This window comes from Dromiciops gliroides, chromosome 1, assembly GCF_019393635.1.
Source record: "Dromiciops gliroides isolate mDroGli1 chromosome 1, mDroGli1.pri, whole genome shotgun sequence".
Lineage (NCBI taxonomy): Eukaryota > Metazoa > Chordata > Mammalia > Microbiotheria > Microbiotheriidae > Dromiciops > Dromiciops gliroides.
In genome coordinates, this window is record NC_057861.1 from 152,513,735 (window position 1) to 152,657,913 (window position 144,179).

General features: G+C 36.7%; 2 protein-coding genes and 1 non-coding gene across 8 annotated transcripts in view; 2 read left to right on the forward strand and 1 right to left on the reverse strand.

Annotated features, from left to right (window-relative positions):
- The first annotated feature begins 8,714 nt into the window (after nt 1-8,714).
- On the forward strand, nt 8,715-97,210 carry PIP4P2 (phosphatidylinositol-4,5-bisphosphate 4-phosphatase 2). 4 transcript variants are annotated; one of them, XM_043971194.1, is made up of 9 exons: nt 8,715-8,971; nt 45,291-45,439; nt 51,515-51,621; nt 52,825-52,948; nt 63,626-63,670; nt 74,352-74,404; nt 92,735-92,825; nt 93,654-93,825; nt 96,043-97,210. In XM_043971194.1, the coding sequence occupies exons 1-8, from the start codon at nt 8,866-8,868 to the stop codon at nt 93,795-93,797; spliced, it is 819 nt and encodes a 272-aa protein (XP_043827129.1). In that variant the 5' UTR covers nt 8,715-8,865; the 3' UTR covers nt 93,798-93,825; nt 96,043-97,210. The 4 variants fall into 4 exon arrangements, with proteins under 4 accessions (XP_043827129.1, XP_043827119.1, XP_043827137.1 ...); XM_043971184.1 differs by lacking the exon at nt 96,043-97,210 and having other exon boundaries at nt 93,654-96,036; XM_043971202.1 differs by lacking the exons at nt 63,626-63,670; nt 96,043-97,210 and having other exon boundaries at nt 93,654-96,036.
- On the reverse strand, nt 21,742-21,866 carry LOC122737831. Its single transcript, XR_006354596.1, has one exon. It is a non-coding gene; the product is annotated as a U6atac minor spliceosomal RNA (small nuclear RNA).
- A 31,691-nt stretch (nt 97,211-128,901) lies between the features above and the next one.
- C1H8orf88 (chromosome 1 C8orf88 homolog) overlaps nt 128,902-144,179 on the forward strand; it is a 22,494-nt gene continuing 7,216 nt past the window's right edge. Inside the window, exons 1-5 of one of the 3 annotated variants that reach the window (XR_006354075.1) lie at nt 128,902-129,094; nt 137,056-137,154; nt 137,412-137,688; nt 139,447-139,520; nt 144,002-144,108. Coding sequence is in view for 2 of the 3 variants with exons in the window: in XM_043975892.1 (XP_043831827.1) it covers nt 137,082-137,154; nt 139,447-139,520; nt 142,017-142,095; nt 144,002-144,108 (333 nt within the window). In the remaining variant the exon portion in view is untranslated. Of the gene's footprint in view, nt 129,095-137,055; nt 137,155-137,411; nt 137,689-139,446; nt 139,521-142,016; nt 142,096-144,001; nt 144,109-144,179 lie in introns of all 3 variants that reach the window. The other 2 variants (XM_043975892.1, XM_043975893.1) reach the window with 2 other exon arrangements.

Consider the following 144,179-nt stretch of genomic DNA (forward strand, 5'->3'; position numbering starts at 1 on the left):
TATAATTGTCCTTCCATATAAGCCAGGAAAACTAGGATGATGAGGGCAGGTAAATCTGAGATGTTATCATAAATATGAAAGAAAATTTTGGAGATGTGTAGCAAATCTTCTACTTGTGTAGAAAACTGATTGTCAGGCAAAACAGACCTCTTGATGAATGAAATCAGTGCATATGCCTCTGCTGCAAATTCAAATGTAAACCAGAACCTGAAGTACTTTGTGAGTAAGTTTGCCAAACTTCAGAATTACAAAAAAGTATAAATATAGCCAGAGCTTCATAGTAATTTTTTTTTTGGCAGGGCAATAGGGGTTAAGTGACTTTCCCAGGGTCACACAGCTAGTAACTGTCAAGTGTCTGAGGCCAGATTTGAACTCAGATACTCCTGAATCCAGGGCCGGTGCTCTATCCACTGCGCCACCTAGGTGCCCCCATAGTAATTTTTTAAAAAATGAAAAAAACAACAACAACATTTATTAAGGTGTGTGTGTGTGTGTGTGTGTGTGTGTGTGTGTGTGTGTTGGGGGGGGTGAGGTGGAGGGATGGACTCCATGACCTCTAAGGTCCATTACAGCATTAAACCTACCATCCTATAAATTCTTTTTTTTTTTTTTTTTTAGTGAGGCAATTGGGGTTAAGTGACTTGCCCAGGGTCACACAGCTAGTGAGTGTTGAGGCCGGATTTGAATTCAGGTACTCCTGACTCCAGGGCTGGTGCTTTATCCACTGCACCATCTAGCTGCCCCATCATCCTATAAATTCTTACTGTGTGCCCTGAATGGCATACATGTTAAGTGTTGGAAATAAAAATCAAAAGCCCTGCTCTCAAGTTTACATTCTAAAAGGCAGAGACAATGAATATATTAAGTGCTGGCCAGGTAGAGGTATTTTGATTTGGAAAGTTGCAGGGATGACAGGTAGAACCATAGGAGAGTAGGCTGACACTCCCTTTCCAGGAATGATAACAGAATTGATTTCATTATGATTCCAAAATCTTGACTACCAACATTTTTCTTTAGAAGACAAAGAACTGCCTCAAAGTATTACCCCTCTCTCCAACAAAGGACTTCACTACTACAAATGAGAGTGGAGAGGAGGAGGTAGGCACAAAGTAGCATTGGAACTGAAGGGCAAATGGCTGGTAAGTGGACAGCTGGAACCAATTCTAGATGTAGTAGACAACTGAGGCAACTATCAATCAGAACAATAGAGACTAAGGTAAGAATTACATTGCAACTGGGAATATTTCAGATGCATAGTACTCAGTTGCTCTCTTATATATCCAATATTGTTCAATAAGTGCTGTTCATGTGTTAAGAAAAAAATAGTTATAATTTAGAATGTTATCATTGTAATCAAAATCACCAACATTTGAAATGTTTCTGATTCCCTAACATTAAATACATGCACTCATTTCTATTATAACATAATTCTTATTTTTTAAGTCTTATGGATTGGGGTGAGAAGATTTGAGCAGTACAATCTTATGAAAACAATAAGATGCAATGGAGGGAAAGATTTTTTTCTAGAGAGCTCAGTGGAGACCCAATTAATCCATATTGTTCTGAGGGCCACTAGGTGGCACAGTGGATAGAGTGCTGGGCCTACAGTTAAGAAGATTCCTTCTCCTTAGTTCAAATCTGGCCTCAAACACATACTAACTGAGCATATCACTTGACCACTTTTGCCTTAGTTTCCTCATCTGTAAAATGAACTAGAGAAGGATATGGCAAACCACTCTAGTATCTTTGCTAAGAAAACCCCAAAAGGGTCACAAAGACTTGGGCATGACTGAACAACAACAAGGGAAAAACAGAAGTAGGTTGACAAATAGAGGCAAAATAGAAAAAGATCTGTGAAGATTCCCATAACAAACTCTTTTCTTCATCAAAGGTAGAAGCAGTGCACCATTTCTGGGAATAACAGTACAGTTTCCAATACATTACCTGAATAAATAAAAATAGCATCAAAACAAATAAAGGTGGGAAGAGCAAAGAGCTGGAGTGAACCAAAAATGCACAGAGAAAGCCTATAATGGAGATAAGACGATGTTGAGATTGATTTGAGAAAAGGCAATGGTGGAAATCTTTTAAAAATACTCAACAATATGTCTACTTTCCTATTTCCAAAAAAAGTCTTTACTAGAGCAACATATACATGTATCAAAGAAATCATCCAGGAGAATAGAAAGCCTTTACATAAATGATGCTCTGTAACAGTCACCATTATGGTGTCTGGGCTGTTGAGACTTGGTGAGTGTCCCCATAATAAGTGCCTCATTATAATGACTTGCTGATCAGAGTGGGATTGTATTACTCAAGTGAAGTAATCCATGAGCATCCTTATTTATAATATCTTTTCTTTGCTATGGCTAAGTAAACCTCTTTTTGTTAACTGTGGAATCACTCTAGGAGTACACTGAAAATAAATTAACAGAGCACCAGCCAGACTCAGGATTCTCTCACCCACCTGGGCAAATCATTTAACCTCTCAGTGTTTGTTACCTATCTTGTCAAATATAGATGACAATACTAACACTATAAAGAAACAAGATTCCAACCCAGGTCTTGTTGAATCCTGGTCCAGTATGCTACCCACTCAACCTTTGGATGGACACCACTCCCCTCCAAACTCCCCCTTCTCCACCCAAGATGTATGGAAGGAAATGAACAAGAACTGCACAGAACACAGTCTGTAAAAAAGGGTCCCTGTTCACCTAGAGATTGGTCTACATGGTTTCTGAAACTTGATAGTTACATGACTCTGTAATTCTCTAATATGAAGTAATTGAGGGGAGCTAGGTACTCTCAGCATCTCCTCCCCATCTTTGGTTTCATCTCTCTCAACTATTTTTTCCTCTGTTAGCCTTCACAGCCCATACACTGGTCTTCTAGGTGAGTTAAAGAGAAGGCAAATCAAAGGTAAGTAATTCTACCTTCTCTTCAAGGTCTTTCCTCATTGTCCAATCTCTGCTTAGTTTCTTTTTATGGTAATTATCTTCCTAGAGCAAGGTTCCTTTGTAACAGCTCCCTCTTCCAGTCTCTCTCTTTCTCTTCCAGCTACTAGAAGCAAGTTTCCTTTTCCCTCTCCCCCTCCTTTCTCTTTTATAATAGAGGCATAGGCTGGCACTGTTTCAGCTGTTTCTAATTAACTCACCTCCCCCAGGCTCAATAGATGACTCAGCATGATTCAGCAATTTTGCTTTCTTGGAGTGGCTGGGATTTTTTTATTTTTTATTTTTGAGCCACAAACAGTACAGTTAATTATTGAAATGATAGGGATTGTAGGCTGGTCAGACTTGACCCTTCCCTCCAGGGGTAACAGATTTTCAGAAATGGCCAGAGTGACTTGGGAATTCATAAGTGACCACTGAACACCAAGGGAATTGTACTAAATGGGGGTATGCATTTTTATTTGGCTTCTTTCTATTTAGAACCATTCGTTGGTGCCTTTGTTAAATGTATCTGAGTAGCTTATTTACTCTTAAGTATAAAGAAATTGGTTGGGGGAGAGGAGGAAGAGAAGGAGCATCCACTTAAGACCTGCAGTCCTAGAAGAAGTAAACTTCTGATTGGAACTTGTGAAATGGGACTTAGGATCACTATACATAATTGTAGTTAGGTTAAGTTATCCTGAGTGTGAGCCCTCTCTCACCTTCCCTTTAATTTAGAAATGAGTTTTTAATAATTATCAATATAACTAAGAGGCAGCATGTTAAGAGCCAGTTATGCTGAAAAAGTCTGCAATGGTATCCTACCTAGTATAATGAGAAATGATAAAAAGCATCATCCTGTGCATTTGACCCACCGAATGATTGTAAGCATCAAAAAACTGTTGGTAATGGAGTGATTTGAATGGCTGCCACATAAAAGAGGAATGAGAATACAGTGGAAAGTGCAGAGGACCTGGTTTCAAATCCCACTTTTTTTGTTTGTTTTTTTTTTGTTTTTTGTTTTGTGCGGAGCAATGGGGGTTAAGTGACTTGCCCAGAGTCACACAGCTAGTAAGTGTCAAGTGTCTGAGGCCGGATTTGAATTCAGGTACTCCTGAATCCAGGGCCAGTGCTTTATCCACTGCACCACCTAGCTGCCCCAGCAAATCCCACTTTTGAAGCTAAATGTGTAGCCTGGGTCAATTTATTTAACTTTCCCTGAACGTTATGAGAGGTAGGACCAGATGGCCTCTTCTAGTCCTAGATCTATGATCTTTTGAAAGGATTTATTCTTGGTACCAGAGGGTATACCCAGGAGTTATAGAGAGTTATGAATACAGATTTCAGTTTGGGTTCCTAATGGTAAGAGTTACCCAGAAGTGGAATAATCTTCCTTGAGAGCCAGTAACTTCCTCTCCTTTGGTGGTCTTCAACCATAGACCATTTGCATACCTGTTGATGACATTGGAGATGGGATTCATTTTCATGTGTGGGCTGGACTAGATGAGATCTGTGGTCCCTTCCAACCAGGGGTATACTGATAAATGTTTAACAATCAGCTCTTCAAAAAAAAAAGTATGCAGGATACACTTTAAAATTTAATCTGTATTATTTTTTTCTTCATCACTTTAAGTTCAACAGAGCAATGAATCAAGTCCCAATTTGTAGTATTTGCTGCTTTCTGAGGTGTAAATATTCACTTTGAAAATTGTATAATTGGCTCTCCTGAGCCTATAAGAGATGGCTTCAGCACTCCTCCACTTCCAACTCTAAAATTCTGTGAAATTACAGGGAAGCTGGTTTTGACTCAATAGGGGGAAGAACTTATTAACAATTTGATGATGTCCCCAGATAGAACAGGGAAGTGAATAAGCATTTATAGAGCACCTAAGCCATTTTACAAATATCTCATTTGATACAACTCTTTGAAGTAGGTGTTATTATCCTCACTTTACAGTGGAGGGAAACTGAGGCCAACATAGGTTAAGTGACTTGACCAGAGTCACATAAGCGAGTAAGTGTCTGAGGGTGGATTTGGAGTCTTTCTTACTCCACCTCCACCACTATCCATTGTTTGACCTGTCTCAGAATAAATTTCCTTATGAATTTCCCCTTATTTTAAGCAGATGAGGACTACTTTTCAGGGATGTTACCTACATTTTGTGGGAAGTTGGATCAGCTGTCTGCTATGGTTCTTTCCATGGCTCAAATTCTATGAATATAATTCTATGTAAAATATAAACAGATTTCTTCATGCATACAACAAAATCATAAACGTGCTAAGATTACTGTGCTTCTTCCCTCTACATCCCAACCCCAAACTCAGTACTGCCTGTCCTCTAGTTCTGCCTTCCAATGAATGGGGGAGGGGCAAGGGGAAGAAGAAAGTAAAGCTATATGTAGGGGACAGTGTTTATTGAATGCTTGGGTAATGCCTCCCTGTGGGGCATTCACATTTTGTAAATGTGTTTCAAATTTCAGGATTATTCTAGAAAACTTTATTTTTCAGAAGAGTGCAGATAATTTCATATTCAAGTTAGTGTGTCAATTGCATGAAGACATTTAGAGAGCTCTTCCATATCTCCGTCTTTGATTCACACAAAAACATCACTTATGTTTCCTAAGTATTGTTGTTGTAAGTTGTAAGTAAGTGTTGTTGTAGTTCAGTTGTGTCTGATTCTTCATGATCCCATGGCCCATAGCATGCTGCTCTTCTCTTAATCACTAACATCAATCATCAGTCTACAAAACAGCTTTCTTTAGAAGAAACAGGAGTTCAGGGATAAAGACAGCAAAATATTAGAACAACAAAAATGTTATTAGTTATTGTTATTTAAAATTGAATAAGAACCTAAAGGAGAATGACATAAGATTCTAAACACAAAATATTTTTTCTCCACGAAACTACAGAAGGATATTCCAAATGGGATTCCAATTCTCATTGCCTCTTTTGAAGTAAAGCTGGATGGAACACATCATACAGAGACTGTGATAACCATCAGTAGTGTCATCATCAAATATGGATGATACACAGTGCAGGAGATCAGAAATGGGAAGGGATATATCACAAAAGAGGAAATCTTCCTTCCTGGTAGGACATTAAATGTAGCCCCATGCAATGAAGAAACCAAGTACTTGAGATGTAGGCTAAACCAGAACATAGGCCAATCAGAAGAAAATTCAAGACCTTTCACAAACATTGGTGAGTACCCATTGAATACTAGGTCAATTAGGCCATTTGGCAAGACTTTGTAGTAGTGTACTGGACAATCTGTGATAGATTGTGTGCCTTTCTGCTGAGGCTTAGCCTAGAGAGAGACTCATTAATGACTTGGCCAAAGGCTGATGAATTTTTCATCTACACCTGGTCTCAATAGCCAGCTGACCCAAGTCAAAGAAGGTCTCTGGTTGAGGCTGGAGGGTCTACTCCCACCAATTAAATCACAAAGTTTGTGATGTTGAGATTAAAAACAAGGTACTGGAGTCATATGATATTTATGGCCTCTCCAGAAAAGGGACTCAGCTGATAAGTTTCTATAAGCAGTGGCAAGAACAATTATTTCACAAAGGGTAAACATTAGATCAAAGAAATAACTACAGCTGAACTCCCTTACATGTTAGTATAGCTTCCATTTTTTCCCCCTGATCTTGTGTGTCTGAGAACTGCTGCCATATATATATATATATATATATATATATATATATATATATATATATATATATATATATATATATATATATATACACACACATATATGAGAATGATATGTGGCAATTTCTGAAAAATGAATACAAAAATTGTCATTCCTATTAAAAAGTATGGTAAAGGGGATGAAATCTCCAGTGGTGAAGATTTGATGAAATTATGGACCCTAGAAGGAATTATTGATTGAAGTGAACATAAAGAATAAGTTAATTAAGCATAGTTAATCAATGCAGCAGTGAGTAGAGTACTGAGCACTGGACTTTTCACTTCTAGCCCATGGCCTCCTTATCCAATTGGTTTTCCATACTCCTTTGTAATGTGAGAACTTAGATGGGGATTCTTGTATATTGGGTATAATGTATACCAATTTCACTGGGCTACAAACAGCTGTTTCATTAGCACACACTAGCAATATTATTTTTTTGATTTTCCCTTAGGAATTACAGCTGCTGTTTAGGTAGATTTTCAGGCAGAAAGGGTAATAATTGATGCCATATGTCCTTAGACAGACATATGAAGAATTTTCTTGAAGTAATGTGTGAAGTAGTTTCAAACAAAAAAGGCTTTCTTTCCCTATACCCTTTCAAATTTACAGCTGGGATGATTTGCTGCCTTTTTTCTCTTGTCTTTTCCATGTGACTTTGTATCTTTATTCCCAGGGAGGAAATACTCAGGACCAAGTCTAATTCTATATCACATTTTAATAGGACTTGTCCAATAGTCTTTGATACTTGTCTTTTGGCAAATCTCTCATTCCATTTCAATTCTACAGTTGCTTATTAAGCACCTGCTAGATGTCTGGCACTGTGCAAGTTCCTGAGGCTACAAAGACAAATATAAAATTAAATAGCCTTTGCCCTCAAGAGCCTTACATTCATTCTATTTTTGTACTTAATCAAATCATCCAAAAAACATTCAACCTAGAAACCAAGATATTTATTAGCTTTTAGCCACTTTCATTTTCAAGTGTTTATTTTAAAACATTTAGTCAGTTAAAAAACACTTATTAAGTGCCTACTATGTGCCAGGGAGATACACAAAGTATCCAGATGGAAACTCTATATCCTCAGTGCCATGTGAAAGTGCTTTCTCTCAAGGAGCTCAAGTCTAATGGGGGAGATAACATACAAACAACTATGCATAACCAAGCAATACAGTATATAGGATAAATTGGAAAATATCAACAGAGGGAAGGCACTAGAATTAAGAGGGATCCATAAAGGTGTGTTAGGTGGGATTTTATGTGGGCCTTGAAGGAAGCCAAGGAAGTCAGGAGGCAGATGGAAATGAGCACTCATGCATCAGTCCCACAAAAATTATGTGAATTTGAGAATTTTGTGAGATTCCAAAATCTCATTAGAGTGCATGTACCGGTGACAACATCACACAGATTTATAATAAAGGAAATAACCTGCATTTATAGAAAGGAAACTTTCAGTTGTCATTTACCACGCTGAATCTTGACGAAATTCTACCGTAAAGGTGCTAATATATGTGGATACAGAACCCAGAAACACCATTTCTATATATGTTAGAGAACAAATACGTTTAAAACACACACACACACACACACACACACACACACACACACACACACCAACCTCAATCCTCTCGTTGATGAATGAAAGTTTCACTTCTTTTTTTTTTTTAAGAACCAATTCAGAAATTAAAGAGCAAAAATTCAGGATTTAACTTTTCCCATACAGTTGCCCTTGGTGTGATAGCCAAGATTACCTTGCTCTCTCTCCAAGAGGAGCTTGATAATATTAACTCTGTTTGCTTACCGTAGTTCTCCAGTTATCTAGAGTCACGGGGATAGACTACTTTTTCCCCCTCCTTTCTACCTCTTCTCCGGTTGATCTTCCATTTCTCTTCCTCCATTCAGTAAACTTAAGATGCATGGAGGGCAGTCTGAGCCATCCTGCTCTCCCCGCCCATTTCCCGCTCCATCCCTAATTGTTCTTTGCCCAGGCGCCCCTCCTGCTTCCCCAGCTTCCCTCAAGCTCCCCCTCCCCCTCGGATTCTAAAAGCCTTTCCCCACCCCCTTCCTTGGTCCCTCACTTTTCCTGCCCCCTCCCCCCCTCCTCGCCTTGTGACACATTCTGGGCTCTCCCCCTCTCAGCAGCAGTAGCCGGTACAGCAGCAGCTTCAGCAGCAGCAGCTTCAGCAGCAGAGGCGGCAGCCGCTGGCCCTTCAGCCTCTCTTCCCAGCTGAGCTCCTGCTGCAGTCATGGCTGCTGATGGAGTGGATGAACGCTCTCCTTTGCTGTCAGCATCCCATTCTGGAAATGTCACTCCGACTGCCCCGCCGTATTTGCAGGAAAACAGCCCCCGAGGTAAGGCAAGCGAGGCTGCTTTCTGCTTGGCAAGGAAAAGGCTGGAATACTGGAAACCGGGGAGCTTGGGCTCTGAGAGCTGAGCCTTTCACTTGGGCTTGGTGGGGGAGGTTAGGAAGGGGGAGGAGGAGGGGAGAGGAGGAGGAGGAGGAAGAGGGAGAGGAGAAGGAGCCAGAGGAGGAGAGGTGGGAGGAACGACGATGTTTATTGTGTCTTTCAAAACCGGAGAGTCCTGCAATTACATTGCATTGCAGGGCTTTTCTTTCGTGCATGTTATACAAGTACTTTACTCTGGGAGGGGAAAAAAAGGACCTGAAATGTATATCCTGAGTGGGACTTTGCTTTTTTTGCATGAGCTCTAAGTGTACTAAAGCTGGTGTGCAATCATTCACAATCATTCACAAATCCCTTAGTGATGCTGTGAAACAGGGACTGCTGCTCACCTTGATATCTGCCCTTGAAAGGGCTAAGCTTGGAAAAATATGCAGCATGTCTTGATTTTCATTCGAATCACCACCTCCCCACTGCCTCCCACCACCCACCCGAGCCTTCCTGCCACTGCTCTGGTGAATCAGGGATTTCCTTTAGCAAAAGGGATTAGTTCATACAACCGAAGTAAGAAGATGTTTGGGTTAGTGTGTATCTGCAATTTCAGTTTTCCCAGAGCTAAAGAATACATATTCTTCTGTTGTCCTTATAAGTGGTAGCTTTGGGTGTGTGGGAAGGGAGAGCCTCCACCGTGTGATAGCGGGGACAAGATCGTGTGTTTGATGCCCACCTGGATGTTAAGAGATTCACTTCTCAAAAAGTGACCTCTTGTCATACATCAGAAGCTCCAGTTTGCACTGTCAACATTCCCATCCTATTTCCTAATCCAGTAATCATATATGTATTATTAACATATTATTGCATGAAAAATCATAAATAATTTTATGTACTTTTTTGGTGGGGAGATCATAGTGGTCACATCTAAAGTCTCTAGTTGTCACCTCTACAACAGGAAAGAGGAGCGTGGGGGGTGGGGGGAGAGCTTATTTTCACGTCAGTGTAGTGAGAGGAGAGGACTGTATTTTACCTTAAGAAACAACACTGAAGTGAGAAAGACTTGGTCAGCTGGCAACTGCTGATATAGCTTAAGTGACTGTATCCCATTTGGCTTGGATGCAATTTGGGGAAAGTATGGAAAGCCTTAGGAGACAACAGGGCAATGCTTTTGAAAAGAAGGGCAGGTCGTGTTTCTGGTAACACTTAACTTTTCTTTTTAGTTCTGGTGTGAAATAGGAGCAGCTGCAGAGCAGGTTGGACTCGTCTGGTTAAAAGGCTCATTTAACACATTATAACGTGAAAGGTGACCATCTAGACCACAAATCCTACAAGAAACAGGATAGAGGAAAAAAAACTCTTCAGCTATGAATAACTCAGGGAGATAGTCTCACATGCTATGAGAGGTGGGACAAATGATAGATACAAGATGGGGTAGACATAAAAAAACCCACCAAATTATTTTTGTTGATCAGGACAAAAAAAGTTTGTATCCATGGCACCACATGGTGAGATTTCCCTTCTTGGGCAAGTTCAATATTAAGATTTCTATTCTTATTACAAATTGGGTTGACTGAGATAGGTTGACAACTGTCAGAAGGTTCAGCTTAATAAAGTTCTCTCTTCGAGGAAGTATATTGGAGTCTTAATTTGTTTGTCATTGTTCTATAACTTCTATTTTATCTTTATTCATCTTTACTTTGAGGGAGGTATTTTTGGATTTTGAAAATAATAAAGTGATGTTCAAGATCCTGAAGCCCCATGATACCTGTCAAAACTTTTACCTTGATTTCTAAAAATCTTAGCATGGGAAGATTTCTGGGACATGTTGGAAAGTTTGTAAATGCCTTGCAAACTTGATCTGCGTCACAAACCTATAGATACTATAGGTCTTACTATCACCCCCCCCCTTTTTTACAGATGAAGAAAATTAGGTTTAGACACCCTGAAGTTGTAACACTGCTCCCATGATAGTGTCTGAAATGAGACTGAAATTCATATCTCCTGACCTCAAGTTCAATGCTTATTCCCAACACCCTACAGGAGAAGCTTCAGTTCAGTGACTTACTTTCAGAAAACTTGGAATCCTTTAATGCAGGAGAGAGACTTGAGGAATAGGAGGTTTTCCCCCCTTAAAATTAAGTAACTGAGACAGGATAAACAGTTAAATATCTTAATTTTGTATGGTTAAATGGCTTGGTATCAGAAATAATAAATGACAAGTAAAGATGTAGTTTATTAGCCAGTTTTAAAAAATAATTTATTGACTTAAAAATAATTAGTGACTAATATTTTTAGTTTGGCCAACATTAAACAATTCTGATAGTATATTTCTAATCCAAAACAAAAGCTTCAAAACCACTGCAAATCTTATTCGTGGTTTGACAACTCTGCAAGGCTAAATCTAATCCTCGTTATTTTGAATCATTATAGCAATCAAAATAATTCCGCCTATATTAGTAGTGGAACTAAACACATTTGAAGCTAGCATTACTAATGCTAACCTTTGGTTTTGATGCTGCTTTTCATTTACTTTTCAGTCGGCCTCCTTTTAATAAAAATAGCAATGGATGCAGAGAGAGGACTAAAACTAGATGCTGTTTATGCCTACTGTAGGAAGATACTGAATCTGAAATCCCACCTGAGACTCAGCATTTTAGGTTGAAAGTCATTGGAGTGTTTATTTCAAGATATGTTATTAATAATGTAGAGTCTATGAATCAATGTGAGTAGGTTTAAACGCAGAGAGAATCATCTTCAGCCTGAGTGACAATCAGACTTTAAGTGGAATGACTGGAGAACTCTACCAAGTTGGTACTGGGTATCTATCTGTCCAGATCCTATGATGGTCCCTTAAAGGAGTCCAGTGGTTCCTTTGGGTATTGGTGAGCCTGTGTGGAGTGACAATAATGAAATGGGAAGTCAGTTTCAACCTCATTTGGAATGCCAGTTAAGCTCCATGACTTGGATATTTTAGTAAATTTATTAATAAATGTGATAGCCTTATAGGTAGGGTATAACATCAATAATGTGATCTCCCCTTTTATTTATTTATTTATCTATCTATCTATTCATTTATTCATTTATTTGCTTTTCCCCCACCTTACATGTAAAAACAAATTGTAACATTGATTTTAAAACTTTGTTTTCCAAATTCTATTCCTCTCTCCCTACTCCCTTAAGAACTCAAGCAATTTAATGTTATACATGTGCAGTCATGCAAAACATAGCAGACAAAAAAACTTTAGAAAAGGGAACTAACAACAACACAAAAAATATACTTCCACCTGTATTCATATACCATCAGTTACTTCTCTGTAGATGAATTGCATTTTTCATAAGTCCTTCAGAATTGTCTTTGATCATTGTATTGCTGAAAAGAACTATTGTTCTCAGCAGCTCATCTTAGAATATTGTTGTTATTTTGTGTATAGTTCATTTCACTTTGCATCAGCTCATGTAAGTCTTTCCAGGTTTTTCTGATAGCATCCTGCTCATGTTTTTTATAGTAAACTATATTTATATAGTACTTTAAAGGGAGATTTCCTTACAAAATACCCATGAGGTTGATTATTGCAAAAACAATAATAGCTATCGTTTATATAGTACCTTATACCTGACAAAGAATTTTCTTCACAATAGCCCAGCAAAGAAAGTACCTTCCTCTTACTCCTCCTTCTCATCTTACATTGCTCTTTCCTCTGCTTCAAATTTTCCACCAGTTACTATTGCTGTGTTTCCCTCCATCCTTTTCCCTTCGCATGATACTCTATTTTCTATCTTGTTCCACCCTATCCCTCCTCAAAAATGTTTTGCTTCTGACTGCCCCACCCCCAATCTGCCCTCCCTTCCTTCACCCCTCCCCCCTTATCCCCATCTCCTCCCACTTTCCTACAGGGCAAGATACATTACTGTTCTCATTTCAGTGTGTATGTTATTCCCTCTTTGAGCCAATTCTGATGAGTGTAAAGCTCATTCACTCCCCCACTTCTCCCCCATCTTTCTCTCCATTCCATAAGCTTTTTCTTGCTTGTTTTATGTGAGGTATTTTACCCCGTTTCACCTCTCCCTTTCCCTTTCTCCCAGTGCAATTCTCTCACCCTTTAATTTTATTTTAAAGATGTCATCATGGGGTGCCTAGGTGACACAGTGGACAAAGCACTTGCCCTGGACCCAGGAGGACCAGAGTCAAAATCTGGCCTCAGACATAAGACACTCACCAGCTGCTTCACCCTGGGCATGCCACCCAACCCTGACCACCCCACAAAAAAACCAACAACAAACAAAAAAACAAAACAAAAAAACCCAGTGATCTCTCTTTTTAAGAGATTTCATTCTTAGGCTTATAACATCAGAACCGGGAAGGACAAGACCCTGAAGTCATCTAGTCTGATATCTTTATTTTAATTAATTTTTTTTTCTGATGAGGCAATTGGGGTTGTGACTTGCTCAGGGTCACACAGCTAGTGTCAAGTGTCTGAGGCCAAATTTGAATTCAGGTCCTCCTGACTCCAGGGCCAGTGCTCTATCCACTGCATCACCTAGCTGCCCCTGCCCTGATGTTCTTCTTTTAGAGATGAAGAAAATGAGACCCAGAGAAAGGAGTCAAGTATTACATAGTGAAGTTCTATATAGGTAGTATGTGCCTGGGTCAGGATTTGAAACCAGAGCTTTTCATTCCAGATACATTGTTATTCCTATAGCATTTTCTATCTGCTACACAAAGCTTATGTCTAAAGTTTATCTAACTATAAGCATGTTAACTGTGGGAATAAATTTTAGACAATATCCATTCATATTGCAGTGGGTAAAGTACATAGATTTCCTAGAGTCAGGAAGAGCTGAATTAAAATTTTACTTCAGATACTTTTTAGCTGTGTTACCATGGACAAGTCCCTGACCCTCTGCCTGCCTCAGTTCCCTCAAATGTAAAATGAGGATAATAACAGCACCTGCCTCCCAGGGTGGTTGTGAGGATGGATTAAATAATATTTGTAAAGTGTTTAGTGCAGCGCTTGAAACATAGAAGACAATCCAGCCATGCTTTTCCCTTCCTTCCTTCTCTGCTATTCCTAAGAAGAGGCTAGATATTTTATCATAGCCAGGTTTTTTTTGGGTTGCATTTTTAGAAACAATTTGAGTTTTATACAGTGGTTCCCATTAGTGTTTTCTAATAATTTTTCATTTGAATTCAAAAAATGACAGATAAACTTTTATTTTAATTATAAAACATAGGTTGAAGTAATTTTTTTCAATTACACAATCAAAGACATGGTGGTATTGATGATGATCTATATTAAGATCTCTGATGGGGGCAGCGAGGTGGTGCAATGGATAGAGCACCGGCCCTGGATTCAGGAGTACCTGGGTTCAAATCCGGCCTCAGACACTTGACACTTACTAGCTGTGTGACCCTGGGCAAGTCACTTAACCCTCATTGCCCTGAAAACAAAAACAAAAAAAAAAAACAAAACCCCAAAACAAACAATCAAACAAAAAACCATATGGAGATCTCTGTTGAAAGTGTTCGTTGAAAAAATTCCCTTTGCACTGTTTTACATCTTAAATGATGTAAAACTCAAGTTATTTAAAGAAGTGTTTTCCCCATTGACTAATAAACTTTCATGACTATTTTAGAGAAAGCAAAATAATATTTCACACATAGCCTTGTCTTTGAAATCTACCACATGTATTTAATGATTCCATTATGTTGTGACAATAGAAAAATTGAGGCACAGAGAAATTGTTTGGTATGCAAGACCATAGAGTAAGAGTAGGGAAAGTTTAGAACTAGAACAGTGTTCTACTGTAGGAACAGTGAGGTGGTATCATGAATACAGTGCTAGAATTAGAATTAGAAAAGCCCTGAGTTAAAATTCTGCTTCAGATACTTCTATTTGTCTGAGTTTTCTCATCTATAAAATAACTGCACCTATCTTTCAGGGTTGTTGAGAGGATCAAATGAGAAGTGATTTTAAAGGGCTTAGCATAGCGCCTCACATAGAGTAGGCACTTAAATGTTTATTGATTGATTATTCTTGTTCAATTCTACTCCAGCTGAATGATCTTGTCACTTAACCTTTCTCAGTTTCATTAACTATAAAATGATGATAATAATAGCATCTGCAATCAGTTGGTAAACATTTAATAGATGCCTAGAATGTGCTAAGCTTTAAAGGAATCAAAGAAAAACAAAATACAGCCTCAAGGATCTCATAGTCTAATGGGGAAAACATTAGATTGTGAGCTCCTTGAGAGCAGGGACTATCTTTTGCCTCTTTTTGTATCCTAAGTGCCTGTCATCACTCAATAGGCTTTCATGAATGTTTATTGACTTGCCATGTGAACAGTTATGTATAATTTGGTATATGAATGGGAGATAATCAACAGAGGGCTATGGTGAGGATCTACTGGGATAGTAAGTGTAAAGTGCATTTTGAACTTTAAGGCCCTATAAAAATTCTAGTAACTACCATGGTGGTGGTGGTGGTGGTGGTTAGACTGACAGGTGGTATCATTGAGGAAGGTACTGCCTCAGTTCAAATTCTGACTCTTCTCATCAGATCTATGTAATTCTAGGGCTCAATTTCTTCATGTGTAGAAGAGTGTATTGGACTAGGTGATTTCCAAAGTTCTTTCCATCTCTAAAAACTATGATGCTATGATCACTTCCTTTGAGTTATACTATTTGTATTAATCTTGGCATTGTGCAGTACACTTTTATTAGCTTTCCATGTATATCAGAATAAAGCAGATCTTTTACCTTTACAAATCTTAATTTAGCCATGTTTCTGCAGGCCTATTTTGGGATGCTCACACTTTTTTTTTTAGTTCATGCCAACATGTTTCTCAACATTTGACTGAAAATATTGAGTGTGTTGGGAGGGGAAGTGATCAACTCCCAATGTCTGCAGACTATTTTTTTAGGTAGCTTGCTTCTTAGATTTAAGACTATTTGGCCAAGTTTTATGGTTCACATTATGAGAAATCTTAAAATCAAAGATAAATCTAGAAATTAGAAAGGAAAAGTAATGGTGTGAGTTGTCAAAATTATTTCCCAAAGTGCTAAAGCTATTATATTGATATTATCAAATAAAATCCCAATATCTCTTGATTTGCAGAAAAGCAGATAGCCTTGGATTTGGGTTCTCCATAGCTTTTTTTCCCCTAAAGTTATGCACTGACTAATAGATGTCTGAATTATTGGAACCTGACTTCCTCTGACGTAGCAGGGAGGCATATCTCATGCTAATCTTTTCCTTCTGGGGAGGAAGGTGCTGCTGCCTTGGGGGCTGTGTTTTTTAGGATACCTTTCTTCTCCCATTGAGGCTATCAGCCTCTCCAATCCCACTAATATTGTTAAAGAAACCTTTTTCCTGTAGGAAACATATAACAGTGGATAAGAAGCAAGAAACATGAGTTTGGTTCCTGATTTTTAAGAGGCAGCATGATATTGTGGCTAGAGTGCTGGACTTGCACTTGGGAATACTTAAGAGTTTTAATCTTCCCTTAGATGCTTATTAGCTATTTGACCCTGGGAAAGTCACTTAAGCTTTTTTGCCTCAGTTTCCTCAGATGTAAAATGGGGATAATAATAGCACTTGCTTTCCAAAGTTGTGAGGATCAAGTGAAATGATATTTATAAAGCACTTAGCATAGTGCCCGGCACATAGTAGGCACTTAATAAGTACTCATTTCCTTCCTTCCTTCCTTATTTCCTTCCTTCTTCCCTCCCTGTGGAGCTCATGTGATGGATGGCTAAGATCTATTAAAGACTATGTAATAATGTCATTATTAATGTTATTAGAGGTAACATGAAATAATGGAAAGAGAAGTTACCTCAGTCAAGAAGATCTGGGTTCAAGTTCTGCCTTCAACATCTACTCTCTGTGGCCCAGGACAAGTCATTTAATCTCTCTGTTTTGCAGGCAACTTCCAAAGTTTATTTAAGATGCAGAACATTTGGTGATTTATAATGGTAGAGAGAGTTTTCTACACCAGTCAAAAAATATCCTCCAATTAATAATAGAAATTATTATATTATATTAAATAATACAAATATAAATTCCTTCTCCCCAATTAATAATAAATACTTGCCACCAAATGATATTGAGGATTTGGAGGTGCTTTTATAGAAACAGTTACATTTATAAAAATGATTTTTGAACTTCTATCTCACTCTATGCTTATTGTCCAAACTATGCCTGATATGCTGTTGGATAGGTGAGTCAGACCATTGAGTTATTCTCATCAATATATTTATCTGGCATCACAGGTGGATAATGAGATAGTTGGAGGAGTGATAAGGAGGAAGAAAGAGAGCTGTGTTCCTTGGAAAATTCCAGATCTTTCAATCATTCCATGCTTTTTAATGCAAACTCTTCTTTTTAATACCCATATCATCTGGTGGTATTCTGTGACTAGGAATCATAGAAGACTACACTGGCCAAAGAACAATAAAGTTGTAGGTGACCCAAAGGGCAATAGAGAGACAAATTCCAGATGCAAATGGGCTCTAGCCTCTTATTAACAATGATTTATATCAGGAAGTACCATAAAAATTATTATCCAGAAAAAGAAAATGAACTGGTCATGTTGCTGAAGTGGGGGCGTTATGGGAAGGTTGAGTATAGCATTGCTTTCTATGAAATGTTCCTAAGGCCAAAAAGAAAGCCTTCAGCATAGTGTATTGCGTAGCTTCTTGGAGGTTTTATGGCAGAATGTGGGCAACAATAACATAGGATGAGAAGATATATGTGAAATGTGATCTGTGCCATTGGAGGAAGAACTTTTATTAGTGAGGTTGTTGATTCATTGAAATAATGAAGTATTTTACTCTCTTACTTTGCTTGATTTAAATTTCTCTTTCAATTGTTATCCTCCAGTAGACTAGAAATTGACTAAGTTTAACCTGATTGGTCTTCCTGCCTCATGTTTCTCCGAACTTCATTCATCTATCTGATTGATCTTTCTAAAGTACAGGTCTGACTATATCCACTCTTGTTTAATGAATTCCATTAGTTCCCTATTATTTCCAGGATCAAATATAAAACCTCTGGTTTTTAAAGACCTTCATAACCTAAGCCCTTCCAATCTTTTCAATTTTCTTACACTTCATTCCCCTCCAGGTTCTCTGTAATTCACTGACAATGACTTTTTTTTTTTTTTTTTTTTTTTGCTGTTCCTCAAACAACATTCCATCTCTTGACTGCATATTTTCACTGGCTACCCCCTATATCTGGAATGTTCTACCCCTTATCCAAGTCCCCTGGTGTCCCTGATAAACCCCAGATAAAATCTGGCTTTTTGCAGGAAACCTTTGCCAATCCCCTTTAATCTAGTTCTTCCCTCTAAGATTATCTCCAATTCATCCTCTCTGTGTCTTATTTGTACATAGTTGTTTGCCTATGGTCTCTTTTATTAGACTGTGAGCTTCTTGAGAGCTTGGACTGCTTTTTACCTTTCTTTGTATTCAGGGTGCTTAGCATGTGCCAGGCATATCATAAGTGCTTAATGAACGTTTGTTTACTTTTTGACCTAACTTGCCATATTTTTCTCTTCCCTTTATAAACTATAAAGGTCTGTGTGACATTCCTGTGAAAAAACATGTTCACATGGGTGCCTCAAACTATTTCATTACTAGTATATACATCCTAGAGAAATAACAAAAATAATTTTCCTCTATTTTTCTTAAAGGCCAAGATTTGAAGCTACTGGGGGGCATACAGTTTAGGGCTTGTCCCACTGACTGAAAAACTAAGAAATCCCCTGTCCAAATCTTAGAAGTGTGATTCCTAGAAAGGGAGAATTATGGGGACATATTACATGGTGAATATTTCAAAGTCCTGGCAGTCCAAGTATAGATTTAGAGTCAAGTCACCATCTTATGCTCAGAGCCTTTCCTGTTAGTGCCCTCCATCCCAAACCACCTCCTATTATCTTTGTTTACATTGTATTTATTCACTTTATATTTATGCTATATATCACACTTGTCTCCTCCATTAGAAGGAAAGCACTTTGCAGTACAGATTGTTTCAATCTTTCTTTCTGTATCCCCAGCACTTCTCACAGTGCCTGGGACATAGTAGATACTTAAATGCTTGTGGACAGATTGAACATACATTTATTGAGTGCCACCTATTTCTGTAATCTTCTTGTAATGGGTGGGAAAAAAAGAATACACAGGTTTTGATTTCATGGTTTACAGTCTAGGAGTGAAGATGTCAAGCACAGAAACAATTATAATGCAAGGTATAATGTGAAAGTACAATTATTGAAGTACAAAGGATGGTGGGGAAAGACATGTATTAAGGGCTCAGTACTAGGCTAAAGGAAACCAACTGTCAAAGACTTAAGAACTATGATGAATGCAACTAAATCCTGATAACACGTTTCCTACCTCTCAGCAAAGAGGTGATTGACGAGGGGTTCAGAGTGAGACATACATTTTCAGATATGGCTAATAATTACTTTATTTTGCTTGGCTATACTTAATTGTTATAGGTAATTAAAGGAGGGAGTATGTGGTAGTAAGAGAAAAGAAGACAAGAGGAAAGGATTCAGAGAAGGAAAAGATTATTTCCAGCTGCTCTCAGGGTATGAAAGAAAAAGTGATGATTTGGGGGGGCTTTAGAGTCAGAGAACATGACTTCTAATTCTGGATATGCTACTTCTTGTGTTACCTTGAACCAGTTATTTAACTTTCTGGACCTTAGTTTTTCACCAATAAAACAAAGGTATTGAACTAGAAGATTTATGAGGTCTCTTTTGGCTCTAAAGCTGTAATCTTTTGACTAGGTAAAGACTTCATGCCAGAGGTGGCTTTTGAGTAGTTCCTTGAAAAATGAATAGAGATTGGACAGGCAGAAAAGCAACAGAAGGAAAAGCATAAGCAATGCAACAGAAGAAGGAAACCAAGGGGTACTTTCAGGGAAATGCAAGTAGCCTAGATCATTTAGAGTATAAGATATATGAAATGATATAGTGCTAGATGAGACTGGAAATGTATGGTGAAGACAAAACTTGGAAGGCTGCGAATGCCTGGTGAAAGAGTTTTAATTTCATTCTGGGCATAGCATGGACCAAAGGAGAACTGCTTTAGGAAGATTAATATGACAGTATATGTAGAACACATTGGAAGATGGAGAAATGAGAGACAGAAAGACCCCTTAGTAGCTCTAGTCCAAGTGAGATCAATTAACTTAAGCAATTATTTGAAACAACTATCATCAGGAGAAGGAGTAACCATAAGGATGAGAGTATGTAGATTTAGAGTGAAAAACTTTTACGGAGAATTTCCTAAAAAACCATTAGACCAATACCAGTATCTGTAGTGTCTCATTTTTGGAAAGGATTCAGAGAAAGAGAGTGAATGTATTTGTTTTTATGTTAAGGATGTGAAATGTAAAAGGTAAAAATATATCAGGGATGACTCAAGTAAACACATATTGGTTACTGCTGGGTTAGAGTTTTCAAACTGAGTAAAGGCAATTCTTTAAAAATGCCCTCTGAGGGGGCAGCTAGGTGATGCAGTGGAAAAAGCACTGGCCCTGGATTCAGGAGGACCTAAATTCAAATCCAGCCTCAGACACTTGACACTTACTAGCTATGTGACCCTGGGCAAGTCACTTAACCCTCATTACCCTGCAAAAACAAAACCAAAAAATACCCTCTGAATTTAGGAGTCCTATAATGCTACTAGGTGGATATTAAAACTTTTTCCAGATCCAACAATTCAGTAGAACCCTCCCAGCATTTAGTAACCCCTATCCCTGTAATAGGTGCTAGAGACACAAAGACAAAATAACCAATCCCCACTCTGAAGGAGCTGACAGTTTACAAATACCATTTTGAAAGGGATACACAGAAAAAAAAATATTCTCTTACCTTCTTCAATATCCATTTGATGTGCTAACATTTTCTAATAAGAGAATCTAGTAGATTAGGAACAAGATGAGTAGGTTTCGTAGAATCTACTCATTTTGTTGATTTTTACTTAACTTTGCAACAACAAAAGTAATAAGAAGCATTGGTTAAATGTCTAACACATATGTGCCTGGCACTGTGCTAAGCCCTGGGGACATAAAGAGAGGTAAAATTAGCCCCTGCTCTCAAGGATCTCACAATCTAATGAAGAAGATGACATGTAAACAACCATGTGCAAACAAGACATATGTAGGATAAATTAAAGGTAGCATCAAAATGAGATGATAATTGGAAAGTATTTAGCACTCTGCCTGGCACATAGTAAGGACGATATAAATGTTAGTTATCTTCATCATCACCATCACCACCACCACCATCATTAGAGGAAAGGCAATAACTTTAAGGAGGAACTGGAAAGGCTTATTGCAGAAGGTGGGATTTTAGCTGAGAATTAAAGGAAACTAGAAAAGTTGGGAAATGGAGATGAGGAGGGCAGGAAGCCTCGGCATGTGGAAGAGACAACGAAAATTCTTGGAGTCAAGAGAGAATGTCTTAAATGATGAAGATCAAGGAGGCCAGTGTCACTGAATCATAGACTACATGGAAGAGAATAAGGTATAGGAAGACTGAAAAAGTAGGAAGGGGTCAAATTATAAAGGGCTTTAAAAGCCAAATAGAGGATTTTTTTTGTGGGGCAATGAGGGGGTTAAGTGACTTGTCCAGGGTCACACAGCTAGTAAATATCAAGTGTCTGAGGTCGGATTTGAATTTAGGTCCTCCTGAATCGGAGTCATCTAGCTGTCCTAACATGGTTAGATGCCACGGAGTAGGTGGCAATGCCTTAACCATATATTTGTTGTAAAGGCCACTAGGATCTCTTCCATCTTTAACAAGGGCAGTTTTAACCTTCTCTCCTTTCATACAACATCAAATAGAGGATTTTTATCTGATCCTAGAGGCAGTAGTGGGCCACTAGAGTTTAATGAAATGACATGATCAGACCTGAACTTTAAGAAGTTCTTTTTGATAGCTGAATGGAAAATGGATTAGAGTGGGGAGAGAATTGAGGTAGAGAGGCCAAAAGACTATTGCGATATTCCAGGCCTGAGATGATGAAAGCATGTACCATGGTGGTGGAAGTATCAGAGGAGAGAAGGAAGTATATACAAGCTATGTTATGAAGATGAAATTGACAAGACTTGGCAACAAATTGGATATAGAGGAATAAGAGAATGAGGAATTGAGGGTGCCAACTAGTCTGTGAGCCTTTGTGATGAAAAGAATGGTTGTATCCTTAACAGTAATAGTTAGGCATTACTAATTGTTATGAATTACTATTACTACCAATAATAAGTTAGGAAAGAGAAGAGAGCTTGGGGATAGGGGAATATAATGAGTTGAGTTTTTGGTATATTGGGTTTTAAGATATTTGTAGACATGCATTTCGAGATGTCCAGTAGGTAGTTGGAGATGTGAGTCTGGAAGGCAGGAGAGGTGTTAGGGCTGAATAACTAGAAATGAGACCAATTAGCAAATGGGTGATAAATCAGTTGATCAGAAATGATGAAATTTTTCAGTGAAATAGAATAGAAGAAGAAAAAGGGCACCTAAGACAGAGCTTTGTGGGATGCCAACAGTTATCAGACATGGTTTTGATGAAGATCCAGCAAAGGACACTGAGAAGGAGTGGTCAGACAGGAAGAGAACCAGGAAGGAGTAGGGTAATAAAAGCCTAGAGAGAAGAGAATATCAAGAAGAGGGTGATCAATATTGTCAAAAGCTACAGCAAAGTTAAAAAGGATGAAGATTGAGAAACAGTCATTAGATTTGGCAATTTAAAAATCATTAGTAATTTCTGATGGAGCAGTTATCATATTAGATTATGACATAGGAAGATATCATAGATAGGATTTATACTAGTGCCTTAAAATTTTAGTCCAACTCCATCATTTTATGGATGAGGGAACTGAGTCCCCTGTCTCTGGTTTCTCAAAATAACATGCCCAAGGTCACACAGCCAGAATATAACAGAGCCTGCTTCTAGCCCAGTTCCATTTCTCCCTCCAAATCTATTTCTCTTTCCATTAACCATATGGCTTTTTCTACAGTATATTCCAACAGACATTGGACAAGCCTCCCATGCATAACAAAGACTAAATATTTCAGTTCTCAACTCCCATCTAAAAATACAAACTACAAATGTTACTGGGTAAATATGTATCAGGAAAGGATAGTAAGCTTGAGGATTATGAATTTCATTAAAGATGTAGACATCCTGAAAGTTTCAGCAATCTGCATAATCTGGTCCCTTTTCCCATATCTCCCCTACGTACCAGGCACGAACTGCTTTAACACTGTTAGCTTTGTATTCCAGTAATTTCTAATCCTTTTAAAGACAGTTTCTTAACAATGGGAGAAACCTGGGCATGTTTGTAGGTTTGAAAGAAGTTAGTAGAAAAAGAGAAATTACAGATCAGAGAATGATCAAGTGGGTAAGCTCTTAGAGGAGGGTTAAAAAGAAACACCAATGCTTATTGTTTTTACTTTACAATCATTGCTAAATATACCTCTGCCCTACTTACCCAGTGAGGCATCTTTTATAGTAAAGATTTTTTTAGAAGCTCAAAAAAAAAAACAAAAAACAAAACCAACCACACATCAATCCCATCTGACAGTGAAGGCAACATTCAACATCCATTATCTCTCACCTCTCCATTAAAAAGAGGGAGGGGCATTCTCTTAACTCTTATTTGGGGTCAAGGTTGGTCATTATAATTACATAGCATTCTCTTCTGTTTTCTGTTCCTTCAGGTTCCTTTGTGCATTCATTGTGTATATTGTTTTCATAGTTCTGCTTATTTCACCCTCTATCAATTTATACATGTCTTTCATGTTTATTGAATGCCTCTTATTCATCATCTCTTATGAGCAATATTTCACTGCTTTTATGTACCAAGATTCCTTTTGTCATTCACCAGTCAGTGAACTCCCATTTTTATTTATTTATTTTTTGTTTTGTTTTTGTGGGGCAATGGGGGTTAAGTGACTGAACTCCCATTTTTAACAGCTCTTTGCTGCTACAAAAAAAAAATCCCCCCCAAATCCAAAACCAAACAAAACCAAAAAAACAACACTGCTATAAATAGTTCACCATTTATGGGATTTTTTTCAGGGGGTAGATAACCTCCATGGGATCTATGTCTAGCAGAGGGATTTCTTTTCTTTTCTTTTCTTTCTTTCTTTTTTTGATGAGGCAATTGGGGTTAAGTGACTTGCGCAGGGTCAGCCAGTAATTGTTAAGTGTCTGAGGCTGAATTTGAACTCAGGTCCTCCTGAATCCAGGGCTGGTGCTCTATCCATTTAGCAGAGGGATTTCTTTTTTTTTTTTTCCTTTCTTTCTTTCTTTTTTTTTTTTTTTAATGAAGCAATTGGGGTTTTAAGTGACTTGCCTAGGGTCACACAGCTAGTAATTGTTAAGTGTCTGAGGTCGGATTTGAACTCAGGTCCTCCTGACTCTAGGGCCAGTGCTCTATCCACTGCGCCACCTAGCTGCCTCAGAGGGATTTCTTAATAATAGGGTATGGGCATTTTAGTTACTTTGCTCACATAACTCCAAATTGTTTTTCAGAAGAATTGGACACATTCTGAGAATTTCAGAATTGTCAGATTCACTCAATCTATTAATGTATAATACCTTCCCAACATTTGTGATTTCCAATTTTTGTTATCTTTGGGAATTTGTTGGGAGTGAGGTGAAACCTCAAAGTTGTTTGAAATTATGTTTATGTCAATTTGGAGAAATCTTTCATATGATTGGTAGTAGCTGGCAATTCATCTTTTGAAAGGAAGGAAAGGGATTAGGGAATAAGCATTTTTATAACACCTACTATGTGTCAGGCAAAATTTGATGCATTGATTTTTAAGACCCAATAAAAATTTGTCTTATCTGAGTTATAGTTTTTGTTTGTGCAAAAACTTATGAATTTCACAAAATTGAAATTATTTATTTTACTTATTGTGATCTTCATTCAACCAACCATTCATCAAGCATTTATTAAATATTTACTATTTTACAGGAACTGTACAAAGTACTGGGGCTATAAAGAAAAGTTAAAAAAACCCAAACCTTCCTTGTTCTCAAAAGGCTTATATTCTAATAGGAAAGGAACCTTTATCCTTTCTTTTGTAAAGAATACTTTACCAGTGATACTTGTGAAAGATGCCTCCAACTAATCTCTCCAATTTTTGTTATTAGCTGACCTGTTACATGTAGGTGGTTTATACATTTATAATTTATTATAATATGTGGTATTGTTCATTTAGCTGTGACCTACTCTTTGTGACCCCATTTAGGATTTTCTTTTCCTTCTTTCCTTCCTTTCTTCCTTCCTTCTTTCCTTCCTTTCTCTTTTTCTTTCATTTTTTAGTGTGAGTTGTCATATCATCTTTTAAAAAAATAATTTAGTATTATATTTTCCCCCAATTACATGCAAAACCAATTTTGAATATTTATATTAACAACTTTTGAGTTACAAATTATTTCCTTTCCTTCCTCCCTCCCCCCACATTGAGAAGGCAAGCAATGCAATATATGTGTAGTCATATAAAACATTTCCATATTAATCATGTTGTAAAAGAAAACAAAAAATAAAAAAACTCAAGAAAAATAATAAACATTTAAAAAAGTATGCTTCAATCTGTATTCAGATACTATCAGTTCTTTCTCTAGGGATGGGTTGCATTTTTCATCATAAGTCCTTCAGAGTTGTCTTGGATCATTGTATTGCTTAGTGTAGTTAAGTCATTCACAGCTGATCATCTTGTGATATTACTGTTACTTTGTACACAGTACATTTCACTTTGCTTCAGCTTATTTAAGTCTTTCCAGGTTTTTCTGAGAGTTTCCTGCTCATCATTTCTCATAGCACAATAGTATTCCATCATAATTAGATGCCACAATTTGTTCAACCATACCCCTATTGATAGACATCCCCTCAGTTTTCAATTCTTTACCACCAGAAAAGAGCTTATATAAATATTTTTGTCTTATATACTCCTTCCAACTGTCCTAATAATGAGAAAGTTCATATGAGTTACAAGTATCATTTTTGTATATAGCAATATAAATGATTTAGCCCTATTAAGTCCCTTATGATTTCTTTTTCTCTGTTTACCTTTTTTTTTACCCCTATGGGGCAGTGAGGGTTAAGTGACTTGCCCAGAGTCACACAGCTAGTAAGTGTCAAGTGTCTGAGGTCGCATTTGAACTTAGGTCCTCCTGAATCTAGAGCCAGTGCTACTACACTCTGCCACCTAGCTGCCCTCTGTTTACCTTCATTCTTCTCTTGAGTTTTGTATTTATTTGAAAGTAAAATTTTCTATTCAGTTCTAGTCTTTTCATCAAGAATAACTGAAAGTCTTTTCTTTTTTGAATGTCCATTTTCCCCTGGAAGGATTATACTAAAATTTTCTGGGTAGGTGATTCTTGGTTGTAGTTCCAGTTCCTTTAATCTCTGGAATACCATATTCCAAACCTTCTGATCCTTTAATATAGAAGCTACTAGATCTTGTGTTATCCTGATTGTGGCACCACAATACTTGAATTGTTTCTTTCTGACCACTTGCAATATTTTCTCCTTGACCTGGGAGCTCTGGAATTGGGCTGTAATATTACTGGGAGTTTTCATTTTGGGATCTTTTTTCAGGAAGTGATAAGTGGGTACTTTCAACCTCTGTTTCACCTTCTGGTTCTACAATATCAGGGCAATTTTCCTTGATTATTTCTTAAAAGATAATGTCTGGGCTTTTTTTTCTTTATCATGTCTTTCAGGTAGTCCAACAATTTTAAAATGATCTCTCCTGGATCTATTTTCCAGGTTCATTGTTTTTCCAATGCGATATTTCACACTCTCCTCTATTATTTTCATTGCTTTGATTTTGTTTGATTTTTTTCTTGATTCTCATAAAGTCATTAAATTTCATTCGCTCAATTCTAAGTTTTAAGGAATTATTTTCCTCAGGGAGCTTTTGTGCCTCCTTTTCCATTTGGCCAGTTCTACTTTTTAAGGAGTTTTTTTATTTTTGTGTCTCCTTTACCAAGTCGTTGATTTTTTTTCATGATTTTCTTGCATCACTCTCATTTCTCTCCCCAATTTTTCTTCTACCTCTCTTACTTGATTTTCAAAATCCTTTTTGAGCTCTTCTATGGCCTGAGACCTATTTATTTATTTATTTTTTTAATCTTTGGTTGTAGGAACTTTGACTTTGTTATCTTCTTCTTAGGGTGTGTTTTGGACTTCCTTGTCACCATAATAACTTTCTGTGGTCAGAATTTTTTTCTGTTGTTTGCTCATTATCCCAGCCCATTTTTCTGACTTTTAACTCTTTGTTAAAGTAAGGCTCTGATTCCATGGTTGTGGGTGCACTCTCCCAAGCCTCAGGGGTTTGGGGCATTTATTTTCAGAGATACATCTTTAAGTTTTCAGTTCTTCCAAGGTGGTATGATCTAAGGAAAGGTTTGTTTACTCATCTCCTGATTGGTGAGGGATCTCAAGCACTCTTTTCTGCTGTGATAAAAATTATTTGTGATAAAGATATATATCGGGGGGCAGCTAGGTGGTACAGTGGATAGAGCACCGGCCCTGGAGTCAGGAGGACCTGAGTTCAAATCCGGCCTCAGATACTTGACACTCACTAGCTGTGTGACCCTGGGCAAGTCACTTAACCCCAATTGCCTCACCCCTCCCCCCAAAAAAAGATATATATCAGAAGTTTTAGCTGAATCATTTGAGAGATTGCATATGCTACTGAAGCAGCTTTTGAAGGACCTCCCTTTTGGGGAGGAGAACGCGAGGAACTTCTGGGACACCGACTTAAAAGTGAGGGCAGGAATGGAAGTTCTCTCTCTCTCTGGTGGTGAACTTAGCAGTGACAGAGCGGGATTGAAAGGAGCGCATGTAGTTTGGTGTTCAGTCTTTTCAGGGATTCGTGGTCTGGCAGGCAGTTTGGGATTCAGTGAGTTTTATAAAGGAATAGACTAAGGTTAGATCTAAGATTATTCATTTGTATTTCTCCTTCCTTATTTCCCTAATTGGTTTCAACTCTTGTTGTCTAATTAATTCCCAAGCAATTAAAAAAAAACTGATCCATCATAGATTAAAGCTCAGTGGCTCCTTTTTTCTTATTGGTCTTTGAGAACTGCAAGCTTTGATGTGCTAGCACTCTTCTGTGCCCTGGGACTCCCCACCCAGGACTGCAACCTGGAACTGAGTATGAGCAAAGATACAGAGTCCTGCCTTGGTGCTAGCAAAGAGACCCCTGTACTCGCCTTTTGATCAGTTGTTCAACCCCGTTACTGTCTGTGGACTGAGAGCCCCCAAAGCAGCCACTGCTGCTGCTAATTCAGTGGCTCTCAAGACCTGATCCTGATTTGTTGGATCAGCCTGCACTGGACTGTGCTCCACGTCACTCAGATGTGATAGATCTTTCCTGCCAACCTGCTAAGTTGTTTTTGGCTAGAAAATTATTTCACCCTGTCCCTTTGTGGGTTCTGCTTCTCCAGGAATTGTCTTATGGCATTATTTAAATGTACTTGGAGGGATTTTGGGGAGAGCTTATGTGAGTCACTGCCTTTCCTTCACCATCTTGGCTCTGCCCTTTTGGAATTTTTTTTAACAAGGATAACTGGAGTGGTTTGCCATTTCCTTCTCCAGGTCATTTTATATAAGAGGAAACTGGGGCAAATAGAATTAAGTGACTTGTCCAAGGTCACACAGCTAATAAGTGTCTGAGGCCAGATTTGAACTCAGGAAGATGAATCTTCTTGACTCCAAGTCCAGCACTCTATCCACTCCTTCCTTCCTTGTCATTTCCCCAAACATATGTTCTGTGGTTCCCACAATTTTTATCCTCAATTCTTCACTTTTTTGTACTTTACACATCCTGTCAGTTGTTAAGTTTTATCTTTTATAACGCCATAATATTTCTCATTCATCCCCTTCTTTCCATTCACATGGCCTTTATTTGGGCAGTCATCACTTCTCACTTGGACTATTTCAGTAGCTTCCTAATTGGTCTTACCTCTACCTCTCTTCTTTCCAATTCTTCACCTACACACTTTGGCCTGAGATGGCTGGGACCTTAGTTTCATAATTATCATATCTCTTATAATAACATCCTAGATAAGATGAAGAAAAGTAGACTAAATGATAGTACAGTAGGGTGAGTTTAGAAATCATTGAATGATAAGATCAAGGCATTGATCAAGCAGCAGGGACATAATGTTTAAATTGGCCATTACTGGGTGGGAAGGAGATTTGGGGGAGGGAGGCATTTTAACGTTTGAAACGAAAAATACCTGGCATCATCTTCTGACATTCTCCCCACTGTTTATGGCCTTCTCCCCAATAGAAATGCATTATATTTGGGGATGTTCAGCTATTGTTCACCCTAGACAATGTGGGGAATTCTGCTCCAAATGCTATACTTAGGAGCATATTTATATTTACGAAGAAAAATAACTCACACTTGTATAGTACATTAAAGTTAATATGTGTTTTCCTTATAATGGCCCTGCAAGGAAACTGGTAAAACTATTCTTATTCTCATTATGTAGATAAATAAATTAGTTTTTACCATGACACTGATAATTGGTGGGCACTGTCCTTGTGATTTTGTGCCTCACTTGAGGTTGATATTCAAAACGTTGGTGAAAATAACATTATTTCTGTTATTATATCTGTCATAAACTACTGAATGATCTTAACATATGCATGGGAGACACCTAACAAGGTGACCAAGTCACATGTTTGTTTGTTTTTTTATTTTCTTTTGTAATCAACAAACTGTGGGCTCTTCCATCTACTACTTCTGTTGGTCAACTGTGTATTTATAATGGCGAGCTCTGCTATAGAAAATAGTTTGCATTTTTCAAAGGTAACAGTTTGTTTAAGCAAGTCATTTTGGAACTATTGCTATTTCATGGAATATCTTCTCATCTTTCCCATTTCTTTGAATTGAGTATTGATTTTTGCCTTTCATCAAACTAGTTAATGATCTGATTGTATACAAAAAGTCATTTCCTTTCTGTAAGGATAGATTTATTTTTTGTTGTGTTGTTTAGTGTCCACAAATCATATCACTTTGCAAGTCTTCTCTTGATGAAAATACTTATAATATATATGGATGAGGCTCCTGAATTATCTATTTGCTTTTTTCTTTTTAAATTCTAAACTGTATTTTCCAATATATTTTTTATGAGTCTGTTCTGTGGCCACCCTTGCACTGAAGTAATCAGGAATTGAATTATATGTTGACTTAATTTGATGGATCTCATTAAATTATCTTAGAATGTCTGTTTATCATATTTTATAAAAGGTGCTACACATATGCTGCAGCTATCTTCATAATGATAACTTGTCTTTGTACCAAAAGAAATGATGTTTCTTATCTTTAGGCAGTTAAGTGGCACAGTGGATAGAGTACTGGGCTTGAAGTCAGGAAAACTCATTTTCCTGAGTTCAAATCTGGCCTCAGATATTTACTGTCTGTGTGACCCTGGGTAAGTCACTTAACCTTGCCTGCCTCAGTTTCCTGAACTATAAAATGGGGATAATACCAGTAGCTACCTCTCAGGGTTGTTGTAGATCAAATAAGATATTTTTCAAAAGCTTAGCCTAATGCCTGTTACATGGTAGATGCATAATCAGTGCTTATTCCCTTTCCTTATCTTTCCCTTCAATATTACTACAGAAATAGAAAGGGACTTCATAAAGATGAGGGCAATTTTTAAAAATCTGCTTTGTGGGCCTTCAAGGTCAATTAATTCAGTACCTTTTGGATAGCCTCTCACATTGGTCCTTGGACAGCAGACACAGGTGCTCACTGGGAGCCTACTAAACAATCAAACAAACACCTGTCCAGCTTTGTACAGCCTTCTAGAACTTGTACTCCCCTGATCTACCCTTCAAGAACCCAAAGGTCAGTCAGTCAACAAAGATTTATTAAGCACCTACTATGTGCTAGCACTGTAGCAAGGTTACAAAGAAGCTCAAAGACAGGCCCTGAACTCTAGAGTTTATAGTCTAGTGAGGAAGATAATACACAAATAACTACGTACAAACAAGCTATATAAAGGATAAATTGGATATTATCAACATAGAGAAGACATCATTTCTACCCCAGGATAAGACACCAGAGTAGGACTTTTGTGAGGGCTATGATATCATAACAAATAAATCTGCATTTCTTTACCATGGACATAAAAAAGAGCTATCAGATTAATTCTTATAAATTTGGCCATTACATATTAAGAGCTTCATTCAGTAAACAGTGAATATGGATTCTAATCTTAGCACCATACAGTTTTCTTATGAGTCTTATAAAGCCACTTAAGAATCAGCACTTGATTGGACTTTGAGGAGTCCTGGATTTGAATTACACCTCTGACAATTAGTAACTTGACCTTAGATAAGTCATTTAACTTTTCTGAACCTCAGTTTCTCTATAGAAAGAGAAGATGGCAATACCTGTAATAACTACTTCATAGGATTGTTGGGAGACTTAAATGTGATGAACATAGTATGTAAAATGTGTTATAAACCTTAAAAGACAGTTAGGTGGCTGGGCTAGTGTGCTGGGCCTAAAGTCAGGAAGACTCATTTTTTCCTGAATTCAAATCTGGCCTCAGACACTTACTAGCTGTGTTACCTTGAGCACGTAACTTACCCCTGTTTTCCTCACTTTCTTCATCTGTAAAATGAACTGAAGAATAAAATGGCAAACCACTTTAGTATCTTTGTCAAGAAAACCCTAAATGGGGTTACAAAGCATTGGAAACAACTGAACACAACAACAAAAACCTTAATGCACTGTATAAATGGTAACTGCTATTATAGTATTTGATCTGATTTACAGACCATTTGGAGGGGGGTAAAACTATACCTAGATTTATAATGTATATAGTCCTATATCCCCAAACCATGTAATTATTGAATTTTCTATTCTGAGCATCCAAATCCTGAGATTACTCTGTAACTTCATAGGTGATATAGACATAGATGGATATAGATAGATAGATAGATAGATAGATAGATGATATGGATATATAGATAGAGATAGAGGGACTTTAGAAGTCATTTGGTTAAACCCCATCCTTTCACCTATGAGGAAACTGAGGCCCAGTGAAATTAAAGGCCTTTTCCAATGTTACTGAGGTAGTAAGTGGTAGCATTGGGATTCAAACCTCTTACTTTAGAGCCGCTAGTGTTTTTTCCACTGTACCATGTTGTGTCTTCCACACTTCCTTCCTTCCTGAATATACAATCTTAATGCAGTTTGTTTTTAGATTTTTGTCCAGGTGTATTTGATTTTTAAAAATTTGATTGCATTTTTATGTCTATTTGATTTTTAAATGTAAAGTATTAAGAGACAACAACAGCAGTGCAGAAGGTAGAAAATGGGCCTTGGAGTCAAGAAAAGTTTTGTCAAATCTAGTCTCTGAGACATGCTTGCTGAACGACCTTAAACAGGATGCCTTCATCAACTCCCTGAGACTTTACATGAAAGATCAGGTGTTTTTCTAAAGTGGCAGAGGGAGCCTTCTCACCAGGAGGCCCCTACATTAATAAAATCTCAGGTCTGGTCCTCCATGACCCAAAAAAGGCTTTAAGAATTTTCAGCTACACACACACACACACACACACACACACACACACACACACACACACACACTGATTATAGAGTAATAGTCCCCTTTGTCCTTTAAGGTGGCATCATAATCTCTGATATTTAATGAAAGCTAATTTACTAAGAAGCTCAGCAGAATTGTCTTTATGCTCAGACTGGCTAATGTAAGTACTTATTAAGATGAAGGCCATTGTACTGCCTTCCTATAAAGCATTTTGTGCATGTTAAAGACATAAAAGCCTTTTTCTCCTCCTTAGATTGTATATTTTCTTAGAAGCAAGATTTGAGGGGCAGCTAAGTGGCACAGTGATAGAGCACCGGCCCTGGAATCAGGAAGACCTGAGTTCAAATCCAGCCTCAGATACTTGACACTTACTAGCTGTGTGACCCTGGGCAAGTCACTTAACCCCAACTGCCTCACCAAAAAGAAAAAAAAAAAGAAACAAGATTTCAAGAGGAAAGTATGCCCATGTAAATAAAATGTGTTTTTAAAATAAAGTTATAGAATAAATCATGACAGGGAATCCAGGGAATCTTGATTTTTAAAAGTAGCATCAGATGTTAGTAAATGAAGGGAATAAAGCAGAATTAACAACTCCATTGCAATAGAACATTTAGTCGTATTTTTTTCAAGGCTTCCTAATCTTTCATTTGATTAATTAGTTCTTATAAAGTGTCAGATTGTTTCACAGAACATTGAGAAACAGAATGGGAGAAACCCTGGTATCAATGTGAGAATTTTATTAATAGTAATAACTAAGATTTATATAGTACAGTCAAGGCTTGTAAAGATAAATACACAAACATATGATGAGAAATCGGAAGCTGAGAAAGGTTAAAGGACTTAGCAGGGTTACACAGATAGTAAATGTGTGAGAGTAGGATTTGAATTCAGGTCTTTCTGACTACAAATCAAGCACTTTAACTACTGTACCACTAGCTAGGAGAACCAGGGCAAATCATTTTAGCAGTTACCTACTTTCTCTGTCAAACGCGTAAGTATATAGTAACACTATATACTTAATACTTACTGTGAGGAAAATGCTTTGTAAACCTTAATACATATATGGGCAGCTAGGTGGTACAGTAGATAGACTACTGGATGTGAAGTCAGGAAGACTTATCTTCCTGAGTTCAAATGTAGCCTTAGACACTTATAGCTGTATGTCCTTAGGCAATTCACTTTACACTGTTTTCTCAGTTTCCACATCTGTAAAATGAGCTGGAGAAGAAAATGGCAAACCACTCCAGTATCTTTGCCAAGAAAATCCTAAATGGGGTCAGAAAGAGTTGTACAGGACTCGACCGACCGGCCAATAACATGATGTGAAATGTTGATCTATACCTAATTTTACATAGGCTGTTTTCCAGTTTTCTCATAAATCTTTGTCAAATCGAGAATCCTTTATTAAGTAATTTTTTGTTTTCTGGTTTATCAAACAATGGTTTACTGAATTTCATCACTTCTTATTCTCCTTTGTTTAATCTTTGATCTACTTCTCTATTTTTTAACCCATATAAAATGGTTTTCATGACTTCTGCTTTTATAATACAGTTTGAAGACCAGATGTGCTATTCTCCTTTCATCCCTACTTCTCTTCATTATTTCCTCTTGATATTCACAATTTTTGTTCCCAAAATGATTTTTAACACTTTTGAGTTCTATAAAGTATCCCTTTGATGGTTTGATTAGTATGACATTGAAACTTTAAAATAAATCTGGTAATATTGTCATTTTTATTATACTGACACTGTCCAACCCAAAGGATTAAATTTTCTCTTTTTCTCTCTTTCTTTCTTTCTTTTTTTTTCCCTTTCTTTCTTTGTTTATTTTTGGTGAGGCAATTGGGGTTAAGTGACTTGCCCAAGGTCACACAGCTAGTAAGTGTTAAGTGTCTGAGGTCAGATTTGAACCCAGGTCCTCCTGACTCCAGGGCTGGTGCTCTATCCACTGCGACACCTAGCTGCCCTTGAATTTTCTTCCAGTTATTTAAGTTGTTCTTCATTAAGTAGTGTTTTGCATTTGAATCTATATAAATATTTTATATCTTTGATAGATTGATCACCAATTATTTAATGCATTTTGTAAATATTTGGAAATGAGGTTCCCCTTTCTATTACTTATTACCTGTTAGATTTTATTATAATATAGAATTTCTGTTAATATTTGTGAGTTTATTTTGTATCTTGAAACTTTGCTGAAGCTACTGATTCAACTAGTATCTTTAGAGATTTCCTAGGATTTTTAAAGTAAACTATCATATAAATATATATAAAATCAGCATATTAGGATAGTTTTATCTCTTTTTTATGCTTTATGCTATCAGTTTCTTTTTTTGTCTTATTGCCATTACTAGCATGTCTAGTACAATATTAAATTTCTAAGATATTGAATAATAGGAAGTGAGCATCTTTGCTTTACTCTTGTATTTATTGGGGAAAGTTCTAGTGTATTCTTTATGCATACATTTGCTTTTAGTTTCAAATAAATATTTTTATGATATTTTTTAAAGGTCTCTCTATGCATATACTTTGTAGAGTTTTTTAAAGCACAAATGGATGTTGAAATTTAATACGAAACATTTTTCCATCTACTGAGATACAGTAATCATGTGGTTTTGTATGTTTTTTAATATGATTAATTATATTGATTCCCCGCTCCACCAACATTGAACCAACAGTCATAATAAATGGTTTCTTGGATGAATTGCTCTAGTCTGAAGGGATTCTATTGAAAATTTTTGAATCACTATTCATCAATGATAGTGGTTTATAATACTTCATTTATGTCATATCCTTCATTGGTTTAGGTATTAGTACCATATTTGTCTCATAAAAGGAATCAAGAAAATTATTTTCTTTTTCAATTTTTGAGAATATTTTGTGCAGTATTAGTACTAATTATTCTTTTAAAGATTGATACAATTCTCCTAGGACCCATTTAAAAAATTTGTTGGTTCCTTTACAACTATTATATTATATATATATATATATATATATATTCTAGGTCTAAATTATTTAAGATATCTAGTTTTTCTTCTTTTGGTTTGGATATTTTATACTTTTGAATATATCTCTTTATTTCTTCTGTTTTTACTTTTTAAAAGCAGATGATATTAGATGTTAGGTTCTGGTAATTAAAAATTTTTCTTCAGGTTTTGTTGTGATTTCACTTTGTTAATTTGCTATTTTGATTTGATTTTTCTACCCTCTTTTTAATCAGATTAGCTAAGGGTTTATTAGTTTTGCTAGTCTTTTCAATGAACCAATTTTTAGATTTATTTATCTTTTTTTTTCAGGGTAATGAGGGTTGTGACTTGCCCAGGGTCACACAGCTAATAAGTGTCAAGTATCTCAGGTCAGATTTGAACTCAGGTCCTCCTGAATCCAGGACTGGTGCTTTATCCACTGTGCCACCTAGTTGCCCCTGTGATTACTATTTCTACCTATTACAATATCTCTGTGCCCTAATACATAGTTTTTATCAAAATTCCATTCAGAAGCCTTTTATATCTAGATTTTCCAATAATTCATTAATCGTATTTTACCTTTTGTTTATCTTTCTGTGAAATTTGTCTAAAACTGAAAAAATTCATATATCCTACCATTACCATATTCCTGTCTATTTTGTAATTCATAGATTTTCTTTTATAAATTCAGACACTAAGGTGTTTGGAGCATGTAAGTTTAATATTCATAATTGTTTGTTGTATATTTATTTCAGAATAATATGTTTTTCTTATTTATCTCTTTTTATATTTTAAATGTTGCTTTTGCTTTTTTTGTGATAGCATGAGTGGAATGCCTACTTTTTCTGATCTTATGCATAGTAAATTTTGTTTCAGACATTAATTTTTATTGTGTATAACTTAGAGTTTGGGGTGTGTTTCTGGTATGCAACAGATTGTAGTTTTATTTTCTTATCCAATCTGTCACTCTTTTTCATTTTGTTGGATTGTGAAATCCATTCACATTTAAGCTTATGAGAGTTAGCTTTATATTTTCCTCTATTTGTCATTAATGTTGTTTTTTTCTTAATAAGTTTTTTTTCTATAAAGGCAGTAAGTTATCTTTTTATTTTTACTATTTTAAGGCATCCCTATTCCCATCAGCTGTCTTTCTTTCACCTCCAGGCTGTTAGTATTGTAGGAAGAGAGAAGCTTAGATAGGATATTGAGATTGTGGCTAGTAAAATTGCAACAAAGGCAGACTGAGACATAGTTTTCTTCAAGGCAAGGTAACATTTTATCAACAGTGACACATAAACTATCAGTAAAATGGGTCATGCTGGCCTTCTCAGCCAAAAAGCTCAGGGACCTGAGCATGACTAGTTTATTATTTAAGCTATCAATAACCAATAAAATGGGTCTCTCAAATGACCACAGATTTGAGTGAGGGGCCTACATCGTCTTTGAAATCTAGCTGTGTCTTACTTCAGATTTGATTGAGAGTACATCATTTGGACCTTCCTGGCAAAGATATGACATCGATAGACATTTTAATGAGGAGTTGGGTTAAAAGTTACCTCACATTTTTCCTGTCACTTTTTTCTTGTGAGGTGGGAGTAATCTTCAGGTGATAAGATTAGTCTACAGTTGGAGAACATGGATTGACCATCAGGTGTGGCAGATTACATCCTTCTCTGGCAATTAAGGAATGTTAATTGCCTCTAGTAATCTTGGTTTAGAAATCAGAACCATTTCAATCAGGACTTCTACCTCCATCCCCATTTGCCTTCCGCTTGGATACTAAATTGCCCCTAATTTTGACAAGGAGACAGGACAGGAGAGTTGTCCCCTGAGAAGAACCCAAGATAGTTCTTTGTTCATCTGTAAATAAAAGCAAGAGTCCCAGTTTAGCAAGGAAGTGAATATATACCAGACTGAGTGTCTTTTGGGCTAGACTGAAAAATGGGGGTTTGACAAGACAGAGAAGAGGATGGATTACATTGTAAAATATTGGTTATCAAATAATACAGCATAATCTTTTTTCCTCAAGATCTGGGAATCATATGCTTGGAGATTATCATTGTACCATTGAAAGCTAATGAGATCACCTTGTTAGATATAGTAGAAGGAAAAGAGAAGATGATTGGGAATCATGGAAATACTCACAGTTAGTAAGGCATGACATGCATGAAGATTCAGCAAAGGAGACTTACAAGGAGCAGTTAGACACATAGGAAAAACAGGAGAGAGCAATGTTGTGAAGATCTAGAGGGGTGAGAGTACCCACTAGGAGAAGGTGGGACATGCTGGAGCAAGGTCAATTAGGATTAATTTTTTAAAAAGCAGTTAGATTAGGCACCTAAGGTTTTGTTGTTCATTTTGAACAGATAATTTTAGTTTAATGGTGAAGGACAGAATCCAGAATATGGAAGGTTTGTTGTTGTTTGTCCTTCATTCTTGAAGAGGACCAATGACATCAGGAAGGTGATGTCTTGACTTGCAAGTGAACTGGATTTAAGTGAGGCAGAGCTGTGCAAAGCCACCAGGAAGTGAGGGAAGATGAAGTGGATGGTTTTTCATCTTTCTCTCTAGGATTTACTATAATTTCCTCCTAATTGATCTCCCTGCCAACAATATTTATTTTCCAGCCTTTCATTTGCTTACTGAATCTGTTTTCCTAAAGCAAGCCCAGATCTGACCATGTCCCTCTCTTGCTCAGAAATCTTCAGTGGCTCTCTATTATCCTTAGGATAGAATCCAAACCTCTCAGCCTGAATGTCCATAATCTTTCTCTACCCTACTTTTGTAATCATGTTTTCCTCACTAATAGCCTTCACACACTGAATTCCAGCCAAAGTGGACTAGTTGCTGTTCCTAAATTCAATGAGCCATATATGGCCTCTATGCATTCCTAGAATGCTTCCATTCTGCCTCATTTCACTTATTTAGTCAATACATATTTATTTAGAACCCACCATGTGCTCGGCACTCTGCTAAGCTTTCTCCAAGATTTAGCTCAGGTGCTACTTCCTCTGTGAAGCTCCCCCACCCCCACCCCCTTATACTAGCTGTTAATGAACGCTCTTTGTTCAAAGATTTTTAAAGACTTTGCCTGATCTTTACTTTGTTCTTCTCCCTTAATTTCCCACTCTGCATTATACTATTTGTGTTCACATTATCCACCCCTGTGGCATGCAAGTCCCTGTAAGGCAGCAACTATTTTGTTTCTACCTTCATATCTTCAGTTTCTACTATTATGCCTTGGAACATACTAGTCAATTAATAAATGGTTGTTGAATTTTGAATTCCAACATGTACTTTTATTTTAAATATGCTACCCTACACTATTTTTGGTATCAAAGAACTGAAAACAAAGTAGGTGCCTATTAATCAGGGAATAGCTAACCAAACTGTGGTATATAAATACAACGGAAAATTACTGCATTGTAAAAAATGCCAAAGATGAATTCAGAGGAACACGGGGAAGGTTTGAATGAATTGATGCACCATGAAAAGCAGAATGAGGAGAACAATACAGATAAGGACCACCAAAATATAAATTAAAAGAACAACAGAAGGGAAACTGGACGTGGTATAATTATTATGAGCAAACATGTCCCATGAGAGGAGTTGTGGAAGTGCTTCTCTCTCTTTTCTCTGACGAGGGAGTGAAAATACATCTAAGAATGTTGCATATACTGTCAGACATAGTTGAAATATTGGTTGTTTTTAGCTGATTTTTTTTCTTTCTTTTTCAATCTTTGTTATAAGGAATGGCTATTAAAATGAATATGATGTAAAACCCACAAAAATAATACATTAAAAATAAGAAACAATAATATTTGTTGCATTATGCAAAGCCACATTTTTTGGTTTTCTCAGCTTGCATCAAGAAACCAAGGAGCAGCATAGTACAGTGGAAATTGTGACTGATTTAGGTCCAGAAGGCTCTCTTTCAAATCCTACTTCAGCTATTTCTGACCTGCGTGACTTTGAGCAAGTTGTTTTAACCCCTCTGGGTCTTAGTTACCTCATTTGTTAAGTGAGGAGGTTAAACTGGATGGTCTCTAAATATATTTCCAGATCTGAAGTTATGATCCTAGGAAGTATATTTTTGTGTCATTTCTTCATCCAGCCATAATTCAGGCTTGAATTTCAACAAGTCTATTATAAGCCTCAGAGAAATGTTACAGTGTCATTTTTATCATCTCTCTTTTCCTGGGATCTGGGTGTGATAAAAGTTCTTCTGATTATGAATTAGAATGGAATGCTGACAATAATAATAACTAATATTTATGCAGCACTGATTACATTCCAGGCAGCGTGCTATGTGCTTTACAATTATTACCTTATTTGATGATCCTCATAACAACCCTGTCAGGTGCTATTATTATTTCCATTTTAAAGATGAGGAAACCGAGGCAAACAGTGAGTAAGTGACTTCCTCAGGGTCACACAGTGTCTGATACTGGATTTGTGGATGTTGTCAAATGTGCTATGACACTGTGGCCCAAAGAGCATCTCCAGGCTCAGCGCGATCTATCTACTGAGCCATTTAGCTGCCTCCAAAAGCATTTGTTAATAAGCCTTTGAGAGTTTCAGTGTATTTTTTGATAAACCTGAGGTTATGAAGTGATAGTATCCTCACTGTAAATTATAATGAACTTTTTTTCCTTTTTCTCATCTTTATTTTAGTTAGTTAGTGATTTATGCTGAAGTCTTAAGGCAACATTACTTAACATTACTATATCATGGCATCTAGAATCTAATTTAGATGATTTAGTCTCTCTTACTGGGATATTGTTCCATCACTATTTCTTTGTACTATTAGGAGTTTCAATTATTGCAATATGGTAGAGGCTCTTTTGGATATTACTGATTGTCTTGGGTAGTGCTACATACTTTATTTAAGTCTTCTCTTTTTTATATTATATCATTTAGGTTTTTTGTTTGTTTGTTTTTCAGGGCAATGAGGGTTAAGTGACTTGCCCAGGGTGACACAGCTAGTATGTGTCAAGTGTCTGATATTAGAAATCAGCATTTAGTTTTAATATTAACAGTATAACAACAATGGACATTTATATAGTACTTTGTGAGGGTCTCACACACACAACACACACACATAATGCCCCAAAAGATTCAGATACTATAGCTATCATTTACCCCCATTTTATAGATGAGTAACTGAAACTGAGAGGAGGTAAGCTAGGTGGACTTGGAGTTAGGAATATCAAAGTTTGAATTCTGCTTCAGACACTTAGTAGCTACGTGACTCTGGGAAAGTCACTTCCCAGCTCTCAGCCTCAATTTCTTCATCTGCAAAATGGGTGTCATCATAATACCTACTTTGTGAGAATCAAATGAGATGACCGATATAGTCTTATGTAAACTGTAAGACATCAAATAAAGGCAAGTTAATTATTAGCTAAATATTTGTCCAGAGTCATACATCTATTAAGTGTCTGAGGAAGGATGCAAACTCAGGTTTCCCTGACTATGAGTGCAGAGTTATTTCATTCTGCTTCTATACCATCTCAACATATCACTAGTCTTACTGCAAGGAAACACATGCTTTATAAAGTTCATGCTTTTTTTTTTTTTTTGGTGGGGGCAAAGAGGGTTAAGTGACTTGTCCAGGGTCACACAGCTAGTAAGTGTCAAGTGTCTGAGGTCAGATTTTTTTTTTAAATCACTCCTTGCTTCTTTTGTTTATTTTTTGTTTTTTTTTTCAGGCAATGGGGGTTAAGTGACTTGCCCAGGGTCACACAGCTAGTAAGTGTCTGAGGCCGGATTTGAACTCAGGTCCTCCTGAATCCATGGCTGGTGCTTTGTCCACTGCACCATCTAGCTGCCCCCAATTCAGGCATTTCTGAAAAGGTTTTAGACCCGTGAGGAATGGTTTTTATCTGAACTATGACTATCTCAGTCATAGAGCTTTACATACTAAAACTAGGATAGTTTACAAATGGGATTCTTAAACTTTTTGTGTGTGATGGACCTTTGGCAGTCTAGAGAAGTCTATGGATTTCTCAAAATGATGTTTTATAATTCTTAAAATAAAACAGATTGCAAAGGATTACAAAGAAAAGCAATCATAATGAAAAATGGTCATCACAATATTTTCCATCTAAGTTCATGGCTACCTTGAAATTTATCCATGTATCCCAGGTTAAAAACTCCTGGTTTAGAAGCATATGCCGCAGCTAATTAGTTTTTTAAATGGTATTAAAAGGATACAGGAGCCTTTATACTCCTTAATTTTCAAACTCCAGTTCTCAGAGTCCATTATGTGAAGATGAATGCTTATGACTTTAAAACTGGGTCTCATCTTATCTATTTGCCTTATCACATTAGGCTGTCCATGGTCATTTGGGCCCCAGTCTGTCTTGATTTTCCTTATTTCCTTGGAGGAGGAAACTATTCTGTTTCAATATGGTTATACTGATTTCCTCCTTCCCTGGCTGAAGTTCAATGCTTTATATCTGCCCCTTTTGTGTCTATTTCTTGAGCTGCTGACATTGCAGTTTTACCAGAAACTTCATCATCCTGACTTGGCACTCGCACAAAGCCCCAGTTTGTGGATGTTGTCAAATGCGCTATGACACTGTGGCCCAAAGAGCATCCCCAGATCTCTGACTCTTGTGAATTTTCTAGTCTTTATTTTTGTAACTGCATGAAATCCATAATAGGATTGTGTTCAAAAGATAAGGAAGAGTGCTAAAGTGAGTGTGTATGTGTGCATGTGTATGTGCGTGCTCATGTGTGTGTGTGTGTGTGTGTGTGTGTGTGTGTGTGTAGGTAGCATAGGGAGAGATGTTGAGAAAGAGGCAAGATCCCAAGATTATAAAAGGATGCTCTACTTCTGTACCTTTGGGGAGCAGGACTACAATGGATGCCAGTGTGAGACTATGTGAGAAAAGAGGAAATATCAGAGAATTTCCCTTTTTTCCTATCAGATCCTTGCCAGCTGATTGCTGAAGGGCTGTCTAAATGTACAAATCTCCCACATAAGCATGGAAATTGTAATCTGAAGGGTCTATACTCCTTTATTTAACAAAAGAGCATTTGCAGCTGCAAAATTAGATCATAACTTAATGATTTGCTCTCATAGGCATTTTCTGCAAATTTTAAATCTTCTGTGAATACTGGGCCAAGATTTTTGCATTAGGCACAAAATAGCCAGACGGACTTTTACTGGATCATAGCTGGAAAAGCTTCTGGTAGAGGCCCAGTAACAGCTATGAGTTCAAAGCTAGGATCATTTTGTTTTCCATGACCATCTCAGATAATATAGACTTTGTTTCTGCCATTAAGGACTAAAGTGGTTAAGTTTGTAGAGGCTTCTATGCAGAAGGTCAACCTTTAGATGATGATATTGTGTATGGAGGGCAGGGAACACAACAATGAGGGAGCTGTCTAATAATGACCATTGCAGTTACAATACAATGGGAAGAGGGGTGGTACTCATACAATTTTAATCATCTTTCTTTTGAAATCAGGAGTGAATTTGACCATCAAGTCTGATAGGTAGAAGTTAGAAACTGGGACTTTGTGGGTAAACCTAAAAAAAAAAAGCAGACTTGAACTCAAAGCTAGGATTATTTTATTAGACATATATTAGACTTTATCTCCTAAAACCAATTTTGGGGAACCCAGCCTAGGTGACTTCTTTAAAAAACAAGACTATAAGCATAGCAGATTTCTGTTCTTTGAGTATCCTTTCAGAATATTTAAGAAGAAACTATATTGCTTCTATCTTCATAATGTGATGTTTAAAAATCTAAATGTGTGGTTTCCTTAAATTAGAAGCTTTAGCACCAGTCTTTGGGCATTAAGAATTTATTAAAGCATACTAGTAGTAGTAGGCCTCCGTCAGTCATGGATGACCATGGATCAGTGCCTTGAAGAGCACAGGCCACAGTGTGGTTGTGCTGGAGTGTCCTCTCCAGGGTGCTGGCCTGGGCAGATCAATATGGAAAACAAGCTGTTGCCCATGCAGCAGGTTTTCCCTCTCCACAACACTGGTGGATCCAAAGGAGAGGCAGAGCCAGTACAGTTTGGCATCAGTGCCGCATTAAAGCATATTATATTATATATTAAGGCATACTAGGTATTAGTAAAAGGAGAACACATAGAGTTCAGAAAGTTAAGAAAAAGCCTATCTAGCCTAGAGTTCCAGTGTGGTCTGGTTCTTCCTCAAGTCCTCCACCACAAACCTGCTTCAACCCCGTACTGCCCTGGAAAACTGAGTATGGAAGTTTTTTATAGGTCTGGAGCAGAGGTGGTCCTTACACACTGCTTCAAGCTAATTGGTTATCATCATCCAGATCCATTGGTTCACTGGACTTGAAGGTGACCTTGAGTTGAGTTCAAAGTCCTTAGCTTCTGAGAACAATACCTTTTTTTTTTTTCAGGGCAATGAGGGTTAAGTGACTTGCCCAGGGTCACACAGCTAGTTAAGTGTCAAGTGTCTGAGGCTGGATTTGAACTCAGGTCCTCCTGAATCCAGGACCAGTGCTTTATCCACTGCGCCACCTAGCTGCCCCCTAACAATACCTTTTTAAGGGCTGGCCAGGTGTGGTTACAATCTCATTAACTTTAAGTAGGCTAATCAACAAAGTCAATCACTCTTACTTAATTCAATCAGTTTAGATTAATCTCCAGGTGGGTCTTTGAGCATCTGCCAAATCCCATTATTTTCTCACAATAATAAGCATAATTTCTTCAAGAATCCAATTCCCCTTTAGCCTCTTAAGATTGACATTATCTGCCCTACCACACACACATTTACAGTCTTAGAATTTATGATCCAGCAATACTTGCTGCCTTACAGTTCTTCGAAGGAGGCCCTCCATCTCCATATATTTCCACTATCTTGCTCTATCCCTGCGCAGGGATGTAGCACAGTGGATAGAGTATGGGGCCTGAGTTAGGAAGCCTCATCTTCCTGAGTTCAAATCTTCCTTCAGACACTTACTAGACCTGTGACCCTGGACAAGTCACTTAACCCTGTTAACCCCAGTTTTCTCATCTGTAAAATGAACTGGAGGAGGAAATGGCAAACCATTCCAGGATTTTTGTGAAGAAAAGCCCAAATGGGGTCATAAAGAGTCAGACATGACTGCACATGTCACATTTTTCTCCCATGCTTGGAATTCTCTTCTTCCTCTTCACTACCTCCTGACTTCCCTGACTTTTTTCAAGGATTATCTAAAATCCTGCCTTCTGCAAGAAACCATTCCTAGACCTACTTAATACTAATTTCTTCTCTGAGACTGTTTCCAATTTATCCTGTATAGATCTGGTTTGTACATAATTACTTGCATCATCTTGTCTTACCACTGCTAGGTGGTATAGCAGATAGAACATGGAACCTAGAATCAAGAGGACCCAACTTCAAATTTGGACTCAGACGTATACTAGCTTTGTGACCCTGGGCAAGTCACTTAATCTCTGTTGGTTTTCTCATCTATTAATTGGGGATAATAATAGAACCTACAGGTAGAGTTTGTTGTGAGGATCACATTTGTAAAGCAGTTAGCACAGTGCTTAGAACAGAGTAGTCATTTAATAAATGCTTATTCCTCTTAGACTGTAAGTTCCTTGAGGACAGGAACTAAGTTTTTTCCCCTTTCTTTGTATTCCAAGCAGTTGGTACAATGCCTAGCATATACCAGGCATTTAATAAATACTTACTGACTTGATTCCTATCTTTTCAGCGGAACTCCCACCTCCTTACACAGCCATTGCCAGTCCAGATGCCAGTGGTGTTCCTATAATAAACTGCCGTGTGTGCCAATCTCTAATCAATTTGGATGGCAAGCTTCACCAGCATGTAGTGAAATGTACAGTCTGCAATGAAGCCACGGTAAGGGCTTTTTTTTCCACTTAAGAAAGCCTAAATTAGCATGTAAGTCCTTTCCAAATGAAGTATGTCAGTAGCATAACCCTAGTAGTAATCAAGCAGGAATACAAACAAAGGGATCCCTTTATAATGACCTAAGTGTATTACTGAAGCTAAGTCAATTAAGAAGTTCTCATGATTGCTTTGAATGGAAAGCATTTTGTCTTCTTACAGAAGCAAGTCAGAGAACAGTAAGTTGGGAGACCATTACTTATCGTCCTCAGTTAGACTCTTTCCCTATCATGGTTAAGTCCATTTTCTGTTTCTCCTTATAATAAAAAGGTTTTATAGGGCAGTTTTGTAAACAAGAGATGTAGCTTTACTTTATGGGTGAAACTATTTAAATGTGATTCTTGCATGGAGGTACCCCAGATGAGTTTTCTTGAGTAGTGCCAGTGATGCTGGAAACTAGACTGAAAGCCATTTGACCAATGGTTTGGCCACTCAAACACACCCACACACCCATTTTAATAATGTTTAATTGGTTTATGACAAATATTCTAAGGGACGAATTTTCTCTTTTCCCCACAGTCCTACCTAAATGTTCCTCCCTCCCCAAATTTTGCTAGAATATTTCGGCTGGACTACCTTGCTTTTATCACACTCTCTTGTAGTGGCATTATCAGTGCTTTCCTCCAACCCAATAAGCTCTTTGAGGGAAAAGACTGATAGATATAGTACCTTGTACATAATTGGCATTTGAATGTGTGAGATTTAAAATTGGATATTAGATCATAAATCTACCCTACTTAACCTTTCCCTTAATTTATCTCCCAGACTAGTAAATGGAAGAAGCTTCTGGTTTTCTAGATAGACCATTTATTGTATGGTAGTCACAAGGTGATGTTGATTAGAAGGATAGGAAAGTAGAAACACAATACAAATCGTCTTAAATCTAAGCTTAGTCTATATTCCGTATAAAACTCACCAAAAGAGAAGGCCACCTTTGGGGAGAGAGAGACCGTCTGTGCAGCACAGTCAGGAGACCAGCAGAGCAGGAAAAAACTCCACTTCCCTTCTCTCCTTGCCTTTTAAGCTTGCACCCCAGAAGTCGAGTGCGTAGCAGGCAGTCTGACGTGCGCAGCAGGCGGACTGGCATGCATAGCTCATGCTGTTGGTCTCCTCCCCAAAAGGGTGGTCCTTCAAAAACTGGCATCTTTCAGTTATCCTAACCGACTGTTAAAAAACTTTCATATTTTTTTACCACAAATGGAATGAATGAACTGAAAAATAAAAAGGCTTGGACCAACAATATACTTGGAAGAGATATGGAGTTTTTTGTTTGTTTTTTGTAATAAACATTTTTATTTATAGTTTTGGGTTTCAGTTTTTATCCTTCTTTCCCAGAAGAGATATGTTTACATCAGATTTTTACATTATCAATCCCTGTGAAGAAAGAGTGATATTAAAAAAAAAACACCTGTTTTATGATACTGGTCACAAGCAATGTAGGTTTTTGCATGGAAATAATTATTACCCCATGTAATAGCCTAACCCTTTGATAACTCTTTTATCCCAAGAGAAAGTAGGAGGAGTGATGCCAATTATGACTCTTAACACTGGCCCCAACAAATTTTCCACGTGTGTTCTTTTACTCATTTAATTGCATGATCATTAAATCAAGGGGATGGAAGGTGGAGAGAGTTGTGGGAATTTTTATTCTCTCTGTGAGTTGTTAAAAGGAAGTACAAATGTCTAGCCATTCAGAGACAAGTGTAGAGAAAACATGAAGATAGATGACTTTTTAAAAAAAGGCTAAAGACCATCTTAAAACATGACAATTTAGACATGGAGAAAGAACTAAATTCAGTAAGCATTAAGAATAGATCATATGGGGGCAGCTAAGTAGTGCAGTGGATAAAGCACCAGCCCTGGATTCAGGAGGACCTGAGTTCAAATCCAGCCTCAGACAATTGATACTTACTAGCTGTGTAACCCTGGGCAAGTCACTTAATCCTCATTGCCCCGCAAAAAAAATAAACAAATAAATAGATAAATAAATGAAGAGATGAATAAATAGCTAAATAAACAAATAAAAAGTTAAAAAAAAGAATAGATCATGTACCAGGTACTATGGTAGATACTAGCAATCTAAAGACAAAAATGAAACAATTCCTGTCCTCAATGAAGTTTATACTCTTTTTGAAGGATATCCATGTACATGTAAATACAAGATAAATCAAGAAGAGAAAGCACTAAAAACTAGGGAAGTCAGAAAGGGCTTCTTTGTAGGAGACTGTTCCTCAGTTGACCCTTAAAGAAAACAGGATTCTATAAGCTAGAGGTAAGGAGAGAAGGCATTCTAGGCATGGAGAATATGGGTATGGCAGGGAGATAGGGAACGTTTAGTTAAGAGAACAAGCTGTCAACTTTGACTAGAATGCATGTGAGTATATGAAGTCTGATCAGAAATGATAAATGACAAATAGAAATATACTTTTCTTTATTAACATAGGAGAAGGAAAGGATTAAGCATTTATTAAGCACCTATTCTGTGCCAGGCAGGCCCTATGCTAAGTGTTTTACAAATATCATCTTATGAAAACCAGGGTTGTTTGGTTCCATGCATTCTGTTTCATTGGATAGTTGGGTTTTTATCATTTTGTTTTCTTTTTTTAGTGACAAAAGATAATAGAGCAATAACCTATAATTTGGCTTACCAAATTGTATATAGATTTCATAAGTTTTCAGGTATTAACTATGTGGCTCAGGAAGAGTAAGTAGAATATATTAAAATGTGAATAGTGCTCGGTATAGTTTATTTATGGTTATAATAATACTAATAACTAGCCCTTAATAGTGCTTTAAACTTTATAAAATGCTTTTTAAATATTATCTCATTTGATCCTCAAGGCATCCTTTTGGGTGTGTAAGAGGGTAAAATTAGCCTCAGGTGCCCCGAATGGGCCACCCCTTCCCCAGCATGAATGCTCTCCCTGAAACCACCTCGTGAGTGTGGCACACCCCGCACTGAGGCCTTGGGCACTGTGAGATTTAAAATTGGATATTAGATCATAAATCTCCCCTACTTAACCCTTCCCTTAATTTATCTCCCAGACTAGTAAATGGAAGAAGCTTCTGGTTTTCTAGATAGAGCCTTTATTGTATACAAGGTGTTGTTGATTAGAAGGATAGGAAAATAGAAATACAGTACAAATCGTCTTAAATCTAAGCTTAGTCTATATTCCTTATAAAAACTCACCAAACCGATTTAGGCCACCTTTGGAGTGAGTCAGACCGTCTGTGCCGCGCCGCCAGGAGTCCCGCCAAGCCGGTAAAAAAAAGCTACTCCTTCCCAAGCTGTTTTTGGAAGCTTATTTATAGATCTGGAACAGAGGCGGTCCTTACACACTGCTTCAAGGTTATTGGTTGGCATCATCCAAATCCATTGTCTTTGAAGGTGTTCTCAAGTTGAGTTCACAGTCTAGTTTCTGAGAATTACACCTTCTTAAGGGATAGCCAGGTATGATCACAATCCAATTAACTTGATACAATCCAATTAACTTGAAGTAGGCTTAATCAGCAGTCAATCACTCTCACTTGATTTAATCAGTCTTGATTAATCTCCAGGTGGGTCTTTGAGTATCTGCTAAATCCCATTATTTCATCACATTCCCCCCTTTGTTTCTTCTAGGAACAGGTGTTCCTTGATGAAACAGTAAAAAATAATTAAGTCTTTGGAAGTCTTTTCTCAGTTCTCTTGTCTTCTTGGAGTGGTAAGATGTCATCAGGAGGAATCTGGATTCTGGTCTGGAAAGCTGGATTCTTCTTCTTTAACTGAATTGCTGGATTTTTTACTAAACCTTAGCATAGCGTTGTCAATGATTAAATTTAGTACATTCCATTACAGCACCTATGCCCCACTCAGCAGGGATATGCATGGGAAGCCTCAGGCATGCTCCAGCTTCACCCACAGGCGAGAGATGAGGGAGGAGATTTCACGGTGGCAGGGAGAAAGTTAAAACACAGGTCATATTTTTCTTTGTATTTACCTCTAAGTTTATTCACCTCAAAAAAACATGTTTGTTGTTTAATTGAAAGGAGGCATTTTAATCTTGTTCCTTGTTAGTTTGGGAGAAACAGTGGGGGAGGGGGCAGGCCCTTACAGATTCGGTCCCCATATGGGGCTTAACGAACCTGGGGGATTTTTTAAACCCCCAGGCAGATAGGCCCTTACAGACTGGCTTAAGCAGCTAATAACCCCACAGCCAGCTAGTCAGCTAGCTAGCTAAAATTTTTTACAGGTGGTAGGTGCTATTATTCCCATCTTTATGGATGAGGAAACTGAGGCAGAAATTTGCCTAAGGTCACACAGCTAGAAAGTGTCTCAGGCTAAGTTTGAACTTGTCTTCCTGACTTCAGCTCCAACTTTTATCCACTGTGCTACCTAGCTACCTGTGAATATATCTATCTTTTTTTTTTTTTAGTGAAGCAATTGGGGTTAAATGACTTGCCCAGGGTCACACAGCTAGTAAGTGTTAAGTGTCTGAGGCCAGATTTGAACTCAGGTACTCCTGACTCCAGGGCCAGTGCTCTATCCACTGAGCCACCTAGCTGCCCTGTGAATCTACCTTTTTGAAATACAATTCAATTCAACATTTATTAAGTTCCCACTATGTTCAAGGAATAAGAACAAAGCAAACTCTGCCCCTCAAGGAGCTTGTATTCTAGTAGGTGGATAATGCATTTACAAAGATAAGTATAATAAGCAGTAGAAAATGATGGAAGCAAAGTAGGAATCAAAAGTGTTCTAGGTATATTTGAAGGAGAGACCAGTAATCCCTGGGAGGGATCACCTGAAACTTCATGGAGGTGGTAGGAGCTGAACCTTGAAGGAAGATTGAAAAGTTGAATGTGGGGTGGGGTGTGGTGCATGCTCTAAGTTAGGCATGACTTGGGTGAAGCACAAGAAGTACGATGTGAATGATCAAGTTCAAGGTATAGCTAAGAGTCCATTTTGGAATGTACTGCCTCTGGGGGAGTAACATGAAACAAGTCTGGGGAAAGATATTGACTCCAAATCATAGTAGACCTTAATGCCAGGCTAAGAAGTTTGGATTTTACGATAGAGGCGGTTGGAGACCACTGTAGCTTTTTTAACAGGAGAATGACCTGGTCATGATCAGATTTGTGTCTTGGAAGAATTATTTGGGTAGCTGTGAAGGATAAAATGAAAAGACTGAATGCAGGGAAATCAATGAGGCATGAGGGGTCACAGAGGAAACATGGTAGAGTAAGATGTTTGTTGGATTTGAAGTTAAAAGGTCTGGCTCCATTTCCAACACTGTCATGTTTGAATTCTGGACTTCAGTTTACTCATCTGTAAAATAAGAGGGGGAACTGGACCAGATGACCTATGAGGCACCTTTGAGCTTTCGGATATATCCTATGATCCTCTTAAAATTGTCCAGATGGATAGTGAGGAGAGAGCATGAGTTAAGCTTGCAGTATGCTCAGAGAGAATGTGACAGCTGTCAATGAGAATATTTAAATATAAATAGTAATTTCACAAATCATTTACCTAATATTCCCCTTTCTGTCCATGCCCAAAATGTATTCTAGCTCATGGATGTATAAATTGCAACTAAGTGATAAAGAATTTCCCAGCTTTTTAGAAAGTTTTCCATTTAAAAATTTTTCAATGATTTGATAATGTTAGAAACAGAAACTTTCCTAAATTAAGTTGAGCTTTGATTACCCTAGTGAATCTCAGGTTTTAAGATACCTAATATAATTCAAAATGGGGAAACAAAGGTGTGACTTTCTATTCTCTGTTTAGTGGCAGGTAGTTGGTTGTAGTGAATAGACATCCTAGAGTACTACCTGTGTGACCCTGGGCAAGTCACTTAACTGTTATTTGCCTCAATTTCTTAATCTGTAAAAGGGGGATAATTATAGGACCTACCTATCAGGTTTTTTGTGAGGATCAAATGAAATAATATTTGTAAAGTGTTTTGTAAACCTTAAAACATAATATAAATGTTACTATTACTGTTCTTCTTTTTAATGACCTATGTTTGACTTTCCCCCCTTATGTAGCCAATCAAAAACCCACCAACAGGGAAGAAATATGTTAGATGTCCATGTAATTGTCTCCTCATCTGTAAGGATACATCTCGGCGAATAGGATGTCCAAGACCAAACTGGTAAGAATTAAAGATACATAACTTGAGTAATTCATTTTTCTTTTAAATAAAATGAAAGCTCTGAATTGTGGACTTTATGAACAATCAAATAACTGATAAAATTTCCTAGATACTACATAAATATTTACGTCAGGCCTTGAGTTAAATCATTCTGACTCATTAGGTTAACATCCTTAAAATGTCAAATTGCTTCACCTTTACTATATTAATTACTTTCAAACATTAAGTGTTTAATTGATATATTTCATAGTATGTACATAAGCATATACTGTACACATTTGTAAGTATTAATATGTATGCATGTGGGCATGATAAATATGATTATGAACATATTTGTATCCACGCATATCAGGACCTTGTACCATCTCTTTTTTCTCTGCTTTCCTGAATTTTGGAAATTTCATGGGTCATTTGTACTTCTACCACAAGGCAAACTGGAAAAGGAAGAACACACCACTTTGTTATCTGTTGGAAGCACTGATAAAAGGTTTGGTAGCAAAAAGAGGCAGAACTTGTTGGCCAAAAGGACATTGGAAGATTATTTATAGCTACCCATATTATGTCATCCTCCCTACTACCACAAATAAGTGAATTGAATTTGGGTTTATTGAATGAGAAGACGCAATTTAATTATAGTACTAGCTCAATTTTTTCACTTACCCAGCAATTTGGTTGTAACTTAATAGGACCTCTATCATGTTCATGGTATGGAAATTCCTGTTGACTCCATATGAACTATAATGTTGGAAAGTATAGTCATGCTTGTAACTTTTAAAAATATAGGCATTAAGACAATGGAACATTTAAAATATGACTTTATTCCCTCATAAAATTAATATCGATCCTTTTTTTTTTTTACTTGACAGTTTGTATTTTATGTGGTCTTATAAACTGAGAGTACCTTTCTGGTGCTTTCAGGGACTATCACATATTTTCCCTCCTACTTCATAATTAAGAAAGCTTGGGAACATAAATAAAATGATTTTTCAGGATCTTGGTGAATGATAGATCAGGACTGGCCCACATAAACTCTTATGATAAAGAAAATCATATTCTTTCAGTGCTGAATGACAGTTTTGCTTTTATTGTATATGTGGAAAGTATGTTACAATCATATGCTATACATAATACAGGAGTTTTTAAATCTTTTCCTTCATCAATCTCTTTGTGGGATGAGGAAGCTGTTTAATTTTCTTTCCACAGTAGACGCATTATTAATCTGGGCCCAGTAATGCTAATTCCTGAAGAACAGCCTGCTCAGCCTGCATTACCAATCCAACCAGAAGGGACAAGAGTAGTATGTGGGCACTGTGGAAACACATTCCTGGTAGGTACCTAGAATTTATTGTAGAGAAACTAACCCCTAACTGCAAGGTCTCAGGAGCTGTTCCTCATTGGAAGGCTTCAAGCAAAGGCTGAATGGCCATTTGTTGGTTGTAAATGGTATTCTTGTTCATTCACATGTTGGATTTATGAAGTCCCTTCTAACTTTTAATTTGGTGACTTGCCAATTCAGCTTTCAGAAATACTCATTCTTATTTTTCCCAAAGAAGGAAAGTAGTGAAAGATTTTGCTTTTTATCATATGAGTTGCTATTCCTTAGCTCTGAGTTAGGATCTATCAATGAAAACATGGTCTGATTTATGTGACAAAGTTAATTACCTTAAAATACAAGGGAGGGGCAGCTAGATGGCGCAGTGGATAAAGCACTGGCCTTGGATTCAGGAGGACCCGAGTTCAAATCCAGCCTCAGACACTTAACACTTACTAGCTGTGTGACTCTGGGCAAGTCACTTAACCCCATTTGCCTCACCCAAAAAAAAAAATACAAGGGAAATTTTCAACAGGGTTTTTGGTTTTTTTTGGTCAAAAGCTTTCTCCATATTAGTTTTGTCCTTTCAGCAAAAGATACTTATAGATGCAAGACAAGTATTTCTGATATCTTTAATCAGAAAAAGTGCTATTTGAGTAAAAGGCATGTAACTTTTATTGTAAAACATCCAAGTTCAGACAAAGTATTTATAAAGAAATTAATAATGAAGGTTAATCTTTTCAATAAATATGACCTGTTTTTGTTCTAACCAGCGTATTCACAAACCCTTCAACAGACATTAATTGAACACCTTTTGTGTGTAAGGCTTTGGGGATACAAAGACAAAAATGAAATTGTCATTGCCTTCAATGAGTTTGCATTTTACTGGATGATAGAAAATCCAAACTATTGTGCAAGGAACTACAAAACTATTAAAATAGCCTTTCTTAGAAAAAGACATAGTGGAAAAGACCTAAAACTATATAGAAGGTCTTGATGCCATTAAGTGATGAGAAAATCTAGAGGCGGCAGCTGGGTGGTGCAATGAATAGAACACTGGGCTTGGAATCAGGATGATAACTTCCTGAGTTCAAATCTGGCCTTAGACACTTACTGGCCATGTGACCCTGGACAAGTCACTTCACCCTGTTTGACTCAGTTCCTGAGTCTGTAAAAATGAGCTAGAGAAGGAAATGGCAAAACACTCCAAGAAACCCTGAAATGGAGTCTTGAAGAAGCAGACAAAACTGAACATCATCAACAACAGAGAATCGAAAGAGTTACTTCCCATATGCATGAGATACAGAAAGCAAATCTATTATCATCATAACCTTCATCAACATGAAGTACTTATTTTCCTATCTTACTTCATTTTAGCTTCACAACAAACCTGTGTGAGGTTCTAGAAAGAGTGTCAGAATAAAAATTAAAGGGCCTGGTTGAAACACTGGTCAATTCACTTAATCTGACTAGACAATAATTTCCTCTTCTGTAATATGAAGAGTTGGATTAGATGATTTCCAAGGTCTTTTATACCTCTCATTCCAATGTGATTTTTTAGGATGATGATGAGATGATGATGGCGAAAATAATGAAGGTGATGATAGCATTTATATATTATAGGGATCTTAACCATTTTTCTTTCATGGACGCCTTTGGCAGTCTGGCAAAACCAATGGGCTTCTGAGCTTAATGTTGTTAAATACATAAAATAAAATACATACAATTACAAAGGGAACTAATACAGTTATCAAAATGTTTTAAAAAACAAATCCACAGACTCTCCGTTAAGAACCTCTGATATAGTGCTTTAAGGTTTGCAAAATATTTTACGTGTGTTATCTCATTTAAATCCTCTTTTGTCATCCCAATTCTACATATAAGTATGCTGAGGTTCAGATTGACTTGAGTGAGGTCAGGAATGAGTGAATAAGTAAGTGACCGATGTTATTTGTGAGGGAAGGTCCCATATATTTTTTATTATTGTAATTATTTGGTATTTATTTTCCTCTTTGTAGATTCATTGCCAGGTAACCTATGGACACTAAATTAATAACTATTGAATATATATATGTATATATATTTATATACACATACACACACGTATACATACATATATGTGTATATATATATATATAGTTAACAATACTTCCATGTAACAGTCCTTCAGAGAAATACTTGAAGACAGGAAATTAGGTGTTGCTTGAAGTCAGAAAGACCTAAATTCACATCTGGCTTCAGACACCTCTGTTTGCCTCAATTTCCTCATTTGGAAGATGGGAATAATAAAAGTATCCACCTCTCAGCATTGTTGTGAGGATTAAAAGAAATAATTTTTTAAAAATCACTTTCTTAAAGTGCTATACTCATTCATTATTAAATAGTTCTCATATATTCCCCTTAATTACTTTCTTCACTGGGTTAAACCTCCCCAAGTCTCTCAACAATTTTTTTTAATGTCTTTCCTGGTTCTCTCACCACTGGCTCTCCCTCCATTAGATTTGCTCTAATTGGTCCATGTCCTTACTAAAATGTGGTGCCCAGAATAGAATATGATACTCTGGATGTGAAATGAAAAGAGCAGAAGACAGTGAGACCATCACTTCCTTCATTCTGAGTTTGAAGCTTTTTATTAAGGTGGTCTAAAATTGCATTTTGTGTGTGTGTGTGTGTGTGTGTGTGTGTGTGAGTGTGTGTGTGCACGTGCCTGCGTACATGAGAGCATGGTGCTATTTCACCCTGTTGGCTCATATTCACCTTGAAGTCCAGTAAAATACCCAGATCACTTTGATGCAAGCTGTTTTCTAGCTGTGCTTTGTCTTTATGTCCATGTGATTTTTAAAAAATTAAAATGTAGAATTTGACATTTAATGGGAGTGAAGGATTTAGAGCAGAAAAAGGATCTTAGACATCATTTAGCAGGAACCCCTCATTTTATAAGTGAAGAAACTTAGCCCTTTAGAGATGAACTTACTTGCCCAGTGTTACCCAGGTGCTCAGGAGTATGAACCAAGGTCCTCTGATTTCAAATCCCTTTTTCTTTCCATGTGGAGTATTGATTGCAAAGAACTTCATAAAGTTTCATGGTTTCATGCAGATCATGTCTTGCTGGTCCTACATTACTTCCTTGTTTTAACATGATTACTATACTAGTAGATGGGGGGGCAGCTAGGTGGTTCAGTGGATAGAGTTCTGGATCTTGACTCAGGAAGATTCATCTTCCTGAGTTCAAATCTGTCCTCAGACACTTACAAGCTGTGTGACCCTGGGCAAATCACTTAACCCTGTTTGCTTCAGTTTCCTCATATGTAAAATGAGCTGGAGAAGGAAATGGCAAGCCACTGCAGGATCTTTGCCAAGAAAATCCCAAATGGGGTCATGAAGAGTCAGACACAACTGAAATGACTGAACAACAATAAAGATGAGAAGAATGCTATAGACTAGTGATATACTCAATTAGAAATGTATTCCTGTAGACTACATATTGAATCAGAAAACCACAAATTAATGTTATCTATGTTGTATTATATTTTATTTTGTTAAACTTTTTCCAATTACAATTTTATTTGGTTCAGACAGCTCTCTGGAGTTTGACACTAGAGCACTACACTGGTTTTATTGTGATTATATATATATATATAATATAATATTATATATATATTATATAATATATATATCCCTTTATCCCTGATCTTTGTGTTAAAAAAAGTCAGCTTTACTACTGCAAGATGGGAAGAGGCATAATTAGCAGTTTGTCTCAACCCCACCCCCCAAATACACACAAATCAAGGGGGATTAGAGTTCTTTAAACTTAATATGAGTTAACAGTGTGATATGGGAGCCAAAAAACTTTTTGTCATTTTTGTCTGTGTCAAGAGAGACAGGGAGAGGAAGTGCCCTGGTCAGGACACACTGGAAATGCTGTATTTGTTTCTAGGTGCTTGCTACACTTTAGCAAAGATATTGGTTAGCTGGTGAATGCTCAGAGAATGGTGATCAAGATAGTGAAGACATTTGATTCATGCCATATGTGCATCAGTTGAGAACTGGGGAAGTGTAGCCTGAAGAAGAAAGGCTTGGGGACATGAGGGTTGTGATGTAGAAGAGAGCTTAGACTTGATCTGCTTGACTCCAAAGGGCTGAGCCAGAGGAGACAGGTTCCTCTTCATTGGAAGTCTTCAGGCAGAAGCTGGATGTTGAATTGCTGAGTATATTGAGTTGAGACTCCTTCTGGATATGTTTATACTAGACAAATGTTGATGTGCCCTCTACCTCTAGAATTCTGTGATTTTGTGAAGGAATTATACTGTTCAGGTACACTTTGGGCTAGATCAGGAGTTCTTAACCTTTTTTGTGTGTCCTGAACCCTTTTGACAGTCTGAAGAAACCTGTGGACCCCTTGTCAGAATAATATTTTTAAAAAGATAAAATGTTGGATTATAAAAGAAACCAATGACAATTGAGAGAATGTTCATAAAGTGTTTTGCAAACCTTAAAGCACTAAATAAATGCTAGCTATTATTATGTTGAAATAAAGATATAACTTTTCCTCATTCAAATTCACAGATCTCTAGGGGCCATTTTGAATCCCATGTTGAGAACTCCTGGTATCTAAATGGCCTCAGAGCTCCCTTTCAACTCTGGGATTAAGTGAATTATTTTCTTATTAGATTCAGCCCATCATTTTATTTTGACAAGATCTTTTTGATCCCGATCATCACTTCTGATCCCATTTGTCTTAGCTCTTCCCTCCCAGATGCATGCTATTTGTAAATTTATTAAGAATGCCGTTTATCCCTTCATTTAAGTCATCAATTAAAATGTTGAACAGAACTGGGTCAAGGAAAAACTCCAGGGGCATTCCACTAGAACTCTATCTCCAGGTTGACTTTAATTCACTAATCACTGTTCTCTAGGTCTAGTCATTCAACCAGTTCCCAATCTGAAACATGTATTTTCATTGAGCCCACAATCTTCCAACTTGTCCACAAAGGACATCATGAGACAATTTATTAACTAACTCACATACATGTGTAGGCTGACTATGGCATTCCATTAATCTACCAATCCAGTAGGGCAGAGGTGTCAAAGGGGAGAAAGGAAGGGAATAAGTATCTACATAGCACCTACTATGTGCCAGGTACCTGCTTAGCACTTCACAAATATGATCTCATTTGATCCTTACAACAACCCTGTGAGTTAGGTGATTTTATTTTCCCCATTTTATAGTTGAGGCAAACAGAGATTTTAAGTGATTTGTCCAGGGTCATATAGGTAGAGTCTAAAACTAGATTTGAATTCAGGTCTTCCTGACCACAGGCCCAAGGCTCTATCCACTGCTCCACCTAGGAACATGGCAGCTGGTTGAATGAGGTCCACAATACTACCCTGTGTGACCAAAGCCAGACTAAAATATATTGGGAAAATATTTAACAAAATATATTTAAAATGCAATAAAACTAAATTAATATGCAGACAGCAGAGATCCTTCTTTACCGATTATTGCTCCCCATTTCTATTTGAATTTGACACCATTGCATTAGGGGATGGGGCATAGAGACTAGGCCTATGATTTCATTGGTATAGGGACTCCCAGGTGAGGAAACTCCCTCTACCAATGGAGCTGGATGCCTCGCTACAACTTATAGTCCTAAAATATTGCCTAGCACACAGAGAGGTTTAGTTATTTGCCCAGGATCACACAGCTAATACATGTCAGAGGTGAGACTTAATCCCAGGTTTTCCTGGCTCTAAGACCAGTTCTCTATTAATTATGCCACATTGCCCTTCCCATAAAGCTCTCAAAAAAGGAAATGCATGTAGTCTGACATGATCTATACTAGCCAAATCCAAGCTGACCCTTAGTGTTTATTGATCCCCTTTCCAAATGTTCATAATCAATCTCCTAATAGCATTCAATTCAGATCAACTAGCATTTTAAGTGCCTACTGTGTGCAAAGTGCTATGCTACATTGTGAGGATACACATGAAAAACCCCAAAACATTATATACATATTTATAGGGACTCACCTATGGGGGAAATAACATGCACTCACATAGTGATAGGGACTAGACAAGTGATTTCAATGGCATAAGGCCTTACTTGGTGAGGAAATTCCCTCTGCCATTGCAAGTCACTACCTTTTCTTGACCATGGTCACAGTGCCAGTGTGCATAAGAGGTAGACTTGAACGCAGGTCTTATGGCTCTCAGGCCAGTTCTTTCTCCCCTGTGCCATGCTGCCTCACTTCCACCCCAAGGTGTCATGGAAAGCATTGGGGTTCTGGTGGTTTCAGGTGAGTTCTCACTGGCCCTTGGAAATATAGGGGAGAGGGTAAAAATCTATGCTCTTTCTCATTATCACATCATTCAGCTATTGTCTGGCTTCTCTCCAGACTCAGAGGAAGATGTCCTTTTCACTTTATCCATCCATCCCCGCTATCTGTTATCATATATGTTTCCTTCCTTCTTTGGCTAAACTCCTTGAGAAGGTCTTCTACAATTGATGCCTCCACTTCTTTTCCTTTCACTTTCTTCCTAACTCTCTGCAGTCTGGCTTCCAACCTCATTGTTCAATCAAAGTAGCCAGTGACCTTTTAATTACTATATCTATATCTACTATATTTACTATATCTATATCTAATGGCCTTTTCTCAATCCTCATCCTTCTTGACTTCTGTGCATCCTTTGACACTGTTGATCACCCTCTTCTCCTTGATACTTACTACTCTCTAGGTTTTCACGACACTGCGCTCTCTCTCTCTCTCTCTCTCTCTCTCTCTCTCCCTCTCTCTCTCTGTGCAATTGGCATTAAGTGACTTGCCCATGGTCATACTCCCAGTAAATGTCCGAGTGCATATTTGAATTCAGGTCCTCCTGGTTCCAGGGCTGGTGCTCTATTCATAGCTGCTGCTGCAACACTGCTCTCTCTTGAGTCTTTTCCTACCTGTTTGATCTTCCTAAAGTACATGTCTGACCATGTCACTTCCCTATTTAATAAACTTCAGTATCTTCCTGATACCTCCTGGATCAAATATAAAATTCTGTTTGGCTTTTAAAACCCTTCATAACCTGCTCCCTTACCACCTTTCCATTCTTCCTATACTTTAATACCCCTCCTCTCCATACTCTGTAGGCTTCCTTCTTGTTCCTTGAACACACACTCTGTCTTCCAAAGGCATTTTCACTGGCAATCCTTTATGCCAGAAACACTTTACCTCCTCATCTCTGCTTCTTGTTTTCCTTCAGATGTCAGCTAAAGTCCTACTTTCTGCAAGAAACCTTTCCCAGTCCTGCTTAGACTATCTAGTGTCATCTTTCTGAGATTATCTTCAATTTATCCTGTCTATATCAAGTTTTTATGTAATTGTTTTCATAAGCACTTTGAGAGCAGGAACTTTTGTTTGGCCTCCCCCCCCCCCCAACTAAGCACTTAGCAGAATGCTCGTCAGCAAATGCTTAATAAATATTTCTTGATTTGACTTGATTTGTTTACTTTCCAAGGCCAAGTCCTCTACATGTAACCGATGATTTTGTCCCCTCCCTTCATCTCCTGAAGATTGCATCTACTATCATAATACTCTCTAATCTTTACTTTATTCCTATCCACTGATTCCTTCCATGATGCCTACAAGCACATATGTTTCATCTGTCCTTTAAAATAAAAACCTTCTATTCTGTCTTATCTAGTTCTTATTCTGTTATCTGTTGTCCTCTTAGGTTAAATTCCTTGAGAAAGCCATCCATATTTGGTGTTGGAGATTCCTTACACTCATTCTCAAGTAAATCCTTTGTAATCTCACTTCCAATCTCATCAGTCAACTGAACCATTCTCTCCAAAATGATCAGTGATCTCTTAATTGCTGAATCTAAAGACATTTCCTTAATCCTCAACTTTCTTGACCTCTGAAGCATTTGAGATTATTGGTGATCTTCTCCAGGATCAACTCTTCTCTCTAGATTTTCATGATACTCCCTTCTCCTAGTTCTCCAGTTAGTCTGACTTCTCAATGTCCTTTATTGCATCTCTACCCCTGTCACACAAATTCACTGAGGATATCTTCTAAGACTGTCCTGGGCCCTTTTCTTTTTTCCCTCTATTATCTCATCCACTGATCTCACCAGTCACAACAGGTTTATGAGTTCTATGCTGATTATTTCCAGATCTTTCTACCCATCTCCTGTCTTTCTCCTAAGATACAGTCCCACACCACTTTTTGAACTGGATATCCTGGAGGCATCTCAGACTCACCTGGTCCAAAACAATTCATTAGCTTTACTCCTCACTCTTTCTCTCTTCCCAACTTCTCTAATACTGTTAAAGGTACTACCATCTTCCCAGTCACTCAGACTCCCAATTTCAGTGTCATTCTTGACACATCACCTATATACCCCACATATCCAACCCATTGCCAAGTCTTGTCCTTTCCACCTTCACAAATCTTTTGGGTGTGTTCCCTTTTCTTAACTCACAAAGCCACCATCCTAGTTCAAGTCCTTATCACTTGTTACCTGGACTCCTACTACATCTTTCTGCCTCAAGTCTCTCCTCCATTCTGATTCATCTTCCACTTGGCTATCAAAGAAGTGTCTCCTCAAATATAGGTATGCCTGGGTCATGCCTTACATAATAAATTCCAGGGATTTCTCTTTACCTTTAGGATCAAATATAAAATCCTCTATTTGACTTATAAAACTCTTTATAACCTGGCTTCTTCCAGCATTTCCAGTCTTCTTACATGTTGCTCTTCCCCAGCACTCTATAGAACTACCCTACCCTATTTGCAGTTCCTTAATAGGACATTTTTGTTTCCCATCTCTGTACTTTTCTACCAGCTGTCCTCTATACCAAATGTTCCTCCTTCTTGCTCCTGCCTCTTGGCTTCCCTGGCTTCCTTCAAGATTCTGCTCATGTGGGCAGCTAGTTGGCACAGTGGATAAAGTGCCAGCCCTGGATTCAGGAGGACCTGAGTTCAAATGTGACCTCAGACATTTGACACTTAATAGCTGTGTGACCCTGGGCAAGTCACTTAACCTTTGTTGCCCGCCCCCCCCCCAAAAAAAAAGATTCTGCTCATGTCCCAACTTCTTAAATAGGACTTGCCACTATGTTCCCCCCAGCTGCTAGACTTCCTCAATAAGATTACCTTCCATCTAGTCTGCATATTTCCATTATGTACCTACTTACTTACATTTATCTCTACCATTAGAATATAAACTCATTTAGGGAAGGTTTTTGTCAGCCTTTGTATTCCCAGTGCTTAGGCACAGTGCCCGGCACATAGCGTGTACTAAATAAATGCTTCCTCACTGACTGACCCATATCTGCAGTAGGTCTCCAAAGTAAATAGCTGCTGGCACATTAGAAAAAGGTAGGAAGTCAATAAGCTAGAGTTAGAACTTTAAATTTATTTTAAAGGCAATTTTCAATTGCATTGCTGTAAGTAAGAACACACACCAAAATAGTACACTCTTATTCTCCAGTTTAAAAAAGAGAAAGTGGGGGCAGCTAGGTTCCTCAGTGGATAAAGCACTGGCCCTGGATTCAGGAGGACCTGAGTTCAAATCTGGCCTCAGACACTTGACACTTACTAGCTGTGTGACCCTGGGCAAGTCACTTAACCCTCATTGCCCCACCAAAAAAAAAAAAGAGAGAAAGCAAGAAGAGAGGTCCAAGCACACGAGATGAGAGAGTTTGGAGAGATTGTGAACCAAATTCATGTTAGGAATGATCACAATGAGGAATTTGTAGATCATCGTAAGTGTCTAGGGTGTTTACAACATAGTTGCATTTGGTTTTGACTCATAATGGTCTAGACATTGTTAGCTAAGTGCCTTACCATCATTCATTCAGCACATCTATATTGGACATGGACATGTGCTCATTGCTGTTGGGGGAACAAAAATTGTAGAAGATTCTTTGAAATGTAGAATTCTAGAACCATAACATCTTAGGGACATTGAGGAACCATCATATCTTAGGGACCTTAAATGTACTTAATCCAACTCCTGATTTTATAATTTAGTATACAGGACTGAATGGTCTAATTGATTGGCCGAGGTTACAAAACCAGGTATCAGATATAATGTTATTAACCCAGGTCTTCTGGCTCTCAAAGTATTCTTTCTATTATGCCTGATAAACAAGAGACAGTCCTGTTGTCTGGCAACTTGACATCTCTTTGGAGATCTGAAATATATGTGTAAGTAGCTTCAGGTTAGGTGAATTAAAATCCTTATAATTTACCCCAATTTTTTTTTTAACATTCATGTAACTAAATGAACAACATAACAAGGGAAGAGAGTTGAATGGGTACTATTTTAGAGTGGGATAAACTAAGTACCTTTGAATTTAAGAGAAAGAATCAAGGACCACTGGCCAGTGTGATCAGAAATACCATAAGCAGAGGAAGTGGCATTTGACCTGGACCTTCTCAGGTGGTAGGATTTCAATTGGTAGAGATTTGAGGAAGCAGAAAAAGGAAGACATTCCCAACAGCAGGATGGCCTGCATTATATTCCTGAAGTAGAAATTTCTGGAGACAAAACAAGTACTACATACAAATACCTACTGCCTTATGTAATGAAACAGCATACGACAGATTCCCATTTGTGTAAAATGTCTGAATGGTATACTTCAAAGCACCCCAGCTCTTGTTTTTTGTTCTGTATTAACAACTCACATTTCTATAGTTCTTTAAGGTTTACAAAGTGCTCTCTTCACAACAACTCTGTGAGGTAGGTGGTGCATGTAGCATTCCTTCCATTTTACAGATTAGGAAACTGAGACTTAGAGATGTAAAATGACTTGCTCATGGTCATATATTTAGTCTCAGGGCTATGATTTGAAATGAACTCTTCTCACTTTACACGTCCTCTGTTCTTTTTCTTCTCTTTAAAAATATTGATATCAATTTTTGATACCTTTTGTTTTTTAATGATTTATATTTCTTACTGTAATCCCACTACCCCTCCTCTCAGAGAACCATGCTTTAGAACAAAGATTTTAAAAAAGGAATAAAAGGAAGAAGAGAAGAAAAAAAATCAGTAAAACCCTCAATACATTGAAAAAATCTAAAGTTATATACAATGGTCTACACCTGTAGAATTGCAAAAGAGTGGCAGGAGGTATCTTCACAATCTCTTCTTTGGGGCTAATATTATTCTTCATAATTTCCCAACTTTGATTTTTTTTTTACTATTTTTTTCCATTTATGTTGTAGTCATTGTATGGACTGTTTTCTTGGTTCTACTTACTTGCATCTGTTAATCTAAGTCTTTTCATGCTTCCCTGTATTCATCATGTTCATCCTTCTTATAGCACAGGTATATTTCTTTACCTTCATGTAGTGTACTCTAGCCATGTCCCAATTGGTGGGCATTTATGTACTTTGCTCCTACAGTTCTTTATTCTTACAGAAAGTGATGGTATAAATATTTTGATCTATGTGGAACCTTTCTTTTTGTCATAAACTTTCTTGGGTTATGTGTTTAGCAGTGGAATCTCTGGGTTAAAGGTTATAGAAAACTTAGCCACTTTATTTGAATAATTCCAAAGTGCTTTCCTAAAATGATTACAACATTCCACAGTTTCATGAACAATGCATTAGCATGCCTGTCTTCCACAACCCTTGCTCCCATCCCAGTTGACTATTCCCATCTTTATCAATTTGTTGAATATGAAATGAAACCTCAGGCTTATTTTCATTTTCATTTCTCTTATTAGACATTTGTAGCATGTACTTTCCAATGTTTTTGTTATAATAACTTTCATTATGTTTATTTCCTAATGTTGAACCATCTGTGCATCTCTGGTATAAATCAAGTTTGGTCATAATGAGTGATTAATTGGAGGGGGGAATCCTATATGTGTTTGATTTTATTTCTTTTTTAAAAAATTTATATTCTTTAATTATAGTTGCCTATAGATCTCCTTCTGTGTTTTTCCTTTTCTAGTTAAGGATTAGTATTATATTTGTCTTCAAAAGATGTCTTGTAGGGTGCTTTCTCAATTTATGAGAATAATTTGTGTAATACAGGTATTTATTGTTCTTTAAAAGTTGATAGAATACTTAAGTTCATCAGGATTAGAAGTTTTCCCTCTCCTTTTTGTGGTTCCCTTGTAACTAGTTGTTTCCTTTTATGAGACTGGATTATTTAAGAAAGTAGTTCTTAACTTGGAGCCCACGAACTTATAAAAATATTATGAGAAAATGGCACAGTGGCAAGAAGAAATATAGAAAATTCTTTTATGGTGACAGGAATGTTCAAGATACAAACCCAGAAGAAGAGAATGGCTCCAAAACACCTACAAAGAAAGTCTCAAAGAAAAACACAGTTTAGGCACAAATTCAACTAGAATTCCTGGAAGAGATGAAGCAGGAATTTTTAAAAAGTTTACAATTTTTTAAATAAATTAAATGAGAGTACTAAACGAAAAAAATTGGAAAAGACATTAGGGCTACAGGGGAAAGAATTGGAAAGTGAATTAATAGCTTGGCACAGGAGGTTTAAAACCTTGCCCAAAAAACAAACTTCCTGAAAATTAGAATATACAAATAGAAGCTAATGACTACATTAGAAAAGAAGCACTATTAAGACTGAAAAATGAGAAAATATGACATCTCATAGCAGAACCAAATGACTTGGGAAATAAATTGAGGAGAGATAATTTAAGAATTATTGGATACCTTGAAAGCCATGACCAAAAAAGAGCCTATTCATCATTTTAAAAAATCATACTTTTTAAAGACTGCAACTTTTCTTATGTTATCAATGTTTGAACTGTTTTCCAGGTCAGTTTTAAAATATATATCATATCTTTTCCTCCATTCTTCAGTCTTTTGATTTTGTTCTAATATTTCTTGTCTCTTGGAGCCATTGACTTTTATTTGGTCTATTCTAGTTTTCAGGGAGCTCATTTCTTGGGTGAGGTTTACTACTTTCTCTTCTAAACTATTTATTCACCTTCTAATTCTTTCCTTAAGGACCTTTATTTAACTTTTTATCTCTTGCTTTATTTCTTCTAGAGAGTTATGTAGTCTTTATGGAAAATATGCTTGTTTTTTTTTTTTCCTTTGAGTCTTTGCCTTCGGCTGCTATATAGTTAAATATGCAAAAAGGTTGATATTGCTTGGCTTTTTTTCTCCTTTCTCCAGTATTAGTTCCTGAATTATGGCTTTGAACTAGTGCCAGGATTTACCTCTGCTTCACTTTTGGATAGAGTGGTTTATGCTACTTAGTGTCACTCTGGGTTCCCTGGGTTTTGACTTCTAACCATTGCCTGGATTAAAGGTTAGAGCACTCAGTCCTTAGATCCCTCTCTTATATGTCAAGACAGAGTGTTAGGAACATCAGAACCTCTGTGCCTGAGCTATCTAAATCTGAACACTGAGGTACAGGATATTACTAGCTATTGCTCCCTTAGGCTTCCAAAGTATATCCCCTGGGGACAGCTAGGTGGCACAGTGGATAAAGCACTGGCCCTGGATTCAGGAGTACCTGAGTTCAAATCCTGCCTGAGACACTTGACACTTACTAGCTGTGTGACCTTGGGCAAGTCACTTAACCCTCATTGCCCCACCAAAACAAAAAACAAACAAACAAACAAAAAACAAAGTATATCCCCATGGCTTTCTGACCTCCTCAGGGATTTCCTCAGAATATTCCTTTACTCTTACTGCCTCCAGACACAGAGCCTTGCAGGTGGTCACATTGTTATACCCTTTCAAATTCCTGTGGCTGGCTTTTTGCATAGTTCTAGGTAGAAGTTGTTACTGTAGTTTCTCATTGGATTTCTTGATCATTATTTAGTCTGGGGAAATTTAAGAGGTTTCCAATAGTATGTATAAAGGACATAGGGAGCCTGCCTCCTATTCAGGTAGCCATTTTGTCAGGAAAGTGCTTACCTATTACTTTATTTCTTTTATTTAGTAATAATTCATCCCCATCATAGTTCAGTGTTTAATTCAAGATGTCTTCCAGGAATTCTAGTTGAATTTGTGCCCAAGTTGTGTTTTTCTTTGAGATTTTGCTTGTAGATATTTCAGAACCCTTCTCTTTTTCTGTTTTTGTGTCTTTTTTTTGGTGAGGCAATTGGGGTTAAGTGACTTGCCCAGAGTCACACAACTAGTAAGTGTCAAGTGTCTGAAGCTGGATTTGAACTCAGGTCCTCCTGAATCCAGGGCCGGTGCTCTATCCACTGGGCCACCTAGCTGCCCTTGTGTTTGTGTCTTGAATGTTCCTATCACAATAAAAGAGTTTGCTATACATCTTCTTGCCACTTTGCCATCTTCTCAAAATATTTTTATAAGTTCAAGGATTCTTCTCCTTTCCTCCAATTTATTTTGTTATTTTTTCTTTTTCTCAGAAAGATTTCTTTGTCTTGTTCTTTTTATTTTTTGCTGCTTCTATTCTGTGCTATTATTCTTTGTATCATGGAATATAAACTTATTTATTCATTCTTTAATCTTTTTTGTGTTCCTCATTGAATTAAAATCTTTTTAAGTTCCAAGTTTGAGAACTATGTTTTAGCCAAACTCTGCCATTACCTTTGTAGATCTTGATCCTTCAACTCCTTCTAACTGTTCTTCTTCATTTTTAGAAGTATTAATCAAAAGAGAAGTGATGGGGATAGAGATATTTCCCCATGGTAGAAATTCCCTGTGTCCCCACTCATTGTGCTCCAGTTCTTCCTTTTTCCCCACCCTTTTGTAAGGGCTAAAATTCTAGCTAGTCAGTCTAAAATATCTAATGAGTGGTCGCCAATAAATTTATAAGCTTTAGTAAGAGTTTAGACTTTTAAGCATTTATTAAAGAGAATAAGAATTTGGTGAAGAGAGAGAAAGAGGCCTAGATTCAGCTGTCTATCTCAGGGAGCCAATGTCTCCAGCTCTTCTCCCCACTGAGGTCCTCCAGAAAGAGAGCGAGAGAGCAAGCCTCACCTCTTTTATAGCCAGTACCCAGGAGCAAATGTCACTCACTCCTTGATGCCAAGGAAAACCACATGGCTTGCCTTCAGACACCTTCTCCTCATGGCGGAGCTTTCCTACAGTAACTCTCCAGCAGGTGGTGTCACTCCAATCGTTACAGTTTCCATTATCATTCTCTTTTCACTGTTATGTTTTCCTACCCTTCTTGGTGCCAGTTTTTTCCCAGGAATTCTGATTTTCCTTCTTCTTAAACAGTATGCTGTTTATGGAGGCACACCATTCTCTCAGAGGAAGTGATATCCCTGTAAACTGAATTTCTGCATATTAGACCTACTGTAAGATCCTCATCTCCATTAAGAATATACCTTTTAGGGGGCAGCTAGGTGGCTCAGTGGATAAAGCACCAGCCCCAGATTCAGGAGGACCTGAGTTCAAATCCAGCCTCAGACATTGGACACTTACTAGCTGTGTGACCCTGGACAAGTCACTTAACCCTCATTGCCCCTGCCCCCCCCCCAATACACACACACACACACACACACACCTTTCATCCCATGGGAGTATTCAGTGTGATATCCTCCCTCATCATGCTGAAACATTCCACTCTCATTACCCCTCTTTCAATCCCTCCTTTTGACACATCTGTCATTCCCTTATAGTTTTTCTTGCTGAAGGATCACAGGAATTATCCTATTTTTGTTCATCTATCATCTACCTCCCTACTCTCTTTCATACACTCTCCTATTCCTCATTTTAACCCCAAGAAATACAGTGGTTCATCTATAAGGAGGGCTGTAGGTTTTAGTTCCTGGTTATGAGAGAGGAGGAGGTTGATAAACTGGATGGCACAGTGTTTGAAGATGCATTGTTGTGAACACTGAAGCCTCTAAGATAAAGGACAAGGATTGGGGTGGAAAGGAAGACTGTGTGAAATACTGAAGTCCTTGGAAGAGGCAGGAAAGTGACCTGGAGACTGAATGAGAAACATTTTTCACAGTAAGTCCTTAGAGTTCAGTAACAAGGATCTGAGTATAATGATTTAGATCAATGTAGAGAATCTTAAAAGAAGAGAGGTTGCTGAGTAATGAGTGCTAAACAAGGGTGATTCCTTCCCCTGTCCTGGTGCGTTGGGGGGCATGAGAGATTAGGTGGGGGGACACGAGAGCATCCATTGCTGAACATCCTTGGCCCCCGTCAGTTCCATTTCTTAGTTTTTCTAGCTTCCTTTAAGGTTTGATTTAAATCCCACCTTCTGCAGGAAACCTTTCCTGATCCTAGTGAATTCCCCTCTGAGCCTGTTTTCATATGCATCTTCATCCTTTATGTACCTAGTTATTTACATTCGAAATTAGAAAGGATAGTCTTTGAGGGCAGGTGCTGTCTTTGTCTCTCTTTGTATCTATGATGCTTAGGACAGTGCCTGGTAGATATTGTCAATTGATCAATTAATGAATAATTACTTATAAAGGGACCACCATATACAGGCATTGTGCTAGATGCTAGGAATTCAAGGGTAAAGAATGAAACAGTCTGTATTCTCAAAGAGCTTACATTAGAATGGAGGAGATGAGTACATATACAAATGTAAATAGTATAAAGTGAATAAATAACAAATACATACGAAGTAGTTTAATATAAAATTACTTGGGAAGCAGGACACTTGGAAATAGAGGGATTAGGAAAAGTTTCATGCTAAAGATGGTACCTGAGCTTAATCTTAAAGAAATAAAAGGACTCTGAGACAGAAGTTAGGAAGAAATGCATTCCAGCTATGGCCAGTGAAAGTAAAGGAAGTACTCAGTGTAAATTTTTGTTGACTGACTGGAAGGGGTGGCAAGGGATGAAATGTCTTCTGAGGAATGAGGAATCCAATGCCACATGGTGATGTAGAGGTTACTCTAAGTGTTCTCAAAAATGATGCCAATAGTATACAAATTCTGGAATATCATATCATCAAGCTAGAGAAGTTTCAGGGACAGTTCAGATGATGTTGTCTTCTGAGGATAAGCTTAATTTCAGAATTCAGAGACCAGGAGGCTGGTACACCATATAATGAATGCCACCCCCCCCAACTCTTTAATAGCCACTGTGTTGAGGTCAGTGTCAGTGAAGTTATCACCTTCATCTATGAAATCATAGAACATTTGAAGTATTTGGAAAACAGAAGACAAGTTATTGCTTTTATATGTGTCTGGTTGTATGAATTAAGTATTTAATATAAAAACATCAGCTGATTATATTAGCCCATAAATGACATTTTACTCTTTTAAATCTATTTCAAAGAATTTTTTTTTTAGAAAGTACTGGTAGCATCTTAATACATCTTTATGGGAATCAGGAAATTCGGAATCTAATCTGCCACTAACAAGCTATTTAACCTCTTTTAAAATTTTTTTTTGGGGGGCAATGAGGGTTAAGTGACTTGCCCAGGGTCACACAGCTAGTAAGTGTCAAGTGTCTGAGGTTGGATTTGAACTCAGGTCTTCCTGAATCCAGGGCCAGTGCTTTATCCACTGTGCCAACTAGCTGCCCCCATAAGCTATTTAACCTTGAGCAAATTTTATAACATTTTGGAGCCTCAGTTTCTTTACCTGAAAAAGATGGGGTTAGATTAAATGAGTTCTAATCCAAAGAAATGAAATTGAGACCTGAGTTGATTGGATTAGAGATTTAGACCTGGAAGTGCTGTAGAGGCCATCTGTTTCAGTCTACTTATCTCAAGGATGAGAAAGGAAGCTAAGTTAGGGCAGCTAGGTGGCGCAGTAGATAGAGCACCAGCCCTAGTGTCAGGAGGACCTGAGTTCAAATCCAACCTCAGACACTTGACACTTACTAGCTGTGTGACACTGGGCAAGTCACTTAACCCCAATTGCCTCACCAAAAAAAAAAAAAAGAAAAAGAAAGGAAGCTAAGTATTGTGTTTGTGCCACCCAGAGTCACACAATTAGCAAGTATCTGAGATGAGATATGAACCCAGGTTTCTTTGACTCTAGGACCCAATTATCCTTTTAAATATCAGTAAATTGGAGCAGCTAGATGGTGCATTGGTTGGAGCACTGGCCCTGGAGTCAAGAGGATCTGATTTCAAATCCAGCCTCAGACACTTGACACTTGCTAGCTGTGTGACCCTGGGCAAGTCACTTAACCCCAAATGCCTCACCCAAAACAAACAAACAAACAAACAAAAACAAATATAAGTAAATTTTCCCAAGTTGCCATAATGGTGTTAGATATAGAATTTGGCTTTTAACTCCTAGCTTTTGATTTGTGATTCCATGATTGACCTATCAGGCCATTTTTCTTCTCTTAGATACAGAATACCTAAGTTCATGGCCTGTAAAGTGAGAAATGGAATATTCCAAATTCAACAGGATAAAACTGCTATACCAAACAAATAAAAATCAATCAGCCTTTTAATCAATCTGCCAGATCACATAGCAAAGGCTATTTACATTCCTTATTTCCACTTCCTGGCCTGTCATTTCTCAATCCTTTGCAATTTGGCTTCTAATTTCATCCCTCAAGTGAAACTGCTCTCCAGATTTGCCAAGGATATCTCTCCCTCCCTCCCTCTCTCTCTCTCTCTCTCTCTCTCTCTCTCTCTCTCTCTCTCTCTCTCTCTCTTGTGGGGCTGTGAGGGTTAAGTTACTTGCCCAGGGTCACACAACTAGTAAGTGTCATGTGCCTGAGGCCAGATTTGAACTCAGGTCCTCCTGAATTCAGAGCCAATGCTTTATCCACTGTGTCACCTAGCTGCCCCCTCAAGTATCTCTTAATTGTTTTTTTAGTCAGTCGTTATGCTTCATTTCTCTTCAGCATTTGAGACCGTTGACCACCATCTTCTCCTGAATATTGTCTCTTGTTTATCCTCATACCTCTCTGTTCCTTGTCAGCCTCCTTTCCTGGATCATTAACCATATCATGCCTCCTAACTATTTCTATAACCCAAAGTTCTGCTATTGCCCCTCTTCTCTTTTTTCTTTTATTCTCCCTCTTGGTGATCTCATCAGCTCACATGCATTTAATTATCTCTATGCTGATGATTTCCAGATAACACACACACACACACACATTCCTAGTCTCTTTCCTGAACTCTACTCCTACATCAACAAATTCCTGTTCTACATTTGAACTGGATTATTATTTATTAAGTATTTACAATGTACCAGGTACTGTGCTAAGTGCAGGGGACACAGGAAAAAAAATTTCCAAAGCATCACAAACTCATTATATTTAAGACGGATATCATTGTCCTTTTACCAAAACCCACCCCTCTTCTGAATTTCCCTATTAGTCTTTAGGGTACCACTGCCCTTTCATTTACCTAGTTTTATAACCTTAGTATCATCCTTGACTCCTTAATCTCACCCCACTTATCCAGTCAGTTGCTAAATCTTTTCATTTCTACCTTTATAACATCTCTCCTATCTGCACCCTTCCCTCCATTCACACAGCTTAGGCCTTTATTACCTGGGATATAGTCTACTAATAGGTCTCCTTGCCTTGTTTCTTTCTAGTGCAGTCTGTAGTACACATAGCTATCAAACTATATTTCCTAAGTGCACATCCTTTCCCTGTTTGATGAACTGCAGTGGCTCCTGTTTACCTCTGGGGTTAAAATACAGACTCCTTCGTTTGCATCTAAAGCCCTTTATCCTACTCCATCCTACTCCCACTGTTACTACATATTACCTCCCTTCACAGATATACTGTCCACTCACATTGGTTTTCTTACTAGTCCTCATACAAAGCATTCTATAACCCATATACTGACTTTGTACAGGCTGTCGCCATACCTAGAATGCCCTTCCTCCTTAACTCTGTCTTAGAATCCCCAATTTCCTTCAAAGTTCAGTTCACACACCACCATCCCCCCAGATATTGATGCCACCCCTTTCTCTTATATAACCTTGTATCCATTTTGTATCTACCTATATACGTACATATTGTTTCTTTCAGCTAGATTGTAAACTTCTTATGGGCAGAAACTATTATGCTTTTAACTTTGTATCCCCAGAGCTTAGCACAGCACCTGAAACATTGTAGAGGCTTAATAAATTTTTATTGATTAATTAATTTAATTATCTAGAGGATTTGTGATACAGTATTAGTGAAATACTTTCTGTAATTTGAACAAGATAGGTAGCACAAATCATTAAAGCTTCTTACCAGACTAGAAAATTACAATTATGAAGGTTGACTTGACATCTCTGGTTATTGAAAAGAATCTCTTTTTGGTGAACTGAAAGTACAAGGCTTATTGGCTATTGGCTTACCTTTTTGGCTAAGGAGGAAAGAGAATTTGAGGGTTAACTAACTCATTCAAAGAGAAAAAAAGAATCTGGGCAAATGAAGACTGGTTTGTTCCTATTTCTAAAGCTCCTCCACAAGGCATAACAAGTGCCCAGTAAAAGGCATTTTTCAACTACATCCCCTCTTGTGGAGACATTTGAATTTGTATGATTTTGGAGCACCAGAGAAAATGAGAATCCAAAAGTTCTAAAAAAGATAAATAAATTTTGGGTTCAAATCAAAAGAATTATTTCAGTAAAGCCAAATAATTTATTTAATGGAGGAGAATTCTAAACTATTTAAGGATTTCCCCAATGAATAAAAATGAAACTAGCCCTTCAGTGGAAGGCACAATAATAGAAATGGGGAATGATGCTTAATATTCTAGGTGTGATGATGATTTATTTGGTATCTTTATATTTTCTTCTTTCCAAAAACTACAAATTACCAATTAATATAAACCATTTAGGTTTTTTAACACCATCCTGGTGAAATAAGTAGCAGATCCCAATCTCTGCATTTATAGGTAGGGAACCTGAAATGGGAGTATAGTAAGTTTTTCTTGTTTGACATCATTAAAAGGAGCACTGGACTAAAACCAGTGTCTAGGCTTCTGCTGAAATACCTTACCAAACATGACCTCCTCTTACACTAATCTGACTTTTGCTGCTTATTTTTCTTCATGGCTTTGTAAACTAGGTCATCGCAGTACAGTATGGGATCTGAAGATTTGCTTCTGTAAAATACTGACTATAAAGATTAAGGGGAAGTATGTAGGAGGAAAAGCAGAAAGAACAGGGAAAAGGAGCCTTCAAGATGAATAGTGTGACTAGGTGCAAGGGTTCATTGTTTAGGACATTCCCACAGGATATATGTCCCAGTCCACTGGGAGTGAGCACAGTACTAAAACTGAAAGAAATGACCTCAATATGGCCTTGCATTCAACCTAGATTGTAAAATGAACCTGGATTACGTCAAAGAGCCTGGGGAAAGTCATGGGAACTGTGTCATGGGGAAAATGCCAAGGCAATTCCATTTAAGGAATAAGCAGAGAGTTGGGGGAGGTAGACCTTAAGAAAGCATGAGAAGCGTGATGTTTTTGCAGTGATCCCTGGTGACATTGTAATGTAAATATTTTCTCAGGTCTGATTTTTTTTCCAACTGTTTTCCTCTCATTTTCTTTCTTTGTTTTACAGTGGATGGAACTGAGGTTCAACACTCTAGCAAAATGCCCACACTGCAAAAAAATGTAAGTTCATTACCAGTGGAAGACAATGGGAAATGAAGTTCTTCAAATAAATTGGAAGAGCTCAGAATTGTCACTTTAGGGAGATCCTGATTACAGACAGATTGGAGGATGTCCCTAGTGCTTTTTCAAACCTAGAAAAACTTGCAAAAATACACCCTTAAACTTAATTAATGTATTCTGATGTGAATTTTAAGTGATTTGGTTTGATTATCATTCTCTGAGGGTATAATCAATTTCAACATAAAAAAGAATTTAAATAATCTACAGTAACATAGTTGGAACTTTTAAAATGGTCTTGGAGATTTACCATATTTTGAAATAAGAAGGATTTATTCTGAAATGTGTTAGGATTTAGGAGACAAACAAAGCTGTTTTATGAAGTATTCTATAGAGCATTGCTAGTTTCTATCCCCTTTCCCCTTTTTCATATTTACATTGTTATTTTGAGATACAGACCTTATATAGGTTGTGTATTCATATCAGCAAAACTTGTAAGCTGCTTTTTCTCATGAAAACCAATCATCATACCATGGGAATGGATATCAACCAAGCAAGTAACTAGCATTTATTAAGTACCTGCTGTATACTAAAAGTGGGGGATATAAAGACAAAAATAAAAGTCACCCCTCAAGGAGCTTACCTTCTATGAGAGTAGATAACTTCTGAATCCATAAGTATATACAAAAAATGCAAAGTAAATTTGGAGGAGGGCCCTAGTAGTCAGAGGGATCCAGAAAGATTTTGTATTATAGGTATCACTTGAATAGAGATTTGAAGTAAACAAGGGAATCTAAACTCCAGAAATGAGGTGGAAGGACATTCATTAGAAGTTCTTCTTGTGATGGGGAACTCACTACCTTTAGAGGTATTCCATTCTATTTGTGTACAGCTTGAATTACTGGAAACATTTTCTTTTATTCACATACATAGCGTCTATATAACTTCTGCCCATTGTTGATTGATTCTACCCTTTGGAGCCAAGTAACATCAGTCTAATCTGCCTTCTATTTGAAATTCGTTCAGATATGTGTAGATTGTTAGTATATCAAAATCCCTCACAAATTGTTCCCTTTCCCAGACTTCAATGAACAGTGTCATAGTGGTTTCTCCAAGTAACAACCACCACAACAATAATAATACAAATATTATCTCATTTGATCCTCTCAATGACCCTGGGAGGTAGGTGCTATTATTATCCCCACTTTACAGAGATTAAGTGACTCAACCAAGGTCATACAAGCTAATAAATGTCTGAGGCTGGATTTGAATTTTGGTTTTCCTGACTCCTGGTCCAATACTCTGTCTACTACACCAATGGTGTCAAACTCAAATAAAAATGATTACTCTATACATAAGTAAGTATCCTTTCAGGCTACTTACTGACAATTAAAAACATGTAATGTTACCTCTGTTTTATTGCATTTTTATTTATTTTTGTGAAATATTTCCCAGTTACATTTTAATCTGTTTCAAGCCATACATGGGAGGGTTTCCAGCCAGATGTTTGATGTCTCTGCACTACACTACCTAGCTATCTCTGTTTCCTCAATACCTATTCTCTCCTTAATCACCTGGTCTCTCTTCTATCTCTGTTTTCTCACAGATCAAGAATGACCTTCTCATAATCAAATCCAGTGATATTTCTCCCATATTTATTCTCCTTGACTTCTCTTAGCAGCCTACAGATATCTATAATACCCCCTCTTCCTTGCCTTCCCCTTTTGAAAATCTAACCTCGCTTAGTTTTTGTGATTTGTTGCTCTCCTGATTCTCCTCTCTTTAATTGACTGAGAATTCTCTGTCCCCTTGACAGCTAGCCATTGAAAGAGCACTGGAGTTGGAATCAGAATAACTGGGTTCATATCCCAACTTTGTCACTACCAGTATGACTTTGAGGTAGTCATTTAACCCTTGTTGGATTCAATTTGATCATCTGAAAAATTAAGGAGTTGGACTAGGTGTCTTTGGAAGTCTTTCCAGCTTTGAGTGAATAGTCCTATGATCGTCTTACACAAAAATGCGGCTGTTCTACAAAGTTCAGCCTTTCTACCCCTGCTTTCCTGTCTTTTTTCTTTCTCCCTTAAAGATTATTTACCTTACTACTCAAATACCCCAGTGTATGTGAAAAATCAAGTTACAATGAGAGAACAAGAGCAGATAAGTGTAATATGAATTAATTTAGATGTATTTATATATCTATGTATTCCACATTGTGAATCAAGGACCATGTCTCCAAAACTTTATTACCCAGGGGCAGCTAGGTGGCGCAGTGGATAGAGCACTGGCCCTCAAGTCAGGAGTACCTGAGTTCAAATCTGGCCTCAGACACTTAATACTCACTAGCTGTGTGACCCTGGGCATGTCACTTAACCCCAGTTGCCTCACTAAAAAAACAAACAAAAAACAAACAAAAAACTTTATTACCCTTATATGATTCCTAATATATTCTGGATCAGGGGATGAATTCCCTTGAATCTAGCTTCCTTCATGATTGGACATGTGGGTTTGGTAATCATTCATCATCATTAAATCTCAGTTTCCTCATCTGTAAAATAAGAGAATGGCCCTGATAGCCCGTGTTGTTTCATCTGGTCCTCACAGTCTGTGATTATGTGATTTATCATGATGAAGAATGTTTTTAGTTATATCACATCCCAAGACTCACTGTCAAATCACAGGATCTTAGAGTAAGAAAGGATTGCCAAAGTTCATCTAATACCCCACATAGCTCAGCAGGGATCTCCTCTTCAACATTCCCAACAAGTAGTCATTCAATCTCTTCAAGACCTTCATTTAGGGGAAACGCTCTACTTCCAAAGGCAGATTATTCTACTGTTGGATAGCTCCCTTAATGTTTTCCTTCCCCTTGAATTTGCCTCTCTACAACTTTTGTCCATTGTACCTAGTTCTGCCCCTCCTGCCATTCTTGCATAACTGCCCTTCAAATATTTGTATAGAACTATAATACTTGTGCCTTTCCTCCATCAATTTATATACACATACATGTATATGCATGTACATATATACACATGCATGTATATGTATGTATACACATGCAAACACACACATATATGTGTACATATGTACACACACACACCAATCTTATCCTAGAGGCACATAGGTGGTACAATGGGCAAAACACTGGCCCTGGAGTCAGGAAGACCAGAGTTCAAATCTGGCCTCAGATTTTTACTAGGCATATGACCCTAGGTAAGTCATTTAACCTCTATCTGACTCAGTTTTCTAATTTGTAAAATGGGGATAATAAAAACCCCTATCTTCCAGGGTTGTAAGAATCAAATGAGATAATACTTGTAAATCATTTTGCAAGCCTGAAAATGCTAAGTAAATACTAGTTATTATTATTGGTAATAATAGCTCTTAATTATTCATTGTTTCAGTAAATCTTCATATGATATATTCCACACTATCTTGGTCTCCCTTGGAATGCAGTCCAGCTCATCATTATCTTTCCTAAAATGTCATATGTATAAAATGAGCCAAAAGATCCAGATGTGACCTTAATAGTGCTATGGTACTATTACTTCTCTCATTCTGAATGTTGTTTGTATTTATGATAAGTTTGTATTTATGATAAGATTTTTTCCTTATGATCCCTGATACAGAACTTAATCAGTGTTGATTTACTTATTGCTATGTGACAATAATGGATCTGACCTAATGTTAGCTCACTATTGGAACTTAAGATAAAAAGACTTATTTTGACTTCAATTTTATTTCTTTGGTGAAGTAAAATCTTCGAGAAGCATCAGTATTTGCTAATGGCTTTGCAGTTTAAATATCCAGAGTGACGTACAAACTGAAACAGACTAATGTTATAATAATTTAAGCAAAACATTTGACATTTCAAGAAAATTCCTTTGTAGATATTCATAAAGGCATTCCTTTTTTTGCCTCTACCACAGTATGCTGACAGGGTTTTGATTATTTCTTAAAGACAATGTCATTTTACCAATTATTTTTGAAAAATCATGAATAAGCCCTGACTAGCCAGTTAATGAATGTTTAAATTGTAATCACAAGTCGGTATGTTAATTAAAAGAACTCCAAAAGAAACTTGGGGTATTTATTTTAATACCTTGAAGAGAAATGCCAGCAAAATGAAATTGCTTAAATATTTGGCACCATTTCAAAAAAGAATGTTTATGGCATTCTAATCACATGCTAAACATGTGAGGATAGGCTTGTATTCTTAATTCATTTGAGAAAGATTTTGTTCTTATCATATGATTATTCATTGCTGCTATGAATATTTCTCTAGTAGATCTTTTAAAATATTAGAATAAAACAGCATACAAATGAAGAAAATAAAATACACACTTTTTGTCAGAATCCTCTTTCTTCAAAGCCAAATTGAAAACATAGTGAAATTATTTTCAGGATCCTAGAGGAACGCAATTATCTCCGTGTTTTTCAAAATCCGCATAAATGCCTAACACAGTGTTACATAAGTAAGGAGCATTCAGTTCACAAAATCACATTATGTGAGAGAAGTATTGAAGAAAAACTGTATAATAGTATATTCTTTACTGTAGTCAGAATCCAAGCATTTCTAGATTAAAATCAGAAATATCCAAACTGAGTGCCCCCATGTCCTTGTATATAGCACCACAGAAGACAATTTCACAATATGATAAAACATCATTATATAACTGAGAGTAAGTTAAAGGTTAACATTTTTCTTCATTGAACAGAAAAATAATCACTTAATCTTTTGATCATGCCCTCGGGGAATCATTTTCTTAAAACCACTCAATTCCTCTATGACTAATCCCTTCATGAGCTCTTCCTGGACATCTGGTAACAGGTAACCTAAAGTAATTAAAGAGACCTCTTTCTTTTCTTTGGTGGATCATTATCCTTATCCCTTCAGAGTACTAGTAAAGAGTATACTCCTCTTATGTGGATTATTCAAGAGTCCCCCTGGTCTTGGCCTCAATTGGTCACAGCCCTAACTGCTTCAAAGGAGACTTGTTTCCAGGCTGACATATAGAGAGAGAAGAGCAGAACATCATTTCAGAAACTGATGAAAACTGATAAGAGTTTCTCTTATGAATTAATCAAAGACTTCAGACTAGGATAATTTAAAAGTATAATTTTAAAAGGTTGAGGAGAAGAGATTGTCTTCTTCCATGGCAGGAACCTCAGCAGCCATGTAGTCCAGAGGAAATCCCACAGTAACATACCTGACAAGTGGTGCTCCAGTCTCTAAATTCAGGCAGCACCATCCCCTCTTGAAGAAGCCCATTCCACTTTGGGATAGCTCTAATTTTAAGGAAGTTTTCCATAACTTTAGGCCTAAATTTGCTTCTTCATAACTTCCATCTTTTGCTCCTAGTTCTGAACTCGGGGGCCCAATGGAGCAAGTCTAATCACTTCTCCACAAGTTCAGTTGTGTCTGACTCTTTTTTTGTGTGTCTCTCTGACTCTTCATGACCCCATGGATCATAGCTTGACAGTACTGTCTAAGGGGTTTTCTTGGCAAAGATACTGGAGTGGTTTGCCATTTCTTTCTCCAGTGGATTAAGGCAAACAGAGCTTAAATGACTTTCCCAGAGTCACACAGCTAATAAGTGTCTGAAGTCAGATTTGAACTCAGGTTTTTCTGACTCCAGACCCAGAGGTCTATCCACTGAGCCACTTAGCTGCCTCTTTCTCCAGATGACAACACTTCAAATACTTTGAAATAAGTATCATGTAATAAGTATCTTTCTTTCTTTCTTTCTTTCTTTCTTTCTTTCTTTCTTTCTTTCTTTCTTTCTTTCTTTCTTTCTTTCTTTCTTTCTTTCTTTCTTTCTTTCTTTCTTTCTTTCTTTCTTTCTTTCTTTCTTTCTTTCTTTCTTTCTTCTCTTTTTTTTTGCAGGGCAATGAGGGTTAAGTGACTTGCCCAGGGTTACATAGCTAGTAAGTATCAAGTCTCTGAGGTCAGATTTGAACTCAGGTCCTCCTGAATCCAGGGCTGGTTCTTTTTCCACTGTGCCATCTAGCTGCCCCCATGCCTTGTTCTTTCAACTGATTATCATGATGTGGATGCAAAGTCCTTTACCATCTTGATTGCCTTCTTGTGGTTCCCAGAACTACACACAATGTTCTAGACGAGGTCTAATGTGGGCATAATATTGTCAACAAGTCAAGTCAACAAGCTTCTATGTGACAGGCATTGTGCTAAGTGCTGGCAATCCAAAGAACAGCAAACAAAGTCCCTGTTCTCAAGGAATTCACAGTCTAATGGGGAGACAACATACAAATAATTATGTATAAATAAGATATATGCAAGGTACAATGGAAATAATTTTAGAGGAAAGAAACAATGGAATTATCACCTCTCTATTCTTCGAAGCTATGCCTCTCTTAATTCAACCCAAGTTTATATAAACCTTTTGGACTTCCTCCTTACACTGTGAACTTGTGTTGAGCTTGCAGTCCACTAAAACCCTCAGATCTTTTTCAGAACAGCTGCTATCTATCTATGCCTCTTTAATCTTATACTTCTGAAGTTGAGTGTTTTTCTAAATGCAAGACTTTCTATTTATCCCTATTGGATTTAATCTTGCAATGATTAATAATTGCTAGTATTTATTTATATAGCATTTTCAAGTTTCAAAGTACTATATAACTATTATCTTCTTTGATCCTTACAACAACACTGGGAGGTAGTTGCTATTAATATTCCTATTTTACAAATGAGGAAAATGAGGCAAACAGAAGTTAAATGACTTGCCCAGGATTACATAGCTAATAAGTGTCTGAGGCCAGATTTGAACTCAAGTCTTCCTGACTCCAGGCCCAGTACTCTATCCACTATGCCAATTAGCTGACTCTTTTAGATTTAGTCCAGTGCTATAGCCTGAGAGTCTTTTGGATCCTGACTATCATGCATTATGTAGCTCTCTCATAGCTTTATGTCTTCTGCAAATTTAATAAGCATGGCATATGTGCTTTTTTTAAGGTCACCAATAAAAATGATTATAAACACAGAGTCTCTGGCTTGCCAGATTGACTGACATTGAACCATTAAAAGCTTACTCTCCGAGTCCAATCATCCAGTTAGTTCTGAATCCATATGATTATATTCTTGTTTAATACACATCTCTTAATATTATCTAAAAGAATAGTATGAAATAAATAATTTATCAGAAGCCTTGCTAATATTTGATAGACTCTATCCATAGCATAACCATTATCTATTAGTTTACTAATCTTGTCAAAAAAGGAAATGAGATCTGACATGATTTGTCATTCATGGAAAAAGAATAAACATTTATATAGTAAATCACCGAGGCTGCGTTTGAATTCAGGACTTTTTGATAACAGGCCCAGGGCTTCCATACTGCTTAGTTGCCTACATAATGAAGCCATGTTGACTCTTTATAATCACTGTTTTCCTTTCCAGAAGTTCACCAACCATCTTTTTAATGATCTGTGATAGAATTTTTCCAGGAATAAAAGACAAGCTCCCTGGCCTATGGTTTTTATACTATATTCTTCCATTTAAAAAAAAACTGAGACAACATTTGTCCTTTCATCTCATGGCACCTCTCCCACTTTAAATAATTTTTAAAATTTCAGTGAGAGTGGCTTAGCATTTACAACTGCCTGTTCCAATAGAAATTAACTTGGGCCAAGTGACTCGAACTCATCAAGGGCAACAGGTGTTCTCTTCCTACACCCTACATACCTACAATAAAAACTTCCATTACTTAGCACAGTGCTTGGCACATTGTGCCAAGCTTATTAACTGACTGAATTATTTTGAAATAATTTTTATTCTGATGTTTCTGATACAATGATCATTCTCTTTGGGCATGTGGTGGTGGGGGGAACAGAAACAAAAAGTTAATTGAGCATCTCTACCATCCCTGTCATGTCAGTATTATCTGGTCTCCCTAGAGCAAAGGTCCTGTCCCTTCTCTGAACTGGCTTTCACTTCCCACATATCAAATATGTCTTTAACTTTTGTTGTTCTAAGTGTCTCTCTCAATCCTCAGCGTATTCTGAGCTTTGGTATTCCTTGTGGGAAGCTAGGTGGCTCAGGGGATAGAGTGCCAGCTCTGGAGTCAGGAAGACCTGTTTCAAATCCAGTCTCACAGACTTAATAACTGTGTGACCCTGGGAAAGTCACTTAACCCTGTTTGCCTTAGTTTCTTCATCTATAAAATGAGCTGGAGAAGGAAATGACAAATCACTCCAGTATCTTTTCCAAGAAAACCCCAAATGGGGTTGTGAAGAGTCAAGTGACTGAACAACAAATTCTTTATATTTTTCAGGACTGTGCCAAGTTATCACTTTTGATGATACAGTAATAATAACTGATATTCATTTGGCATTTTGGAATACAAAGTTTGTGTTTCCCCTTCCCCACCTCCCTCTGCCTCTGTTTCTCTGTTTTTCTCCCTCTGTCTCTTTCGGTTTCTGTCTTTTTCTCTGTCTTTCATTCTCCTTATCTTTCTATCTAGTCTCATTTAGTCCTCATACAATCTTTGAGGTGCATAATTCTGAATATTTACATTTTATAAATGAGGAAAGGGATGTTCATAAAAGTAAAATAATTTACCCAGGGTCACTCAATCAGTAGTGGTTCCAAGGATTGAACCCATTACTTCTGACTACCACCAATCATTTCCCCCACTATACAATAGTTTTTACCTTTTTCTTTTCAAATGGGAATTGAATTTATTCTCTTCCTTGTTTCTCCATTTTCAATCTCAGAAGCAGACATCAGCATGGAAAGCATAGTGGTTTTATTTTTGTTGTTGTTGTTTTGGTTCATTATAACTGTAAGAACAAAGTAAGATTATTGAATCTCTTACAAAATTTACAGGGCAGTTTGGTGGCACAGTGGATACAGCACCAAGCCTGGAGATAGAAAGTCTAATCTTCCTGAAAGACTAAAGTCAGTAGGCCTGGCTTCGAGATCCAACTTAGTCACCTAGTAGCTATGTGACTTGGGACAAGTCACTTGTATCCACTGTTCTCTTATCTATAGAATAAGATTGTGGACTAAAGATCTCTAAAATCTAGCTTTAAAAGTTTAAAGGAATCAAATAAAGTATATACTCTAATTGATCAAATTGAATCTAATTAATTTCACTGATGTGAATATTCTTTCCAACTCTACAGATAGCATCAGATCCATCCATGCCTGCTTGACCTGTGTAACAATTCTTGTCCACATCCTTCCATAATAATCATATGGATCTACCCAACATTCTAGGCATCTTCCTCAAATTCTCTATACTTTGCACAGAAGCCAGTATAACCTACAGACTGTCCATTGGTTGTTCTTTTCACTTACTTCATGACTTAAACACTGTTTTTTTCTAATGATTAATTTCTTAGACATCTTTTACATTATTTCCCCTGCATAATTCCTCATTTATAATGTGTTATAGCTCCCTCATGCCAGTTTTCTAACTCTTGATTTCCCTTTGGGTTTCTTTGGAGACTATAGTGATCCATAATTCTTAGTCATTCAGCATCACCTGAAAGAATATCAAGATTAAAAATGTGGGCCTTTGTTTAAAGGAAAAACCTGAGGCCATTAAAAAGATATTCAATTTCCCAAAAGCAATACAGCCTGATACTCTCCTCTTCTTCAATTCTAGGTCCAATTCTGTTTGCATTGTCTAATAAAACCATATCTTTTATTCATATACTAAGAGATGAGCTCTAGAGGTTTTTCTTTCAACAGTGTAGCATAGCCTGGACACTCTTCATCCACTTGGAATATGCACTAAACCCTAACAAAGTTTTACTCCAGTGCCTCATGATGGCATAGACATGACCCTAGATTCCTTAGGACTATGCCAATGGAGCAAAAACTTTGTCAGGTTCTACTCTGTTGGAAAGGCTCTGGATATGATCCCTCTAACAGACAGTTTCTGATTTCTGAGAACCAGCCTAGCTAAGTATCATTATCAGTAGACTGGCCACTTGGTGATAAATTATTTGGCCATGGCAACACATGAAATACAGGGAAAATGCCCTTGTTTATCATGCAACCAAATAAAATCACAAAAATGAAACCTAATTATAATTTATCAAAGAGAAAATGACTTGTAAGTGATGTAATAATCATTTCTGAGTGAGTTGTCTGTATATAGTCAAATCAAAAACTTGTTTGAACAAAGATCAAAACTAATAGTTATAAAAAAGGATTAAAGCTAAACTTGTTTCCTTTCTAATTTCTTTTTCTCTTAACACAGAAAAATACATTTATTTCAGATTTCTGGTTCTTTGAACTTTAGATAAACATAAGGTTACTTACTGTATTAACAAACTACCTGTGATAGTTTTTAGTAGGTCCACTGGACTATGCCACATTTTATAATCCTTTATTTTTTTAAAAAAATTTTTGGAGGCAATTGGGGTTAAGTGACTTGCCCAGGGTCACACAGCTAGAAAGTGTTAAGTGTCTGAGGCTGGATTTGAACTAGGGTCCTTCTGAATCCAGGGCTGGTGCTCTATCCATTGTGCCACCTAACTACCCCAATCCTTTATTTTTTATGATTTCAGGGGACCTTTAAAGCCAGATAGAGCACACCAAACAAAGAAAAGACTATTAACCAGATTTATGTTTGACATAAAATCTTTTATGTATGTACTATAGTCTATTTCTATGAAAGGAACTATATTCTTTGGAAACATAAGAAGATTGACTTAGAAAAATTGCCTCTTTGTATCCCAGACTGATTAGAATTTATCCTCTTCAATGTACAATTTATTCCCTATTAGACATTAAGGGGAGCATCTTTACTCTTTAAGGCTACTAAGGGACCCATTAGTATTTAAAATTCTGTATTAATGTTTAAAATTTTTGCTTTTCCCTGCACTTCCATCCCAGCTTGTTTATTTATTATCTGTATGATTCTGGGCAATAAAATGTTGTCACTTTGATGTCTGTGAGGATTAGTTTACTTAATAATAGCAGAATATCATTAACTTCAGAGTCAGGAAGACCCTGGTACAAGTCTTGTCCCTGATACATACTTAGGCAGTGAGATGGGAATCAGGAAGACTTAAGTTTCAATCTTGCTTCAGACAATAACTATGTGACCTAGGGTAAGTCACCAAACTTCTCTGTGTCACAGTTTCCTTGCCTATAAAATGAGGGGTTGGGCTCTTTGATGTCTAACATACCTTCCAGTTCTAAATCTGTAATCTTATGACATAATTCTTTTGCTTTGTGATCCTCCATTATTATTTCAGTGCTTAATGCCTCAAGCAAATCTCTAGGATTATAAATTGTAGAGCAGGTGCGGATCTCATTGGTCAAGGTAGTTCCTTCATTGGGAATTCCCCATACTGATGCAGCTTCAGATCAGCTCAGTCAAAAATATGAAGGCAATGGAATAAATGTTATCCAAGTATCAATCCTAAACTTACTGGGATTTGGTCATAGGTATCTATTTCCTTCATAGCTATGGGGATTTTGTGGGTACTTCTTTTCTATAAATGCCTCTGGCTAACTCAATTCAATTGAATTAGTACTTGTCAAATACCAATTATATGTTAGTCACTGTGTTAATTTCTGAGGATATAAAGATAGAAATGAAAACCTCTATCCTCAAAGACCATTCTACTATATATACAAAGTAATTTAGGCTGGGGAGCACTAATGGTTGGGAGGCTGAGGAGACTCAGGGAGGAATGCACTAGTTAAAGAAACAGCAGCAAGAACATTAGCAAGTTTTCTGGCTTATGGTGCCAGTGACCAATTAATTTTTCCTATTTTTTTCATTTAACTTCCTGTAGTTTGGTGTGAATCTTAACAAAAACTGGGGACCTAATTTTGCTTTTGTTATACAGGACTTTTGAGATGCTTTATGTCTGTGAGCCAAATGCTAAGAATCTCAACTAAAACTTTGTCAGCATCAAGTGGCTGAAGTCCCATTGTAAGAAATTCAGGATATTATATAATTATTATTGCTCATAGAAAATTGCAGAGCACTAGTAATATCTCAGTTCTATTTATCATTGTATGAGATAGATGAGAACTTCCTTCACGATATGAAGAGACTTGATTTTAAGAAAAGTTAAGTAAGTTGTAAGGGTGGTAGTACTTTTAAAATTATTTTTAGTTATTTCATTAGATACTTCCCAATTATATGTATAAAATTACAATCTTTTTAAAAAAAATTGGAGTTCCAAATTCTTTCCCTCCCTCCCACCCTCCCTTCCCTTCCCCTACTCCCTGAGAAGGCAAGCAATTTGATTTTGATTAAACATGTGAGGTCATACAAAACATTTCCAAATTAGTCATGTTGCAAAGGAAAACACAAACAAAACAATACGAATAAAGACAGTAAAAAGAAGTATGCTTCAATCTGCATTCAGAGTTCATCAGTTCTCTCTGTAGGTGGATAGCACTTTCCATCATAGGTCCTTTGGAATTTTCTTGGATCATTTTCTTGATCAGAGTAGCTAAGTCTTTCACAGTTAATAATCATTATGATGTTGCTGCTACTGTATACAGTGTTCTTTTGTTTCTGCTTACTTCACTTTGCATCAATTCATGTAAGTCTTCCCAGGTTTTTCTGGAAGAATCCTGCTCATCATTTCTTATAGCACAATAGTATTCCAACACAATCATATGCCACAGCTTGTTCAGCCATTCCCCAAATGATGGACATCCCCTCAGTTTCCAATTCTTTGCCACCACAAGAAGAGCTGTCTTTGTATGGATAAGTCATTTCCCATTTTCTTTGATCTCTTTGAGAAATGGACTTAGTATTGGTATTTCTGGGTCAAGGGCATGCACAGTTTTATACCCCAATGGGCTTACTTCCTGAATGTTCTCCAGAATGGATGGACCAGTTTGCAATTCCACCAAAAGTACATTGGTATACTACTTTCCCCCTCATCCCCTATAGCACAGCAAATGATAACATTTTCCTTTTGGGGGGGGGCAGGGCAATGAGGGTTAAGTGACTTTCCCAGGGTCACATAGCTAGTGTCAAGTGTCTGAGGACGGATTTGAATTCAGGTCCTCCTGAATCCAGGGCTGGTGCTTTATCCACTATACCACCTAGCTGCCCCAACATTTTCCTTTTCTTGTTATGTTAGCCAATCTAACAGGTGGAGCTATCTCAGAATTATTTTAACCTACATTTCTCTAATCAGTAGTGAGAGCATTTTAATGTAACTATTGATAGCTTTGATTTCTTCTTCTGAAAACTGCCTGTTCACATCCTTTGATCATTTATTAACTGGGGAATGGCTCTTGTTCTTATACATTTGTCTCAATTCCCTGTATATTTGGCAAATAAGGCCTTTATCAGAGAAGCTTGCTATTTTTTTTTACCAGCTTCCCATTTTCTTTCTAATTTTGGCTTCATTAATTTTGTTTCTACAAAAACTCTTTTCATTTCATGTAATCAAAATTATCTACTTTATTTCACAAATCCCCTTCTACCTTTTGTTTGGTTGTGAATTCTTCCCTTACCCATAGATCGGATAGGTACATTTTCCCCCATGCTTACATAATTTATTTATATCACTAAAGGGGGTAGGATAGCATAGTATAATTCTCCCAGTCTTTTTAACACTTGGATCCCTTTTTAATGCCAAAGTATTTTATTAAACCCTTACCTGATAGGGGTTTATGTCCATACATAAAATACATACATAATGGAAAAAAGCTACTATGAATTCAGTAATGCTTTTACAAGAATATGCATTTTATTAGTCTGTGCTGTCTCTAGATATTTAAAAATGGTAATACAATGTTTATTAGATATATTCTTCAGTCTACATAAGGAATGTTTGCATATTTGGGGATTCACATATGGATTTGTTGACCTCCAGAGGTTTGTAATGCACATGTTGAGAATCACCGGTCTGGTGGACAGACCATTGGTCTCTTATAAAACAAGAGGTTTGAGTTCTAGTCTCAGCTTGATCACCGACTAGTTGAATGATTTTGGGCATCAGCCATCCTTTCTGGGTCTTGGTTTCCTCATGAAAAATGAGGATTTTGTATGAAAAAAATACGCAGTTCTATTCAGCAAACATTTAAATAAGTTTCTACTCGCTGTGAGCCATTGTGCTAGAACATAATGTCTATTATAAGAAAGTATGAATATGTAAAGTGGAGAAGTATTTTCTCTTATAGTATTTAGAATTCAATATGTTTCTGAATTGAATTAAATGTTTAGGTATTCTGCCAACAAATATAGGAAGAAAAGTAGAGGTTAGAGCTCAACATTCTATTTAATCTGAGGTGAGTACGTACCTTTCATCATGCCCCTGATTGCTAGCCTGGATACATGCAAAACACTTCCAGGAACTTGCTTAGCAAGACTGGAGGAGAGGGGGCAGCTAGGTGATGCAGTGGATAAAGCACCAGCCCTGGATTCAGGAAGACCTAAGTTCAAATCCGGCCTCAGACACTTCACACTAGCTGTGTGACCAGTCACTTAACTAACCCTCATTGCCCTGAAAAAAAAAAAAAAAGACTGGAGGAGAGGAACCAGAATTGCTGCTCTCTCTTTGTTTCTCCCTCAGTAAAAAATTTGTGGTCCTGGAAAATCACATCCAGTACAAAAGTACCATTTATAGGTATGCATCAAAAAATTAATCAATAGGCAGAGAACATAGACACAGGTAATTAGTGCATATACAAGCATATAACATCCACATTACAGTGATGTAGAGGACCATTCGCATGAGTCACATGCAGAAAATACATAGCATATGTTGCATCTTTAGACTAAATACATAAATCTGAAAAGACATAACATAACACACTAGGGTTGCATTTGAGTGAAAGTCAACAGAAATAGAAGAAATATTGTTATTGGGCTAAACCAATAGATGAGGAGTTCAGGATATAGCTCTTAAGCCAGGCGTGGAGATATGATCTAATAATTAATTCATTCGAATATCTGCTAGAGTTATTGCACCCCAAAAATGTGTCTGATGTTATATTGAAAGATTTATAATGTTGTATATATTATCAAATAGTGCTGCTATAATATTTTCTTTTGCTTAACTATATTCCTTTGTTATAGGGGAGAGATTTGAGGAGTTTCCAGTGGGGATTAGAGGGGGTGCTTATGGAAACTGATAGTGATAGAAAAAGGGAACAATAGATTCTAGCCAAAGGTAGAATTTAGTCACATGACCTACCACAGCCTTAGCAGAATCACAGTTGCAGGTAAAACCCAAGGGTGATAGAAAAATACATGATGCATATGCACAGAATATGGTACATTACTAGTGAGACTTGCGCTCAGTAAGTAGATGTAAAGTACATCATCCAGTATGAGTGACACTGAAAAAGGAAATTGACCTGTCATGGAGTGAAATAGGGGAATATAATAGTCCTATACTGCATTGGTTTCCTAACATATTAAAAAGGGTCATAATAACAAAATAGCTGCTTTTTAATTTTGCCTTTTTTCTTAACCTGTTTAGTTCTGTCTTAGGAGAGATCCTACCTTAACCTTGTCCATTCTGGTTATTCTCCTATATTTCTCCCTTTCACTGTCAATTTTTTTTTTCATTTTCTTATAATTAATTCTGGGTATAGGCCTTATATTCTAGGTTCCATTATTTCCACTGTACTGAAATTTTTTTTTTTCTCCCGGGTCAGAAGTGACCTAATTGGTAAATCTCCATTGGCCTCTATAGCTGTCTGTGAATTAGTAGGTAAGGCCTACAGTATTACCTGAGACACACTGAAGGAGGTTAAGTAACTTGCTCAGAGTCACAAAAAGGTAGAGGTAGGATTTGAACCCAGATCATCCTGATTCCAAACTCAGCAGAGATAAGTCCATGACTCAAGCCACTCCCTAGAATTTAATCTACTAAATCAAAGCAAAATTACAAATCCTTCATATTCTTGGAGCTTTCCTGACAACAGCAATGTCTCCTTTATTTTTTGAAACTTTCTCTTCTTGGCTTCCATGATGTTACACTATTCTTATTCTTCCATTTCTGTCCCCTTACAAAAAACTGCTTTTCTTCCATCCACTTCTTTTATATGCGCATTTCCGAGTCTCATTGCTCAGTTCTTATACAGTTCTTCTCAGTAATCTCAACCACTTCCCCCTTTTCAACTGTCACCTTTCTATAGATGATTTCTAAATCTATATCTTCTACCAATCTTCTCCTGATCTTCATTCTAAATATATAACTTCATACTTAGAATGTCTAGCTGGATGCCCTCTTGGTGCCTCGAAATTCAGTATTTCAAACTGAACTCATCATCTTCTTTCTCAAATTAGTTCCTTTACAGACTTCCTTGATAATGGTACTATGGGAGAATGACATATAAAATCACAAGAGTCTGAGGGTTATTTAGTACAAAAGAACAATCCTTTGTACCATAAAAACCTCTGAGGGTATCATTTTATGACAGCATGGTATAAGAGTTAGTCCTTTGAACAATGTTGTCATGCCTTTTTAAAGGGGTTAGTAAAGTTCATTTGAAAAGAAGTGCATTGATGACTAGGAGTATGCCCAGAGGAGCAGAACCAGGATGGTAAAAGGCCTCAAGTTCATACCATATGATTGGTTGAAGGAACTAGGTATGTTTTGCCTGGAGAAGAGTCAGTACAAGGTGGACATTCTCTTCAGTTCTATGAAAGACATCATTACATGGAAGAAAGACTAGAATCATAGCATTCTTTTTATAGTATCAAAGAGCTGAAAACAAAGTAGATGTCCATCAATGGGGCAATGGCTAAACAAATTTTGCTACATGGATGTACTGTAATATGAGAAACAATGAATAAAGAATTCAGAATATATATATATATATACATATATACATATATATATATATATATATATATATATATATATGGAGTATTGTTAAGTGAAATAAGCAGAACCAAGAAAATAATATTCACAGCAACAAGTACAAGAATGTAAATGAAAAGAACAACAAAAGCAACCCCCCAAAGAAAAACAAATGGAAGAATATATAATCATAATGTCTAAGATTAGCCTGAAAGAGGAAGTGAGAAAATGACCTCTTCCTTCTTAGGATGACTATGGATGTAGAATCATGTTTCTTTCATTTGAATGTAATCTTCCTGCATACTTATTGCTGAGCACCATGATAGGCTTATAGTATTGTAGGTGCTTCATAAATCCTTATTGATGGGTGGAGTTACTATCAGTTTATGTTGATAAATTGATTAGTTTTGCTAAATTGTTTTTCTTCCTATTTCATATTCTTTGTTACAAGGGATAGCACTTTGGGTGGAAGAGGGAGAGAGACGTATTTGGAAATGAAAGTGGTAAAAAATATCAATAGAAATTTAAAAAGAATAAAAGAAGGGCAGCTAGGTGGTGCAGTGGATAGAGCACTGGCCCTGGAGTCAGGAGGACCTGAGTTCAAAGCCAGCCTCAGACACTTAACACTTACTAGCTCTGTGACCTTGGGCAAGTCACTTAACCCCAATTGCCTCACACACAAAAAAAAAGAATAAAAGAAGAATTACATTTGTTCTGCATGACACTAGACAGAAGAAATAAGAGCAATGGGTAAAAGATACAGATAGGCAAATTTAGGCCTGCAGCTATACTAAAAATAATGCCTTCAGAATTAGAGTTATACAAGAGTGAAATGGCATGTCTTGCAAGGTTCGGGTTACAACACAATCCCTCCCCACCTACTTCAGTGGAGATCTTAAAAAAAAAAGGTTGTATGACCACTGGTCCTTTACATTGAAAAAGAGGTATTTTGTGTGTCTGTGGTTTGTTTGTTTTTTGCCAGGTACAGGTTAGAGTAGATGGCCTTAAGAGGTCTCTTTCAGTTCGAAGATTCTGTATTTAATCACTGGGCACACTGGGGCCAAGGTACCTGAATCTGTATTCAGTAATAAAGAGCATTCAAAGAAAAGACCAAGCTGCCTTTGTTTCTCAGAGAACTGTTTACATCTATCCCTTAAATCTGCCCTTTTGTGAGTGGCAGTGCATATTTCTTTAGTCTAAAGGAAAGGTCTTTATAGATTTATCCAATTAGTGATTAATACTTTCTACTATTTCCTCACATGGCCATATATATATATATACATATATATGTGTATATATATATATATATACATATATATAATATTCTTACCTAATTTCATGTTCTATCCTCCCAATTAAGTTTCTTGACTACCTATCCCCCACCCCATCCCCCCATTTCCTTGCTGCCTACTTGGTGTCTTACACACAGTAGGCACTTCATAAATGCTTATTGGATTGGATTAGATACATGGATATAGATCAAAGGGGTATATGAAAGATAACAGATTTAAAGAATAATTTTAACCTAGATGTTGAATGTCTTTTGTTGTTATGCACACACAGTTCCTCAGTGGGTAGTGCACTCCCCCGAAGACGTTGCTGTGCATATATTACCATTGGAATGATATGTATTTTCATTGGAGTTGGACTAACTGTAAGTGTTATATTAATGTTGAGGTTAATAAAGTTCTCTATTTGTAGCTCTACAACATAGTAGTATCTAAAAGAGTTCTGGTCTTGGAAATATGGGTTTAAATTTGTCCCTTACTACTTACTTGACTGTAGCAAGTCATTTAACTTGGCTCATAAACTTTACTATGGAGTTAATGGGAATCAGTTGGCTTTTACTTCTTGCTGGGACTAATTTTGCCACTGTCCTGTGGCTCATTCCTAATGAGACATTAGCACTATGGGTATGGAGTGCAGAAAAGCTCGTTTCTCCCTCCCCCCCCCCCAATGCATGCTAAGAGAGAAGGATCCCATATTAAGGTGAGGGGCGATTTACTCTGAGAAAAGAACAGAGTTTAGTAGACATAAAGAGTAGGCTCGAAAACCTGAAGCAAATTAATCCTTTTGCAAACATTTAACTTTTATTCTTCTCTCTTTCTCAAGGAAAATGTACTTGATCTGGTATCATTCACTGTACTACCTTTACCCACTCTGGTCCAATAGACCAGGTATTTTTTAGAATTTATCTGTCTCATAATTTTATAAAGCTAATTGTTATTAGATATTTTTATAAATGAATAAAGATCTGAGTACATCTACTTTAGGTTGACTACATTTTACCCTCATATCAAGCTCAATGATTTAGTAAATATTGTTTGGGGATGGTTCTTTTTTTTCTCTCTGTTGATATATTTTTAGATGCTAAGTAAGAATGAAAGTTTTTAAAGTAGTATTATTCAGTTTTTCATCATTTAAGGTGCCATTTCCTCAAATGTTCTAACCCTGAGTTATTTTGTTTTTCTTTTCATTTTAGGTTGGTACACAAGATTTTGCCAGGCGATTTCATGCAACCTATGTTTCTTGGGCAATTGCTTATCTTTTAGGCTTGATCTGCCTAATCCGAGCTTGTTACTGGGGAGCCATAAAAGTCAGTTATCCAGAACACAGTTTTGCATAAGCTTGCTTCTAGTGATAGATTGATGCAGGTGAGAATCTTTAGCAGTTCTGGATAAAATACATGGACATTTTGTAATCATTTTCCTTGATGGATTCCATTCTAAGTACAGTAGTTCCAAGTTGGGGGGAGGGTCTTTAAAAAATATCCATTGCACTGCATTATATGCAAAGAATTTGTTTTGCTGCTAGATTTCCAAGCTCTGAATAATAAAGCTATGTTTACATGTTTATTTACCTATCTTATGAGGTACTTTAAAATTCTTCACCCACATTTTAGGTTTTACATCTCATTATTTAAAAAAATTTGTTGCATTACTTTATGATCTGAGTATTTAAGAGCAAGAAATGTTAATCAGTGTTTCTAAAATAACCTCATAATCATACTTAGGTTTTAATTACAGCTGTATCAAAGTGGCTTGCTTTAAGATCTAAGCAATAAGCATTCTGCCTGAACTTACTGTAACTTTTACAGAAGATCATAGTGACCTTATTCAAAACACAATGTTTGAATCTACTTTCGAATACTGTGACACTGTTACTATAAGGAAAACATTTGTAAACACTGTATGCTTGTTTTTCAGGTAGAAAGAAATAATATTTTGGTAGCATTGAAATAGAATGATAAAATAATCATTTGTCCACTACTGGATAAAATGTTGGATAAATGTCTCTTCTCAAGGATCCCAGAAGTTATTTTTTTTCTTTCTGATTTTATTTGTCTGTCCCAAAAAGCCCTGAACTAGATTCATGGGAATTTAATTTTAATAATTTGTAGGAGTCCCTATACCCAGTCTGGGGAAAGTGTTTCATATAATGTTTTGTAATATATAGCTATCTTGTAGAAAAATGTAGGGTCACATTGGTTTGCTTCTTGTCATTTGATTGTGGCAAAATTTCCCTTTGGGGGCCATTATATATTGGTCATATGGAAAGGAAGTTATTGACATTTTATGCTAGCTAAAAGGATGAGTATACAGTTAGCCTTACCGCTCCATCCTAATATAGCTGGTCAATTAAATACCCACTTTATATAAGGTGGAATAAGCAACAAGAAGCAACTTAGTTTTCTAAGAATTCACAAGGGTTAAGGGACCAGCTCTCACACTGCCCATCTTTGCAATTTTGAAAACAATTTTTTTGCAAAATCTAGAGAGAATGTCCTGAGCTCTTTATAATCTAGTAGTTCTTAATTCATGGAGGTCGGAATAAATTAGATATTCCAGGAATAAGAAAAATATTTTAAAATATTTCTGTATCTAATTTGGTCAAGAAGACACTCATAAGATAATTAGGAATATAGTAAGTGTAAACGTCAAAGGGTAAATGATGATTAATGTACAAATGCAGTAGCTCAGGATTATAATGTACCTTTTAAAAGTACACCAATAAAGACAATTATTCAAAAGTTTCCCTGTTTTCCCTCCATGTAATTATTATTATTAATTAACATATATCTTCTCTGACTGGTCTGTATCATTTGTGATTTTATTTCATAGCAGCCCTCACAAGGAAGAAGCAAATTTAGGGCAAGTCCTATTAATAAGTTCCTTTGTATTTTAGAGTATGGAAACAAGTTATGAATAGATGGAAATAGCTTCCTTTTAAGAATATGCTTTGTCTTAGAAAACGTAGGCATATTTCTTTATCCTTATTCACAGATGCAATTTATCCCAACAATTATTAACTATTCATTTTTCAGGATCATATTATTTTTGAAAATACAGTGAACTATGCTCCTTAGAGGAGTTTAAAAGGAACCAAGGACCATTTATAATGGATTTGTTACATTCAATTATGAAAAAAATAAACTGTCAACCCCCAATTATTTCAGAGTTGATTATCCAGTTTGTGTATTTTCCAACCTATTCTTCCCCCTTTCTGTAGGCATTTCTCTAATTCCATCAGAGGATAAAGAAAGAAACTAAAATTCAGATAACTCAATTTGGTTAATTGCTAACAGTTCTGATTTGTGATGGGGGATTTGAAATTATTGCCAAAAATGAGGTTTAGAAAGCATCTGTAAATTTAATTTATTCATGTTACCCATGTCCCATCTGCACAGATATTTGAGAAATTGTTTTATTCATCTAGATCTATCATTCATATCTTTAGAACAAGTGCTTTCAAAGAAGTCACAGAAAATTACTTAAAAGGAAAAGATTACATGAGAGTGAGTTTAAGAAAAAAAAAAGGGCTCAGCTATAGCAACAAATCTACCTTGATTCACTCTTCTTTCTTTTCCACAGAATATTGCCATTTTCCTACAGGAGGGCTTCAGGTATCCTGCAATTAACCAAAAACTTGGTTAATACGAAGGACTGATGGTTTTAGTTACTTCTTTGGGACAACTAATGGAAATTTTAGCAGAGTAGGATGGGGCTTATTTTCCCTACTGTTTCTCATCAAGCATTTAGCTTTAAAAAAGGCCTTATGGCATGAAGGGACCATGCTATATCTTTGTTAGGTCTCCTGTCTCCACTTTTTCTCACCTTCTCTGAGACTTTAGAAAGACCACTCAGATACATGGGGATTCTGCATATGGAATCCATTGCCAGGTAGCATCTACATGAGGGGAAAAGACATTGTAATAGACCTAGCTGGTATGCCTTTTAACAGAGCAACAGAGTGGAATATAGGAAACCTAGGTGGCATGATGTGCAGAATGCTGGGCTTGAATTCAGGAAGGCCTAAGTTCAATTTTGGCCTCAGACACCTACTAGTTGTGTGACCCTGGGCAAGTCACTTAACCTCTGCCTGCCTCAGTTTCCTCATCTGTAAAATGGGGATAATAATAGCACCTACCTCCCAGGGTGGTTGTGAGGGTCAAATGAGACAATTATGAAATGCTCAGCGTGCTGCCTGGCATATAGTAGGCACTATATAAATGTTAGCTATTATGATTTTTGTCATTATTATTTTCCTGGATTTGCCATAAAGGCGTGGTTATGGAAAAATCTCTTCACCATTCTGGACCTCACTTTGCTTTGTCTATAAAATGAAAAGGTTGGATAATCTCTAAGATACCTTTGGCTCTAACATGATCCCAAAGGATTGTTCATGAAAATTGTTCCAACAAATAAATTATTTTTCCTCACTTCTTCCCTTGTCATTTATTGTTCCTAATGTTTTATTTCTCCTTTCCTAAATCTCTCCTCTGTCTTCCTTCTGTTGACTTTTTCTCCTTTCACTTGGTTCTCTAATCTCAGTGATAATAAAAATACAATGTAGACCAACAAAACTGTAGAAAACTAACAGCCAAAAAATTTTAGATCCCAAAATTGCTTATTTTCTTCCATTTTCTCTGTATACAAAGTGTGATCCATTTTAGATTGTAATCTCCTTGAGGCCAGGAGTTCTGTTAACTATTCTTTTTCTTTAATCATAGTACCTAATTTCTGTGTCACCTAAATAGCACCATGCTAATATATACACTTAATAAATGTTATTTTCACTTTGTGTCTGCTTATGTCTTGTATCTTTTCTCTCTCATCAGTATTATTAGGTATCATTTAATAAGTGTCTATGAATACATGGTGCTTCAAAGGGCAGGTACAAATCAAATTTAAAAGACATTGTCCCTACATTCTAAAATATCTAGCAACCAATTGTTATTTGGACAAGCACGCTGAGCAAATGAAAGGCAAGATATAAAAGACCATAGTTAAATGAAAATATTAGAAACCAAGATAGATTAGTGGATTGGGATTGGTGAGAGTGGATCTTAGAGAGGGAGAAGGATTTTTTTTTTAAGTCACCATTTCATATTGCAGTAAGAATAATCTTAGAGCATTCTTGAAAAAAGAGGGCTTGCTGATGTGTATGGTGCTGTTGTCTAAGCATTGGAAAAATCATGTGATAAAGCATGGCCAGAATAGAACTATGTCAAAAGCAAAGTACAGAGACTAATAATGGGCAGAAAAGCAGTGGGGTACGATTCTAGTTTATGAATCTTCAGTCTTCCTTCTTTCTGAAGGCCAAGTTCTTTTTGAAGGGCCTCAGCTCTTGGTGGGTTATGTTAGGAAATGAGTCTGCCTGTGGCCCTGAGTAGGCAAGGATCTCTGAAAAGGCTCTGCTTCTAAAAAAAAAAAATCATCTCTACTAGTTAAGAGATCCTTTTACGATCTACTATTTTAAAATACAAATGTTCCTATCAGTAATATACATAGCCATAAAAATAAAAAATGCAAGAATTGTTAGAATCTAAAGGTCACAGGATAGGCATCAGAAAACAGGGTTATTGGCAAGGGCCACTGTAAACCCAAAAGAATTTCATCCTTGTCCCATCAATCTTTCCTGGAAGAACATGTAGCAATTACCTAACTACGATAATTTTCTTCCTCAACACTTAGCTGGAATCCACTATTCCAAGGTAGTGGGAATTTAGAGTGAAGAAGAAGAAAAGGTCACTTTATAAATAGGAACACTGATGGGAGAGTACAGTGGGGCACTTAGTGGGAGGACTTTGGCAATGAATGTGAAGGCAGTAGAAAGAAGGGATATGTGGAGGAATGGGTTCAGGAAATGAGAAAGCGTTATGAAAAGTGCTGAGAATGAACTACCAAACTCAGATTTTGCTGAGGGTCCTTTTGGCACTGAAAAATAATAAACCCATCTTGATATAGAGTTGTGCTAGGCTGCTTGTGCTCACTTTGTAAGAATGCCATATTTAGTAGTCCTTGTAAATGGGAATCACGAGTTTTGTCTTGACAGAGATCATGAAGAGGAATATCAGGATCTCAATTGCCTTCCCTTCCTAATAAACAAAGAAACGTCAGATTCCATGAGTCACTTGGCAGAAGTAAGAGGTACAGTGATGGTAAAAAGCCCCCCTTTCCCACTGGTGGGGCGTTCAAATAGCAACTAGCAAGCTATTATCTAGGAGTCCCCAGCCCAAATCAGGCTCCCCAATCCTTTTCTAGCCCTCACCCTTCCATGTCTGGTTATTCTTGACCCAGAAAATAACCTTACAAAAACTAAACAGGTTGCACAAGTATTCACGCCTGCCTTCCACTGGGGAACTGGGTGAGACGTGACCTCAGTACATCTTCCCTGACTGCCCCTTCTTACTTCAATGAAGTTGGCCTGAATGAGTCAACTGACTCCCGTCTTGTCCTGTGTTGTCTTATGGGGCTCCATCCTTTCTCCTCCACCTTCACTCAAACGATATGGAGGTAGGAGTGATATAATACTTATAAAATAATGATGTGGTAACAACAAAGACAACCATATGGGACAAATGATAAAGCCACAGCTATGAATATAAATGTGACTTGCCCATGTGTCTTCAAGACCTCTCCTGGATATGGCCCATACAAAAGAGAGGCTGATTTGAGATCAACTAGATCCTACTTAACAACTTTGGACCCCAGTCTATTGAAGGAGAGACCAATGGACAAGATCACTTTCTCCCAGCAGGGGAAAGGAGCCTGGAAAGCTGGCTTCTGTACCAACAAGGAGAGAAGGTGGCTGCTCAATAAGCCACCATGTGTTTTACAACCATTGTTGATAGAATGGTATCTTAAAGAGGGGAATTCACCACTGGTTTGCTAGCATCTAAAGGTTGTGGACAGACATCAGGAAAAAAAGAGAATTATTGAAAGGTAGCTAGGTGTTCCAAAGTATATATACACACGCACACACAACCTTGTACTCACATTTTGTTGCAGAAAAGTTTATTGTATAAACTGAGTTTGGATAAACTTAGTACAAGCACCTTGCTGTTATAAATATGATATTTAATAGGGCCGATGCAAGAATATCCACCTTATAACAACACATGAGGAATATCTTTGTTGTATTGTTATGGATTTTCAATGTCCTATGATGGTTTTGTAGCTTTTTAGTACATAAGTGGTATCTTTACTATGTTGCTATAGCTCTCTGTCCCCCTAACAAATACTTTCGAAATTTGAAGCCTAGTATGCTGTTACCTTATATACCAAAACCTCAAATGTCAAACTTAGGATAGGATATAGACACAAGACACACAGAATAGGCTTGCAAGGGTTGGGCTCTATGTTGTTAGAATAAATACCCATGAATCATAGTTCCACTTGAGTATTTGATCATTAATGAGTAGTTTGTTGTATTATATTTGTAACATGATAACTGCTACTAAACCCCTTACTGCTAATTTTAAGTACTTTACTTTGCACAGAAAAAAATTGGAAAATTTTGTTTCCTATGTTCAGTGTGAAAAAATGAAATAAAAGTATAAAAAGTAAACTTTTAATAAATTTGACATACAATAATTTAAAATATCTGATTATTTCAAATTTAATTTTAAAATATTTAAAATACATTAATTCTTTCTAAGAGGCTCTAATGCCTGTTCTGTTCCCAAGGGTTAAAGTCAGAGAGTCAGACCTGCTGGGTGAGGATAATTCTCTACTATGATACAGTGGCAAGAAGATTGCATTTGAAACCAGAGGGCTGGGATTAAATCCCCAGCTCTGCTACTTACTGCTTGTGTGTCCTTGGACAAGTCACTTACCCTCTTGGAGCCTCAGCTTCCTCAACTTTAAAATGGGATGACCTCTTCAGAACCCTTCCAGCTTGAAGTCCATGATTTACATGTGGTAAAACCTTCAAGGACAGATTTGAATCAGTGGACACAAGGAAATTATGTATTTTCTAAACCATAAAAATATAAAAACTCATTTGAGAAATCTAATTTGAAGTGTTTAATTTACTATATATCCTCTCTCATGTTACATTTATAAAGAATGTTTTAAATAGCACTATAAATCTTAGAATTTTAAAATATTTTTATTTTATCCTTAATTTCTACAAGCATAATTATACATTTCTATGAGTATTATATCATGTCCTTGTGTCAGAGACTCATGAAAAGAAAGGTACAAAAATATACTTTGGATAATTTTTAAACTTCTGTCACATAATAACCTAAAATATGTGGGGAAATTGATATTAGATCAACCTACCTACTGCCACCAATGCCCTTAGCATATATTTTGTAATATTAAAGAGGGCAAATTTTATTGAAAGAAAAAAACAACAACAGAACTCCTGAAAACAAAATGGAATCTCAAATAGAATATTGTAGTAAGTATCCCTTTCCTAAAGATTTATGTAGATCCCAATTATTTCTACGAACGTAGGAGAAAGACTATTAGCACCACACTGCCTTCTCCAGTCTTTTCCCAACTAAGTAAAGATCCTGGTAAATATGCATGATTTTGATATTTGCTAGTGGAGCCTTATGCCAATTGAAAATAATGTAGTTACTCTAAGCCCGCTAGCAGGCTGGCATAGAGAAACTGCCGCTAAATTGGAAGCAAAAAGAATTCAAAAGATAGGTTTGGTTTAAGGGAATCTCCCCAATTTGGAGAAGTGTGGCCTACTGTCTGGGCTAGAAGTCTGGGACAGCACAGCAGTTGTAATCATGTAGAAGCCCAGAAGATGGCAGCAGGAGCTCAGCGAACAACAAGCCGGTTTCCCCAGTGAAAGATAAACTATTGACAGATGGTGTCAGTAGAGCCTAGCATGGCTAGGGCAGGGGGAGGCCCTCTTTGGGGAAGCAGATCTGCAGCCTGAGGAGAGTGAGCTGATTCTCTCTGCCACCAGTGGTGGGAGAATCTGGTTGAGTGTGCCTCTGTGTATGCATGGGGATGTTCCTTCTTAGTTGCTTGCTATTCTGTTTTAAACACCTTTCACTTTGTTTTATGTTTCCTTCAGTCTTGTCTAGCAAAATTAAACATTGGATGTGGGCTCACAAACTGGGGTTTGGAATAGAGACTCACTGGAACCTGTGTAGAGTTTTCAGACACTCATATTGGGGGTGGAGAAGATTCCATTTATAATTTTAAATATTCAAGTTCTTCTCTCTGATTATCTTTCTCTCCTTTCTCTGTGCCCAGTGGCTCCAGGGGCATGGGTCATTTGCCCTGGCTACTTCATCTCTTGTTATTTCCAAAAGAGGGCCCTACGTGTGGCACTTTCTAAGCTAAACAAGTTGTTTTTTAAACATGAAACCCCCCAAAGTCTCTTTGAGACAAATATGTTTGAGATGTTGAGAGTGAGCTTTGTCCCCAAGGTGAAAAATCTCAAGACTTCTTATTAACAGGAGAAAAGTTCTCCCTGCATTACATCAAAGCTCTAGTGAAAAAGCGCTAGAGAAGGAACCACTTGTTCTGCTCAGGAAAGGAGATTCTTGTCCAGATATGGCTTGAACTGTGTGGTTTTTTTTATATCCCTGTCATCTCTGTGATTCTATGATTCCCTGATACTGTGGGGATAGAGGTGTCCTTATGAGTAGGAGGGAATGTATTAGGAACTAACAGAAAATAGAAATAATCAACTCTTATTTTCCTTTGCTTTCTCTTCCAAGGACAAGATCATTTAAAGGAAGAAGGTTGGGGCAGCTAGGTGGTACAGTGGATAGAGCACCAGCCCTAGAGTCAGGAAGACGAGTTCAAATCCAGCCTCAGACACTTAACACTTACTAGCTGTGTGACCCTAGGCAAGTCACTTAACCCCAATTGCCTTACCAAATAAATAAACAAACAAATAAATAAATAAAATAAGGTTAAGACCAAAAAATGATTAACAAGAAATAGGCATTAAAAATAAATGAAAAGATGCTGAGAGAGAGTAGCCTAGTGGTCAGTAGCATCAGTTTACTGAGCCTGGATGGAGAACATTTCTTGGTTTTAAAAGAACTTCACCTATATTATTGTTCAGCTATTATGAGAGATCTTAAAAAAACTCAAGAGAACAACTTGACATGCTAGCTATGTGACCTTGGGCAAGTCACTTAATCTTTATTGTCCCGCAAAAAAAAAAATGAAGAGAACAAAAAAGGTATCACAGAACTAGAAATGGAAAAATATCCTGATTTTCAAAGAAGGGAAGGGGATGGAATTTTCCAAGTAAATAAATGAGCTTGTCCTATAAAAATACTACAATGTATTAATAACATGAGAGTTTGTTTGCAAACATTTGCAAAGTGAGCATAATTAAGAGCCAGTATGGCTTTATCAAACATGTAATATGAGATTAATTTTCATTTCATCTCCTTTGACAAGGTTACTAGATTAGTAAATCAGGAAACAGCTTATAAAAATAGCACATCTATATGTTTCAGACATAACCTCCTTTGCAATAGATATAACATACATGAATTCTAGAAAAACATTGGGCAAAATTTCATACTACTCATATAGACAACAAAGAGAAAATGTGCTAGATCAGTGGTATTCAACGCAAATAGAAATGGGGGCTAATAAACTATATAAGGATCTGTAGGGCCAACAGATTGACTTAGACAATCATATATTAATATCATCTGTGTTTTATTGTGTTTTAATTAATTTTGTTTAATATTTCCCAATCACATTTTAATCTGGTTCAGGCTGTTAAGCCTGAATGAAACACTCCAGTTGGGCATGTCGAGAGCCACATGGGGTTAGTGGTCTTGTGTTTACTCCTCTGCACTAGACAATAATAGTACCATTAGTTGAATTTAAAACTGGTAGAATGACCAAAGAGTAAGTCATTGATGCAGCAACATCCACCTGAAAGGAAGTTTCTAGCGGGATCACATGAACAACCTATCAGCTTTGTATGAACATTTTTATCAGTGAGTTGCTTAAAGAGATACATCAATCAGATTTCTCAGATGTTACAAACTGGGATGGCAGTCAGGTTCCAAAAAGATTTTTATAGGCTGGAACATTGGACAGAATCTAATAAGATGAATTTTGATAGTGATAAATGTAAATTCATAGACTTGGCTTTAAAAAATCAACTACATAAATAGAAGATGGGGACAGAAGTTAATGAATCAATAATACTGGCCATGTCAAAAAAAATCTCATTCTATACATTACCTCTTGTCAGAGACATTGTTTAGGCTATTCCTGTTTAGGTACATATTGGATTAGATGACCCCTGAGAGTTCCTCCATCTCTAAGATTCTGAAAAATTCTTTGAAAATGGAGTGGGCTATGTCAAATGTGGTATATGATTAGAGAATTTCTGTAATACCCTTTTGCTCAAACAGTTTTTCCCTACTGGCTTTTTCATAGTGCCTGATTCTCAGAGTAATAATTTGTTTTGGTTCAAGGTAGAAAGAAGCTGTTAAAATGAAAATGCATTATCTGATAGAGATGCCAAGGAGCCCATTTAGCAGCTCCTAATACCTCAGTAAGAAATAGCAAGTAGAGCAAGGCATAAAGAGGGAAAGGCAAGCTTGGATGGAGAAAAGACAGGAAAAAGTCTGCAGCATAAGGCCTTACCTGAGAAGCAGTAGACAAGCAGGTAAAAAGTGTTATCTCAGAATGCCATGTTACATTAAAAATCAGACTACTTTAAGAGCACTGAGTGTTTAATGTTGGAGAGAAAAGAAATAAAAAAGAGTAACTACTGAAAAGGAGATTAAATGTCTTGCAAACCTTTGTATATTTTTTAAAATATTTTTTTCAATTACATGTAAGAACATTTTTAACATCAGGGTTTTTTTTTTTTTTTTTACAATTTTGAGTTCCAAATTCTCTCCTACCCTCCCCCTTCATTGAGAAGGCAAGCAATTTGATAAAGGTTATACATGTGCAGTCATGCAAAACATATTTCCCTATTAGTCATATAATGAAAGAAAACACAGATAAGAAAAAAACAGAAGAATAAAGAAAGTAAAAAACAAAACAGTATGCTTCAATCTACATTCAGATTCCATCAGTTCTTTCTCTGGAGGTGGGCTGTATTTTTATCATAGGTCCTTCAGAATTGTCTTGGATCTTTGTATTGCTTACAATAGCTAAGTCGTTCACAGTTGATCATTGTACAATATTGCTTTTGCTGTCTACATTGTCCTCCTCGTTCTGCACACTTCACTTTGCATCACTGCATGTAAGTCTTTCCAGGTTTTTCTGAAGTCATCCTGCTCATCATTTCTTGTTTTCACCATTCATTTTCATAAGATTTAGAGTTCCAAATTTTTCTCCCTCCCTCCTTTTCCTTCCCCCTCCTCAAGACATCAACTAGGTTATATATGTACAATCCACAAGTGCTCTTTTTATCAGTTCTTTCTATGAGGGTGGATAGTATGCTTTATATCAGTTCCTTGGAATTGTCTTGGATCATTGTATGGCTGAGAGTAGTTAAGTCATTCACAATTGCTCAACAAACAATACTGCTGTCACTATGCACAATGTCCTCCCAGTTCTGCTCATTTCACTATACATCAGTTTATATAAGTCTTTCCAGGGTCATCCTGTTTGTCATTTCCTATAGCACAATACCATTCCACTATAATTATATACCACGGCTTCTTCAGTCATTCTTCAATTGATGGACATTCCTTTGATTCCCAATTTTTTGCCACCACAAAGAATTGCTATAAATATTTTTTATACAATTTCTCCCCTTTTCTCTTTTTCATGATTACTATTGTTAACTGTTTCCCTCCATCCTATTCCCTTCCCCATGATATTTACTCTATTATCTATCTTCTTTCACCTTATCTCTCTTCAAAAGAGATGGGCTTCTATCTGTCCCCTCCCCCAATCTGTCCTCCCTTCTTTTGCCCCATCTATTTTCCTGCAGGGTTAGATAGTTTATTCTACCCAATTGAGTGTGTATATTATTCTCTCCTTGAGCCAATTCTGATGAGATTGAGGTCTTTTGAGCCAATTCTGGTGTTAGGCTCATTTCCTGCCCAGATTAAATAGATTACTCCACCCAGTTGGTGTGTGTGTGTGTGTGTGTGTGTGTGTGTGTGTGTGTGTGTGTGTGTTAATTCCTCCTTGAGGAAACTCTGATGAGTTTAAGGTCTTTGAGCCTATTCTGATGAGTGTAAAATCCATTTACTGCCTTGCTCCTCCCCCCATCTCTTCCCCCACTCCATAAGCCCTTTTCTTTTTCTTTCATGTGGGATTTCACCCCATGCTACCTCTGCCCTTCCCCCTCCCCCAGTGAATTCCCCTCACCCCTCAATTTAACCCTAAAGATATCATCATGGGACAACTAGGTGACACAGTGGACAAAGCATCCACCCTGGACCCAGGGGTATCCCAGCCAAAACCCAGCCTCAGACACAAGACAGTCACCCACTGCATGACTCCCAGGTATGTCCCCCAACTCCAATTTTTTATGGTTCTTTAGGGTCTTGTATTTGAAAGTCAAATTTGCCATTCAGTTCAGGTCTTTTCATCACAAATACCTGAAAGTCTTCTTTTTCATTGAAGTCCTATTTTTTCCTCTGAAAGATTACACTCAGTTTTACTGGATAGGTGATTCTTGGTTGTAATTTCAATTCCTTTGCCTTCTGGAATATCATATTCCATGCCTTCTGGTTCTTTAATGTAGAAGCTGCTAGATCTTGTGCTATCCTGACTGGGGCTCCACAGTACTTGAATTCTTTGTTTTTGGCAGGTTGCAATATTTTCTCCTTGACCTGAGAGCTCCAGAATTTGAATATAATATTCCTAGGAGTTTTCTTTTTGGGATCTCTTTCAGGAGGTGATCGGTGGATTCTTTCAATTTCTCTTTTAGCTTCTTCTTCTAGAATTTCAGGGCAATTTCCCCTGACAATTTCTTGGAAGATGATGTCTAAGCTCTTTCCTTGATCATGGTTTTCAGGTAGACCAATAATTTTCAAATTATCTCTCCTGGATCTATTTTCCAGGTCAGCAGTTTTCCCAAGAAGATATTTCATATTGCCCTCTATTTTTTTTTATTCATTTGGATTTGCTTTATTGTGTCTTGGTTTCTCATAAAAACACTAGCTTCCATTTGTTCACTCCTAATTCTTAGGCAATTATTTTCATCAGAGAGCTTTTGTATCTCCTTTTCCATATGGCCAATTTGACTTTTCAAGCTGTTGACTTTTTTTCTCATGTCTTTCCTGCATCATCCTCATTTCTCTTTCCATTTTTTCCTCTACCTCTTTATCTTCAAAGTCCTTTTTGAGCACCTCTATGGTCTGAGACCAATTCATATTTTTCTTGGAAGCTTTAGATATAGGGGCCCTGATGTTGACAGCTTCCTCTAAGGGTGCACCTCGATCTTCTTTGTCACTAAAGAAACTTTCTATGGTGCTCACCTTTCTTTGTCTGCTTATCTTGCCTTTCTTTTACTTGACTTTTAGCTCCTTAAAGTGGGGCACTGTTTCCAGGCTGCACTATCCCAAGCTTTAGGAGGTCCCAGGTGGTATGATTTAAGAAGAATCAGGTTCTTCACTCGCCTGGCCTGTTCCCTGGTCATAGACGTCAGATCAACTTGCTAATCAACCAGTTTTGTGTGTTGTGGTTGTCAGCTCAGGTGAGCCTGTGCCCCTCCCCCACCTGGGCCACTACCTCCTGGTTCCCAGAAGAGGTGAAAAACCCAAGTTCTGCCTCAGCAACAGCATAGACCCCTTTAATCTCCCCCTTGCCAAGGGCTCAGCCCTCTTACCAGACTGTGAGCTTAGTTCCAGGTAACACTGGCACTGTAGGTGATTCAGAGGCTTTGGGGGTGTCTTTCTCTGGTGAGGCCTTCCTGGGACTGGATCTGTGTCAGGTTGACTGTGGGGTTGGGCTCCACTCCTGTCTCAGCACAGCAGCTCCCTCCTTCTAACCTTCCAAGCTGTCCTTGGTTGGAAGATGATTTCAGCACATTCTTCTGTGGGTTTTGCTGCTCCAGGAATTTCCCTATGGCATTATTTGGATGTTTTTTTGAGCAATCATGTCATGAGTTTGTGAGCTCAATGCCTTTCCTCTGCCATCTTGGCTCTGCCTTGGAAATGCTGCTCATCATTTCTTAAAGTACAATAGTATTCCATCATAATCTTAGACCACAACTTCTACAACTATTCCCTAATTGATGAGCATCCTCTCAATTTCCAATTCTTTGCCATCACAAAAGAGCTATTATACTTTTTTTTCTATAGATAAGTCCTTTTCCTTTTATATTTTTATTAATTTTTCCTTTTCCTTTTTTTAAAAAAATCTCTTTGGGATAGAGACCTAGTAGTGATATTGCTGTGTCAAAGGGTATACACAGTTTTATAGCCCTTTAGGTGTAATTCCTAATTACTCTACAGAATGGTTGGATCAATTCACAACTGTACCAACGGTGCATTAGTGTCCCAGTTTTCTCACCTCCAGTCCATTATTTGTCATTTTCCTTTTTGTCATATTAGTCATTCTGATAGGTATGAGATAGAAGCTCAGAGTTGTTTTAATTTACATTTGTCTAATCAAGTGATTTAGAGCATTTAAAAATTATGATTATATGTTGCTTTGATTTCTTTATCTGAAAACTGCCTTTCATATCCTTTGACTATTTATCAATTGGGGAATGACTCATATTCTTATAAATTTGACTCAGTTTTCCATATATTTGAAAAATGAGATCTTTATCAGAGACCCTTGCTATAAAATTTTTTCCCACATTTTTATTCATTCCTTCTAATCTTGCCTGTAATGGTTTTTAAGTTATGTGCTCTATCTCTTGTTTGGTAATAAATTATTCCCTTATTGATAGATCTGACAGGTACACTATTCCTTGCTCCTCTAATTTACTTAGTGTATACCCCTTTGTCTAAATCACATACCAATGGGGCAGCTAGGTGACACAGTGGATAAAGTACCCGCCCTGGATTCAGGAGGACCTGAGTTCAAATCCAGCCTCAGACACTTGACTCTTACTAGCTGTGTGACCCTGGGCAAGTCATTTAACCCTCACTGTCCCACAAAACAAACAAAAATAAATAAATAAATCACACACCTATTTTGACCTTACCTTGGCTTGTGGTGTGAGGTGTTGGTATATACCTCATTTCTACCAAATTGATTTCCAGTTTTCCCAGCAGTGTTTGTCAAATAGTGAGTTCTTGTCCCAAAAATTTCATTTTTGTGTTTATCAAATACAAGATTACTATGGCTGTTTCCTACTGGGAATTGTGTACCTAATCTATTCTATTGATCCATCACTCTATTTCTTAATCATTTCCAGATTGTTTTGATTATTACCGCTTTGAAATACAGTTTGAGATCTGGTATAGCTAGGCCACCTTCTTTCACATTTCCCCTCCATTAATTCCCTTGTTATTCTTGATCTTTTCTTCTTTCATATGAATTTTCTTATTTTTTCTAGCTCTATAATTTTGGTATTTTCATTGGTATGGCACTGAATAAATATTTTAGGTAGAATTGTCATTTTTATAATATTGGCTTGGTCTAGCCATGAAAAACTAATATTTTGCCAATTGTTTATATGTAACTTTATTTGTGTGAAGTGTTTTGTAATTGTGTTCATATAATTCTTGAGTTTGCCTTAGCATTTTGTATTATCTACAGTTATTTTAAGTGGAATTTCTCTTTCTATGTCTTACTGCTGAACTTTGTTGGTAATATATAGAAATGCTGATGATTTTTGTGGGTTTCTTTTATATTCTGTGATTTTGCTGAATTTGTTAATTATTTCAACTAGTTTTTTAGTTGATTTCTGAGATTCTCTAAGTATATCATCATATCATGTGCAAAGAAGAATCATAGTTTTGTTTCCTCATTGTCTATTTTAATTCCTTCAGTTATTTTTTCTTGTCTTATTTCTATAGCTAGCATTTCTAGTACAATATTGAATAATAGTGATGATAATAGCATTGTTGCTTCACTCCTCATGTGATTGGGAAGGTTTCTAGCTTATCCCCATTACAGATGATACTTTCTGTTCATTTTAGGTAAATTCTACTTATCATTTTAAGGAAAGCTCCATTTATTTCTATGCTTTCTAAGAGTTTTTAGTAGGAATGAGTCTTGTATCTTGTCAAATGCTTTTTTTGTTATAGTTTAAAATATTCACATGATTTTTCTTAGTTTTCTTGTTGATCAGGTCAATTATGCTGATAGTTTTCCTAATATTAAACCAGCCCTGAATTCGTGGAATAAATCCCACCTGGCCAAAGTGTATGATCTTTGTGATATATTACTGTAAACTCCTTGTTGGTATTTTATTTAATTTTTTTGCATCAATATTTATTAGGCAATTTAATCTATGACTGTTTTTACTCTTTATGATTTAGTTATCAGCACCATATTTATGTCATAAAAGGAATTTGTAAAGACTTCTTTGCATATTTTTCAAATAGTATTGGGATTAATTATCCTTTAAATTTTAGAATAAACATGTGAATACATGTGGTCTTCAGAATTTTTTCTTAGAAAGTTGATAGCTTGTTCAATTTCTTTTTCTAAAATAGGGTTAAGTATTCTACGTCCTTTTCTACTCATCTGGGCAACTTATATTTTTGTATATATTCATCCATTTCACTTGGATTGTCAAATTCATTGGCATATAATTTGGCAAAATAGTTCCTAATACTTGCTTTATTTTCTTCTTCATTGGTGTTGGATTTATCCTTTTCATTTGTGAAACTGGAAATTTGTTTTATTTTTCTTTTTAAAAATCAAATTAACTAATGGCTTGTCTGTTTTATTGTGTTTTTTTCCCATAAAACAACTCCTAGTCTTGTTTATTAGTTCAATAATTTTCTTCCTTTGAATTTTATTAAACTCCCATTTGATTTTTTTATGTTTTCCAATTTGGTATTAAATTGGGTATTTTTAATTTCTTCTTTTTCTAGTTTTAACTGCATAACTATTTCATTGATATTATCTATATTTTATTGATGTACACATTTAAGATGCAAATGTTTCCCTAAGTACTGCTTTGGCTGCATTCTATAAATGTTGGTTTGTTGTCTCATTGTTGTTCTCCTTAATGAAATTATTTATTGTTTCTATAATTTATTCTTTGACACATTCATTCTTTATTTTAATTTTTTTCAATCTTAATAGTATTTTATTTTTTCCAGTTACATGTAAAGATAGTTTTCAACATTTGTTTTTATAAGATTTTGAGTTCTAAATTTTGCTCCCTTCTTCCCTTCCCTTCCCCTTCCCCAAGATACAAAGCAATCTGATATAGGTTATATATGTACAATCACATTAAACATATTTCTGCATCAGTCATGGTGTGAAAGAAGAATAAGAACAAAAAGGAAAAACCTCAAAAAAGATAATAAAACAAGACAAAAAGTACAAATAGTATGGTTAAATCTGCATTCAGATTCCACAGGTTGCTTTTTTTTTTTCAGGATGTGGAGAGCATTTTCCATCATGAGACCTTTGGAATTATCTTGGATCATTGTATTTCTGAGAAGAGCTAAATCTATCCCAGCTGATCATTGCACAATGTTGCTCACTTCACTCAGCATTAGTCCATTTAAGTCTTTCCAGGTTTTTCTGAAATCTTCGTGCTCATCATTTCTTATAGCACAATAGTATTCCATTATATTAATATATCACAACTTGTTCAGTCATTCCCCAATTGATGGACATCTCCTCAATTTCAAATTCTCTTTCTCCACAAAGAGAACTGCTATAAATATTTTTGTACGTGAGGGTCCTTTTCTTTTTTTATGATCTCTTTGGGATACAGACCTAGTAGTAGTATTACTGGGTCAAAGGGTATGTACAGCCTCCTCGACCTTTGGGCATAGTTCCAAATTGCTCTCAGGAATGACTGGGTCAGTTCACAACTCCACCAACAATGCATCAGTTTTCCAATTTTTCCACATCTTCCCATACACTTATTATTTTCCTTTTTCATCATATTAGGCAATTTGATATTTGTTAAGTGGTACCTCAGAACTGTTTTAATTTGCATTTCTTTAACCAATAGTGATTTAAAGCATTTTTTTCATATAGCAATAGATTTGATTTCTTCATCTGAACACTGCCTGTTCATAGCATTTGATCATTTTTTGCAGCTGGGGAATGACTTAGTTCTCTATATATTTTAGAAATGAGGCCTTTATCAGAAACACTGATTGTAAAAATTGCTTCCCAGCTTTTTGCTTGCCTTCTAATCTTGGCTGTAGTGCTTCTGTTTGTACAAACACTTTTTAATTTAATGTAATCAAAATCATCTATTTTGCATTTCATAATATTCTCTATCTCTTGTTTAGTCATAAATTCTTTTCCTCTCCATAGATCTGAGAGGTAAACTATTCCTTTGTCTCTTATTTTCCTATGGTATCACCCTTTGTGTCTAAATCACGTGCCCATTTTGACCTTATTTTGGTATATGGTGTAAGATGTTGGTCCATGCCTAGTTTCTGCCATACTATCTTCCAGTTTTCCCAGCAGTTTTTGTCAAATAGTGAATTCTTATCCCAGAAGTCTTTGGATTTATTAAAAGTAGATTACCAGAGTCATTTACTACTGTGTCTCCTGTGCCTCACCAATTCCACCCTATTTCTTAGCCAGTACCAAGTAGTTTTGATGACTACCACTTTTTAGTACAGCTTTAGGTTTGGTAAGGCTAGGTCACCTTTCTGTGCATTTTTTTTTTTGCACTAATTCCCTTGACATTCTTGACCTTTTGTTCTTCCAGATGAATTTTGTTATTCTTTTTTTCTAGCTCTATAAAATAATTTTAGGTAGTTTGGTTTGTATGGCACTGAATAAATTTAGGTAGAATTGTCATTTTTATTACATTAGCTCAGCCTATCCATGAGCAATTGATTTTTTTCCATTTATTTAGATCAGAATTTGTGGGGAAAGTGTTGTGTGATTGTGTTCATATAGTTCCTGGGTTTGTCTTGTCTTTTTTTTTCTTCTGGACTCCCAAATATTTTGTATTAGCTTCAGTTATTTTAAATGGAATTTCTCTTTCTATCTCTTGCTGCTGAGCTTTGTTGGTCATGTATAGAAATGCTGATAATTTATGTGGATTTATTTTGAAACTTTGCTAAAGTTGTTACTTGCTTCAAGGAGTTTTTTAGTTAATTCTCTAGGATTCTCTAAGTATAACATCATATCATTTGCAAAGAGTGATAGTTCTGTTTCCTTCTTATCTGTTCTAATTCCTTTCATTCCTTTCTCTTCTCTTATTGCTAAAGCTAACATTTCTAGTACAATATTAAATAATAGAGGTGATAATGGACATCCTTGTTTCACCCCTGATTTTATTGGGAATGACTCTGACTTATCCCCAGTACATATGTTTGCTGATGGTTTTAGGTAGATACTGCTTATTATTAATTCTTTAATATTAGATTATTTAATTTTAATTCATTTTCAATCTATGTTTGTATGTCCCTTTATGGAATGTTATTTTTATTGCATTAAGATCTGAAAAGGATGTATTTAACATTCCTGCTTTTCTGCATTTCATTTTGAAGTTTTTTATGTCCTAATACATGGTCAGTTTTTGAGTAGGTGCCATATAACACTGAAAAAGAGGTATATTCCTTTCTATTCCCATGCATTTTTCTCTAGATGTCTATCATATCTAACTTTTCTAAAATTCTATTCATCTCCTTAACTTCTTTTTATTTTTGGTTCAGTTTATCTAGTTCTGAGAGGAAAGTCGAAGTCCCCCACTAGTATTGTTTTATTATCTATTTCCTTCCAAAACTCATTTAACTTTTTTTTTTTTTAGTGAGGCAGTTGGGGTTAAGTGACTTGCCCAGGGTCACACAGCTAGTAAGTGTTAAGTGTCTGAGGCCGGATTTGAACTTAGGTACTCCTGCCTTCAGGGCCGGTGCTCTATCCACTGCGCCACCTAGCTGCCCCTCATTTAACTTTTAAGAATTTTGATGCTATGCTATTTCTTGCATACATAGTATTGACATTACTTTATTTTCTCTTGTTCCTTTTTAGCAAGATGTAGTTTCCATTGATTATCTCTTTTAGTTAGATATAGTTTTCTTTTGCTTTGTCTGAGATCATGATTATATTCCTGCTTTTTTTTTTACTTCAACTAAAGCATGCATACAAGTCTGTGTCTCTCTGCTTCAAGTGTTCAACTATTTCTTGTAAACAATGTATTGGAGGATTCTAGTTTTTAAGACACTGTATTCACATAGTTATGATTACTGTTTTTTCCCCTGCATCCTGTTTTGTTCTCTCTCTCTCTCCTCTCACCCTTTCCCTCCTCAAAAATATTTCTTTTTTGACCACCATCTCCATCAATCCATCCCCCCTTCTAAGAGTCATCCCCATTCTCTTATCTCCCTCCCCTCCTACTTCTCTATAGGATAAGTTAGATTTATTCTTTAATTTATTATTTTTCACCATTAACCTTTCTTTTCATTTCCAGTGCTATTGTCCTAATTCTAGCACTTATTGCCTCATACCTACACTATAGTGGTTTTCTCTTCTTCCTCCTCCTTTGTCTTCTTCTTTCTTCCTTCTCTTTGATCCTCCTCCTTCCTTCCTCCTTCATTCCTCCTCTTCCTCATTTTTCTCCTTCCTCCTCTTCTTTCCTCCTCTTCCTCCTCCTCTTTTTTCCTTCTTTCCTTTTCCTCTCTGCTAGTATTTATGAGCACTGCAATACTATACAATCAAATAGCCCACAAAATGACATTTCTTCATATCTTTGGACATAAATTGTACCAGCTACTTTATTTTACTCTTTAAGGAGAACCTGTGAACCATCCTTTCATTTTTTCCTCATTGTCTAACAACTTCCTTCTGCTGTTTCTATTTATAGCAATGTCAAATTTGAGATGAATTCATTTTTCTTGTATAATATCCAGCCATTGGACAAGAATCTTACATTTTGAATTTATAGTTCAAAAACTACATAATTCTCAATATCATCCACCACTCCTCAGTCGCCATCAATGGAGAAACAGAAGGAGCCACAAAGAACTGGGGGCTATTTTGAATATTTCTTGCTTTTATGGCTCACCTTGGCTCAGAATACATTACCAAGTAGATAATCTATTGGTGATGAGTCTCTCTGTATGTAGCTAGGCTGATTCTGGTCTTTGGAAAACAGATTTTTTCTGTTGCCAGGATCATACTCAAAACTGTTCCATCATGGAAGAAGCTCTCAGTTTGTATTCTACCAGTATTGTCTTAGGAATCCCAGGGTCATCTTCATGTTACAGGAAGACATCAGAATATGGTTTTGTATGTGGTGTATTCACATAAATTTTTTGTAGAGATGGGAAAGAAGGCATATGAATGAACAGTTATTAATGTTGCTGTAATGATTGAAATTTTTCAAGAGACATGGTTTCTGGATAGGTAATAACTATATTAATAATGGTAGTGTGGGGAACAATTTTTAATTGGGGAGTGTTAGCTAAGTGGCTCGCTGCAATATTGGGGCAAGGAAGGAGACCAGCAGCCTCCCTCAAAACAGAACAGGATTTATTTTAACAAGAATGAGCTTAAAAAAACAAAACAAAACACAAACAGGATCAGTAGTATCAAGGGAAAGGAAATAAAATGGGGAAAGGGAAATTATACAACCTGAAAAAATACCACCACCCAGGAATCAGCTGAGAATACTCAGCAGAACTCCTGTCGCCTTCCAGCATCCAGCTAGAATGCCCAATTCTCCTCCCCCAATCCCAGAAAAACCCCACACAGCCCCAGCCAATGGGATGGCTGCTCTGACAGTCACATGACTGCCCTCATTAGGCTTTCAATCATTAAAATTTTGCCAGACCCATGTAGGTGTTGGTGAGTAGTGATGGGTGAGGTGCCAGTGCTGTTACCATGTGGTTTGCAGAGCCCCAGGCCAGTGCGCACCAAGGCATAAAAACCTCAAATAACAATTAATTCTTTACAGATAACATATTATCAATAAAAAATCAGTGACATTCTCAAATGCCAAAGACCCCTTATGGAATCCACTCAAAGTTTATATCCTCTTAGGAGGATGGGGATTCCTGAGGGTGTCACTTAATTCTTATTGATAAACAGGTGATGAATGAATATTATTCTGAGAGGTGGGATTATTACAATGAGGGTCTTGGGGCATGTGACCCTGAACACCCAATCTTGGTCAAAACGACTTATGAATATCAATATCACCTATCTGACAAAAGGAAGAATGCACATTTTCCCAGACCTGTCTGAGCAAACACAGTGAGCAGGAATCTACCCATTCACTAAACTTAGAATGTCTTTGCTGTCTTTTGATTAGATCTTAGCCTTCCTTGGCTGAGTACCTCTTGCCCATGATTTCCCATAACTGATTACTGTATGAGGAAGTGGAAAAGCCTTTAGTTGTAATTCAATAATTGGTTATTAATATATGACAAAATAATAATTTTCTCATCCTCCATTTGATTGTATTGCAAGATGCAGTCTCCTTAATGAATTATTAAATGATAAGGCAAAAACTTCATCAAGGGTGTCTAACCATGGGGCTTATAAGTAGAAATAATGTGAGGGGAAAAGGGAAAGGATTGATCACATCAACAATGTCAAAGGGGGCAGTCCTCTTTGGTAAGATCAAAGGTGCATAGGGAAAAAGCAAATAATAATAAAAATTAATAAACAAAATTGCCCATTTCATAGAAGTCTCATCTTATATAGTAATGTGGTTTTCTGGAAACATCTATTGTAGACATCTGGTTTGGGTGTAGTCTCAGAGCAGTTTCCAGCTGACTGGTTTCTTAGCTTCAGTTCATTTGTAGAGATCCTCCTCCCTTATGAAAAATAAATTTACAAAATTCATCTTAACACAATTTAAAATGTATTCTTCCAACAACCAGGTCATATAATGAAAGTTAGCTCAAACCTTAAGTCTCTATTATTAAAAAATCAAATTTGGAATACTTTATACCAGAGAATTTACATTTTTAGATTAGACAATTGTCATGTTGATATACCTAAGAAACTCAAATACAAACCAAAAATTAGAACCCAATTGTTTGTACTTGGCATTGTCCATTCCCCCATTAGAAGGATGAGATTCTGCTAAGGAATTAATAACAGAATACTTTTTATAAGAAGATGGACTCTAATTCAAAAATAAATTAATTTAAAAGTTGTCAGTTAACTTCAGTTATAAGAAAAAGCTTGTGGGATGAGGTATATAAATACATTAGATAATCAATTTCAAAATAGTTTACATCAAGTAAGTTGTATATAATAAAACATTTTCTATTTTTAGTCATATTTAAATGATAAGCCTTAGTTAAAGTGAATCTTTCTGAGTGGGTGTCTCTTAAGACATTTATAAGATAGCCCATAAATTATTCTTCTTTTAAGATAACTAATTGTCTTGACATTCTTTCCATTAACACATTACCTTCATAACCCCTTTTCAGGAACGATAAGGCCCAAGATGTTTTCTCCTACACCTTTAGTAAACCACCATCTTTCAGATATCTTGAGAATCTATCCTTCAATATCTTCAAAATGGTGTTGCTTCCTCCATGAATAACTTCTGGTTCACTTGGCCTTGCTCTAATATTTTTTTTATATCTTTGTTTTCTTTATTGACATTTTTACTTTCTAAGGCAGAGGGCTCTGGTAGTGACCCTACAAAAAGGATTTCTGCTTTGCTCAGGTAGAATCACATTGGGAGAGGAAATGCCTCCAGAGAGTCCAGCCTTGCTCTGATGGTATATCCCCCCAGACACCCAAAGATGCAGAGGCAGGGGAAGCAGCATAATATGGCAGTGGGTGAAGACCATTCCTGGAAGAGTAACACAATTTAATTTAATTCATATTTATTGAATGCCTACTATATGCCAGGCACTGTTTTAGGCAATAATCAATGGCAATGACACCTGGTGTTATACGTCTGGGACTAGATAAGGGAGTTGAGGTTGCAGTGCCATAAGGTACAGAGAGGACTATGAAGCCGAGGACAACATGCCAGAGGAGTGGTTAACATTGTCTGCCAAGAGAGGAGTGTTTCACTCTAGATTTCAACACTATTGAATAAAGTTCTAGTCATCATTCCCTCTGCATATAAATCTATTGTATTTTAAAATAATAAAAATTTTCATTAAATCTTTTAAAAATTTCAAACTGTTCCACTATAGATCTATACTCCAATGCCTCATCTAGGTTTGGAGGTGACTTTGATTTATTTTTCCTATCTGAAAATGTGTCCCATTATATACCTGTAGTCTATCGCTTCTCTGGAAAGAGATAGGAAAGACGCATCATCATCAATGCTTTGGAGTTATGATTGACCCTTGCATTGACTAGAGTCCTTCAGTCTTTCAAAGTAGTTTTTCTATACATATTTGTAGTCACTATATAAATTGTTCTCTTGGTTTTGCTTTTACTTTATTCTGCAGTAGTTCATATAAATCTTCCCAGGTTTTTTGAAATCCATCTATTTGAAGATAAAACCAAGATGGCAGAGTAGTAGAAAGAAGTACTGGGACCTTCCCCACCCTTACTCCCCACCAAATTCTCTTTCAAGCATATCTAGAAAATCTGTGAGACCAAATCCCAATGAGAAAATCCAAGAAAAAAAGTCAGTTTTCTAGGCCATGTCAGCATAGGGAAACAGAGAAAAGGTCTGCAAATACTGGATACTGAGAAAGAAAGAGGTTCAAAAGCAAGCAACAACATGACTTGTATCTTAGCAGAAAAACAATCTCTCAATTCCATCTTTTAGCCCAAGCTGCAGTCTAAAGAGAACTAACCAAATCCCAGAATAAAGGAGAACATGTAGAACCATCTTACTTCACTGATAGTGGCTGAATACAAAAACAATTTATTGTTGCTCAGACTCAAAACCAGGTCTGAAATTTCCAGAGCTCAGATAAAGACAGGAAGTAATAGGATTTTGCCTTGCATCTGACCACTTTGGGAGCACTTAAAGCTTGCAAGTTCCCAACCTGAGCTGTCACTGAGAAAGCAGCAACAGGACAAACCCAGAACTTCCTTCCAGCAGTGCACAGAGCTCAGCCCTTTGGATCCATTCCAAAGTCAGGAAGTGGGCTAGAAAAATGGCAAGCAGAAAAGAGTCCCATTATAAAAAGCTATTATAATGACAGGGATGTTCAAGATACAAGTCTAGAAGAGAATGACTCCAAAATATCTACCAGCAAAATCTCAAAGAAAAAAAAGGTGGATATAAATTCAACTAGAATTCCCAGAAGAGATGAAGAGTTTTTAAAAGAGTTAAAATTTTTTTTAATGAAAGAGAGTGCTAGAGGAAGAGTTGTAAAAGAAATGAAAACTATGAAAGAAAGAATTGGAAAGGGAACAAACAAGTTGACACAAGAGGTACTAAACCTTGCCTAAGCAACAAGCTCCTTGAAAATCAGAATGGACCAAATAAAAGCCAGTGATTCCATGAGACAATGAGAAATATTAAATCAAAGTCAAAAGATTGAAAAAAATAAAAGAAAATGTAAGGTATCTCATAGAAAAAGTGACTGACCTGGAAAACAGATCAAGGAGTAAAAATGAGAACTTATTGGACTATCTGAATGCCATGTCTAAACCAAGAGCTTAGACATTTCAAGGAATCTTAAAAGAAAACCCCCAGATCTCTTAGACTCAGAGAGCATAGTGAAAATAGAAAGAATCCACCTTCTGAAAAAGTTCTCCAAATGAACACTCCCAGGAACCTTGTAGTCAAAATACAGAGCTTTCAAGTCAAAGAAAAAAAAATACCGCAAGCAGCCAGAAAGAAAGAATTCAAGTACTGAGAAGCCACCCTCAGGATCATGCATAATTTAGAAGGTACCACTCTAAAGCATTGAAAAGCTTGGAATACAATAACTCAGAAGTCAAAGGATATAAACTTGTAGTCAAGAATGACTTGCTCAGCAGAACTAAATATAATTCTACAAAGGAAAAAAATTAATATATTTTTGGTGAGTGAAAAAAATAGAATGAAAAAATAAAAACTGCATTTTCTTTGTAATTTCTCACAGCATAATGATATTTATTATATGCATATTCCATGTTTTATAAAAATTCCCCAATTTGTGGGCACCTATTTTGTTTCTAGCTCTTTGCTAGAACACAAAATATGTTATGGATTATTGTACATACCCATCCTTTGCCTATTAGTATTAGTAGGCCTCCACCAGTCACGGATGACCATGGATCAACACCTTGAAGAGCCACAGGCCACAGTATGGCTGTGTAGTCCAATTCGGGAGCTGCAGTTCCTAAGTGACATATAACCAGTAACTGCTGCATTCCATGTTGTATCTATCCCATGAGGAGTAACTAGAGTGTCCTCTCCAGGGTGCTGGCCTGGGCAGATCAATATGGAAAACAAGTTGTTGCCCATGCAGCAGGTTTTCCCTCTCTGCGACATTGGTGGATCCAAAGGAGAGGCAGAGCCAAGCCGCCGCAGGAATTGCCAGAGGGATGTGATGCAGTTGCCCGAGGGACTCCGACTCCTGATTTTTCCTTGGGGTTAACTCCCGAAGCCTTTCCCATATATGAGTATAGCCACAAGGCAGCGGAGTCTATTATTGCGGTATATACTTGGTAGTTATTGTTATCAGTGGGTATGCACAGGTTAGGACATTTTGGAATATAGTTAAACATTACTTTTTTTTTTTTGCGGGGCAATGAGGATTAAATGACTTGCCCAGGATCATACAGCTAGTAAGTGTCAAGTGTCTGAGGCCAGATTTGAACTCAGGTCCTCCTGAATCCAGGGCCAGTACTTTATCTGCTGTACCACCTAGCTGCCCCTACATTTCTTCTTTATGAAGTGCCTATTCATATCTTTTGATCATTTATCTCTTAGGGAATGATTCTTGTTTTTAAATAATTATATCAATTTCTTATTTATCTTAGATATAAGCTTTTTATTACAGAAGTTTGCTGTAACGATATTTTTTCCTAGTTCACTATTTCCCTTCTGATTTTGTGTTGATTTTGGTTGTATTCAAAAACTTTTCATTTTTATGTAATCAGTAGTCTTGAAAAGAGGGATATTATATAACAACTGAAAGTATTACTCAGTTTCCCAGAAAAATGCTTTTTCTTATTAAATTCTGGGTCCAAATTAGTGTGTCTAAGACATGTACACTAATGGAAGAAACTAATAGGTTACCCATTCAACATCATGCCATAATCTGGGCAATAATAGTTTATAATTACCAAGTTTTTCCCTTCAATGTTAGCAGGTTGATATTTTATAAAATATCTGCAGATTTTTTAAGAGGTTCATTATTATTCTGAGACTTGAGGTAATCAGCATACACTGTCATACAAAAACAGGAAGATGTGGAGAACCTTGCCTTATACAGTGAATCTCTCTTTGAACCCAATTTAGGCTATGCACAGGACACCCTCCAAAATATTGCGAAAAGACCTGTTAGATGCTTCACTTAATACTTATCAGCAGAGGATAATTAAAAATTATTTCTGTGGCTGCACATATCAAGGGATCTTGTGTGACTTTACCATATGTATAGAAGACACCATGTTGAAATAGAAGCTCCTTTTCTTGTCAATACCCTCAACTCCTTTCCCATGTTGTAGATTTAAACCAATTGAAGCCTTCTCAACCTGTGTCCATGTCCTGTAAATTATATACAGGGAATTCATATAACATTCTGGGGGCTTTCTTTTAACTTCCTTGACATTGTATGGATACCACTAAAGTAGATAGGCTAGCTATTCATTATTTATTATTCTTCCTACATTACTATTCCACCTCCTTTTCCAGTCATCCACTTCTTTAATAAAATGTATTTATACTGTTTTGTCTGTAAAATTAACAAATGAAAAACAGTGCAATTTGGTATTCTCTACATCTGATCCAATTATATGGAGACCCATGTTGCTGAATGGTAATTAGGCAATGAATAGAAACCATTTCATGTAAATCACTATAATTATAATTATTTTTGAATAGCCAAACAAAGTACTTCTGGAGTCAACTGAAAAGGGAAGGAAGAACTCAGAGGAGAAGGAAGTTCCTTAAAGGACCCTAGATCTATAACCCAGAGAGATTCGGGTCTTTCTATTTCTCAAGCAGGATGCTCTCATGACCCAGAAGTTTTAGAATCTTTGAGATCAGAAACTCCTCTTTCCTCTTTTGTTTTTCATGCCAGTATGAATAATATTTTCTTGTCTGAGGCAATTCTATTCCCTTTAAACATATCTGTTGAATTGGAATATATTTTATTATGCACTATTCAGAAGTTTATAGCCATTGCTATCCCTACCCCATTTTACCTCCCCTGGTGTGACTTCTTGTTAACCCAAACAAATCTTGCATTCCAGGTGGATCTTAATATAATCAGAAAGAAATAAAGTATTGGTTTTAGTAGTTAAGTGATTGTTGGCTTGGTCCTTCTGAAGAAAGTTAACAGAAATCCCTTCAATTCTAAAATGAATTTGATGCCTCTTTTATTCACCTGATTGTCCAAAATAGAATTTCAGAGTCACAGAATTTGAGAGTTGGAAGGGACCTCAGTGGCTTAGTGCAGCATACACGAAAGATTCATACCATAACATATCTGACAAGTGGTTGTTCAGGCTCTACTTGGAGACCTTCAAGGATGGGGAAACTTTTGAAGCAACCTGTTTCACTTTTGGATAGCTCTCATGTTAGGAAGTTTTCCCTGTCTAATTGCCTAATGTCATCAGGAGCATGACCAATGTGCTCTGCCTGATAGGTTTATTTATGTTTTCCTCCATTTGTGTCTCTAGCATTTAAAAGTATATTATTTACCTCCTTTTTTCTTTTAAGTCAGTACTTTATGACCATAATTAATAATTATGCACATAATCATAATTAATCTACTTTGATGCCACCTTTTCCTACAGAGTTTCTGATGACCCTTATCTCCTTTCCATTTGTCAACTCTTTTCCTAGTGTTGGAGTTTTTCTTAAGTATTGGTTTCTTGTTATTTAAAAAAATTACTTATCTAAGTCTTCTCCCCTTTTCTTTTTCTCCTCTCAGTTGTTGTTAATTTAAAATCTCCTGCCCTATTTTGCCTTCATAATTCTTTGTTAGTTTTGTTCTTTTCTTTACCTTTTTTTACTAAGAAGGATTATTTTACTTTTCTCTGTTAATTCTCTTCCATTTTTGTATATTCTGATGATTCTTCTGCTCTATATAGTTGCCTATTCCTTTTAAAGATACTTTTGTGTTCTTGGAATTCAAACTTGTAAAGTACCAAATTTTAGTTCCCCCTTTAAGCTAATTTCTATGTTATTGCTTGTATAGATCTTGTTTATTTCTTTCCATTGAGCCCCAGTCTTAGAAGTATCTTAATTCATGAGGGAACTGATGAGGATAGAAACATTGCTCCATAGTATAAATTATCCTGTATCCTGGCTCTACCTGTGTTCCTCATATTAGTTCTCTTCATTCTTTGGATCAGTGTTCTCCCACACAACTGGGTGCTAGTCACCCCTAAGAGTACTGATTTCTCTTTTTCTGAGGAAATATGTTGTCCATGGAGACACAACACTCTCTTAGAGGAAGTGGTCTTCCTATACACATACTCCTTTTATTTTAGACCCAACATAAGGACCCCATTTCCTATTACAGATATATTCTCTCATTCCACAATGTAGTTCTACAAAATATATTGATTTACCTATAGGGTTATTTGGAGTGTAATACCATGAAGTTTTGAGCCTTATCTTTCACTATCACTTCTCCTGCTTAAGTTCCAGTTTCTTCTTTATCTCCTTGTGAACTTCCAAAAAATATCTTAATGGTCCCCTTTCAAACAAACAAACAAACTTGAAAAGCCACTCTTTTTCTTTTTTTTAATAATCTTTGTAGATATATTAAATTAACTTTTTCTGGTAGTTATATTAATTTATATTCCTTGTGTTTTTGTTTTTTGGGATGTTTGCAAATTGAAAAGTCTGCTCCCGTCTATTTTGGTTGTTTTTTAGGAATGCTTCAAATGTCTATTATTGAAGGCCCATGCTTTTTCATTTGTAATTAGGCTCATGTTTGCAGGATATTTTGTTTTGGATTGGATCTTGATCTCCTTTGCTTTTGGGAACATATTACTCCATTCCCTTCTGCAAATTCTAATAGGTACAGAAATGTGTTGTATTATCTGAATTTCCTTTCCTTTATATTCAAAGGTCTTTATCCTGGCTACTTGCTGAAAATTGCTGTTTGTCATTGAGATTGTCATATTTAACTCCTATATGTGTTGGAAATTGAAGTGAAAGGTTTTTTTTCCCTAATCTGTGGATTCTAGCAGCTAAGTGGTACAGTGGATAAAGCGCCAGGCCTTGAGTTAGGAACACCTGAGTTAAAATCCAGCCCTCAAACACTTAATAGCTGTTTTACTCTGGGCAAGTCACTTAACCCTGTTTGTCTCAGTTTCCTCATCTATACAGTGAGATAGGAAAGGAAATGGCAAAACTCTCTAGGACTTTTAACAAGAAAACCTCAAATAGTGTCATGAAGAGTCAGACATGACTAAAGCAACTGAATGATATCAATAACCTGTGGATTATGTGAACTATTCCTATGTTTTATATCTTGTAAAGTTTTGGGCAACTTTCTTGTATTTCCTGAATTATGGTGTTCAGGTTTTTCAGTTTGTCATGTTCTTCTGAGAGTATGATCCTTAAATTGTCTCTGTGCATCTTGTCTTCTACACCAATGGCTTTTGCTCATATAAAGTCTGCGTGTGTTATAGATTATAGTCTTTTGTTTCTCTTCTTTCAGATGTCCTCCACTTAAGTATATTTGCATTCCAAATCTGTTCCAAATCTGTTCCCCCCTCCTGCCCCCCCCTCACTTATTTAGAGAGACTCAACACAGTGGATTCGGTTGATCAAGAACAATAACCAAACTTAAAAAGGTTTATAGAAAGAATTTTATTAAGTCAGTTTGGCAGAGGGAAGAGTCCCAAAAAGGTGGGGTTGACTCCCCTTAACTCTCTGTAAGTTTTATGTTATATAGAGTTCAAACAAGGGCAAAAAGTGGCCTGCCTGTAGGCAGTTTCCAAAAAGAGTCAGTTTCTCGATAAGGTACATTTTAGCTTCAATGAATTGATACACCAGTCTATGTGTATGCTTGTATATGTATATGTATATATAGACATGTAAATATGTGTTTAATATTATATACGTATATATGGAACATATATCCACATATGTAAAAAGTAGCATAGATAGAACAAAAATGAGTCCAAAATAAAATAGGAAGGAGGAAGCAGGCTTGAATACATTTGGGAAATTGCAGTGTTTTTAATAACCTCAAATTGTTCCTCACTCTAAATAATTGTCTTTTTTTATCATAAATATTCTCTTGACGATACTGTGTGGTATTGAAACATCATAATTTGCAAGGAATTAAAGTTGTAGGGGACCCAAAGGTGAAGAGAGAGACTTAAGATGGATAAAAGTGGGCAGCAACATATTTTCCAATGATGAACTACATATAAGAAATGGCATGAGAACCATCAGTGATATAATCAAGTAGTATACTTTGAAGAAATGTATGATCAATCAGCAAGTATTTCTTAACTTCTTATCATGTGCTATACACTGGGGATACATTCTAGATGGTGGATCGATCATATGGAAAATGAAAGATTATAGTTGGACAGTCAAAATATTCTTCTGGTATCCTGAAAAGTAAAAAGATAAAAGGGGAGCCTCTAGTATCTCAGGTGGATTCTCTTTGGGATATTCATGAAAGAACTCAGACATGAATAATACTTGAGAATACATGCATGGGGTTTTAATCTGTACTAATGATGGGAATACCCACATTGAAGAGATCATAGAGGCACTTAAATATATGAAGATATGCACAACATTTTCATATTCCAGTAAATTTGGCAATGTAATCTAGAAAAACGCTTCTTGCAAATATTTTGGTTATTCCTAGTAGTGAACATAGAAATTGTTTATTTTATTTAACTCTGATGGTACCGTGTTATCAGCTATTAAAATTAGACAATGAACACAGTATAGAAGTAATTGAGACAGTCCCAAAGAGCAAAAAGTATACCTAAAAGAAAAGTAAGATAATTTCCCTTTCCTTTATTTTTATTTATTTATTTAGCAGGAAAATAAGGGCTAAGTGACTTGCTCAGGGTCACACAGCTAGTTAGTGTCAAGTATCTGAGTCAGGATTTGAACTCAGGTCCTCCTGAATCCAGGGTCACTGCTTTATTCATTGTACCACCCAGTTGCCCCTTCCCTTTTCTTTATAATGCTACTTTCTATTATACTTTTCCAATGTAATTTTTAAATTTACAGAACAATATAAAATGTGCTAAACATGAATGCCACTTAATTTGCACTGCAGGAGAGAACTAGCAAAAATTTGAATTGTGTTTATATTTCTATGTATATTAAATGGGGGGGGCAGCTAGATGACACAGTGGAGAGAGCACTGGGCCTAAAATCAGGAAGACCAGAATTCAAATCTAGCCTTAGACATTTATAAGGTGTGTGACCCTGGTTAAGTCACTTAAGCCCGATTGCCTTAGTTTCCTCATCTGTAAAATGAACTGGAGAAGGAAATGGCAAACCACTCTAATAACCTTTGCCAAGAAAACACCAAATAGGATCACAAAGAGTCAAACACAACTGAACAACAACAAAATATTCCAAATAATCAGAAGCAATTGATACCGTTTTTTATCCTTAGAAAGTTAAAATGTTTATATTTTCACAAATATATATTCAAATTCCATAAGAACTAAATTTTGGGAACTAATTTTGGTGACTTCTGAAGTGATGGATGGGAAAAGAAATAATAGATGCTTAAACTGAAAATTTAACAATTTGCAAAAATTTTGGTAGGTACTGGCTATAGCACACCTCTAATACATCCACTCTTAGAGGTTATGCTTTGGATGAAGAGCAATCAAAAGAGACTGAGAAGGTTCAGATAGGTAGAAGGAAAATCAAGAGAGAACAGTGTCATAAAAATCCAGAGAACAATTGTTTAGGAAGAGAGGACGATTAAATAGCATCAAATACTGAAGCCTGAGGAAGATGAGGACTGAGAAAGGACATCAGATTTTGCACTTAAGAGATCACTGATAATTTTGAGAAAGTAGCTTTAGTTGAATAAGGTGATTAGAAGTTAGATTGCAAAGTGTTAAGCGAGTAAGAGGCAGTGAAGACAGAAAAATTTAGGTGTGCATACCCTTTGACCCACACTATTAGATCTGTATCCCAAAGAGATCATTGAAAAGGTAAAAGGACCCACATATATAAAAATATTTATAGCAGCTCTCTTTATTGTGGCAAAGAATTGGAAATCAAGGGAATGCCCATTAATTGGGAAATGGCTCAACAAGTTGTGGTATATGAATGTAATGGAATACTATTGTGCTATAAGAAATGATGGGGGCAGCTAGGTGGTTCAGTGGATAAAGCATTGGCCTTGGATTCAGGAGGACCTGAGTTCAAATCCAGCCTCAAACACTTGACACTTATTAGCTGTGTGACCCTGGGCAAGTCACTTAACCCTCATTGCCCCCCCCCCAAAAAAAAAGAAATGATGAACAGGCAGATTTCAGAAAAACCTGGGAAGACTGACACGAACTGATGCTGAATGAAGTGAGCAGAACCAGAACATTGTACACAGTAACAGCAACATTGTGTGATGATAAACTGGGATAGACTTGGCTCTTTTCAGCAGTGCAATGATCCAAGACAATTCCAAAGTACTCATGATGGAAAATGCTCTCCACATCCAGAAAAAAAGAACTGTGGAATCTGAATGCACATTGAACCATACTATTTCTACTTTTGTTGTTTTGTTTTCTGAGGTTTTTCCCTTTTGTTCTGATTCTTTTTTCACAACATGACTAATGCAGAAATATGTTTAATGTGATTGTACATGCATATCCTATATCAGGTTGCTTTCTGTCTTGGGGAGGAAGGAGATGGAAAAATTCGGAACTCGAAATCTTATAAAGACAAATGTTGAAAACTATCTTTACATGTAACTGGGAAAAATATTATTAAGATTGAAAAAATAACAAAAATGTTAAAAGATTAAGATTGGGAGGAGAGGAAAGTGAAGGGGGTAGAGAGATTGGATGTTACAATGAGGGTGAAGAAGAGATTTAGGAAGAATAAGGCACAGAGAAGGAAAGGAATAATAGTTTAGGACAAAGACATTTTAGAGTTCTTTATCATGGAAGCAAAACAGCCTCAGTTGATGGCAAGTTCAAGAATGTGACCCATCCCTATGTATAGATCAGCTTCAGTAAGTCAGAGGAGTTAGGTTTGGAAACTACGAGCTTAGCATTGGAGGAAAACATTTATGCTGAAGTCCCCTAGTATATGGATAGGAATTGTAGTCCTTGAGATAGGGAAGAGAATGACCACAATCCCTGGATCTAGATACTAACCCTAATAAAGATTCCAGGTCATAGGATAGTTACCTAATAAAATAAAGAATTTTAGCCAAGTTATTTCTGCAATAAAGAGCCTCTCCTTTCAGTAACTTCCTCTTGTGGGAGGGTGTAGGAAAGAGGGGCTGATGACCGTGATAGTAAAGGGTCTACACCTGTCGGGCAGGTAACTTTACTCTGGGGTGGGTTTTCCTGAGGCTTTCTATCTAGAGAGGCAGCATGGCTAAGTGAGGGCTTTGAAGTCAAGCCTCAGATATAATGTTGGCCGTGGGAACCTGGACAAATGTCACAGAGCCCCTCAAGGTCCCTCGTCATCTTGGTGAAGTTCTTCTACTGACGATCTACATCTCTCTGATGAAATGTCAGGTCCGATTAAAAATTATGGATCTCTAGAAAAATGATTTGAGACATCGGGTGACCCTGACAGACTCAGACTCAGGCATTCTCATCCTGAAAACACATATTTTTGGATTCATTCCTTGGAGTGATTTCTTTTGCTATGAATTAGAAGAGATTTGTTTTTGTGGTTGTTTTGTTTTCCAGTGTGTGTGTGTGGGGGGGAGGGGGGGATTTATAGGAAAGAAAAAAAAACTCAATGGAAAAAATTAATTTGAAAAAACTGCTACAGCCTCCAGTATACATAAACCTACAGTTTCCTCTTTTCAAACCTCCCCAAGGACAGGAGACTCCTGGAAGAGTCTGCACTCCACTCGCCAGCCCGAGCCGGGTCTGTCCCTCGAGGAGCCCCCCAATGAGGCCCCCCCCCCCAGGGGATCCGCCCATGGCGAGGATGCGCCAGGGCCCGCGAAGGCCGTTTTAGAAGCGCCTCCACCACCTCCCGCGGCTTACTCCCCCCCTCCCCCCAACCCCCTCCCTACCTCCCCAGCCCAGGTGGCGCGCGAGCTGCCCGTTTAACGGTTCCTGTCGGGGCGAGACAGCGCCCAGGCCTCCTTGTAGGCTCCGCCCCCTTCCCTCCGCCCCTCCCCGGCCCCACCCCAGCCTCGCCCTCCCCCGCCCCTCCCCCGCCCCCTAGCCCCAGTCGGGATCCCGCTCCCGACCCCGCGGCCGCTCCCGGAGGAGGAGGAGGCAGCGTGAGGAGGGAACCGTGCCCTCAAAGGGAGGCAGGAGGACCGACGAGGTGGCAGCGCCGGGGGCAGGTGTCCCAGGGCTGGGAAGCCGCGGTGCCGCACCCGACACCCCGCCCCGAGCTCTTGCGGATCCTGAGGCGGTAGGTGGCCCGTCCTCTGAAGAGGAGGAGCGGGGGAGTGGGCCGGAGGGGGCGGGGCGCCGCGTCTGGAGGCTGGAGGGGGATGTCCCAAAGCACATCTGGAAGGGAAGGGAGGGGAAAGTCAACGTGGTGGGGGATGGGAGAGGGCGGTTACCCAGGTGGTCGGGCTCGGCGCCTCCGGACCCTGGGGCCCAGCAGCAAGAACCTGAGGGGGAGGGCTCGCTCTCTGTCTCTCTCTTCTCTCTCACTCTCAGGTGTGGGGATGTGCCCGTGTGCGTGGGTGTACACCCTTCTCATTCTTTGCGATGATTCAGAGTGGGCACTTATTAATACTTGTTAATTGGTTGAGTGGTATGACAAGATTGGGCTTCTTAGCGTCCCCCTCCCCCGACACACACACACACACACACACACACACACACACACACACACACACACACAGGTGTTTTGTTTTTTGTTTATAGCGTTGTTTTTCTCTTATATCAGGAGTTTCTTAACCTCTTTTGTGTGTCCTATTGCCCCCATTACCTTCTCGGGACCCTTTCTGAACGTTTTCAAATGCTTTAAGTACAGAGTAGGAGTACCAAGAAAGCCAATTTTATTGAAATACGAGTATCAGAATGTTTGTGTGTGTATTTAAAGTTGACAGACCCCAGGGGAAGAGACCGCAGTAAGAGAAACTGGGAAAAGCTGAAAGAAAAGGGCGCTTGTTCTTAAGCACAAAAGCCCGTTTTATAATGTAGGGTTAATTGACATTAATACAGAAAAGTGCTTCAGAAAAGTGGCTTTCAAGACTCAGCTCAAATCCCACTGGTCAGAGAGGAGCATTCTTGAATATCCCCCCCCCCCAAAAAAAAAAAACAAAACCTGCTGGTGTTCTATCCCAAATAACTTGGAATCTGTGTTGTCTATACTTATAAATGCAAATATTGGCTCACCTCTTAGAATGTAAGCTTCTTGAGGATAGGAACTGCTTCACTTCTGTCTTTGTCTCTCCAGTAATCCAGTACATAGTGGGCTCTTGGGAAACGATTTTCTTGCTTTCCTTTTTTTGCTTATTTAGTCGTTTTCAGTCTTGTCAGACTCTTAAGTGACCCCATTTGAGGTTTTTTTGTCAAAGATACTGAATGGTTTGCTATTTCCTTCTCCAGCTTATTTAACAGATAAAAAAACCTGAGGCAAACAGGGTTAAGTGACTTGCTCAGGGTCACACAGCTTGTGTGAGGCCAAATTTAAATTCTGCTCTTCTTGACTCCAGGCCTGGGGCTTTATCCACAGTGCCACCTACCAGTTTTGGCAGTAAATTAGCTGTAAATTAAATGGTATTTTGATAAGATTGTGTCCCTCTCCCCCTCCCTTTTCTTAGGTGTTTTCATTTTTGTTTGCATCATTTTTTTTTTTCTAAAGTGTGAAACTGTCTGAATTTGTAGACGTTACTTTCAGGGTAAAGGAAGACATACGACAGTCATCAACTAGGACAACATAGATGATTTCTACTTTCATTTATTCTCTCCTTGCTGTTTTCCTATTTGTATTTCACAGATTTATTAAGTGGCATTTAAGGTTTGTAACTGCCAGGCATTTTGCTACATTTAGGCATACAAAGACAAAGTGCTTTTTCTCCACTTTTCACATTCACTCATGAAATGTGCCATTAATTTTCAAGAGCTCTTAATTTTCTGAATGTGGTATACCAAGATTTTAGAGTTTGAGGAAATTAAATACTGCTTTCTTGTGGTATGGAAAAATTAATGGGTTGGTGAGTGTCCTTTTTGTTTAAACTTCTCCTTATCCTATTTCTCTCTTATTTCTTAAATGTTTCTCCTTTTTCCTGATAGCAGAAGGATTAATAACATATTTGTTATGGAAATTCATTTTAAGAGGGTATTCCTAGGCACCTGATTTTGCATATAAAACTGTATGCAAATAACTTTGTGCTTTTGACCTGGAATTTCACAGTATTTTAAAAGGGAACTTTGGGAATGCAAAAGCAAAATAGTCCAGTCATATATTTAATAAAATCTAAAAACTTAATTTCTGAGGTGGATGGCTTGATGATGGTAGGACAGGTACACTCCAGTTTATCCTCTGTTTTTTTTTTATCTGCAAATGTGCCTGTCTTCAAATTTTGGATTAATCACTGAATAGGTGAGTACCAAGTATCAGGCAGCACTTGACTCATGATTATAATTTATCCTTTTAATCTTTTATCTCTTTTCTTTAGAATTGAAAGAAAGTACTAGATGTTAATAGTTTCTTTACTACAACACTATGCAATGGCTAGTGTTTTTGGCTTACCTCAAATTGATGCGTGCGTATTCTTATACTTTTGACTTGCTACTAGTTGGGAAAAACTGTAGAGAATTCCACACTTATTATTTATAGACTCATAAATTTTTTTTTTTTTTTAGTGAGGCAATTGGGGTTAAGTGACTTGCCCAGGGTCACACAGCCAGTAAGTGTTAAGTGTCTGAGGCTGGATTTGAACTCAGGTACTCCTGAATCCAGGGCCGGTGCTCTATCCACTGCACCATCTAGCTGCCCCGACTCATAAAATTTTAGTGGTGAGACTAGAAATAATCTAAGCAAACCTCATTTTGTAGATGAGGAAACTGATGTCTACAGATCACAGAAATTGTCACCTTGCTCATGGTTTTATAGCCAGCTACTTAGTAGTATAGGTGGGACTGGAAACTAAGTCCTCTGACTCTCAGGCCATTGTCCCTACTACAATATGATGGTACTTAAAACACAATTTTTAATACATTTGTAGCAACAATCAATTATAGTCATCTATTGAGTTCATGACTATCCGGATCAAAATGAATTGATGTTTAAAGTTCTAAATTTCTAGCTGGAAAATTATAAATGCTAAAACTTTTAAACATTATCTTTTTGGTAGTCTTACCATTTGCTGCCAAATGTTGTATGTAGGATTCTGTTTCCCTTGCAACTGTTGACATCACAAATGCCTGCTCTAGGTAATACCAACTGTTTCAAGGAAAACTTTTTCAGTTCTGCATTCAGGATTTGTCCATTGAGTGAATGAGGAACTGGGATTTATGTAGCATCTGATGTTTTTTGTAGGCTTTATTAAGTTGGTAATTAATCCTTAAAAACTTTAGCGGTGAATTATAGATTTTGTAGTATATGTAGGTTTTCAGGTAACTTAGTATATCTTGACATGCTCCATTTTATGTGAAATCTTTTGTTTTAGCATCAGTAGGAGGCTTCCTTTTATGATATAGTTACATCTTATGTATATACTCAACACATTTCCACTAATCCTATATAAGCAACAAAGATAGCAAAAAGCTGCTAGATAATAGTATATTTTAATAGCTCTGTCAAAATGTTTATGAAAGCATAAGAAGAGAGTAAAACATTATGTGTTAGTGATTTTGGGACCTCATTTTAAAAGCCTTATGTTTAGACTTAAAAATTTTTAATTAGTTCTGTGTGTCAAAATTGTACTATCAAAAAGTATTGATTCAAGTATTTGTATTCTTTAGCAATTGACTAATAAACCATTCTTGACATTCTCTTTTGACAATATTAAATATTAGATAGAATAAACAGATATTCGCTTTTGGAATAATGCTTGTTTTATCACCAACTAGTAAGAGAAACTTTCAGTTTTTACTTTTTTTTTAACTTGTAAAATTTATATAGGCCTAATAAAGGGAATTATTTAGAGGTTGTGGTTTTAATCATTGGAATTATAGTATCTTTCTTCCAAAATTCTTTTCACAATAACTCACATTTATACAGTGTTTTAAAGTTCTCAGAGTGCTTTCTTACCCAAATCTTTTTTTTGTTTGTTTGTTTGTTTGTTTGTTTGTTTTAGTGAGGCAATTGGGGTTAAGTGACTTGCCTAGGGTCACACAGCTAGTAAGTGTTAAGTGTCTGAGGCCGGATTTGAACTCAGGTACTCCTGACTCTAGGGCCGGTGCTCTATCCACTGCGCTCTTACCCAAATCTTATGAGGTATGTAGTGGAACAATGCTCCCTTAGGGCTGAGATTGAGACTAAGTGTGGGACCTGGGGGTCTTTCCTAATTCCAAATCTTGTAATATTTAACTCTGCGGTATAGAAGAGAGCTGGCCTTGGAGACTGGAACACCTGGGTTTAAGATAAGCCTCTGATATATACTGGCTGTTTGACTCTGAGCAAGTTGTTCAGTGTCCCAGAAAAGCTCTCCTCAGAATTATTAAGCTTCAGAATGGTTGTGGAGCTGCATTGGGAGAGGGTTTCCTTACTTGGAGCTCACCAAAATAATCAAGTTACAGGTATGGACACAAAAAAACCCAAACAACAAAAAAACAAAAACAAATCCCCAAAGATTGCATGGCATTATTTTGTGAAGTAAATCGGTCAGCCGTTATTCATATTCACCTCGATATCTTTTCTTCCTTTTTCCCCTGGTGGAGCTTTCCTACAATAAGTCTCCAGTTTTTTGAGATTAAGAACGGTTTCATTTTTGTCTTTGTATCCCTAGTGCCTAGCACAATCAATGCCTAGCACATAGCAGATGCTTAATAAATATTTGTTGATTGCTTGAAAAGGTTGGCTGTTAAATTCTCGTGCTGAGAAAAAGAATGGAAAAATAAGATTTCTCTTCCAAGGGCTCCTTTCAAGCAATCCTATGTGTGTGTATGTATATATACACTATACATATATGTGTGTGTATGTGTGTATACATATATATACACATACCTATATGATCACCTACTTTCTCTTCTTTCCTTCTAGTCATAGGAGAGGTTTGCCTTTTTCTCTCTAATGCTAATAATATTCTATGTTCTTGCTCTATTCTTGCTCTATGCCCCCTACCTCCCTTTATATTTTCCCTTTGCACATAATGGCATCGTCCTGTCTTTCTACAAATATACATGATCCCTAATCCAAAAATGAAAACAAAGCTATTCCTTTAGCCTTCTATTCTATCCAATTGTGTTACATTTTCTTTTCTTGAAAATTGATAAATATGTATACCAGCTGCTTCTTTGTCACCCATTCTCTCCTTAAACTCTTCTAATTTGGCTTTTACCTCTACTGCCTTATAGAAGTTGTTTTCTCAAAGACTGCCAGTGCTCTCACAAAATTCAGTAACTTTTCCTCCCAGTCCTTATTTTCTTTGACCTCCCTACAGCATTTGGTACTATTGATCATCCTATCTTATTGAATATTTTCTCCCCTATTTGCTTCTTGTATCACACTCTCTTAATTTTGCTGTCTCTTTAAATTTTGTCTTTGTCTCCTTTGCTGACTGCCCTTTTCATAAATATTTTAAGGTGGAGGGAGGTGTTTTTCAAGGTGTTTTTTTGTCCTTGACCCTGTTCTCTTATTTCTTCCTTATTCTTATTCATTCCCATGTCTGTGTAGATGTTTTTCAAATCTGTATTTCTTCTCTTAACTTCTTTTTTGAGTTTCAGATGATCATCTACTAAGTCTTCCTGGATGTCCTACTGCTAGCACTTCAGCATCATGATGTCCAGAGTGGTTTTATCTTTTTTTTTCTCCTTAAACTTGCTCTTTTCCTCACCTCCCATTCATTGTTCCCATCAATACATTGCTACTTAATCATCTCTAATCTTGGTGTTATCTTCAGGCATCAATTATTATTAAGTGCCTAATATGTGGCAGACACTATTCTAGCTGCTGGAGATACAAATACAAAAATGAGTTATACCCTGACCTCAAGGAGCTTTACATTTTATTAGAGTTGATACAATATAATAAATAAGTACAGGATATATATGTAGTGTGTGTGTGTGTGTGTGTGTGTGAGATTGCTTGGGGGAGAAGTCAATGTCACTAACAACTAGTATAATCAAGGTCTTTTGAAGGAGATGTCACTTGAGCTGAGTCTTGAAGAGAGTTAGTAATGTGGAAATATGTTTAATGTAATTGTATATGTTTAACACGACTATATTAGATTACTTGCTGTCTGCAGAGGGGGGAGGAAAAATTTAGGACTCAAAATATTACAAAAATGAATGTTGAAAAATATCTTTATGTGTAATTGGAAAAAAATACTATATTTTTTAAAAGAAGAGAGTTTGTACCAAGGCACAGGAAATGGAATGTCTTGTAAGGGCAATAGCAAGTAGGCCAGCTTGGTTGGAATGTAGGGAGGGAAGGAGTAATGTGTAATCAGCTTGGTAGAATAAATTGGAGCCAAAAGTTTTCTCCAAATGCCAAACAGTGGATTTTGAATTTTATCTTACAGTGGGGTGGGGGAGATGAAGTAAGTATATGGTATTGGCAGAGTCAGACCTGCCTCTTAGGAATTTCAGGTTGCCACCTGTGTGGAGGATGAATTTTTGTGGAGAAAAGACTGGAGGCAGGAAGGCCAGTTACTAACTAGCATACTGAAATAGTCATGAGGATCTAGACTAAGGTTGTAATGTTACAAATGGAAAGAAGTAGGTGGATGTTGAACATGTGTAGATTTAATAGGGCTTGATGATTCCAGCTGAATAAAGAGGTAAGATGACTATAGTTTTGAATCTAGATGATTAGAAGTACAGTTGGTGGCCTTACATTGATGAATGAAGAAATATGGAAGGCTTACCGTGTGCCAGGCACTATGCCAAGTACTGAGAATGGAAATGCAAACAAGCAAGACAATCCTTGTCCTCAAGGATCTTATATTCTAATAGAGTGAGACAATACATTATAAGAGAGTTGTGGCTGGGGGAGGAGTCATGGGGCTCTTGATTGACAAGTCTTTTCTGACTGGTAGTCTTGATTTTATTACTCTTCTCAGAGTTAAAGTTGGAAAGAAGTGTGGGACAGTCATATAGTGGCATAGCATTGAGATGGTCCAGGAAAGTAGCATGGTTGGTCTGAATCTGTAGCAAGATTGGTAAATTCTCACCAATCATGAGCCCATGGCCCCAAGCCTTGATGGAGACAGGGAATTTGGGACTAGAGGTAGGCTTTCTTAGAAAGATAATATGTATTTGTTAAGTTTGAGATACCCCACAGGTCACCTTCCTAGCATTCAAGGCCTTCCACAGTTGGCGGGTGCAACCCTAACCTTTTCAGGCTTATTTCATATTCTCCTCTGTTTATTATTTTCCCCCCTGGGGCATTGAGGGTTAAGTGACTTGCTCAAGGTCACACAGCTAGTAAGTGTCAAATGTCTGAGGCTGGATTTGAACTCAGGTCGTCCTGAATCCAGGGCTGGTGCTTTATCCATTGCGCCACCTAGCTGCTCCTTCTCCTCTGTTTATAGTACATTCAAATTAAACTGAAGTACTTTGTGTTCTTGAACACACCCTGCCCTTTTTACTCATATTATCTATGTCTGGATAGCCTGTTTTCCCCTTTTTATCTTTTTAATTTCTCCCCAACCTTTAAAACTAAACTCAAAAACTCTCTGTTCTTAGAAATCTTCCCTGTGCCCTTCTTTTGGCAACAGCCTTCTTTCTTGAACTTCAGATAGCATTTTGATTTCCAACTCTGTTGTACTTAATCATGTTATAAATTGTAATTGTGTTGATGTCTTATTCTTGTATAAGCTCTACTAGATCAGTGATCATATCCTATCTAAACTTGGCATCACTCCATTAGCAAGCACAAATATCTACACAGTTGGTGCTCAACAAGTATTGTTGAATTAATTTCAATCTTGAAATTGGTACATCTTTATTCTTTTTTTTTTTTTTTGGTTTATTTTTTGGTGAGGCAATTGGGGTTAAGTGACTTGCCCAGGGTCACACAGCTAGTAAGTGTTAAGTATCTGAGGCCGGATTTGAACTCAGGTCCTCCTGAATCCAGGGCCAGTGCTCTATCCACTGTGCCACCTAGCTGTCCTGGTACATCTTTATTCTTATAGAAATAATATGATTACTTGGATTTATAAAATTCTATGAGCTCAGACAAATAATGTTAATGAGAATTTAATTTTCTTAATTAAGACATACTATATAACTATAATTTTTCTTTTAAAGTATGGAACCTCAAGGTCTTTGTGATAATGGAAACCAAAAAATTGATTGGTAAACCGCTTCAGCCAGCAAGACCAGTTAGACATCTGTCTTCTCCCCATGGTGAGTAACTTTTTGGTGCTATCTATAAATATTTTGTCTGTTTTCAATTAGTATTTAAAAGGCCTAACTCTTCAAAGTACTATATTGTTATTGTGTGAAAGTTAAATAAAAACTGAAAGATTCTCTAATAAATATCTGAAATATTAAGAAAAATAAACACTACTTAATTTTCCATTACCTCATAATCTGAAAGACCAGCAAAGGTGAGAGGTAAATTAGCACTTAACTAAAATTAACCTTGTGTATTTTTGTTTCAGGTCTCATTTTGGCAGATCACTGGCTCCTGCTCAGATCAATACCCCAGCACAAATTGCGCAAATTGACAGTGGTCACTGCAGAGTCTTATTGGAGAATGAAAAATCCTTGAAAAAAAATTAGATGTATAAGTGCAGTTTAATGATTATTGTTATAAAACAGCACTTATAGATTCTGTGGTGATTGTGATGTCATAACTTTACTTCAGTAGAGTTTAGGGCTATGCTCTGAGCTGGAACAGGTAATCTGACTTCTGGAAACCTAAACATAGGAAAATAGGTAAGTTTTAAGATACATTATGTAGAAATGCCTCTTTTACCCTTTTACTCTCGGAACCATTAATCCACAAAGCTAACTTTTTTGATTGATTCCTTGGGGAAATTATTTTTTTTTCTGGCATGTTAAGAACTTTTTGTGAGCCAATCTAAAGTAGAAGCTTATCTACGCTTCATGCATATAATTTATCCTGTTGTACTACGTACTGTTGTATACAGATAGCTTTCATATATGAAATTTTGTATTTCAGTAGTTTATAATTATGAGATTTACCTTGATAGTTCATTTAGAGTAAGGGTGCTTAACATTTTTGTGTGTAAAGACTCGTTTGGCAATCTGGTGAAACCTGTGTATTCCTTTTGAATGCATAAAATAGATAGGATTAAAAAGGAAACAAAATATATTGAAATATAATTGTCAATTTTTTTTTCTAAAGACATGTTTGCCTTAAATTAAGAAACTCTGACTTAGAGGAATTCCAACCATCAAATCATACTCTATAGGTTCTTTCCTATGTTTAGGATCAACATTGGTTTTGAGGGATCATAGGATCATAGAGTTAGAACTGTAGGGGACCTTAGAGACTATCAAGTTCAGCCCCTTATTAGATAGGTGAGGAAATTGAAGTTCAGAGATGGTGAGTGACTTGCCTATAGTTACATAGCTAGTGAGTATTGAAGCTGGATTTGAACCTGGGTCTATTGATTGCAAGTCTAGTGTTTTATGCACTATACCATGCTCTTTATTCCATTTTACCTTTCCTATTACTTTACTGCAAGTTAAAGAAAACTTTTTAACCTTCTTTTTTGCTACATTTTCTACCAGGCTAGGTGCTGGATTGACTGACTGACTGGATGAAAATAATTGCATTTTTAATAATTATTTTGAGTAACTCAATATTAAGTCTCAAATAATGTGCTCATGTGGAAGATCTTTTTGCAAACTTATTTACATTTTGTTTCCTATTTGATTTTGGAATCACTTTAAATTTGAAGAATGTAATCATTTATTTTCATTCTACATCAAACTCGTATGTCTTCAGGGATTAATTATATGATACTTAAAGGGAAAATTCATTGAGAAGAGTAAGTATCCTAGATACAGATTTCTGTCTGCTCCAGCCAACTATTACTATTTTATTCAGCTGTTCATATCAAACCTACAAAATAATAAAAACAAATGAAAATGGAAAATAAGAATAAAAAATTGATGCTATATTGTGTAATGTCAGTATGTGTGAGAAAAATCACTATAACATGGTAGCTGAAATGCAAGCACCTAACATAATAGGGCTCCTAGTTCGCTGGCAATTTAATATCAAAGAATTAATGATTCATAGACTTATTCTTTCTATACTTCCAGTTCATTTTCCTACATTTGGACAGTATTCTTATTTTACATGTATTAAAATCAATTCTATTTGGAAAGCTCTCCAAGAATGAGATTCCTTAGCCAATATAAAAACTAAAACTATGTATAAATACATTCATTGATAGAAAATATTTTCTTGTAGTTAACATAAATTCCTTATTTTTAAGCCTTTTTCTTCTTATTCTCTTCTCAGGGAAGATGGACTCAGCTAGCCACTCTTCTTTATATATTAATCCAAGGAACCCAAGAGGCATTTACTTTTGTTTTACTAAGAATACTGTAGGCACTCAAGTATTAAAAACAATGACAGTTTTCTCATTAAGTTTATGGCTTTTGCTTAGTTATATTTCTTTTTTACCTCTTAATAAAGGTAATGCCTTGTCCCAACAGGAGCAGCATTCCCTTTTAATTTTCAAAATGAAAGTCCATGCAGTACTCAGTGTTTACAAAGTGGAGTTGGCAGGGTAAGTTTTTCAAATATTTAAAGAATAAATCATTGAAATTATTAAAAGAATTTAAAGACATTCATAGGCTAGGTGGTCCAGAATAATAGTTTTCTTTTAATAGAATAATAGTCAATGTAGTCATTTTTACTCCTCACTTGGTTTCCTTCCCTAGTTGGAGGTGAGAATATTGATATATTAGTGGCGATTACTGTACTGATCTATCTATGCTTCTCTGACTTAGTGCCTCCTAATTTCCCCCAGAAGGAGTAAAATAAACACACAAATGACAATAGAAAAGTGCAAAATGGAAATTCTATGATTGAAGTACCCACAAAATGCCTTGGAAGTTTATAGGAGGAAAGGATCACTCTGTGTGATTGCAAAAGAAAAAAAAATTCCTAAAGGAACTGGCCTTTGAACCAAGTTTGTCTTTATAGAAGATAGCTGAAATTCTATCCCTCTTCCTAATTTGCAGGTATGGGAGGCTTTGAATGTAGAACTTTGCAAATAATGTCAAACTTGGTTGATCTACTCATTAGTTTTGCTGAACTGTGTTTTTTAAATTATTTTTTGTTACAAGGGATGACTCCTGTGCTTGTCATTTATTATGTACTATTGTCAGGCACTGTGCTAAACACTGGGAATATAAAGAAGAATAAAAGATGAGAGTCCCTGATCTCAAGGAACTCACAGTCTAATGTGGGAGGAAAACATGAAAAAACTATGTACAAATATATATACATATATATACAAATTAAATTAGATATAATCATAAAGGGAAGACCCTAACATTAATGGGGATCATGAAAGGCTTCTTATAGATGATGGGATTATATAACTTTACTTGAAGTTTTGAAGCTAGGGAGTCTAGGAGGTAGAGATAAGGAGGGAGTTTTTCTACCCATGGGAAAAACCAGTGAAAAATGCCTGAAATATGGAGATGGAATGTCTTGTTTGAGGAGCATCAAGTAGACAGTTATCACTGTATTACAAACTATGTGGTGTAAGAAGACTGTTAAGGTAGGAGGGGGACCAGATTGGGAAGGACTTGAGATACCCAAAAGGGAATTTTTATTTTTATTTGAACCTAGAGATGATAAGGAGCCAGTGAAGTTAATGAATAGGGAAGTGATATGGTCAAACCTGAGCTTTAGGAAATTCACTTTGATAACTGAGTGAAGGATGGACTAGAGTGAGGAGAGACTTGAGGCAGAGAAACCAATTGTCAGGCTGTTGTAATAGCTCAGGAATGAGACAATGAAGTTGTTCACCAAAGTGTCAACAGTATTAAAGGAGCAAGGAGATGTTATCAAGGTAGAGTGCATGAGACTTTGTAAGATATCGGATATGAATGCTGAGAAAGAGTGAAAAGTCAAGGATGATACCTAAGTTGTAAGCCTGGGGAACTGGAAGGATGTTGGTGCCCTTGACAGTACTATAGAAATTCAGAAGTGGAGAGGATCTGGGGGAAAAACATAAATCCAGTTTTGGATTTGTGTCAAGTTTAACAAGTTTATGGTACACTACTAGGATCCCAAAGACATCCCAAAAAGAGAAAATGACCCATTTGTACAAAAATATTTATAGCCGCTCTTTTTGTGGTGGCTAAGAATTGGAAATCAAAGGAATACCCATCAATTGAGGAATAGCTGAACAAGCTGTGGTACATGATTGTGATAGAATATTATTGTTCTATAAGAAATGAAAAGCAGGATGATTTCAGAAAGCCCTGGAAAGACTTGTATGATGAACTGATGTATAGTGAAGTGAACAGAACCAGGAGAACACTCTGAAGAGTGACAGTAGTATTGTTCAGTGAAGAACTGTGAATGACTTAAGTATTCTCAGCAATACAGTGATCCAAGACAATCCAGAAGGACTAATGATGAAGCAAACTATCCACTTCCAAAGAAAGAACTCATATTAATTGATTGAATACAGACTGAAGCATACTATTTTTCACTTAATTTTTTTCATTTTTTCTTTTATTCAAGTTTTTTATACAAAATGACTAATATGGTAATGTTTTACATAATTGCACACGTATAACCTATACCTGATTGCTTACCACCTCAGGGAGGAGGAGGGAAGGGAAGAAAGGAGGGATAGAATTTGGAATTCAAAACTTTAAATAAAAATGCTTATTAAAATAAAAAAAATAAAGTATTTGGGAAAGCCTTTTGGAAAGGTGGATAATAGGTGGAAAACAAAAAGACATATCTTAGGGACACAGATAAAAAATTCTGACCCCCCCAAAAAGTCTGTAGTACATCCGGTTTGAAATGACTAAGAGACAGAGATAGGTTAGTTAAGTAGATCTGAGAATCAACATAAAGATAATAATTGAACCCCCAGGAGGTGATGAAATCAAATTAAATAGTATGTAGTTTACTTATTAATTAAGCCAAAATCTATGCTTTGACATTTTAGGTTATTAGAATGCATAATTTTTAATAGAGATATGTCAAATATTTGAAATTGTACTTTTTAAATCCCCAATTTATTCCTGTTTAGCAGTGTAAGACTAATGGAATGCAAACCTTCACTCAAGGTCTTAGCCAACCACAGCAGCATCAGTCTCCAGTCAAAAAAGGTAAACCTGTCCCTAGATCCCCAATTAAAGGTAGTATTTTTGATGTTAAGTTATACCTAGGTTAACATACAGTTGTTAGTCAATGAAATTTAAAATTTGCCTAAAAACCTTTTGTACTCTAGGCAACTTGCCTGGTCCAGCTTTAGATTTTCTTATTGTTGTATTTTGGTTTTCTGACATTCCTCTTTATATTTCATGAATAGACAGTTATTTTGGAAACTTGAGCCTCAGATTTCCAATTATTTCTAACATTGTCTTGAGATTACCAGGTGAAATTATGATTATGTTGTCTCGTGGGTGAGATACTGCTTGAGACAATTATAGCAATTAAGTACATGGAAATGCTGGTTGTGAAGATTTACCCTGTTGCTATTTTTGGTGCTTTTTCTATGTTCTGTATATCTTTTAAACACAGTAAAAACTTAACCAATTCATACATCATTGATTCAGAATTTGTAAAGATTTGTCCATGGACAGATAAATTATCTTGTGATAATATCTTTGAAAGAAAGGTTTGCTTAAAAATTTATAAAATAATTTATAAAATAGCAAATAAGATTTTATATGGCATGCTTAAACTACTTAAGAAAACAAGCTACCTTAGCATGTCATGTGCAAATGCTGCTGCTTCTAATTACCATTTATTATGTGGCAATTAAAGAGGAAACATTTATTATTCAATAGATATTTTTTACTACCATTTATGTTCATGATATTGCATTAATATGTGTAGGACTGAACATAAAAAACATTTCTTTAACTTCATTCACTTCTGAAAAGAAATGAACACGTTGGCTGAAGTTTTATTTTATTATAAAATGAAATAAAAGAAAGGCACAGCAACATTCAAATAAAAAGATGTTAACATGTATTGTCTTGAGAATAGATATATTCTACTGATGATATAAAAATTATTTTTAGATCAGTGGAGTTTCCTGTATTAAGTAGAGCTGAAGCTAACAAAGTAAAATTAAAACAAATAATACCATTAGTTTTAATTTTGCATATTTCTTTGAATAAGAAAATAATAAAAATATTATTAAAGTAAGTTGCCAGTAATAAGCTATGTGAGATGAGGGCAGGAGAAATAGCAAGTGAAAAAGAGGTGGTATAGCATTTTGGGATTTTGGACAGGTGGTGCAAAGTGGTTGCTTTATATGATATGTTATGTCCTTGTTTGAAAATTGAATTAGGCTTTCATCTTGGCTTGATTGTTCACTAGCTATAACCTTAGACAAAAGTTCTTTCATCTGTTTCTTATTTCCCATCTGCAATTGGTGACAATAGTAGGATTTTTATGAAGATCAATTGAAGAAAACTATTAACTGCTATATCATTTTGAGGTAGTATTATTATATTTACTTAGCTACAGAATAGATATTATAGCATATGGTACTTGTGTGGTTTCCTTTGTTAATTTTGAATTTTTTTCAAGATAGTATAAATGGAAATGTGAGTTTGAAGTAATTAAGTATTTGCTCTCCCAAGGTACTAACTAAAAGGCTGACGTTTTCAAGTATATTTCATATAACTAAAACTTCTAATATTTTTTCAACTCATATCAAAGTTGTATTTAATAAAAACTGTAGCACTGTGGCACCAAGGAATGCTTATCTATGGACCATACAGAGTTGGTTAGAAGAGTTCCATTAGTAACTATTCCCTCAAGCATTCACCCTCACTCCAACAAACTACTAGTCTTTCTTGGGCTTTCTGGCTTGTGGCTTCATTGATAGGGAAAAGGAATAATTGAAGGGAGTTGGTCTATCTGAGGGAATATTTATCAACTTGAACTTTTTCCTCCAAAAATAGTTTTTCCAATCTATAAAACAACAAAATGTGCCAAGAATTTATCTAGTAGGAAATTTTATTTAGTCAAATTCTAATTGGTGTTTAATATATGCAGAAAGAATTAAATATAGCAGAGATTTCCTGTTGAAGCTTTCAAGTGTTTCCATCTGTAGAAAGAAACCAGACTTTCTGCCTGATCATCCCATTGTACTTCAGAAGCCAGTAAGTTTTTTTTTAATCAATTCACTTCAACAAGTATTGATTGGAGTGTTTATTAAATTTCTAATTCTTTG

Coding starts and splice junctions, on each gene's coding strand:
- PIP4P2 (XM_043971194.1), top strand. CDS start 8,866: ATGGCTGCTGATGGAGTGGATGAACGCTCTCCTTTGCTGTCAGCATCC. Junction 8,972..45,290: donor GCAGGAAAACAGCCCCCGAG/GTAAGGCAAGCG, acceptor CTATCTTTTCAG/CGGAACTCCCACCTCCTTAC. Junction 63,671..74,351: donor CTTCACAACAACTCTGTGAG/GTAGGTGGTGCA, acceptor TTTGTTTTACAG/TGGATGGAACTGAGGTTCAA.